At 45.9% G+C, this 132,137-nt stretch overlaps 2 protein-coding genes across 2 annotated transcripts; one reads left to right on the top strand and one right to left on the bottom strand.

Moving 5' to 3' along the window:
- Positions 1–24,885: 24,885 nt before the first annotated feature.
- Positions 24,886–92,166, bottom strand: NCAPD3 (non-SMC condensin II complex subunit D3). The gene is made up of 35 exons (XM_082273420.1): positions 92,012–92,166; positions 90,783–90,937; positions 87,512–87,674; positions 85,992–86,176; positions 84,552–84,716; positions 81,155–81,216; positions 80,196–80,283; positions 77,915–78,048; positions 77,056–77,128; positions 74,734–74,859; positions 72,005–72,251; positions 71,386–71,466; positions 70,107–70,175; positions 69,901–69,984; positions 69,362–69,435; positions 60,687–60,821; positions 57,487–57,707; positions 53,015–53,206; positions 52,812–52,912; positions 49,485–49,600; positions 49,230–49,331; positions 42,198–42,309; positions 41,943–42,122; positions 40,475–40,713; positions 37,246–37,325; positions 36,354–36,491; positions 36,139–36,272; positions 35,729–35,928; positions 30,587–30,697; positions 30,330–30,503; positions 29,530–29,678; positions 29,320–29,453; positions 28,964–29,032; positions 27,272–27,407; positions 24,886–25,068 (listed from the first exon to the last, which is right to left on the bottom strand). The coding sequence occupies exons 1-35, from the start codon at positions 92,076–92,078 to the stop codon at positions 24,972–24,974; spliced, it is 4,593 nt and encodes a 1,530-aa protein (XP_082129546.1). The 5' UTR covers positions 92,079–92,166; the 3' UTR covers positions 24,886–24,971.
- A 233-nt stretch (positions 92,167–92,399) lies between these two features.
- On the top strand, positions 92,400–128,548 carry VPS26B (VPS26 retromer complex component B). Its single transcript, XM_082274265.1, has 6 exons — positions 92,400–92,743; positions 108,660–108,816; positions 113,078–113,242; positions 116,667–116,842; positions 119,622–119,764; positions 127,293–128,548. Exons 1-6 carry the CDS (start codon positions 92,521–92,523, stop codon positions 127,437–127,439), a joined length of 1,011 nt encoding a protein of 336 aa, XP_082130391.1. The 5' UTR covers positions 92,400–92,520; the 3' UTR covers positions 127,440–128,548.
- Positions 128,549–132,137: the final 3,589 nt, after the last annotated feature.

Here is a 132,137-nt window from a genome sequence, read left to right as displayed (position 1 = left end):
AGATGGTCCTGGTTCCGACTTCAAGAATCCGCTGTCTCTGAACAAATCTGATTCGGCTGAGTCGGAGAACGAAAGGGTCCCTGATCTGGTGGCTTTGTGCCTGACGCTTCGGCAGGACAAGTACTTCCTCCCCTTGTATTGGACAGTGGTCACCACGGATGCCAGCCTGTCTGGGTGGGGAGGCGTATTCGGCATAAATCTGCTCAGGGGGTCTGGACACTGGAAGAGTCCAGACTACCGATCAATGTCCTGGAACTGTGAGCGATCTGACTACCACAGATCTCTTCAGGGATGTCCAGTGTGCATTCAATCAGACAATGCCTCAGCCGTGGTGTATGTCAATCACCAGGGGGGCACAGGAAGTGTCCTGGCGGGTCTGGAGGTAGCCGGCATTCTAAAGTGGGCAGAAGTTTTCGTTCCAGCCCTCTCTGCTGTACACATTCCTGGTTGGGAAAACTGGCAGGTAGATTACCTCTGTCGGCAGGCGTTGGACCAAGGGGAGTGATCCCTTCATCCCGAGGTGTTTAATCAGTTGTCTAGTGGGTCATCCCCGAGGGTAGGGTCTGTTGGCGTCTCGGCTCAACAGGAAGGTGCACAGGTTTGTGACACGGTCACGTGCTTCTCTGGCAAACAGACGTGCTGGTGGCCACCTGGGGTCAGTATTGTCTGGTTTACGCCTTCCCTCTCAAGTTTCTGCCAAGACTTCTAGGCAGGATCGAGGCGGAAGAGATTCCAGTCATCAGTGGCCCCGGATTGGCCTCCCTGAGCTTGGTACGTCAATCTGGTGTGGCTGGTCGATTGTTCCTTAGAAGCGTCCTCTCAGATCTGCTATCCCAAAGGCCAATTTTCCATCCTGCTCTAGTCGCTGGCTTTTACAGCTTGGCTGTTGAAAGCCAAATGCTGAAGGATAAAGGTTTGTCTGAGTCGGAGATTCAAACGCTGTTAAAAGTAAGTTCTTCCATCGTATGTGGAAGACTTGCATCGAGTGGTGTGAGTCTCCGTGGCTGGGATCTTGGCCTTTCTTCGAGGGGTTGAGCAGAAACTGGCCTCGAGTACTGTCAAGGGCCAGGTGTCTGCATTGGCGGTCTTCTTGCAACGGCATTTGGCTTCTCCAGTGCGGGCTCCGTTGCCGCCTTGGGATCTTAATTTGATGCTCTCAGCCCTCCAGAAGCCTCCTCTTTGAGAATCTTCGGAAGATTGCCCTACTTACGCTGTCCCAGAAGGTGGCATTTTTGGTGGCTATTACCTCTGCGTGCAAGGTGTCTGAATTTGTGGCGTTATTCTGTCCGCCACCCTACTTGGTGGTTCAGAGAAGGTGGTTCTTCGCCCCTGTCTAATGTGTCTTGGATGTAGTTCAGGCAATTGGGGTATACCTGGCAGCTATGGAGTCTTTTATAGGAAGTCACTCCCTATTTGTGCTCATGGATGGAAAGGAAAGGGTTGTCCGCTTCCTCTGCCACCATTTCCAGATGGATCGGACAGACGGTGATTCAGGCCTATTCCATCAAGAGTCAGGTTCCTCCTTTTCCTATCAAGGGGCTATCAACTCAAGCGATCAGTGCCTCCTGGGCCTTCCGTCATCGGCGTTAGTGACGCAGGTTTGCAAGGCGCCCACCTAGTCGTCGGTGCACGCTTTCACAAGGTTCTATAAAGTGGATCTGTTGGCATCTGCGGATACTTCTTTTGGTTGTACCTGGTAAGGGCTCCTGCCAGGGCCCCTTGTCCTGCCTGGATCTGTCCTTGAGGTCTGGTCTCCTTCCTGGGTCCCTGTAAGCCTTGTGGTGCCGCCAATTTGTTGTAGCCTGTGTTTCTATACACGTTTGTGTAGTCCGGCGGCCATTTTGTTATGATTGGAGCCTTTGGGAGCCCCCTCCTTATCCCCTGGTGCTTACTCCTGGAGGATCGCTTGGTGCCTGGCAACCGGGGAGTGCTGCCAGTGCGGTGGAGGTTGTCCCTTAGCGGTGTTTTACACTTTTTGGTGGGGTCCCCCTGGTGACTCGAGTCTTTTGTAGCATATTTCCCCCACCGGATTCCCTCTGAGGCTGCAGAGCCCTCCAGGTCCCAATCATCCCCCCATCTGTCTCAGATCCTGAAGCTGATTTGGCCGCCGCCGACGTGGGTCACCCTGCTGGGTCTGCAACCATGCGCCTGGAATCCCCTGATGAGGATGATTCCTCTGTCTGTTACCGCGCACAAAAAGGCGCTGGTGGATGCAGGGCGCCCTCAAAATTTGAGCTGCGTGAGTCTAGCGGAAGCTTCCAACTCCCCCTTGGTCCTCTGCCAGACAGGATCCGTGCCATTTGGGGCTGGTCCCCCACAAAAATTTAGGCCGCGGCCTGCTGGGCCATATGGTCAGCTTGCCACCTTCCTTTAACCCAGTGGCACTGTGGGGCGCTTCATTTTTATTGACCGTCTCTCCGCCATTTATTGTGTGAGCAGGGGTACCCTGCGTGTCCCCGTCACAACGGGCGGCCCACCTTTTTAAGGGGAGCAATGTTCTATTATGTCCTCTATGGTGGGCTCTTAAGGCGATGCACTGATGGTATCGGTGCGGGCACCTTTTAAAATGAAAGATGCAGCTGCATCAGAGGCGCCGGTCCCCTTTGGTACCCCCAGCTCCCCCAAAGCAGCAAAGGTGTTCCCTTTTTCTTGCCTATCTTGACTAAATTGTCATGAGTCAGTGATCTAAAACTCAATTTGTCGGTGCGTAAGCATTTTGCTAGACAGTATCCCTTTGAAAAGTCCCTGTTAAAAGTGGACCGTCTCACCTGTGGTGGATCCTCAGGTTCCAGGCTGATTAAAAGCCTCCACCGGATTAGTGAATATTAAGACTCCTTTGACAGGAGAGCCGAGACTTTGGTCCGCCTCGTGTTTACTGTGGCCAGTTCGGTCGTTAGGCTGGTGTTCACCATAGCATTGGTGTCCCAGACTGGAGTGGGCAAAGCTTTTGCGCCAGGATGTGGGGGGGGGTTAACAGCTTGCCCTTGCAGAGCTGGCGGACCAGTTCCAGGGGTTGCAGTTTGTCTGATACCTCTCTGAATGCAACTCCCTTCGTTTCTAGGCTGTCTGTGACAGCAGTGGTCATTCGGCGCATTATATGGATATCATTAGGGTCCTACAGGAGGGAAGAGTACTTCTTTCACAGGCTGCCAGGACCTACTCCAGAGGTTTCAAGAAGACCTGGTCTGCTAAGCCCAGAGTGGGTTCTTCCAGACCTGCAGACAAGCCCTCTTCTGCCTGAAGGGGTACCCTCACCCGTTTCTGAGGTAAGGGGATATCTTCGCTTCTTTCTTGACCCATGGACCCCCCTGATTCAAGATGGGGGTCCACAAGCTTATTCGGTCCAGCTATAAGATTGAGTTTTGATCCTATACTCCAATGAGTTTCTTTCCTTCCAACCTGCGTTTGTCCACAGACCGCCTGCGGGGTCTATTCAGGGCGGTGCCAGACTTTTTTTTTTTTTTTTTAAGCTATATCGGTGATTGTCCCGTTTTCAAAATCTGAATGTTTTCAAGGTTTCTGGTCAAACCTGTTTACAGTTCCCAGAAAGGAAGACAAGGTATGTCCAATCCTGGACCTGAAGTACTTTGAGAACCACTTTGTGCGGGTACCGAAGTTCCGAATGTAGTCCATTCGTGTGGTAGTGGCATCCCCGCATCAAAGGATGCTTACCTTCATATTTCAATATATGTCGGTCATCAGCCTTTCCTCCGCTTTGCCGTTGGCGAGGAGCATTATCAATTCATGGCACTACCCTTTTGATCTTGCCTCAGCTCCTCTGGTATTCACAAATGTGTTGGCATTGTAGCGGCAGCAAGGGATTGTGGTACTGGGTAGCTGGACGCTCTTCTGCGAGCAGAGTCTCCAACTGCTCTAAAGGACATCCTGGAAATTACTGTACGGACTCTGCAGGAGTACCATTGGAAATTGAACTTCCAAAAATCTGCTCTGGTTCCATCCACCAAGTTGGAACTATATGGGTCTGACTCTGGACTCTGCTTCAGCCAGGGTGTTTCTTCCAGGGGAAAAAAAACTCCAAGCTGCAGGATGCGATTTGGCTCCTGTTGTCCGGCAGTCGGTCATTTTTCAGGACTTGCATGCGGGTGCTGTGCCTGATGGAGTCTACACTGCTCAAAAAAATTAAAGCAATACTTTTTAATCGGCATATAGAATCAAGTCAATTCAACTCCTGGGATATTGAAATAAGTAGCAGAGGGGGTTGTTCAGTTTCAGCTGCTTTGGTGCTAATGAAATTAACAGGTGTACTAGATGGGGAAACAATGCGGCAACCATGTGTGCTTCTTTTTACTAGCAGGGAGAAAAAAACAACCATATCTCTGCTCCATGTACTGAGCCCTGTGTTAGTGTATCACACTACAGAGCCCTGTGTTTACTAAAAGTGCTTTTCCACTACATGGTACCGCTCGGTTTGGTGCTTTTCCACTGCATGGTACGTGTTGGAACAGCGGCTCTTTTCCACAACATGGTACGGCTCGCTTAAACAGTACCACCTCGGTTGGGGTTCTAAGCGGGCCGTACCTATACCATATCCCACAATCCTTTGCATGCAGCCTTGATTGTTTGTCACTATTAGCCACTGATTGGTCAGAGAATCGTTGTAATCCCACCCACTTACTGCTTTAGTTGAAAAGCAAACCGAGCCGAGTAGAGCCTATACAGTGCTGAAATGTGCTGACTCGTACCACGCAGTGGAAAAGTGAGCTGAGCTGGGCCAAGCAGTGCGGAGTGAAGCCGAGCTGGTACTTGCAGTGGAAAAGTGCCATTAGCTGATCAACAGGTCCCGGCCGGGACCTGCTGACTGACTTGTGCTATGCCGAATCACAGAATAGATTAGTCGGTGGGCACACGCGTGCCTAGTCTTGAAATGCCAGATCACGTACCTGATCAGGCAAAGAGTGGCTGCCCCTAGCACAGTATTTTTTGCAATGGCCCAGTCCACGTGGTTTGAATACTGAAACCTTTAGAGAAAATGCCTTTGCCAGTTGTTGGCAAGTGTTCCCAGTCACAGGAAGGATTCCAGATCTGTGAAGAGTGCTTGTTTTCAGTGGATGCCAGCATTGTAGTGGTCAATGGATTTTCTTAGAGCAGCTCCAGTCGTATGACTAAAAAAATGAGTCTGCTACAAAAACTGTAGCTGCTTATTTTTATTACCTACCCCTGGATTCAGCATTGTGCTCATCCAGGGGTGGTGATGGGGACTGCCTTTGGGCGCTGGCATCTCAACTGTGGGCACCTGGCTGTAATAACTGCTTGAAAATTCCCAGTCGGCTGCTCTTTGTGAATGGTCCTGTAGTCTTCCGGGACCTATGATGTGTCCCTGAAGTCTGGGGGAAGGAGAACTTCTGTCAGGTTAATATAGAGTACCAGGTTCCCTAAAGCAACTCTATTTTGGGGTCCAACTAGTCCCTAAAATTACAAAAGAAAAGCAATCTTGCTAAGGAGTAAGGCCCCTTTCACACAGGTGGACCGTTCAGATCTGCCTGTCCGGTTTTTTTTTGGGCAGATCTGAACGGTCCCCCCATGCATCTCTATGGGGGATCAGATGTCAGCGGAGACATGTCCGCTGACATCCGATCCGTCAAATCTGGACGGATGGAAACCCTGCAGGACGAGGTGAGGTCCCTCAGGGACAATGAGTCCTTGTCGCTCAGGACCTGTATACGGTCCCTGGGGTTGATGGTGTCGGCCTTCGAGGCCATACCGTTTGCACAGTTTCACACGAGGTCTCTCCAGGCGGAGATACTGGCCAGATGGGACAGGCTCCCCCAGTCCTTGGACCTGAGGGTGTCTGAGTCGCTAAACCAGAATGGATCTTCTGTGGTGGCTCTGGCCGTAGTGGAGGGGAAATCCTTGGCCGTTGCTGTGGACAGTGATTACCACGGATGTCAGCCTGTCGGGCTGGGGTTGTTTTCTGGGCATCCTGTGTGCCCAGAGCACTTAGTCGGTGGTGGAATCCTCCCTACCGATAAACATCTTGGAATTGCGAGCGATCAGGCTGTGCCTGCTCCATTGGTCGGATCCTCTTCAGGGCCGCCCTGTACAGGTGCAGATAGACAACGCCACTATGGTGGCTTGCATCAATCACCAAGGGGGCACCAGGAGTGCCCGGGCGGCCCAGGAAGTGACCAGTATTCTGTCTTGGCCCGAGACTCGCGTCCCGGCGATTTCGCCAGTTCACATTCTGGGTGTGGAGAACTGGCAGGCTGTTTATCGGAGCCGCCAGACCCTGGACAAGGGGGAATGGTCCCTGTACCCAGAGGTGTTTCAGATGCTGTGTGCGAAATGGGGGGTCCCCGGTTGTGGATCTGTTCGCGTCTCAGCTAAACAACAAGGGGGGAAGGTTCGTGGCAAGAACACGTGAGCCGCTGGCAGAAGCCTCGGATGCGCTGGTGGTGCCTTGGCACCGGTATCGTCTTGATGTATGCCTTTCCCCCGATTCAGTTGTTGTCCAGGTTCCTGCGCAGGTTATGGGTCATACACACTAAGATTTTCTGAAGACTTTTTCCTTTAGGTTTGACCTCATATTACAGGGAGTGCAGAATTATTAGGCAAATGAGTATTTTTGAGGATTAATTTTATTATTGAACAACCATGTTCTCAATGAACCCAAAAAACTCATTAATATCAAAGCTGACTATTTTTGGAAGTAGTTTTTAGTTTGTTTTTAGTTTTAGCTATTTTAGGGGGATATCTGTGTGTGCAGGTGACTATTACTGTGCATAATTATTAGGCAACTTAACAAAAATCAAAGATACAGTATACCCATTTCAATTATTTATTTTTACCAGTGAAACCAATATAACATCTCAACATTCACAAATATACATTTCTGACATTGAAAACAAAACAAAAACAAATCCGTGACCAATATAGCCACCTTTCTTTGCAAGGACACTCATAAGCCTGCCATCCATGGATTCTGTCAGTGTTTTGATCTGTTCACCATCAACATTGCGTGCAGCAGCAACCACAGCCTCTCAGACACTGTTCAGAGAGGTGTACTGTTTTCCCTCCTTGTAAATCTCACATTTGATGATGGACCACAGGTTCTCAATGGGGTTCAGATCGGGTGAACAAGGAGGCCATGTCATTAGCTTCTTTTATACCCTTTCTTGCCAGCCACGCTGTGGAGTACTTGGACGCGTGTGATGCTCCTGCATGAAAATCATGTTTTTCTTGAAGGATGCAGACTTCTTCCTGTACCACTGCTTGAAGAAGGTGTCTTCCAGAAACTGGCAGTAGGACTGGGAGTTGAGCTTGAATCCATCCTCAACCCGAAAAGGCCCCACAAGCTCATCTTTGATACCAGCCCAAACCAGTACTCCACCTCCACCTTGCTGGCGTCTGAGTCGGACTGGAGCCCTCTGCCCTTTACCAATCCAGCCACGGGCCCATCCATCTGGCCCATCAAGACTCACTCTCATTTCATCAGTCCATAAAACCTTTGAAAAATCAGTCTTGAGATATTTCTTGGCCCAGTCTTGACGTTTCAGCTTGTGTGTCTTGTTCAGTGGTGGTCGTCTTTCAGCCTTTCTTACCTTGGCCATGTCTCTGAGTATTGCACACCTTGTGCTTTTGGGCACTCCAGTGATGTTGCAGCTCTGAAATATGGCCAAACTGGTGGCAAGTGGCATCTTGGCAGCTGCACGCTTGACTTTTCTCAGTTCATGGGCTGTTATTTTGCGCCTTGGTTTTTCCACATGCTTCTTGCAACCCTGTTGACTATTTTGAATGAAATGCTTGATTGTTTGATGATCACGCTTCAGAAGCTTTGCAATTTTAAGAGTGCTGCATCCCTCTGCAAGATATCTCACTATTTTTCACTTTTCTGAGCCTGTCAAGTCCTTCTTTTGACCCATTTTGCCCAAGGAAAGGAAGTTGCCTAATAATTATGCACACCTGATATAGGGTGCTGATGTCATTAGACCACACCCCTTCTCATTACAGAGATGCACATCACCTAATATGCTTAATTGATAGTAGGCTTTTGAGCCTATACAGCTTGGAGTAAGACAACATGCATAAAGAGGATGATGTGGTCAAAATACTCATTTGCCTAATAATTCTGCACTCCCTGTATATGGTTTTGGTAAGTCTAAACACTTTCAATTTGTATGCAATCAGGCAGGCCCTTCCACTACATAGAAAAGGTAAATCTGAAGGAAATCTAACCACAAAAGTTGGATAGTGTGTATACAGCTTTAGTCTCTGAACCGAAGTTGGTGATTCTGGTGGCCCCGGACTGGCCACGCCGGTCCTGGTACACGGACATCATTCAACTGGCCGCCGAGCCTCCATGGGGCTACCGTTACGAGACGATCTACTGTCGCAAGGACCGATCTTCCATCCTGCTTTACAGTCGCTGGCTTTAACGGCATGGCTGTTGAAAGCCAGGATCCTGAGAGACGGGGGTCTCTCATCTGAGGTCATTCCTACTTTGCTCAAGGCTAGAAAAGCCTCATCCGGTAAGATCTATTACCGTACTTGGAAGGCTTATTTTGCCTGGTGTGAATCCAGAGGCTTCCCTCCCCTGTGACTTTGTGTCGAGGGTGTTGGCCTTCCTACAAACTGGTGTGGATCAGCGCCTGACGTTGACCACGATTAAGGGCCAGCTGTCTGCGCTGGACATCCTTTTTCAGCGCCCCTTGGCGTCTAACTCTTTGATTCGCACCTTTATTCAAGGTGTGCGTCACTTGGCCCCTCCTCGGAGAGCGCCTCTACCTCCTTGGGACTTGAACTTGGTTCTGTCCGTTTTGCAACGTCCTCCCTTTGAAAACATCAGGGAAATTGCTTTGCCTCTGCTGTCCAAAAAGGTTGCTTTTCTAGTGGCGATCACTTCTGCACGCAGAGTGTCGGAGTTGGTGGCCTTGTCTTGCCGCTCCCCTTACCTGGTGGTTCATAGGGATAAGGTGGTCTTGCGACCCAACCAGTCCTTCCAAAGGTGGTTTCTGATTTTCTCCTTAATGAGGACATTGTTTTGCCTTCGCTTTGTGCGATTCCTAAACCTCTGTGCGATTCCTAAACATCCTATGGAGTTTGCCTTACATTCCTTGGATGTTGTCAGGGCGATCAGGGTTTACCTGTCCACTGAATGCTTTCGGAAGTCGGATTCTCTTTTTGTCCTTTCCTGAGGGACCTCGGAAGGGTTTGGCTGCGTCTGCGGCGACCATTTCAAAATGGATCAGACAGATGATTGTACAGGCCTATTCGATTAAGGAAAGGGTACCACCCTTCCCTGTCAAGGTGCACTCTACCAGAGCGGTGAGTGCGTCTGGGTCTTCCTGCATCAGGCTTCGTGGCCCAGGTGTGCAAGGCTGCGACTTGGTCGTCAGTGCACACCTTTTCAAAATTCTACAAACTTGATGTTCTGGCATTGGCAGATGCCTCCTTTGGCCTGCAAAGTTCTGTGTGCGGCAGTGCCTTAAGGGGACCCTAGTTTTGCAGGTTCCTGGCTGTTGGGGTTAGTTTCCCCCTTGTTTGTTTGCTTTCCTGGGTGGTTGCTCCAGTTGAGCTTTTCTGTTGACCAGAGGATACCTTCGGTTCATGTAAGGTTCCTTTCTCTGACGTGGGTGCTGCGCTGCCTTTGTGACGGTTACGTTTCCCACCCCCCATGTCTACACTGCTTTGGGACATTCCATTGGTGAAGACTGAATGAGTGGGTGGCGACTGTCAGGACTCAGAGAGAGATTTTACAAAAATTCAGTTATCCCCTAAACGTACAGTTTAGGAGATATTTGCTCTTTTGGCAGCTGGTGAAGTCACTGTCACATGCGCTGTGCTGTTGGTTGTGAAGTCATCGCAGCTCGAGCATTCCAGCTGTAGGAGCCTGCGAACCCAGAAGGCAGACTGGGTGAGGATGGAAGCCCTGGCAAGGGTGACAACTCGCCACTGGAGGGCTAGGTTGTAAGGTAGGTCTCCTAATTTTGCTAGTAAGTAATGGATACTTGCACATCCCATTCCCTTGCAGGGGGATATAATTTTTTTCTTCTAAATGCCGCAGTTTTCTACCGCTTTTAAGTGCTAATAAAATGGAAAAGAGAAAATAAAATGTGAGTCCATAAAGTGAAAATACAATAAAGTCCCAAAGCATGCAGTGTGAAAGACGCTTCATTCTGGAAGATGGCATACTCCTTCCTTCAATTAATAACTTAAGTGATCCATCACCAAGTATTCGGTCACATACGCTTACATATACCATCGTAATTTTGAGTAAATGCAAAGTCCCTCACAGGATGGCATAACTATATTCTTGTTTAATCCATCGTTAGTCACCAGTTCTATAGTCACCAGTTCTAAATGGCGGAGGATGAGACTGGGACCAAGCAGTGGAGCTTGGCTATGTTGATGGGGGACCATTGATGGATTAAACAAGGTTATGCCATCCTGTGTGGGACCTTGCATATACCATCGCAATTTTGAATGTTTGGATTCAATGCACTGTCTGGTAAGCACATTTGACAGAAGCACTTATTGTGGATCACTAAGGTGATTGGAGGAAGTATCCTATCTTCCTGGATGGGGCATTCATGCATTGGGACTTTATTGTATTTGAACTTTCATGGACTCTCCATTTTTGTTTTTGCGGTTAATGCTGTGCTTTTTTTATTAAATTTATTTAATATGTCTGAAAAATATATAAATAGATTTAAAAATCACTGAGCTGGAAAAAATCCCCCCCATCCTACAGTAAAGTATGGAGGTGATAATATGCTGTTATGGGGGGGGGGGGGTTCTCTGCAGCAAGGATTGGAGCACTTGTCAGGATAGAAGGAAAATAGATGGGGCAAAATACAATCAAATTCTTGCAGAAAATCTGCTGCCTTCTGCCAGAAAGTTGTAAATGGGAAGAAGGTTTACCTTCCAACATAAAGACCCAAAGCACACGGTGGTTGAAGGAGGAAAAAAGTGAATGTCCTTGTATAGCCTAGTCAGAGCCCAGACTTAAACCCCATTAAAAAAAATCTGTAGAATGAGTTGAAGACTGCAGTCTACAAACGGTCACCATCTTAACTGAACTTGAGCAGTTCTGTAGAGAAGAGTGGGCAAATATTGCAAAGGCTAGATGTACAAAGTTAGTAGCGATATTCCAACAGACTAAAGGCTGTAATTAAAGCAAAAGGTGGTTCAACAAAATAGCCTGGCGGTTTTCCTAGAGCAGAGGTTTAAATCTACCTGGACAGCATGGGGAAAATCAGATGGTCTTCCCCCACTCGCATCACCCCCTCACTGTAGTGTCCTCTGCTGCAACTTGCATTTCGCATCGACACCCCCCCCCCCCCCTTCCCCCCACTTTAGTATCCTCTGCACTCCAGAGCAGATAGCAGGTGGAAGCATAGTACTTAATGGAAGGGTGGGAGCTGCAAGAGGTAACAAGTTGCTAGGATGCTGGGTGGTCCTAGCAACCATCACCTGCTGGTTAACTGAGGGCTCTCTGTCCACTACTGTGCTGCCTCCCTTTCGGCTCTGCAGGGAGGATGAAAGTGGCAGAGGCTGGGGTGGGGGAGACATGGCAAAGCAGGGCAATGTTTGTGATCTTCCCATTGCCTGCCTGCAGTCAACAGCTTGCCAACCCCGGTCCTACAGTGTACAATTACGCTGGAGCATCATTCACTTAAATGACCATGTGCGGGTAAGCCTTTTCTTATCAATTCCTTCAGCGTTTAGCTTACACCATCCAGGTAATTGTAGTGACCTTTTGGGGTGCGAAAGCTGCCTACTAAATTAATGCCACAGTTATGCTGATGTGGTCTCTCCCTGTAGGGCATCTGATTGAGCACAGAAGAGGTCACCTATTTTTAGCTCAGTTTCCCCTCTAGAGTACAGTTCATATAGGCTGAAGGACTGCAAAATAAACCCCTATGGCAAAATGTAAAGAGTGGGTGGCTCTGGTATTCTTTTTTGTAGGACTCTGTAAAAATTCTGAATGCACGATACAAATGCAAAAATGGAACTCCTGGACCAACAGAGGCCCCTATTATTTACTTTATCATTTCAGATACACCGATCAAGAGGCTGGACACTGGGGATATCATTGAACTTGAAAAGCTTTTGCCATCTAGAAATCAGAGGTCATAAGAACAAAGTATTGGAAGTAGAAAACGTTTGCACTTAAGTTTGTACATAAGGATATTAGTTTTGATACAAATGTATTGGTACGAAGAATGATCTATATTTCTGCACCGTCAGCCATGAAGACACTCTGTCCCAAACTAGGAAAAGATGAATCGGGTGTTGCTGGGACAAGAACATTTTTGCTGTGTTTGGCCATTATAATAAGCATAGTTTTTGATGTTTACAGTTTGGTTTACTTTGTGAGTTAATGTTTGTGCACACTTTGTTACTCTGACCTCACTATATATGTGTTTTTTTTTCACCTTTTTTTTGTATTTTTTTTTTTTACAAAACAAACTTTAAAATGCAAGTGTCTAAAAAAAAAATGCAACTGTACATGTGCTTTTTAAAGGAGCACTATATTAAAACACTGTAGAAATCAGCACTATATTAACACTGTAGAAATCACCTATTTGTTTATCAATTGCACTTTATCGTTTTACTGTTTGCACTATTTAAAGAATACAAAATCTGAAATATTCAGATTGACTTATTTCAGCAAAATGTTATGTTTTTTGGGGTGTTAAAGCTTAGAATTTCACAGGTTTCTGAACAAATGTGTTTTTTTGGGTTGGTTTTTTTTTTCCCCCCAAGACACAGACATCTTTTCCATGTTCTGGGAAGGGCTCTACCCCCCAACTACTCGATTAGCGATCCCTTACCACGGTTCTGCACCCTGCATTAGATGGAGGTGTGCTGGTGTCTTGGGCAGTAGTGACCTTGCTTGGGTGTCAATGTTCAGGCCTAGAAGTGGGCATAGACCTGAGGATTGTCTCAAAGTCACATGCTTCTCCATTGGCACAGCTGTGGAGTAGGGAATACTAGTAGTCGTTCTGGTAATTATGACTGAGGTTACCAGGTGCCAAATCTGGTAGATTTGAGTATGAATACTTAAAGTGCTATTAATACTGCATTTTTTTTTTTTTTTTTTAGAATGTACAGTTCATTATTTGCACATTCTCAAATCCTTTTAGTAAATCAGCTTAATTTGCTGATGAGGGGGTAGTCTGAAATATTCCTCTGGCTGGGGTCTAGGCTGTATGTTAAAACCAATGCAGTAAATGTTGTGAAAAGCCTGAATCAAAGTTTGCTTTTATGTAAAGTTTTTTTTTTTTACTTGTGCAGTTTAAGTATTTTAATGATTGTGATAGATGTTGCTTACTAGACCATTGATCAGACCCCTTTCTTTTTGGGTGTAGTTAAGAATTAAATATTGGTTAATGCCGGTTTTATTGTAGCAGTGTAGATTTATTTTTCTTTCTAGCCAGAGTATGTCTGAAAGCCAGCCATTCTTCCATAATTTTGTTTATGGATTTTGCACTGCCTTCTATTATTCAGATGCACCAGTTAGCCAAATCGTTATGACCACCTGCCTAATATTTAGTAGGGTCCATCTTTTTATGCCAAAAAACAGCCCTGACCTAAAGCATGTACTTCACTAGCCCTTTGGGGTGGTAACTAGCAGCATCAGATCCTTTAAGTCCTGTGAGTTTACAAGGTGGGGCCTCGTGGATTGGACTGGTTTCCTTTGTTCATTGACAGATCCAGTACTCCATATTTAGAACCATAAGTTTATATAGCCCCTGCCAGAAGTAGGACATGGGGTAGAAAAAAAATATATATATATAATACTTGGCTATGCCTATGGGCAGTCTCAGCTGGTATACATCTCCTTCTTTGCTATAGGTCTGGGTGTTGTTACCATTAACTGTGTTTAGTGCCATTATGATTTGCCATGTTTATGTAGTCTGGTGTACATTAGGGCTGTGGGCTTCCTCCTTTTAGAAACCCTGATGATGCCATTTGATCAAAAAAGTCCTTCCGATAATAAGCTGCTGATAATCAAATCCATAAATGACTTGCTTGTGCAGAACACTCCATGCTCCCCACTCACTGGACAAATAAAAAGTGGATTGCCTTTCAGCATGAAGGGTCTTGCTTCTCCCAGGGTAGACTCTCTGGTATCCAAATGTATGTAATCAAAATAGTCTGCATAGTGTAAAATTGTTTATTTTAGTAAAAACAAAATAATCCACATAGAGAATAAGCTGCTGCCCATCTCAGTGTGCATTTAACCACTAAACTGGAAATGGTGTGTTCCACTGGCCGGAAGTGATGTATGCTAGATTACTGCTTGAAACATTTTGCCCCCTCCTCATTGGGGGTTGCCACAACAGTGCCCAAGAGATGGGGAGCCTGCGAGTGAACAATCCCATGGAGATACAATGAACTTGGACTGTCCTGAGTTGTGGCATACACCCTGGCTGATAGCACCCTTATCCCAGCTGGGAGGTGATCTGTTTTGGAGTGGTGCCCACCTGGTATTGTGAGTAAATTGTATTTTCTGGGGGTAGATATGGGCCTAGCATGATTTGAACCCTTTGGGGGCTCTCTTGGTTCCCCTGGTGTCTTGGGAGGACTATGCCCAAACCCTCTGTAGGTTCCCCCCAACCTCATCCTACCTTGGGGCATGGAAGTATTGTGGCGCCTTTTTGATGGGGTTGACTGTGAGGACAGTGACCCTCATCAGCCTCTGAATCAGAGGCCAGCTCCCTAAAAGGAGAATGCTGTAGGCTTTTAAAGTTGATTTTGTTGTGAAAATGTTAATATCCATAGTCACCAGGCTTCCTAGTTCAGCTGAAATCAAGGCCAGCAACTGCAATACTGCCTGTCCAGGAATCATATGAAAAGAGTCTGATTTTTCCAGCTTGGGGCACATAAATTGCAAAAGCATGGAGTAATGCTGCTTTAAAAGCGTTGATCACGGTTAATTAGGTTATCACCTCGACACTCTTCCTCCTGAATCCAACCCAGCATGAGGGAAAAGCAGGAAGTTGTCACCTTATAGGGAAGTACTGCTGGTTATAGCACCAGGGCTACAGAAATATGGATGCACATACAAATTAATAGGAAGCTGCAGGGAAATTGGCTGCCCTATACAAGTGTGTGTATATATATATATATATATATATATATAGTGGGGGGGGAGGGAGAGAATACATTACCCACACTTAAGATGGTGGCGCTTACTTAGCATGCGGCTAGGGAGTGACACATGCTGGCTCTATAGCAGTGTTTCTCAACTCCGGTCCTCAAGGTACACTAACAGGCCAGGTTTGCAAGATAACTGAAAAACATCACAGGTGATATCATTTGCTGCTCAGTGATTGCAGTATTCTAGGCTGCATCTCCCCAAGGTAATACTTAAAATCTGGCCTGTTAGTGTGCCCTGAGGACTGGAGTTGAGAAACACTGCTCTATAGAACTAGCAAGCCCATGCGTGCCCCCCCCCCCCCCCCCCCAAACCCAAGTGCCAGAACACTCCAGACACACATTCCCCACAGGGAGAGAGGACAGATAACAAAACCGTGCAGACAAGGGGGATCTCTTAGGAAGCACAAATCCCATTAGGGGAGGGGGGCCCCATTCTCTTCCACACCCCCCCAGGACTGTCTCCAACCCAAAGTGGGGGTACTGCCAGCCAATGGATATGCTGTGACTCCGGCAGTTCCAGGTCAATGCGTCCCAACAAAGTATCTACTGGCTCTTCTTGCCCCTGGATCAGGGGGCACAGTCATGCCTAGGTCAGAACTATAACCTGCTCATGCTTGTAGGCCAGACTGGGGGGATCATAAGGATCTAGATTATCCAGTGCAAAGCCCCAGCCAGCATCGTTGCTTGTAGATCGCCAGGAAAATTCTTCCCTGAACACTAGCTAGCAAGTAAAGAGGATAAAAAAAAAAAAACAGACTACTAGTCCCAGCAGGAAACCTAGGTCCTACTCCCTCCTTCTCTAGGCAGAAACAAACTGGGTGCTGAGTCATGCAGGGAGGGGAGGGGTTTAATATACACACACCACCCCCTCCCCGGGGGGGGGGGGGGGGGGTATATTAAAAATTTTATTTCTCTTACGTCCTCCGACAGTCGCCGCCTCTTCATATTCGTCACATATGGGGTATTAGACTTTGCTCCGAAGGAGTAGCTAGGCAACAGAATATGTTAACAATAAAGCTTTAACATATCCCACCCTCAAGGGGTGGTCCCCTCAGTCAATACCCTCCTACTTCCTGCAACCATATCTCAGTTTTAATGTCTAGCTTGTCAGGAGTGGCTGGCTCTCTCTGTGCTGGGACTTTTTGTCCCAGGCTCTTTCTTCTTTTTGATATTTTGTTTGAGTTTTCTCTCTGCCTTTACTTAGCTGTTATTTTTGTCAGCATTAGTTAGTTCTTCGGAGCTGATCCCCCTGGTCGCAGGTCGTGGGTCAGTGGCTTCCCAGTCTGCCATCGAGCGTTCAGCCAGGTATCGCTCCTGGCACAGTGAACGACCCATCCCTGTTCGGTGCAGGGATGATTGGTGAGGTGGCTACCTCACCGGACGCTGTGCGGTTTCTGAACCGCCATTGTGTGCGTCTTGAATTGCGACTCTCCCTGCCTCATGTGCAGCGGCTTGTTCGCCTGTGCGGGTTCCCCACGCCATGTGAGGTAAGTGTATCTATGTGGGGACCTGTCTGTCTGGGGGGGGTCTCAGTCTGGGACTGTGTAACCTGCCTTTAATCACACTGCTTGTCTCCTTATCTCTCGGCTGCATGCTGTGGGCTGCAAGGGGGGGGGGGGGAGCTGTATGACACTGAGTATGTCAGGCTGGGCAGTGTGAGGAGCTGTGTGCTGTGGGGCATGTTTTTAATGGCATGTTGGGGCATATACAGCGATCGCTGCGGCGATCTAACGTATCCATATAATGGGTTAATATTGTGTGTGATTTTATGCACTGTGGAGCGGCGATTTCGGCGCCAAACGACGCCATTTTACCGGCGCCCGCTCCGGCCGCATGGTTTACATGCACGGCGGCCATTTTCTTGTAGCCTCCATAGGCTTACATAGAGCGCCCTGGCAGCATCACTTCCTCTCTCCTGGAAGCACCGATCGAGGCAGCAGCAGCAGCGGAGTCTCCTCAGGTTTTATCCTTCTATTCCTGTGTTCCATTGCCTGTATTCAGTCTGTATATTCCCTGTGGGGGTCTCATTGTGCCTGAGTGTGGTGCGGTGGGCTGCGCTTGCCGCGCTTGCTGTAAGGGGGCAGTTAACCCTTGGTTGTCTGGCATACAGGGGCAATGGATTCTCAGGAGGGCAAGTTTCCCACAGTATTGGTGGAAAGCCAGGGGACCGCTGTTTCCCCCCCAGGGGGGGATTTAGCCACTATTGTGGCTGGCCTTGCTGCACAGGTGCAAATGCTGGTGGCTGCTCAATCTACTAAACGGCCCAGAGTTGCTCTGTCCTCTGATTCTGAGGGTGAAGGTGATGGGGCTGTTCTGGCGGGGACCTCCCTATCGGGGTCCCGCTCCTCTCTTGATCTAGTGGGGTCTGAGGTAGAGGCTGAAGTTGAGGGGGTTGATAATTCTCCCCCTGGCTCGCCTGAAGAGCTTGCAATCATGGATGAGTTGATTGCTTCCATTAAGCAGACGCTACGTTTGCAGGACGAGGTGTGTCCCCCAGCTGCCTTGGCGGCTTATGGGACGCAGAGAAAACGCAGGACGCCGCAGGTTTTTCCCTGCAATGCTGATTTTCAGCGCGCTGTTAAGGACCAATGGCGCGATTTGCGCAAGCCTTTTGCGGTGCCAAGTAAATTTAAGCTGCGTTATCCTTTCTCGCCTGCCACTGATGAACGGTGGTGTGTGCCTCCGCCGGTGGATCATGCTATTGCGGTTTTGAACAAAGCCACTGCGATCCCTGCAGAGGGATCCCCTGTTTTCCGTGATGCCACGGATAGGAGACTGGAGTCTCTTGCCCGTCATACTTATTCTGTTACGGGTTCTATGCTTAAGGCTCTGTTTGCTTCTCTCATGGCGGCCCAGGCGATCGCAAGTTGGACGCAGATGCTTAGGCGCGTCCTAGTGGCCGATTCGGCCTCGGCGGCGACCCTGGATATGGTGGATCAGATCCACCAGGGTGTCATGTATCTGTGTGATGCGGACCTGGACCTGATTCCGTTGGCCGCGCGTGTGCACAGCGTGGCGGTGTTGTCTCGCCGCCTGGTTTGGTTGAAATGTTGGTCGGTGGACCAATCTTCACGTAAAACCTTAGCCAATCTGCCTTATGATGGGTCTCGCCTTTTTGGGGAGTCCCTGGATGTGTTGATTAAGGGGATTACCGGGGGTAAGAGCACTCTCTTGCCCCATTTCCCCAAGGCTAAGGGGGCTTCTGGGAAGAAGCATGCTCAGTTTCGGCCCCCTCAGGGGTCCTTTCGTGCCTTTCGGCCGCACTACAAGGGCAAACCGTTCAAGGGCCAAGGCTCTCAGAAGAAGCCCTGGTCTGGGAAACAGAAGTCCGGTCAATCCGGACCTGCGGCCCATAACAGTTCGGCCTGAAGGGGCGCCCTCACCCAGTTTTGGGGTGGGGGGACGCTTGCTCGGTTTTCTTCAGCCCTGGTTGGCCCGTGTGAGGGACAGATGGGTTCTGGAAATCGTTCGATCTGGTTACAAGATCGAGTTTCTCTCTCGGCCGGAGAGCAGATTTTTTCCCTCAAATCTTCAACTGTCTCCGGAGCGCCTGCGGGATCTGCACCTGGCGGTGCGGGACCTGAGGGCTCAGGGAGTGGTGGTTCCGGTGCCTCATCGGGACAGATTTCGGGGGTTTTATTCCAATCTGTTCACCGTGCCCAGAAAGGAGGGCAAGGTTCGTCCGATTCTGGACTTGAAAGCTCTGAACCGCTCTGTGCGAGTTCGCAAGTTCCGCATGGAATCCCTGCGCTCGGTGGTGGCTGCCCTGGTTCCGGGGGAATTCATGGCCTCCATCGATTTGAAGGATGCGTACCTTCACATCCCCATATTCGAGGGTCATCAGAAGTACCTTCGATTTGCCATTGCGGAGGATCACTACCAGTTTGTGGCGTTGCCCTTTGGGCTCGCCTCGGCTCCGCGGGTCTTCACCAAGGTGCTTGCACCGGTTCTGGCATTATTGAGAGCCCAGGGCATTTCTGTCCTGGGGTATCTGGACGACATTCTGGTTCGGTCTGCGACCAGACAGGGTCTGGAGAAGGACCTGTCTGTCACAATGCAAACTCTGCAGGAGTTCGGTTGGACGATAAATGTTCCAAAGTCGACACTGAGTCCGTCGGTTCGTCTCCCCTATCTGGGAATGATACTGGACTCGGTGCAGGCGAAGGTCTTCCTGCCGGAAGACAAACTCAGGACTCTTCAGGAGGAAGTCAGGTCCCTCAGGGACGTTCCACACTCGTCTCTGCGGACGGGTATGAGATGTCTGGGATTGATGGTCTCGGCCTTCGAGGCGATTCCTTTCGCGCAGTTTCACACGCGGGGTCTCCAAGCGGAGATCCTGTCCAGGTGGGACGGGCGACCTCAATCTCTGGATCTTCAGATCTCGTTGAGTCATCGCACCAGGGAAAACCTTCTGTGGTGGCTCCAGTCCCCGTTGGTGTCCGGGGGCAAGTCTTTTCGTCCGATCTCGTGGACGATCATCACCACGGATGCCAGCCTGTCGGGCTGGGGTGGTGTTCTGGGCGTTCTGTCCGCCCAGGGGACCTGGTCGGAGGGGGAGTCTTCCCTTCCGATCAACATTCTGGAATTGCGTGCGATAAGGCTCTGTCTTCATCGCTGGACGGACCGGCTGCAGGGCTGCCCGGTTCGGGTGCAGACGGACAATGCCACGGCGGTGGCCTACATCAACCACCAAGGGGGCACCAGGAGTGCCCGAGCGGCTCGAGAAGTGGCCGACATTCTGTCTTGGGCCGAGACTCATGTCCCGGCGATAACGGCGGTTCACATTCCGGGAGTGGAGAACTGGCAGGCGGACTATCTGAGTCGCCAGACCCTGGATCAGGGGGAATGGTCTCTCCACCCGGCTGTCTTCCAGATGTTGTGCGCGAAGTGGGGTCTTCCAGATGTGGACCTGTTCGCGTCTCGCCTCAACTACAAGGTGAAGAGGTTCGTAGCAAGGACGCGCGACCCTCGGGCAGACGCGTCGGACGCGTTAGTGGCCCCGTGGCATCAGTACAGGCTGATGTACGCGTTTCCACCGATTCAGTTGCTGTCCAGGTTCCTTCGCAGGTTGCACTCGGAACGCAGCACGGTGATTCTTGTGGCACCGGACTGGCCTCGCCGGTCCTGGTACGCAGACCTCGTGAATCTGGCGGTCGACGCTCCTTGGCGTCTGCCTCTTCGAGACGATCTACTGTCTCAAGGACCGATTTACCATCCTGCTTTACAGTCGCTGGCTTTGACGGCCTGGCTGTTGAGACCGAGGTCCTGAAGGAGAAGGGTCTCTCTCCAGAGGTCGTTCATACTTTGATCAACGCGAGGAAGTCTTCCTCGGGGAAGGTTTATTACCGTACTTGGAAGGCCTATTTTGCCTGGTGTGAGTCCAGGGGGTTTTCACCCCGCACGTACTCGGTTTCCCGTGTGCTGTCTTTCCTTCAGACGGGTGTCGATCAGCGTTTGGCGCTGGCTACGATTAAGGGTCAGGTGTCGGCGCTGGCCGTTCTATTTCAACGTCCCGTGGCTTCCAACTCCTTGGTTGGCACTTTTATTCAGGGTGTGCGGCATCTGGTTCCTCCTAGGAGGGATCCTTTGCCCCCTTGGGACTTGAATCTAGTTCTGTCTGTGTTACAACGTGCTCCTTTTGAACAGATCAGGGAGATATCGTTGTCTATGTTGTCCAAAAAGGTCGCCTTTTTGGTGGCGATCACTTCGGCTCGCAGAGTGTCGGAACTGGCGGCTTTGTCCTGCAAGTCTCCGTACCTGGTTGTTCATTTGGATAAGGTGGTCTTGCGACCTAATCCTTCTTTTCTACCGAAACGAGTTTCGGAATTCCATCTTAACGAGGATATTGTTTTGCCTTCGTTGTGCACGAAGCCTAAACATCCAAAGGAGGTGAGATTGCACTCTCTGGATGTTGTTCGGGCGATAAGGGTTTACCTTAAATCGACTGAGTCTTTTCGTAAGACTGACTCCTTGTTTGTTCTTCCAGAGGGTCCTCGGAAGGGCATGGCGGCTTCCGCCTCTACCATTGCCAAATGGATCAGGCAGACCATTGAACAGGCCTATGCCTTGCAGGGGAAGGTTCCCCCTGTGCCTGTGAAGGCGCACTCTACTAGATCACTGAGTACGTCTTGGGCCTGCCGTCATGGGGCTTCTGTAGCCCAGGTGTGTAAGGCGGCGACTTGGTCGACCGTACACACTTTCACAAAATTCTACAAAGTAGATGTTCAGGCATCGGCGGATGCTTCCTTTGGCCGCAAGGTTCTTAGTGCGGCTGTTCCATAGGGTCCCTTATTGGGGACTCCTGGCTGTTGGGATAGCTTTTTTGTATCCCCTGGTTTTTTTGTCTTTTCCTGGGTTGTTGCTCCTGTTGAGCACTTATTTTTGCTGTTGCCCAGCTGGTTTCCTTCCTTTGGTAAGGTTCCTTTCTTTGATGTGGAGACTGCGTTGCCTTTCGGCGCGGATGCGTTTCCCACCCCTCATGTTTGCACTGCTTTGGGACGTCCCCATATGTGACGAATATGAAGAGGCGGCGACTGTCGGAGGACGTAAGAGAAAACGGAATTTTTGTAAAATCTTACCTGTAAAATTCCTTTCTCTGAGTCCTCCGACAGTCGCCGCCCCCGCCCCTCTTTTGGGGTTTGAATGTATACTCTACTGCTATTCCACTAAAACTGAGATATGGTTGCAGGAAGTAGGAGGGTATTGACTGAGGGGACCACCCCTTGAGGGTGGGATATGTTAAAGCTTTATTGTTAACATATTCTGTTGCCTAGCTACTCCTTCGGAGCAAAGTCTAATACCCCATATGTGACGAATATGAAGAGGCGGCGACTGTCGGAGGACTCAGAGAAAGGAATTTTACAGGTAAGATTTTACAAAAATTCCGTTTTTTTATGCCCTGACTACTTCTGATGGGAGGAGTATAAATCCACTCAGCTCATGTAGATCAGTGGTCCTCAACTCCGGTCCTCAGGGCCACTAACAGGCCAGATTTTAGGTATTACCTTGGGGAGATGCAGACTAGAGTACTGCAATCACTGAGCAGCAAATGATATCACCTGGGATGTATTTCAGTTATCTTGCAAACCTGGTCTGTTAGTGGGCCCTGTAGGCCAGGGTTGAGGACCACTGATGTAGATGACTGTCGACAGATGATAGAGAATTCCAGATATATGTATAAATAAAAAACCATATACCATAGGCTGTGAAATCTCCCCCGCAGTACTGACACCCGTGGGACTACAAGTCCCAGCACCACTGCATGAGAAGGCAACAAGCCCTGGACTCACCACCACGCCTCATTCGACAGTAGAGGAGAGAGAGCCGATCCCAGGAAGCGCTCATGCCAACACTAGAGTCCGCCACTGCCTATGAAAAGGAACCTCCATCATAGCCGCCGAGCTCCAGAAACATGGCAACTAAACAGCCGAACATTTCCACTAGAAAATGGCAGCAGGCCCTGGGAGCTGTCCAGGCACCTCAAACAAGCATTCTTCCGTTCACCGTAAAGTGCAGACTGGATGCGGCTGCATGTTTCCCCCACCACCTCAGTACTTCACCCCCGAGGTGACAAAAAAAACCATACACAACAACCACCCACCATCCTGGGGAAAAACCCCTACAAAGCAAACCCGCCAGGGAGGGTAGGAGCCAGGAGACCTATCGCAGTTACCCCAGATTCCTGAGGGAGAGGGGGGCACTACTCACACCTTAGGAGCCAGGTGGCGTTTACTCCGAGCAGATCACCTCCCCATCTCCGCATGCGGGTGCTGCGGCCCAGGGATGTGACTGGCCACAACTAGGTCGTGTGCGTCTTTGCGAGGTGTTCCACACCTGGGCCAGTCACTCCAGTGGAACCCTGTCGCAGCGGAGCTAAGGCCTGCGCTCGCTGGCCAGACTGGGACAACTGTAAGGATCTAGAATATCCAGGTGATAGTAGTTCCCACAGGATTAACCTAATTGTGGAAGACAACAAAAAAGAAAAAATTTTGTTTAAAAAGGAAAAGTGCAAGGACCAGAGATCCCTGCAAGGACCTAGGTCCTTACTCCTGACTAGGCAGAAAAAAAAAAAAAACAGCAATCCGAGAGCAGGAAGTGGAGTATAACACCTGGGAGTGCCCCATAGGCGTAGTTAAGCTTTGTTAAACATTTCCCACCTAGTGTCCTACTCCTGGGAAGAGCAGCATAACCCATCCATCTAATATAGATATGAAGCTGTGTCCATCAATGAACGATAGAGAGATGGGATTTTTGACTTACTGTTAAATCCATTTCTCTGATATTCATTGACAGACACAGCACCCACCCCTCTGTGGAGTTGGCTTTCTTCTGGCACTGCTTGTAACCAAACTGAGTGCCTATAGCTGGGGGCAGGGGGGATTATACCTCCTGGGACTGCCCATAGGCGTAGTTGAGCTTTTTTTTTTCTGTCTAGTGTCCTACTCCTGTAGGGGGCAGCATAACCCAATGGTTAAGAAGCACAGGAGCTGTGTCCTTAACAGCAATGAGTGTACATAAATGCTAATGCATTTCAGCCGTAGCCTTCCTCATAGCGTGCATCTTATACCAATATCCTACTGGTGGGATCTTAAATTAGTAATGTTGATGCAAATGATCTGGTTCCCAGGCAGGCAGCTTCTACACCCCAGAGGATCACCAGTCTCCTTTGCTTTGGTACATAACAAAAATTGAATTTGAAGTGCCACGCCATTGCTAAGGCTAGGTTCACATCTGTGCTGGCAATTACTACTGCAGGAACGCTCCTGTTCCTAAAGCAGCAACCACCTGCACAGAAAAATAAAAAGCTATATGTGGGTGCCATTAATGCTAATGGCGCACACTGGAAATCACTCCCACACTAGAAACTGTACTGCAGTTCCTGTGCCGGCTGCAATTTCTAAATTGCTGCAGGAGGCTCAGCAGCCCTTTCAAATGCATGGGCTGGCGTGCTCACACAGCAGATGTGAGCATAGCCTAATAGAGCTGGATACAAACATATTTATAAAAGTCCAAACGGTAGCAAACATGTTTTGAGGGTTTAAGAGGCATCCCCTTCAAAGGGGGCTTGATTGACAACAAAGATTAAACCGAAAGTGAACTTGACCTACAATGGTATTTTTCCAGTGTAAATTACAAGCACAGGCCTTGGCAGCAGCTTGTTTGGCTGCTGCACCACACCACTTGTTCAATCAACTTTTACTGAAGAGCTGGTCTGAAAACTGTAAACCAAACAGATGCAGGAATTGTGTGGGTGTCTTGAGAGGTGGCAGTTTAAATATAATAGCCTTGTAGGGGGGCTGTTAAGCTTGTTGTACAGTTTTTTTCCCCTGTAAACCCGGCAGGCTGAACATAAAAAAAAAAAAAAAGCAGAGGAGCTTGCTGTACTAACTGCAAAGTTAGTACATCGAACCCCGATCCTCTCTTCTGGGGTCCCTCACCAGTGCTCTGGGCTCCAAGATGTGACCAGTTATTATAGCAAGATCTACTAGAAGGAAAGGTTCAAAATGTCTATAATATTATTTATCCACATATAGAAAGGTGCATGATTTGACATTTCCAACCCTATAACAGACAGTACACATTGGATAACTTAGCGTTTTATTTTGCATCACAGACAGATTACAGAAGGGTGTCGGTACGCATATACAAAGACAAATTGCCAAGCATGGTTAAATCTTACATCTAAGTACAAAAAATGGAGCAGCATTATACAAAAGTTATGTACAGAGATACAATGCTTAAAGCTGAATTCCAGGAATTCAACTTTTAATGCACACATCGCAGACAATTTAAGAATATCATGGCTTCTGTTTAATAAACCATCTTACATCATATATATCTATCTTTTACTTTGATTTGAGTGAGCCCCTTGCAGAAGACCGACTACGATTTTGCCTTCGTTGCACTGGAGACTCTACGTTCCACTGCCTGGGTTGTGGTGCCCTAAAAATAAAAAGAAATCAGACATGTTATGCTACATTTGCTCATTCTGCCCCCCCCCCCATAAATTATAAAGGAGCCCCACTTAATCCCTACCACCAAGAAGACATACTTCAATAGAAATAAAATGAGACAGTGTTGGAATATACGCAACCACCTTTACTTAGCCCGAGCTGTAGAGTACGACGTAATAAAAGAATAAGTTCACTTGGAAAAAAAAATAAATGCACTTTTCTTTTGGAGCCTGGAAAACTTTGCACCAGTGATCAGAAGATTGCTGATGCCACGCAGGTCTCCCGCAGACTGTCATTATGAGCTGTCAGCCCCGTACACAAGGCCTAAAAAAGCAAGGTGTGGAGCGATATCTCCTACTGTGATTTAGCATAGGCCAGAAACAAATAGTGATTCATGTGTTCAAACTACATAACTTGGCAGCGATCGGAATTTTTCAATGAATTGGTTATTTTCCAATTTGTTAAAGCTAAAACAATTGATTCTTATAAAACAATCAAAATGAAGTTAAAAAACGGCTGCTCTAAGCGTCAAAACAAAAAAATGTGTAAATCTCGAGTGCAGCTACGCACTCAACTAAAACCTATACATAAATCATGAATTGAACAATACAAACAAATGTGTTGCACTAACCAAAAAAAAGTGCAAATGCGTAAAGATAGAAATATCAGAATTTCATCAAATACAATAACAATCTAAGTAGTGTTGGAAACTGATGAAACAATAATGTGCAAACAATGCGAAAAAAGTCCAAAGGAAATCCCTTAAACAGAAAAAGTGTTCAGCGCAATAAGTCCATAGGCAAATTCATGTGTCGCCAGATTCCAGTCAACCAGTGTAAGTGAGCCGCACTCTACACCCAGGTGGAGCTACAGTGGTGACATCATGCCTGCTACGGTGTTGATCATGTTTTTCTGAATTAAATGCGATTTTGACCTTGTCTATTGTAAGTAGTTTTAACTTTATTAAATGCTGGATTTACAAACTACTACACTATGAGATCCTCCTTTGCCTTTATTTTATACCGAGTTTGGTATGTGGATAGCCTTGGCCTTCGATGTTTTTCACCTGAGCCCTGGATCAAAACATCCATCCCAGTGAGATATCTCCTTAAATCACAGCCAGACCTCCATCACTGAGTCCCTCCCTGCTGGTAAGCAGCTTGTCAGTGGGGGTGTGCACGCGGGTAGTGTGGGTAACTGGAATCTGGTGAGACATGAATTTGCATATGGGCTTTTTGCACTGAGCACTTTGAAGTTGAGGAAACAATAATATGTCTACAATGGACTTTTTTTTTTTTTTGCATTGTTTGTACAAACACTATTTAGCTTGTTATTGTATTTGATGAAATTCTGATATTTTTATCTCTATAATCAAAAGGAATACTTGACTCCTAATTAAAGCAGAACTTCTGTATACAAATTTCCCTGATGCTCCACCCCCATTCCTGTATACAAATTTCCCTGATGCTTCACCCCATTCCTGCATAGTTGAGAATGAGGTGTCCTGCTCCTGCAGCCCCCTGGGTTGTCCCATTCATATATTAAAAGATGCAATAGGAGACCATTCACAGAGCAAGGCTTCTTGAACCAAGACAAGGAAGACCAAGATGGCAGCCCCGGAACATAGGCTGCAACACTTGAAAAGAGGATTGCAGTAGAACTTCACCAGATCTGCTGGGCAGGGGGAATATGTTTTTAAAAAATCCAGCATAAAACGGGAAAGTGAAGCCCATCTTTTTAAAGCAAAATTAGTTGTTTAGAAAAAAAAATAAAAAATTAAATAAGTATACTCACCTAGGTTAATGCAGCATCGATCTGATGCTTCATCTGTCCCATGCCAGCTCTGCACTCAGGACTGAGTGATTGAAGACTGCTGATTGTTCAGCTCTTAGCATTCTGTGAGCTGGGGACTGTCAGTTGCTCTGCTGCCACTGCACTAAATTGAGCGCTAAGCTATAAGGGGAGGCTGGCTTAGGTTCTCAGCAGCTCGCTGAAAGGCTGAGCCAGCTGCAGGTCCAGGCATCTGGTCTGGATCTTTTTAGAGCCTAGACGGGGCTCTGTGATATCAGCTGAAAACGGGTGACAGTAGTGCAGACCTAACTGCACTCCTGTGATCCATAGAAGTATGGCTATACTTCTCCTTTAGGAACCAATTACTGTTTTGTAGCTTACTGAAGAAATAAAACACTTACGGCTTGTCTGGTGACATCATATACAGGATTTCTTTCTCTTGCTCACGAGAAGCATTCATGGAGTTGTTGGAGGACAAGCTTTGGTTTGCACTTATATAACTTACGCCAGCTTCAAATGTGACATTATAAATTGTTCCTGCAACGAAAAAATAAAAATAGGAGAATATGGCCAGGGAAGTGATAGTACATATATAAATCAAGAGCACGTGTAAACAGCTAACCAAAGTAGGGAAAACTGCAGCCATAATCAACGGTCTGCTCTCATTTTTTCATGCTCACACAAACCAAACCTGCATGTCTGGAGTGGGTAAACAGCACCCCATGTATAGAGCAGATCTTGAGAAACAATAGTAACCAGAAGAAAGGAAAAAAAAAATAAATCCTGCGCTATAATCATCTCTCTGGAAACCGCAGTTATGATTGTCACCTGAATTGGGCCAGACTGAGTGGTCTATGGCTGTACTCCAAAAGCTGTATAGACAGGATTTAAATCTGAACATACAGCTGTGGCCAAAAGTTTCAAATATTCATTTTCACACATTCTGCTGCCTCAGTTTTTATGATGGCAATTTGCATATACTCCAGAATGTTATGAAGAGTGATCGATCAGATTAATTGCAAAGTCCATCCATGAAAATGAACTTAATCCCACAAAAAATAAATAAAAAAATGACTGCATTTCAGCCCTGCCACAAAAGGACCAGCTGACATGTCTGATTCTCTTATTAACACAGGGGTTACTGTTGACACGAACAAGGCTGGAAATTGCGCTGTAATGCTGATGGGATACTGGAAGCTTTAAAAAGGAGGGTGGTGCTTAAAAATCATTGTTCTGCCTCGGTTAACCATGATTAAATGCAAGGAAACATGGTTTTGCACAGAGCAGCCCCGATCCTTTTCTCAGGTCCCCCTTCCCCTGCCAAGTGCCCTCACAGCAGGAGGCTTGCTATAGGGACACTAGTGCATGCTCACTCCCGAGCTGGATGTTTATCTATTGCCACAGAGTGTGACTCGGTCCCGTGCCCCTCTCTCCAAACTGGCAGTGATCAATAGCTACAGGAGCCAATGGCTCCCACTGCTGCCTATGTCCAATGAGAAGAGAACCACTGCTCTTATGCAGAACACTGGATCGAGATCAGGCTCCGTTAAGTATAATGGGGCATAGAATGTATTAAGGGGTTGTAAAGTCCTTCTGTGTGCAGCAGCCCCCCCCCCCCCCCAATACTTACCTGAGCCCCCTCAATCCAGCAATGTCCACGACTGTCTCAGCCATCCAGGACTCCCCTCCTCATTGGTGAAGACACAGCAGCAGCGCCATTGGCTCCTGCTGCTGTCAGTCAGTTAGCCAATGAGGAGAGAGGGGACAGGGCCAAGTGGCAGCTCCGTGTTTGAAAGGACACACAGAGCTGCCACTTGGCTTGGGTATCCCAATAGCAAGCTGCTTGCTGTGGGGGCCCTCAAGGGGACGGAGGTGCCAGGAGAGCAGAGGAGGATCCAGACTGCTCTGTGCAAAACTAACTGCATAGAGCAGGTAAGTATAACAGGTTTGTTATTTTTATTGAAAAAAAAAAAAAAACACGAGACTTTACAATCAGTTGAAAGGTAAAATAGCCTTTTGCCTATAGAACCACTTTGATAGCAAGAGCCAAACAACGACCTGCTAACTAATCTTGATCTAAACTCAGTACTTACTGTCAGGCGTGCTGATCGCTCTACCTTCCAGGATCCCAGTGGATTGCGGGTCTGAAGTGCGAAAGGAAACTATATAGGGAATAATTTGAAAGTATTATAGAGACAGGACAAAAAAAAGAAAAAAAAAAAATATAACACAACACAGGAAGGTGACTAGCATTGCGATTAGTGTTATCCTATCAAAATAAGCCTTCTAAGACAGCAGAAACTGACAGGATCAGAAAGTATTTAGGACACCTTTATTAAGAGCAAGTTAAAAAGAAATATCCTAAACTTCTAGATTTACTAGGTAAAAAAAGGAAAATATACATCTTGACTATGTTGGATGGCGCACACTTTAATGATCAGGTACATACCCAGCTTACTGTTTGCACTGATTGAGGAAGGTGACGAAGGCTGCGCTCCTATACTCTTGCTCCTTGGCTTTGCACACCCTTCTGCTAGTTTTTTGGCAGAGTTAAGGATAGCCTGAGTGCTCAGAGACATCCGCCTGTGGGATGACATACGTTTTAGCACCAGCTAACCGTGATCAGTCATGACAATTAAAAAGGAACTATCCTCTTTACCTGGGACGGGATATCTGTCCAGCCATAATGGCGATTCGGGGTGTTCCTAAAGGCGTAGTAGGTGAACCTGTACCTTGACCTTCTTGTATGACAGCAAGAGGAGACCGGCGAACTTGTGGTGTTCGCGGAGATCCAGCAGGAGCAGAAATCTAGAAACAAAGCAAAAAAAACTGAGATTTTCAAGAAAAGATTAATAAAAGCACTTAGTAACGATGGTAAAGACAGGTGTTATTTTTTTCTGGCTTTATTTTGGCTAATTTAGTATTTAGCAAGTATCTTCACTGAAACAGGACCAGGTATATTCTCATTTTATATAAAGAGTCTTATCAAAAGAAATCAAAAATTACTGCTGTAAGCATCTTTTTCCAAAATAAAAAAGAAAACGAAAAACAGACCCACACAAAAGGCATCTGCCATTTTGCACCACCAATACGTGTTTTTCACTGATTAAGTAGATACCCCCTTTAGCTGCCTTTTAGAGTTACTGTTTTTTTTTTTATGTACAGCACATGCACCATAAGGAAGAGGGGGTGGCCCCCAAAAATAAGCCTTTTCAGCATGTTTTTGATGTCCTACCAATAGTGCTGTCACCAATTTAGAGAGGAAATGCACATTAAAAACGGTACCTTGAGCGCTTTTACATATACCAAGAGAACATATGCAATGTAAACCTTGTTCTTTGCAATGACTAAATCTTTGCAATTGATATAAAATTTTAACTAGGCACTATTCTTTAAAAATGCCCACCCAGATGTTCCAAGTTGATGTTACCTTTTCAAGAATGCAGTTTGTGTGCTTACCTGTGGGCTGCCAAGGATCATACCATTGGCCACAGAATTGGACAGCTCATTCTCATTCTTCTCCCACTCCAACTGCTCCTCATACCTCTTCATGTCATATTCAATCTCTGCAGCCAGCTGCTTGTCAATGGCAAAGAAATCCTTAATCTCGTCACGGTAGTCTTGCATCATTTCCTGCAAAAGGAACACAAACCGTAGCTATAAATTCTGTACCTCCACACAACCTCCGTCTGTCAGTCTTCTGCCCAGCAACTTACCCGCAGGCAATTCATAAGGTCCCTCACAGCAGGAATGCGCTGCTGTTCCAGAAGCCCCTTCAGAGAAGACATAATGGGGATGATGTTTTCTATAAAGTTCCTCTTCTGAACCTGTGGAAGGCCAAAATTGGAAGGCAATCATTCCAAAGAGTCTCCAAAGGAATGTATGGTATATTTGATTAAGGTAATCAGACGGGTTAGGAGTTAAATGGATAATATAACTGTTTTGTCTGTTTGAGTTCACATCTTTCACAAAATGTTAACTTTCTTTACCGATATAAAATCAGTCTTTTACAAATTTATACTGCATGCACCCAGATTGTAAAGTATGCTCGGCTTTTTAAAAAGTAAAGTACATGAATGCCTGCTACATGTTGGCATCTACACTCCTCTAGCTGGCACAGGACCGCCTGCCAACAACCGGTGTATGATCAGGTCGTCCTGTGCTAGCTAGGGGAGTGTAAATGCCAACATGGCCATTCAGCAGTCTATGTAAACTGATCCCTTCTGCTCTTCAGGACTGATTCAGCACACCACCTGTTGTGCACAGCCAGGAACTATCTGAACCTGCATTGCTACCCACTGGGTAAGAGTGGTAAATATGAAGGACTAGATATTCTTTTTTCAGATTTACACAACTAGGAAAAAAAAAAAAAAAAAAACAACAAAATAGGATTTTTCACTTACCGTAAAATCCCTTTCTCTGATGTTCATTGAAGGACACAGCTCCTGATTCTTAACCATTGGGTTACACTGCCCCCTACACAAGTAGAACACTAGGCAGGAAAAAGCATGTCTACACCTATGGGCAGTCCCAGGGGGTATAGCATACACCCACTCTCAGCTATAGGCACTCTGTTTTGTTACAAGCAAGGTTAGAAGAAAGCCAACTCCATAGAGGGGCGGGTGCTGTGTCCGTCAATGATCATCAGATAAATGGATTTTACAGTAACATTTTCTCTTTCGTTGACGGACACAGCTTCTTCTTCTTTACCATTGGGACGTCCCAAAGCAGTGTTAAACATGAGGGGTGGGAAAACTATCAGAAAAAAATTCCCAAGACTAACTGTAGCCAACCAGGTAACAGAGCTCAACCATAAACTACTGGAGCTCACCTGAAAAACAATACACCCTTAAAGAGGACCAAGTACTCTAAACAGCAGCCAGCAAAACCTTTGCCAAAAGAAACATCTGCAGATGCCAACACAACCACTTTACAAAAAACTTTGTAAAAGTGTGCACCAACGAGCAGGTGGCCACCTTGCCACCCTGCGTTAATGATGCTTAAAAACAGAAAGCTCAGAAGACACTAAGCGCCCTAGTAGAGTGCACCCAAACAGGGAAAGGTGGAACCTGACTCCTGACGCAATAGGCCTGAACCACCCTCTGATCCATCTGGAAATGGTCGCAGAAGAAGGGGACAACCCTTTGCGAGGTCCGTCAATGAGCACAAATAGAGAGTCTGACCTTCTAAAAGACTCTGTAGCTGCCAGGAACACTCTAATTGCCCAGACAACATCAAGACACGCAAGGCAATTTCCTTGAGGTGTTTAGACCTGGGATACAGGAAAGGTAACACAATGTCTTCAAATGACAGTCAGAGACCACCATAGGAAGGAATGACGGACAGAGGCAAAGCACCACCTTATACTTGTGAATCACCATAAGGTGAACAGGATAACGCTGTCAGTTCGGACGCCTTGCATGCAGAGGCGATAGCCACCAAAGGCGGCCACCTTCTGGGGCAGCATAAGCAGGAAACCTCCTGAATATTTTCAAAGAGAAGCTTCAGTAGAGCTGAAAGCACCACATTAAGGTGTACGTTTAGTAACCGATGGTAATTCTTGCATTATCACCGTTCTCCTAACACCACCAATTTTTACACCGGCTGTGAGGCTGTTTAGTAAACCGTGCTGTGTTGACTCCAGCTCGGTGATAAGTGGTGTTAGCCATCAGTGTGTTAGCACCGTGTTAGAGAGTGGGGAAGGTTTAACTAGCTGCACAGCAGACATCCTGTGTGTGAAAACCTATGATCCACAGTAAAAGAACATTGAATGTTTCTCAGAGCTGTTGAAAAATAAACACATGTAAAAGCACATACACACCCTGACTAATATTCTAAAATATACATTTACATATATTATTTTTTTAAAACTACTATTCCTCTAACATCCTCCACCCTAAAGGATCATAAGTTAATCCTTAGAACTGAGTTATGGGGTTAAAATATAGCCAATAAAAAATAAAAAAAAAAAAACACATTTAAAACCTATTACACACTTTTATTAAAATAAAGTTTTTTTTTTTTTTTTAATATTACCCTGCCATCCCTCCCACCTTAGCTAACTGCATTAATTTCCAGACATTTCTTTGTCTCTTTTTAGGGCTGGTTCACACGATGCCACACATAAATCGCACAGAAATATACTGTTCATTCCTATGCGATTAAGACTGCATGCAAAATGTACTCTATTTGCGATTTGCAGTGGGTGTCATTAGAAAGTTAATGACCCCTCAAACGCAGGTTGCAAACGCATTGCATTTTCCCACACCTGCCTGCACTGGACTGCATGGTACAAAAGATCTGATTACAGTGTGGTTTAAAAAGTAGTGAATGCACTACTTTTGGTGCAGCATGGTGTAATTTTAGCCCATTCAAAACAAATTGGCTGAAATGGCACTGCATAGAGCCACATGTAAATTGCACAGGAATGCACAGCTCATTTCTGTGCGATGCATGTGTAGGCATGTAGGCCCTGAATGGGCTAAAATCGCACTAGGCTGCACCAAAAGTAGTGCATGCACTTTTTAAACCGCACTGTAACCAGATCGCATGGTACAAAAGTATTATGCGATCCAGTGCAGGCAAACGCACTACATTTCCAACCTGCATTTGGGGTGTCATTACCTTTCTATTGACACCCACTGCAGATCACAAATGGAATGCATTTTGCATGCCTTCTGATCGCACAGGAACTCACAGTGCATTTCTGTGAGATTCATGTGCTGGCGTGGTGTGAATCGGCCCTTAAAAGTACATATCAATCCTACGTGTCAGCTGCCAAGCATCAGACATGCTAAGGCATACATTAATATATATATATATATATATATATATATATATATATATATATATATATATATATATATATATATATATATATATATATATATATATATATATATATATATATATATATATATATCTTTTTTTTTTTTTTTTTTTTCAACCACCAAGTTAAACAAAAAAATTACTTGATTCACACATTCAATTTGTGAGGACGGGGGAATCATTTCCACTGAGCTATTGTGTTCTGACCACAGGGATACTTCCCCTCTGTCTGAATACTGATCAGTACTGCAGGCTATAGCTGGCAGCACAAATTGATTGAGGAAAACCCCCACAGGCTGGTTGTATAGAAGTCCATCTACAACTTAACTTCTGTACAACCAGCCTGCCCATACATTGATGGAATTTCAGTTGGTCCGTGCTGAACCAGCCAAATTTCCGTCCATGTATGACTGGCTTAAGATAGTGGTCTCATGCAGTAAGAAATATGCACCTCTCTGTCATTGAGGTCTAACTCCTCTCCTTTCTCAGCATAGATGTCCACTCTGCTCTGCCATTATATATGCATGATATGTGAATGCTGCAGACACAGGGTTCTAGATGAATACGTACCCTGCAGTCTACAATAGTGTTGTCCTGAAGCACTTACTGACCACAATGAGAAGTAAAATTTCTCTTCTACACTGAAAAAAAGGCCTCAACACCTGGTCTGACTAGGTGTTAAATTCAGGAGATTTAACACCAAGTTTACACTGGTTTTAAGACTTCTGAACTAACACGGGTTACTAAACAGGTACATTCCTATACTAACACTGTAGTTATCACAGAGACAACACCATAAGGTGAAGAGACGTGATATTTGGTTCCTACTTTGGTTAACACGGTTTACTAAACACGTCTTAGGAAATTATCACCTTGATTCTCTGTGATAAAGCCTAACACCACCTAACACCCATTTAACACCGGTTACTAAACGTACACCTAAGATTCCAGGGCAGCAACGGAGCCCGCACTGAAGGAACCAAATGTCGGACACCCTGGAGAAAAAGGTAAGCCCCAGGGAGTGTGTGGCCAAAGGTCATTGGAAAAAAGACACCCATACCCGATACCTGGCCCTTGATGGTACTCTAGGCCAATTTCTGTTTAAACCCCCGTTGAAAGAATGTTAAGATCTGATCCGAGAGAGCGAGGATGAACCCCAAGAGACTCACACCACGCAATATACGTCTTCTACATACTATGGTAGATCTTCTGAGAGGCAGATTTCCTAGCTTTCAACAGCATAGGAATCACTGATTCAAACCTCCATCCTTCAGCACCTGGATACTCCCTCAACACTGTACAGCAGGAATGGAGCATGCACGTGTGACATTTCACTCAGCGGATGAAGTCAGCACTCATCCCACAGCGTTAACCGCTTCTGCAGCAAAAACAATAAATAGCACCCAGTAACCTATGCATAATTAGGTAGCTCCTGAAGCTTGGTCCAACTGGCCCACTCAGTCTTCAGACACAGGACAAGCGCTGAGGCATTGCCAGCAGCTCTAGACCTGGAAAGTGGGCTGCAGCTAACTTCTACAAGAACAGAGTATGTAAAACGAAAGCATTAAAAAAAAAGTTAATCTTGCAGAGCTGGGGGAAAAATAAATACCAGTTTCCCTCATCCATGCAAGCGAGGTGAATGGAGGATTCTTCTCCCCTGCCCGGACATTGTTTTCTGATAGTGGGACCCAGCGCTGTCAGAATAAACTGATCAGCAGCTGCTGATTGGCAAAAGTTTTCCAACTTGCTCAGTGGACAGAAGTTGATCTAACAACAAAACTTGTCAAACAGGGACAAATCACACACTGATTGAAATTTAGCCAATCCCTCCTAAACTGGACAAATTTAGATTCACCTAAGACACCAGCAATTTAACACATTAAGATTTCCTGTATCCTTTAAGTGGATGAAAAACATTTCTGAAAAAAATAAAATAAACTTCCTTTTAAAGAAAAATACCCCTAAACTCCATTTGTATTGGCTACATATCCATCCCTTAATAACTGCATTTGTTTTGTAACAAACATTACCTGTGAGATTAGCTTTTTCTGTGCGACCTGCATCACAGCATTAGCCATGGCCATCTCGTCGTCATCTCCGCCAACATCTTCTCCAGGTTTGGACCGCATCGCTGACAACTTTATCTCCTTGCAGCTCATGATCTCAAAGAGGTCTGCCAGTAAATCGTTCGCTTCCATGTCAATCGGTAAAACGCTGTCTACAAAACAAGCTACAAAAACAAAAAAATTTGACACCTAGGATAGTAGATGCCAAGTTCAGATTTGCCATTGCTCAACACACCAAGACATGACAATTTCCAATCTTGCTATAAGCCCCATTTATAGCAGAGAACAGGTGGTCATAAAGTCGATTTATGTGTAGGGCCCTCGGTTTGACTGCTAGATAGTACAGCTTATCCAGTTCTGGTCTAGAGACTTACCCAAAACATTCTGGCTGATCTTGGTCGTCAGGCTAAATCTTTGTTCATCAGTAAAGTGCTCAAGCAAAAACTTGTAGATCTTCATCCTTTTCTCTTTGTTCTCATTTCCCTTGAGCGAAAAGAGTTTCCGTTCCCTGCGACAACACAACAGGATTTAGAAGAACTAGGAGAGAAAGTGAGACATTTTGGGGAATGCAGAGACAAGGTTCACTCACCTCTCTGTCTGTGAAAACTTGTTGTACTTCTCGTGTTTTTCATAACAATTAAAATGGAAAATGCACTCAATGAAATGCTGTGAGAACATGACAGGATTTCTCTTCAGCAGAAGATGGACCAGACAGAATTCACCAAATCTGCATTGATAGGATAACTGGAGTAAGGTTCAAAGAAATGAAAACCGCACGACAATCTTTGCGAGGTGAGAATACATCCTTACATCTGAGACCCCGTTCACACTGGGGCGACCTGTCAGGCAACCTGGTCACCTGACAGGTTGCCGTAGGTCGTCTGCCATAGAGAAGCTGTGGACCCGGCGACACAAGTCGCTCCGACTTAGAAAAAGGGTCCGGAGCTTCTTTGGGGCGACCTGCATTGACTTCAATGTTATGAAGTCCGTGCCGGCCGCTCCGAGGTCGCGGTGCGAGCTGTGCACCGCGACCTGTGAGGTCGCCCCGTCAAGTAGCGTCGCCACAGTGTGAACGGGGTCTTAGACACCAAGCTAAAACGTTTTAAAAGTCTTTATAAATAAAGTTTTCTGCTTTGTTTCTATCCTCCCAAGGGTGATGCAACTGTGGTCCGCCATGTCTCCCAAAGGCCATTCAGAGAAAGAAAGGCAACTGTACCAATAATTAAACCTAAACCCTAGTCACGGCTATAAATTAAGGTGAAAAAAAAAAAAAAAAAAAAACAGCCCTCGCACAATACTCCTCACTTACTAAATCACATTTCATGTGTTTTGCTGCTTTGCTATGGCCACTGAACCCTAACCCAAAAAACTTACCAGTATTTCTTCCTCCTTACATGACGGTGTTTGACCAGCACACCAGTTTCGTATGCTGATTCAGTTGAGCATCAATTTACAAAAACCTTTAATGCACAGAAACTTACTTGGCAATATCTGGATCTGGATCCACCAACACACTGATAAAACGGAAGAAAAGGGAACCCTTCCACTTTATAAACTCTTCCTGTTGATTTTAAGAGATTGACAAGCTTAGAGAAAAAAAAAAAAAGGTGAAGCATTCAACATTTTAACAGTTATATTAGATGTCTGTTTAATATTATAATTAAATAAATGATCTTACTTTAAAAAAAAAAAAAAAACTTTTACAATTTTGCAGAAGGACAGAGACAAAGATGTTCAGATAAAAGGTGGAGGCTCTAGGCCTCAACCCAACCTTTTCTTAGTGTAGCACAAGGAAGGCCTCTAAGCCAGTTAGAGGCGACAGCTCAAAAATTCACCTTGCAGAAGTGATAATTACAAGAAAGGCCATCTTGCGAGTAAGTAGATAAGGGAGTATCCCCCCCCAGTAGATTCAAAGAGTTGTGTATGAAGAACCAATATAACCAGGTTGACACCCCGCAGTGATACTGGGGAATGCAAAAAGAGAACAGCATATGCGACACCCTAAATAAAAGGTCCTCCTTAGAGAGTGAGGGGGGAAGCAGTCTCTGACCAAGAACATCCAAATTCAAAAGTAGACCCTGGATGGTACTCATGGCTAGGCAGGCATTCATCCAGTCCAAATTGGAAGCAGGCAGGATTTGTCTATTGAAGAAGAACATTCTGGGATGGAATATCTTCACCTCGCACTATGAGAAATTTACATTCTGGATGCAATGGTAGACCTTGCGAGAAGCATAGGATAACTGAAAACAAGTAGGCCTCAATCTTCATGACCAAGGCTTCAACAGCCAGGCCATTAAGTCAGCCACTGTACGCAGGGTGACAAACTGGTTCTTGTGTTTGAACATCCTAAAGGATCTGTGGACAGTCTGCCAGGGGTCTGATAAGGTCCAAGTAACAAGTTTGCCTGGGGCAGTGCATTGCTTTATATGGAACCAGGATGCCATATAAATCCTGTGTAGCAGATGAGGAAAGGTATAGATTAGGCTGAACAGATCCCATAGAATCACCATGGCATCCACTGTGAATACTAGAACAAACCTGGACCTTTAAGACAAACTTGGGCAGCTTGGGTTGTATCTGGAAACCAGGAGGTCTGCAACCAGAGCCCAGAACCAACGACTGAGGTCTTGAAACCACCTGGGGAACAGAGCATACACAAGTTCAGACGTTGTCAACTGAGAAATTCAACCTGTCAATCTTCCATGCTGAAACGTAATTTCCACTCAAACCTAAATTCCTTCAACTTCTTAGAGCTATGCGACTTCTGGTTCCTTCTTGATAGTTTAGCACAGCTTGCATTGTCTGACTGAGCTCAGATCAGATGACCATGAAGTTGCAAAGTCCAGCATTAAAAGAACGCCTGAATCTGCTTTAAGTTCCAGGATGTTGATCAGGAGCCAAGTTTCCCCTTGCAATCAAGTCCCTGGCAGGGAGGGGGTAACCAAGACTCCTGCAGAGTTTAACAAGCTGGCATCTGTCGTGAGAACCTTTCATGGCTAAGAGAGGAAAGATTTTCCTGATTCCAGGGCTGAATTCAGACATCAGAAGAATGCAAAGATCTAGAGAATGAGTCTACGCCATTCAGACAAAATGTTGAGCTACAATGGTGTGGAATGGGGTTGTACAAATGGGACTGCCTAGAAGGAGGCTACCCTCAAGTTTAGGACACTCATGCAAAAAGCGAGGGTAGGATGGCTCCTGGACTGTAGCATCCCAACACGAAGAGCAGGTAGTTTTATCTCCCGGGAGGAAAAAGCCCTATGCAGGGCAGTGTCCAAGAGAAGGCCCAGATACTTGAAGCGATGGGTCGATTCCAGTGCCAATTTCTGGAAGTTCAGGATCCAGCAAAATCCTTTAATGTACCCCATTATGGAAATACCCCAAGAGAGATGGAGAGCCAGACACAAGGGGGCAACACCTTGGGTATTACCCAAGGTTTCATGGACAGTCCAAAAGGAAAGACTGGACTAACTGGTTGTATGGTGAGCTCACAGTAAAGTGCAGAAAGTATAGATGCGCTAGAAAGTTGGGACATGTAGGAAGCATCGTTAAAGGTCCACAGAGGTCACAAAGTCTCTTGGATTGAAGAAAGCAATGACTGACCTTGCACGTTCCATGTTGAATTTTTTTTACCTGAGGAAAGTATAGAGAACCATTTGGACCAGGATGGATTGAATGCCTCCTTTGGCCTTGGAACCAGTGAAAAGGTTTGAGTAAGCAAATTTAAATCTATCCACTACCAGAACCATGGCTATGACCCCCTGACAGAGGAGCTGAGTCAATTCAGCAGAGGCTATTTGTTGTGGGGAAGATAGAAAATGAAACAACAAAACGAAACACCAAAACACCATCAAGTCCTGGTACAGAAAGTGATAGAAAACCTAGCTAGTAGCCCCTGGACAGCAGGAGTTTTGAATAGTCCTAGGACCCTTTGCTCAAAGATCAACAACTTCCCCAAAACTAAAAAGTGGGAGAACTAGTGAGCAGGCTTGAAGGATTTGAAGATCCAAGATGTGGTGTAAACAGAGTCCTAGGTTTGGACTGAGACTAGCGGGTCCAGGGGGAAGGATAGAAACATTTCCTAAATTCCAAAGAAGAGGACTTCCCAGAGTGATACCTAGTCTTCTCTACTGGGGAAAAGGGTGCACTCACCCCTAGTGATATCCTTAAGAAATGTAGAACGAGATGCATTGAAGAGGCTGTCCCTGTCAAAAGGCAACAGTTCTTGGACTGCGGTCTCACGGCAACAGTTCTTGCACTGCGGTCTCACGGCAACAGTTCTTGCACTGCGGTCTCACGGCAACAGTTCTTGCACTGCGGTCTCACGGCAACAGTTCTTGCACTGCGGTCTCACGGCAACAGTTCTTGCACTGCGGTCTCACGGCAACAGTTCTTGCACTGCGGTCTCACAACACTGAAGCCAGAGGGTGCTCTGCACATGGACTAAAAAAGGAGACTCATGCTGGATAATAGGCAAAAAAATGATGAAGCCCATCTATGCAGTATGGCAGGGCCACAGGCAAAAACTCCAGGTGTTGGGAGGACTCTATGGTCCATTAGGATAAATCCAGGATCCAGTATTAGACATATCCTTGGATCGGACATCTAAGATCTGGTAGATGGCCATGGTCGCAAAGGTGGGTTGCAGAACAGCTAAGGAGAAGACGACCTTAGATAGGTTATACTCTAACCCGCAGGATTACTCACCTGCAGTAGGTTGGTAAGCATGATGAGGGTTTGCTTCCGAATGAATGGATCTCGGTCTCGAAGACAGACAGACACATTAGGGATGTATCTGTCCACCATGGTGGTGTATCGGACACACAGGTCACATATCACGATAATGACATTGTTACGGATGGCCACGTCATTGCTGACCTCCAGTTCTCGGGCGAGAGCCGGGATACATTTCTTAGCCAGGTCCTCATGTTGGAGACAAAGCTTACCTGGAAGAAAGTTCATCTGAAGTTAAAACACAAAAGGGATCAAACACAGCAATGGCAACACCATTGTTAAAAAAAAAAAAAAATAACCCATGAATACCCAATATGTATGCTATCCAGTGGTCTCAAGAACCAGTAAAATCATGCCTCTTTATAGCATATTTCATGGGGCATCAACTAAGCTGGTAAGAGACAATTACGGAACAGGAGCTATTTGGCGAGGTCAGCACACCCACAGACAGTAGGACCCTACCAATCAGGCAAAAAACGACCAGCTCAAAAAAGTCTTCTCATATCTATGGGCAACTGAACAGTACAACTGCCTGAAGATTGAATATTAATAATGAAGGTAATGTGATACTGACTATGAAGTCAGACTCCTATAAAAAGGGGCATTCATCTCAGAAAAGTTGTAAAGAGACCTATTTTTGTATATAAAAACCTATAAAAGGAATTTCTCCTCGAGGAGTGGGATTTTAAAAATGGCAATTATACAGTCACATATATACATATGTATAACAAATAAATTTTAATCTTATTAATTCACAAGAGTAAAAAGGTTTAAAACCAAAAAAAAAAAATGAGACGGCGTACATATTCAAATGCATCACCAGTGACGACACCTCATAGGTATTTGCAATATTGTTTTAGAAGTAGCGTTCCCCTATTATTGCTGAATATATTCCAAGGTAACTGTATACACAGAGTTCCCCTTTAACCACTTGAGCTCCAGAAGGTTTTACCCACTCCATGACCTGGCCATTTTTTGCTATTTAGCACTGCACTACTTTAACTGGTAATTGCGCATCATGCAACACTGTACCCAAACTAAATATATAATTTTTTTTTTCACACAAATAGAGCTTTATTTTGTGGTATTTAATAACCACTTTTATTTTTTTTTTAATATAATAATAATAGCAACTAACAGCTTTACAGGGATAAGAAACCGAGATCGTTCCCTGTGTTGATTGTCAGCACAGAGCTCTGGGCTGTGATTGAACACACCCATACACACCCAATCAGCAGGTCACAGTATAGAGCTCTGGGCTGTGATTGAACACACCCAATCAGCAGGTCACGGAACAGAACTCTGGGCTGTGATTGGACACCCCAATCAGCAGGTCACAGCACAGATCGCCTGTTTGCAGTACATTGTGGGTGAGAGATCCGCAAGTAGTTAAAACATCCTATAGAAAACTTAAAAAAGGAGTAAATGGCTTGTCTCTTACCAAGAGTGATGAAAGCATGAGCACGGACCAGTGGTGGCATTCTGGAGCCTCTGAACTGGGAGAGAGGTTGTGAGGATGGCTGGGACTGAGACTGAGTCTGGGACTGAGACTGAGTCTGCGACTGTGGCAGAGACTGGCCCTGCGACTGAGGGACATCTTCGTTCTCCGAGCTGACAGAACCTAAATAAAAGTGCAAAAGTTTTCAGAATAATAAAGCCATACCTTTTGAGGTCAGCATAATCCAATAAATCTTACCCTGCTTTTCTGGCATGGAAGCCAGTATGGACTGAACCAGCAGCAAGACCCGTTTCTCCACGCGGGCCGGACACATCTGGGCAGCATCTCCCAGGGTGAAGAGATATCGGACCTGGGCAGGGAAAGAAAGGTTATGAACCAGACAAATATGGGTTAACGTTTCACAAAAAACCTGTCAAACCAAGGCAATTCATATTGATGAACGAACATCTGCAAACCAGGGCTTACCTTCAGTGAAAACCCACATAACAAAACTATCTTTAGATCCAAAGTTTGGGGCAGCTGAAAATTACATGTAAACTTTCCATTTAAATGTCAAGCTTGAATTTACCATCTCCCCCTTAAGCTGGCCATACACTAGCCGAAAGATTGTTAAAAAACCTGTCATTTGGTCCGATCGTTCGTTTTTCTTCCAGTTAATGGGCACAAATAGAAAATCGTTTTTAACTTTTCAGAGCCGAAAAATAGAAGGAACAGTTTTGAAAATTTGCCAACCGAACGATAAATTGAAAGGTTAATGTGTTTCTCGGCCGACCTGTTTGCACTCGGCATATGTGACAAACTGAACGAAAAACGAATTCACGTCCATTGAACGATTTATCGTTCGAAATTCGGTCATTACACGATGGCACGATTGTCTGCTTTCACGCCCGATTTTTCGTTTTTTGAAAATGAGTTCGCCCGATATTTCAGCCAGTGTATGGCCAGCTTTATTTGTCAAACATTGACAAACAACATTCTGACTGGTTGGCTATCACATGTAACTACTTTCCTACTGGGCAATTTCACCCCCTTCCTGCCCAGGCCATTTTTCAGCTTTCAATCGCATTTTGATTGGCAATTTAGCTGTCATGCAACACTACCCAAATTAAATTTTTTCTAATTGTTTTGAGATAGAGCTTTCTTTTGGTGGTATTTAATCACTGCTGGGTTTTTATTTTTTGCTAAACAAATGAAAAAAAAAAAAAAAGACCAAAAATCTTAAAAAAAAAAAAAAAAATAAAAAAAACAAATATTTTCATTGTTTCAGTTATAAAATTTTGCAAACAAGTAATTTTTCTTCTTCACTGATGAGGCTGCATTCATGGGCACTGATGGAGGCAGCACTAATGGGCACTGATCAGCAGCACTGTTGAGGCTGCACTGAAAATCAGTGCCCCGATTATCAGTGTAAGTCGATAACTGACTATCCTGTGACAGGGGACAGCCAGTTATTGACTTTACTTTCCTCACACAGTGATAGTTTTTTTTAATGTAATGAGCTGTGATTGGACACCGCTGATCACATGGTAAAGGGCCTCTGATTGGCCCTTTACCTTGATCGGTGATCAGCGATCACAGAGCACGCTCTAAGGGCATGCAGGGGGGCAGGGGTCTGGGAAGACGCCCTCCCAGAAATGGATGACCGCACTGTAGCCATAGTGCGTTCGACAAGTGGTTAAAGGACCAGTAGGAGAGAGACACCCTTTTGCACTACATACATTACTAACCCTATCCCTTGGTCCAGCAGACCCCAGCATTATTCTCTTCTGTCCAAATCTCGAGACTGTGCAGTCCCTCAGCATCATTACAGATAATGCAAGGCTATTAACCCTGCACTGACCATGGAGAAGGCAGGATGTGACAGTGGTTGAGAATGCTTTAGAGTTGGGGCAATGATGGACTGGCCGCACAAATTAAAAAAGCTTGCTGGAGTCAGAATTAAGGTTAAAGTGGATCTAAAGCCTTAAGGTTTATTTTTTTAACCTTAATGCATTTTATGCATTAAAGTTATGTCTTTTTTTTTTTTTTTAGTTAAAAATAACAAACATGTTATACAGTGGATATGATAAGTCTACACACCCCTGTTAACCACTTGCCGACCGCCGCACGACTATCTACAGCGGCGGTCAGCCCCTCACAGGCAAAGTGACGTAGGTCTACGTCACTAGCTTGTGAGGGTCTAGGGAGCGAGCGCGCGCCGCCGGAGGCGCGCTCCCGCTCCCGAGTGGTCACGGACCCCCCCGCGCGTGTGACCGGCGGACCCGATGTCCGCCGGCCACTCTGCGATCGGCGGGGGAGAGGGAGAAAGTCAGGCAGCTTGTGTAAACAAGCTGCCTGTCATTCTCCTCGCTGTATGAGAGCTGATCATATGGATCTACTATGTAGATCCGTTGATCACTCTGCATACAGCTGAAGCCACAGCCAATCACAGTTAGAATCACGCCCCTAGGGACACACACAGCCCCTCCCTCACAAATAAAGTTAACCCCTTCACTACCAGTAATTTTGCAGTAACAGTGCATATGTATAGCACTGATTACTGTAGAAATGTCACTGGTAACCCCAAAAGTGTAAAAAATGTCAGTCAAGGGTCCGATCTGTCCGCCGCAATGTCGCAGTACCGCAAAAAAAAAAAAAAAAAAAAAAAAAAAAAAAAAAAATCGCAAAAATGACAAAAATCTTTCCCTTAGTTAGTAAACGCGATAACTTTTGCGCAAACCAATCAAAATACGCTTTTTGCGATTTTTTTTACCAAACATAGGTAGCATAAAACAAATTGGCCGAAAATTTTAAAAAATTTTGATTTTTACATTTTTTTTGGGGGGAATTTCATATATAAAAAAAGGGAAAAATATTGCTATTTTTGCAAAATTTACGCTCTTTTTTTGTTTATAGCGCGTGATCAAAAAAAAAAAAAAATCGCACAGGTGATCAAATACCGCCAAAAGAAAGCTCTGTTTGTGGGAAAAAAAGGACGCCAAATTCGTTTAGGTACAGCGTCGCACGACCGCGCAATTGTCCGTTAAAGTCACGCAGTGCCGAATCGCAAAATACCCCCTGGTCGTTTAGCAGCCAAATCCTCCGGGGCTTAAATGGTTAAAATGTCAGGTTTCTGGGATTTAAAAAAAAATAAAAAAAAGACAAATAATTTCAGAACTTATTCCACCTTTAATGGGACCTGTAAACTGTACAACTCAATTGAACAACAAACTGAAATCTTTTAGGTGGAGGGAAGTAAAAATTAAAAGAATATGGTTGCATAAGTGTGCACACCCTTAAACTAATACTTTGAGTGCTGTAATAAAATCAAAAGGTGCTTCAACAGTCCTTTTGGGTATGAGTCTACCAGCATGGCACATCTCGACTCCAAATCTGTCAGATTGCGAGGGCATCTCCTGTGCACAGCCCTCTTCAGATCACCCCACAGATTTTCAATTGGATTCACGTCTGGGCCGTTCCAAAACGTTAATTATCTTCTGGTGAAGCCATGCTTTTGTTGATTTGGATGTATCCTTTGGGTTATGCTGAAAGATGAAGTTCCTCCTCATTTTCAGCTTTCTAGCAGAAGCCTGAAGGTTTTGTGCCAATAGTGATTGGTATTTGGAACTGCTCATAATTCCCTCCACCTTGACTAAGTCCCCTGTTCCAGCTGAAGAAAAACAGCCCCAAAGCATGATGCTTCCACCACCATGCTTCACAGTGGGTATGCTGTTTTTCATCAAACATATCTTTTGGAATTATGGCTAAAAAGTTCAACCTTGGTTTCAGCAGACCATAACACATTTTCTCACATGCTTTTGGGAGACTTCAGATTTGTTTTTGCAAAATTTAGCCAGGCTTGGATGTTTTTCTTGGTAAGAAAAGGCTTCCATCTTGCCACTCCACCCCATAGCCCAGACATATGAAGAATACGGGGGATTGTTGTCACATGTACCACACAGCCAGTACTTGCCCGATATTCCTGAAGCTCCTTTAATATTGTTGTAGGCCTCTTAGCAGCCTCTCTGATTAGTTTTCCTCTCCTCATCTATTTTGGAGGGACGGCCAGTTATTGGTAATGTCCCTGTTGTGCTAAATTTTCTCCACTTGATGACGACTGTCCTCACTGTGTTCCATGGTATATCTGATGCCTTGGAAATTCTTTTGTACCCTTCTCCTGACTGATACCTTCTAACAATGAGATCTCTCTGATGCTTTGGAAGCTCTCTGCGGACCATGGCTTTTTCTGTAGACTATGAAAATGTCAGGAAAGACCTACTAGAACAGCTGAACTTTATTTGGGGTTAATCAGAGGCACTTTAAAATGGTGGCAGGTGTGTACTGACTCCTATTTACCATGAGTTTTAATGTGATTACTTAATTCCGAACACAGCTACATCCCCAGTTATAGAAGGGCGTGAACTCAAAAGGTGCTTCAGCAAAAGTATTCATTTAAGGGTGTGCACACTTATGTAACCACAATATTTTTCTTTTCTCCTTCCCCCTCCCCCTAAAAGATTTCAGTTTGTTTTTCAATTGAGTTGCAGTTTTTATAGGTCACATTAAAGATGGAAAACGTTCTGAAATTATTTATCTTTGTCTCATTTGTTTAAATCACAGACATCTGACATTTTAACAGGGGTGTGTAGACTTTTTATATCCACTGTACTTACCTGCCCTGTGCAGTGGTTTTGCACAGAGCAGCCCAGATCCTCCTTGGTACTCCTGACCCCTCCTTGTATCGAATGCCCCCACACCAAACAGCTTGCTATGGGGGCACCCGAGCCGAACCACAGTTCTGTGTGTGTCCATTTAGACACAGAGCTGCGGCCCGGACCGCCCCCTTTCTCTCCTCATTAGCTGACTGACTTTGACTGATAGCAGCAGGAGCCAAAAGGGGCTGCGCTGCTGTCTCAGCCAATGAAGATGGGAGTTCCGGACAGCCGAGACACTCCTGCAACATCACTGGATCCTGCACACAGGCGGATATTTATCTTAATGCATAGAATGCATAAGGATAAAAAAACCTTCTGTCTTTACAACCACCTTAAGGTAAAAACCTTGTGTGTCAGAGAATCCCCACTTTATACTTGCCTGAACCCATTAACCCAATAATAATAATATTAATAAAAAAAAAAAAAACACAACACAGTCCCTTACAGTCACTAAGTATTACACCTTACCCATGCATCCCCTAGACCAGGGATTTGCAAACTGTGGCCCTCCAGATGTTGACCTACAAGTCCCATGAAGCATAGCAAGACTGACAACCACAAACATGACACCCAGAGGTATGATGGGACTTGTAGTTTTTGCCAGCCGGAGAGCCACAGTTTCCCTATCCCTGCCCTAAACTAAAGAAGCATTTAACCCTTACAGTGCAAGGAGCCCTGCTGCAAGAGTAGATCGTTTAACTCTCAAAGTTCAGCTTGTAACCTAATGTGCAAAGAACATCATCGTCCATAAATCTGCAGCACAACAAGCTGAACAAAAATACCTAGTAGAGGTTGGGGGTAGAAAAACATCTCTGCTATAAAATTATATTTAAATCAGAACTCTATAGGCAATTTTTTCTCCCCCCTGTGCAGTAGGGCTGTGCCCACAATGCACATTTAGTTCTTGGGAAGAGGACAGCGTAGATACACTTACCTGACCCACCAATCCTTCCCACACAGGACCGGTCCGGCTCCTCTGCGTTCCACCTATCTTGGAAAGAGACTGTTCATGACGCCAGCACACTCAGAGCATGCATCTTTGAGAGAACAGTCCACCGCTGAACCGTGGGGGAGCGCGGTTTTCCTGAGGAAGGGGCGGATCAGGTGCGTATGAACCTTTGCTCACCCCTAGAAATCAAAATGAGCAGGTGACCCATGCAGTACGGGCACAGCCCGACTACTTGGGGGGGGGGGGGGGGGATTTGCCCGGGCTTGGGCTTTAAAAAGCCTGACTGTTTTCCTAAAGTGGAACCTCAAGGTCTCAACCTTGGTTTTTTTTTTTTTTTTTTTTTTTTTTTTTACAAACCTTCTAGTGCAGTTCATGCAGTGTTTTCTGCAGCTAGCCCATCTCTCCCATGTAAGGAGTAAGTATCTCCAATGGTTAAGAGAGGTTGGATTTAGCCTTCATTTTATGGATAGTGTAGGACCCACTGACAATTGGGTACTTTGACGCAGTGTTAATTTTGGCAGCAAATTTCAATTTAGTTTTAGTCTTAGGACTAAAATGGCATTTTAGTTTTAGTCCTATTTTAGTCTTCTGCAAGTGTTTTAGTTTAAGTCGTATTTAGTCGACTAAAACTCCAGTATATTTTAGTCGACTAAAACGCCCTACATTTTAGTCGACTAAAACTCATTTTAGTCATCTATAACCAAATGGGTGTAGTTCAATTGTAATTTGTAATGCATTATTTAAGCATTTCTCTACAATTTCCAAACTCATTATATACTACTGCTGGTCCTGGAGTGAAAAATCTAATATGTTATTATTTATGCTTTGAGCATGCTCCAGTGTTAATTTTTGGCAGCAAATTTCGATTTAGTTTTAGTTATAGTCTTTTGACTAAAATGCCATTTTAGTTTTAGTCGTATTTTAGTCTTAAGACTAAAATGCCATTTTAGTTTTAGTCGTATTTTAGTTATCTGAATTGTGTTAGTCGACGAAAACGTTTTAGTCGGTTTTAGTCGACGAAATTAACACTGCTTTGACGTAGTGGTGGGCTTGAGCATGATATGGCCATATGGTGGGACTAAATCCCCATTTTTACTCATTTTGATAAGGTCTCGATTGCCTTGTTATATTTGATAGTACTTTCTTTTGCATGTGTGCGCTATACTCTGTAGTTATATATGTGTATTGTTTTTTATAGCAGCACCAGCTTTAGAAATGCATGTTCATGGTGTGCCCCCCAACCCTTTGTGCGTATGAACCTTTGCTCACCCCTAGAAATCAAAATGAGCAGGTGACCCATGCAGTGCGGGCACAGCCCTACTACTTGGGGGGGGGGGGGGGGGAATTTGCCCGGACTTGGGCTTTAAAAAGTCTGACTGTTTTCCTAAAGTGGAACTTCATGGTCTTAACATTGATTTTTACAAACCTTATGCTGCTAGCATTAGTAAATAGATAGGAAAGTATTTCATTATTTTTACATTTCTTCAGCGACTTCCTGGAGTCTTCGGGAGGGGTTTTCTTACATAAGCACACCCTCTTGCCTGCATGCCTAACATGCTTTGAACATTACTTTTTGTTTGTGGTGCTCAGATGCAGTGTAGTTCTACCTTAGGAGTTCATGCTCACCATTAACTCATAATCAAACTGCTGGGCATCCGACATCACGATAGAGGAGATGTGTTTTTCACAAACTGAAACCAGATCACCAAACACTTCGTTGAGCATCTCCTACAATATCCGTGTCAAATTTCAGAGAGAAAAAAAAAAAAAAAATCAACACAAAAATAGAATGGTCCAAAATTGTAAGACAAATAAGATTGCAGGCAAGCTACAGGAGACAGACAGATGTTCACCACCTTCCAAAAATGAGAAATCCGTTACCTGGGCAGATTCAAGAGAATCAAACTGTGCATAGCAGAGCTTCTGCAAGGACTCAATTGCTGGACTGATTATCTCTGGTGGTGTTTTAAATTCCTTCAACCAGGACTTAACATGATCTGAAAAACAAAACTAGCGAGTATAACATACTGCTACAGACAATTCAGCTTTTCCCGTATATGCAGCAGCTCATCGCTGTTGAGGAACCAACTCCTTACCATAATACCTTGCAAACCTGAGAAATCAAAGCAGCAAATGTAGGATAATTGCCTACTCTTGACTGTGCAATACCGGGCACTTTTACCCCCTTCCTGCCCATGCCAATTTTCAGCTTTCAGCGCTGTCGTTCTTCAAATGACATTGCGTGGTCATGCACAACACAGTAAACAAGCAAAACCATTTTTTTGAGAGAGATGGAGATTTCTTTTGGCGGTATTTAATCACCACAGTTTATTTTTTGGCTAAACAAACTTTAAAAGACTGAAATTTTTTCAAATGGGTAATTGTTCTGTTTCACGGATGTGCTCTGGTGAGGAAGCGCTGATGTGGAAGCACTAATATGCAGCGATGACAGGCATTACTGGTGGGGCTGCACTGACAAACAGTGCAATGATCAGTGCAGACGTTCCCACTGAGGAATGCCGCTTTATCTGTTCTCTTCTCCTCACACACTGACAGCGTGAATAGAGGAAAGTTGATAACCGGGATTTCCATTTACACTGTGATCAGCTGTGACTGATCATTCGTGAGCCTTGCTTGCACAAGTGGGTGGGGTATGCAGGGCCAGATTAACGTAGGGGCTATTGGAGCTGCAGCTCCAGGCCCCTACCTTTATATAGGCCCCGGGTTGGCCATATTCACTGTTACCGCTCTTCTGTCACTTGTAAACACGGAAGTCTGGCTTCTATGCTCGCTTCCCCAGGCAGCTCCCTTAGAATCTCCCCACACAGCACGAAGGCCGGACAAGGAGGGACAGTTGCCGATGCATGGATGTGTTTATGGGCTTCAGAGACAGCATCCCATGTTGAATTAGGCATGCATGGCTGCACCCTTCCTTCTCTGGGTGCATGCCAAGGCACGGCCCTTAAGGCCCTTCAAAATCCTCAGCACCAAGCCCATGATGCTCTTAATCCGGCCCTGGGGGTATGACACCTGAATCTTTGGAGCTAGATATCTTCTCACTGGGATTCACATATATAAAAGGGTCTATCCGTCATCTATAATACTGGGACTGCTTTGATATTTCTTGCAATTGGGTGCGAGACTGAGATTAGTGTGGTTTAAACCCCTAATGTGGTTTCTGGTACATTTCAATTTTGAATTATGATCTGCACTTCCGCATGCTAGCATCTTTTGCATATTGATAAATATTGCACATTTTTGGATTTTGCATCAGATTGGTTCATGCATTTAACATATATTGCACATATTTTTGCATACTTTTAATTGGGTCGTTATATTTAGGGCAATGGTTATAAGAATTGTCAATCTGCAAGAAATTATATTTTAGAGGATTTATTTATATGTTTACTTTTGTAGATTTGCACATTTGTTTTTCCACACTTCCAGAGTGATTTTTTTGGATTGTCAGTCTATATAAATATTAGTGAGAGAATAATCTATTCATTTTTTTATAGTGCTGCACATTAGAAATGTTTCAGTTGTGCTGCAGTGCTCATGTGCTAAAAGGGAGTGTACCAATAGGAGAAGAGAGCAGAGTGATTAAAAAAAAAGGGGAGGAGCTAAACAAGTGTGTGTCAACTCGGTCCTCAGGGCACACTAACAGGCCAGATTTTAAGTAAGGGGGGGGGGGGGGGGGGGGGAGACAAGACATGTAAGTGAGTTGAGAAAATCAGGCCTCTGCGGCAAGGCTGAGTAAGTCTCAGGACTGGATTAGAGAAATATAAAAAGCTTTAACAGGTTAACAGCTCCCTTATATAGGTTTATTATGTAGCCGTTTGCCTGGAGTTAAGCTTTAAAGCATGGGTGTCCAACCTTTTGGCTTCTCTGGGCCACATTGAGTGTAGAGAAATTTTCTTGGGCTGCATATAAAATATATACTACAGTTAGGGTATATAAGTAATAAAACGCCACCGCGCCCTTCCCGCATGCCCATCCAATGCAGCTTCACCAGCGCGTGCCCAGCCAATGCAGCCTGATCAGTGCCCATCCAATGCAGCCTCACAAGTGCATGCCCATCCAATGCAGCCTCACCAGTGCGTGCCCATCCAATGCAGCCTCACCAGTGCGTGCCCATCCAATGCAGCCTCACCAGTGCGTGCCCATCCAATGCAGCCTCACCAGTGCGTGCCCATCCAATGCAGCCTCACCAGTGCGTGCCCATCCAATGCAGTCTGCAATGAAGAGAGGAGAGCCGCTGGATTACACAGAGCAGGGATCTCCCGCTTACCCGGTGACCGCTATCATACGAAGTCCTGCCTCCTGGACCGGCTCCTATGATAGACATCACCAATGTGCTGTCTACCTTTGACAGAGGCTCCGAGGCAGCCTCTGCCTACAGTTAGTTGGAAGCCACTGTGGCCGTGCCCCCCGACTCGACTTCCTTCCTCCCCAGCAAAAAAAAAAAATAGTCAGGGGGCAGTGGGCCGCATTGCCTGTGGTTCTGGGCCGCATGCGGCCCTTGGGCCGCAGGTTGGACATGCCTGCTTTAAAGTCTTAATAAACCCAGGAGCCTGCATTCACTATATCCGGTCTCCTACAATACACAGAACATGGGAATGCAATTATTTTAGTAACTATAAACTGCTAAATACCTTTTCTCATCAGCAGTATATAGCAGTTAAGTGACTTCTATCAGTGTGTGCTTAAAGCTTTTAGGAGTTTTCATTTTACTCTGACAGTCCTATGAGACTGCAGGACCCTTGAGCCTCTGTCTGGACAGTGCAGATTGGCCCTGTGCAGATCACATGCATCCCCTCCCCCCCCCCCAAGACAAAAAAAAAAAAAAAAAAACAACCTATAGTAATACGCACCAAACTGAGCCTGTGCAGAGTGCCCCCAATGCTCTGTTCTATCAGGAGATAGACTGGAGACAATGGAAGAAGGGGAGGATCAAAAAACCTTTTTACACAATGCGCAGGATCAACCCCTTAGGTTCCACAGTGAGTATAACAAGCATGCTTTACTGCATATACAGACTGATTTAACTGTTGTGGGTTTAGTAACACTTTAACTGGGCTGGTAAACTACATGCACCTTGGGTTTCCCACACACATTCCACAGCATAGCTAAGACATCAGAGAACCAAATGACAAGTCACACTGATAGTAATTAAAATTTGCCCCTCTGTCTGGAACACTCATTGCTCACCAATCAGCTGTGTTCTTGTGTCTGCAGGCAGGTGTTTTGCAATGTGACCGATTACACATAGAATATGGGCAGTGGTACTGTTGGAGCCTGCTTCATTCTGCCTAAAAAAAAGAGAAAGCCACAACAACCATTCAGAATCCGGTCTTCAAACAACTCCGCTACAGAACATTTCCACAGAATTAAATGGCAAGCAGACCACTCACTTGCTGATGTCCTCCCAAGTGTTCAGGATCTTCGTATAATCCAACTTTGGGGCAGATATGGCAACTTTAGCAAGCACCATCCAGGCAGAGGCAGCATGCTCTGTATCCGTGTGAGAGATCAAGTTGTTGATTAAAGTGGAAGTAAATTTATCTTGCTTGGCCCATAAGTGAAATGCTTTTGTCAGATAACGACTGTTTAAAAAAAAAAAAAAACCCCACAATTAAAGTTATAGTGCAAAGTGTAAAAGTTTCTAGTAGGAAAACTACTTATATATGTAAATAAAAACTAATAAATAAAATTGAAGTAAAGCCAAAGTCTCTTGTAAAGGAGAACAACAACTACTTGTCACAAAGTCGCTCCAGGCTCTGGAAGGTTCCCGACAATCTCGGGATCCACTCAGATGCCCGATTGGCAGCTTGCTCCCAGGGCTGCTTAGAGCTTGAGCCAGCCATTGAGTGCTGGCAGGGAAGAGCAGAGAGCAGTGACCAATAGTCACTGCACTCTGCTCCGAGTGGATGGAAAATTGAGTGATCAGAGGTCACGTGATCGCTCAGTTCTCTGTCTTAAAGCTCACAAAGGCAGGTGTAGCACAGGACTGATGCTGCAGCAGGCAAGGCAATTATTGATGTCGGTATTTTTCAAGCCCACACTACACATTTAACCCCTTAGCCGTCTGCTCACTCGAGCTCTACTGCGGCAAAGTGGCTGTTGTAGGTCTGACGACATAGACCTACGGTCGGCAGACACTCCCACTTCTCGGCGGCGCGCGCGCGCCGCCAGAGGCTCGCTCCCGCTGTATTCAGTCACAGTGGGAGTCGGGCCAGGGGAGGAGTGGCGGTGATCACCGCTGCTCTTCCCCGATCGTTGGGGAATCGAGTCTGGAGATCCGCCCGCTTGTGTAAACAAAGCGGGCGGATCTCCGAAGTGACAGACCGGGTCAGATTGCAGGGTTCAGCCTAGCTGAACCTGCGATCTGTCCTTGAATCACTCAGTCACCTCCCCCCACACACGTCAGTAAGCACAGGGCATACATTAACCCCTCCCTCTCCAATAAAGTTAACCCCTTCCCTGCCAGTGTAATTTTTACACTAACAGTGTATATTTATAGCACTGATTACTATAGTAATGTCACTGGTAACCCCAAAAGTGTCAAAAATGTCAGTCAAGGGTCCGATCTGTTCGCCGCAATGTCGCAGTCCCTCAAAAAAAAAAAAAACGCAGATCGCCGCCATTACTCGTTAACAAAAATAGAAAAAAAAAAACCACCAAAAAACGACAGAAATCTTTCCCTTAGGTAGTAAGCGCAATAACTTTTACGCAAACCAATCAAAATATGCTTATTGCGATTTTTTTTACCAAAAATATGTAGCAGAAAACAAATTGGCCTAAAATTATGAAAATATTAGATTTTTACAATTTTTTTTTTGGGGGGGAATTTCATATAAAAAAAAATGTGAAAAATATTGTTATTTTTTCAAAATTGTTGCTTTTTTTGTTTAAAGCGCAAAAAGTAAAAAATCGCACAGGTGATAAAATACCACCAAAAGAAAGCTGTTTGTGGGAAAAAAAGGATGTAAATTTCGTTTGGGTACAGCGTCACACGACCGCGCAATTGTCAGTTAAATTCGCACAGTGCCGAATCGCAAAAAGTGGCCTAGACGCAAGACAGAAAAATCCTCCGGTGGTAAAGTGGTTAAGAATATAAATTACTGGCTTCTTAAACTGTGAGGGCAGCTAATAAGCTAAAATATCTGTACTTCTAAAGCAGATGCTCAGAATAATTTGTGGTCTGTGCTCTCCCTGAATTTAAGATCATTGGGAGTTGTCGTCTGACCACCTGCATCATTATGCCTGGAGCATCACAGTAGTGTAGATGTTAACCACTTGCCAAACCAGCCGCAGCAGTTATACGGCAGAAGGTTCCCGTGAATCGCCGTACCTGTACATCTGTTCGTGGGCGTGCTCCTGTGGGCGCACGCCCACTCGCCAACGGGGAAGAAGCAACACAGGACCGCAATTGCCACCGGACACCCACGATCGCTCCCCGTGTAAACACAGCAGACTATTCTCTCTGGTATCAACACAGAGCCCCTGGGTTACTGCTATTCAGGAACACAGGTCTCTGTGTTGATATTACAAGCCCATCCCCCCACAGTTAGAAAGCACCCCCTGGGCTCACACCTAACCCTTTAATCGCCCTTGAGTTAACCCCTTCCCTGCCAGTGTCATTATTACAGTAACAGTGCATATTTTTAGCACTGATTACTGTAGTAATGTCACTGGTCCCCCCAAGAGTGTCAAAAATGTCAGTTAGGGGTCCGATCTGTCTGCCGCATTGTCTTAGTCCCGCTAAAAATTGCTGATCGCCACCATCACTAGCAAAAAAATAAATAAAAATGACAAATCTTTACCCTAGTTTGTAGACGCGATGACTTTTGCGCAAACCAAACCCTTATTGGGATTTTTTTTTTTTACTATAAATATGTAGAATATAAATTGGCCTAAAATGAAAAAAAATTGATTTAATTTTTTTTTATTGGGAATGTTATATAGCAGAAAGCAAAGAATATTTTTTTTTCAGAACTGTCGCTTTTTTTTTTAAATTTTTGTTTATAGCGCAAAAAAAAAAAAAAAAAAAAAAAAAAATCGCAAAGGTGATCAAACACCACCAAAAGAAAGCTCTATTTGTGGGAACAAAAGGATATACATTTTATTTAGACACAGCATCACATTCCTTCACAGTACGACCATGCAATTGTCCGTTAAAGTAACGCAGTGCCGCATCGCAAAATATGGCCTGGTCATTAAGGGGGAAAATCTTCCGGTCCAGAATGGGGTTAAAGCACAGCTGCTGCTGGCTAGGCTGAAATATTTATAGTCAGTGATGGTAATGTGTCACCACTGTGCTTCTCACTGTTTTTGCTGGAGAGAAAGCTGTACCTGAGGACGTGTAGTGCATGGAACTCCCAGTTTCTCATTCATTTGTTCTGTGGATCCGATTTCTGAAGCTCTCCTGCAGTTCCTTAATCATTACTCCACCAGTCAGACATGTAGGTCTGACATGAGCATGCAAAGCCCTGATCGTCTACCAAGATGGTAAACCAACAACATGGGAAAACATCAGCTTTGAGGGATGCTTGCACAGGGCACACAGCTTCCACAGTAAAGAGCTTTTTTTTTTTTTTTTTTTTTTAAACAGGAAAAATTTTGACGGTTGAAAAGCTCAAAAATGTATTAAAGCCAGCCAAACACTGTATAAAATAACCACTTCTGGACCGGAAGATTTTCCCACTTAATGACCAGGCCATATTTTGCAATTCGGCACTATGTTACTTTGACAATTGCGCGGTTGTGCGACACTGTACCCAAATAAAATTTACGTCCTTTTTTTACCACAAATAAATCTTTCTTTTGGTGGCATTTGATCACCTGTGTGATTTTTATTCATTGCGATATAAAAAAAAAAAAAAAAAGCCACAATTCTAAAAAAAAAAAAAACAATATTTTTCACTTTCTGCTATATAACATTCCCCAAAAAAAATTTAAAAATCACTTTTTTTAACATTTTAGGCCAATTTGTTTTCGGCTACATATTTTTGGTAAAAAAAAAAAAAAAAGCAGTAAGCGTATTTTGCTTGGTTTGCGCAAAAGTTATTGCATCTACTAACTACGGGAAAGATTTGTCATTTTTATTGTTTTTATTTTTTACTAGTAATGGGGGCGAGCTGCGATTTTTGGTGGGACTGCGACATTGCGGCGGACAGATCGGACCCCTGCCATTTTTGACACTTTTGGGGGGACCAGTGACATTACTACAGTAACCAGTGCTAAAAATATGCACTGTTATTGTAATAATGACACTGGCACAGCGATTAACACTGTGGGTGATGAATGGTTTAAATGTGAGCCTAGCGGAGTGATTTTAACTGTATGGGGGGGCCGGGCTTATGGATTGACCATAGAGACCTGTGATCCTATATAAAAGGATCACAGGGGCTCCGTGATCATTCCAGAGAGAACGGTCTGCTGTGTCTACAACAGCTGACCGTTCTTCTCTCTCAGCGGGGAGCGATCGCGGGTGTCAGGCGGCAATCGGAGCCGCATGCCCTGTTGCCAAGTGGGGGCGGGAGCGTGCCGGCGCGCACTCACCCTCTAGCTGCCCGCGCACGCCCGACGTAACCCTTCGTCAGTTCGGGCAGGAGAGCCAGCCTGCCGCAGTATATATGCGGTGGGTGGTCCTGAACCGGTTAATACAATTTTCCACTATCAAAGTCACACTGATCTAGCTTTTAAAAAAATAAAATAAAATAAAAAAAAACACACACACAAAAAGGACTGCTGCTATGCGTGTTGCCAACCAATGGGATAGGAGTTCAGAGAGTTCCAGGGATTAGGAAAGGCAGAAGGTTTGCAAGCCAACAGTGTTTATGGCAGGACAGACTGAGGAATTTAGAAATTCCTGTTTCCTCACCCGAGATCCTGGCACTCTGTAGTAAGCAGCTGCAACAGATTCCAGGTGAGTTTCTGTTTCTCGTCACTGTCTTTATAGTGTTTGTAATGGCGAATGTTGTGAAGAATAAGCTGGTCCAAACACTCCAGTGTCTTCTCCTGTACAGAGCTCTCTGTGTCCAGCACCACCGGCACCAATCCCGTTAACCAGGCCTTCTGTATCAGGACATTCGTTGGTTGAGCCTGAAAGGAGACACATAGCAAGAGTCATTTTACATAGCAAGAGTCATTTTACCTGATGCTTTTGGAAAATCTAGAGATTAAAAAATAAAAATAAAAAAGAAGAAGGAAGGAGCAGAGCTACAGAGGTCATAATTAAAAAAGGGACATGATCCCCCCCTCCATGAGGGTCAAGAATGCCTGAGACATCCCTAGGGGGTATGTATGGGGCTTTATGTATTCTTTGGCTGTGGCAATAGCTTCTTTTTGATCGCCAGGGCCAAAGAATACATAATTTTTATCTGTGATCCCAAATTGCATAAATACACAAACTTCAAGAACTCAAAACTAATAAAATGCTATTTGTGTTCTCGCTCCCCATTTACATACATTGCAACTGTAACTAGCAGTACAAACACATTTGACTTTAGGAGTCGGTCAAGACTGAAATCTAGCCAAGCGAGCGTTTTTACAATTTAAATGAGTTGTAAAGTCAAGGTTTTTCACCTTAATTTATTCCTACCTGAACATTCCATCAACTAGCATGAGCCCAAAAGCTCCAGCCGCTGTCTCGGGTCCTCATTGGTAAGATTGATAGCAGCAGGAGCCATTGGCTCCTGCTGCTGTCAATCAAATCCAGGGACACGGAAGCGGGGGGGGGGGGGGGGGGCATGACCGAGTCCCGCTGTCTGCGTCAATGGACGGAGCAGGGGGACTCGTGAGCGCGCACGCACAGGTGTCCCCAATGTAAAGCAGCTCTCCGTGGGGGAACCCAATAGAGGAGCCAGGAGAACTGCTGGGGCACCCCAGAAAAGGAGAATTGGGGCTGCTCTGTGCAAAAACCTTGCACAGAGCAGGTAAGTATAACATGTTTACTATTTTTTTTTTTTTTAAATAAAAACAAAACTTTACAATAGGCGGCACAGTGGTGTAGTGGTTAGCACTTTCACCTAGCAGCAAGACGGTCGCTGGTTCAAATCCCAACCACGACACTACCTGCCTGGAGTTGGCATGTTCTCCCTGTGCCTGCGTGGGTTTCCTCCGGGTACTCTGGTTTCCTCCCACACTCCAAAGACATGCTGGTAGGTTAATTGGATCCTGTACTGTGTATGTATGAATGTGAGTTAGGGACCTTAGATTGTAAGCTCCTTGAGGGCAGGGACTGATGTGAATGTGCAATGTATATGTAAAGCGCTGCGTAAATTGACAGCGCTATATAAGTACCTGAAATAATAAATAAACTATAAACTAGCAAACAACTGCACTTAAAGTGATATTAAATGTGTGTTTTTTCTTTAAAATAACAAATATGTCATACTTACCTGCTCTATGCAATGCTGTTTCACAGAGCAGCCCAGATCCTCTTCTACTCGGGTCCCCCACTGCTGCTCCTAGCTCCTCCCTCTTGACTAGTGCCCCAATAGCAAGCATGTGTTTAAAATTATAAAAGAGCTGCTCACATTCTTTAACGAACTTAGAAGTGACGAAAAGGCAACCAGAGGAGACAACGGGATGTGCATCTGGCAGTGTCAATCAGTGGTGAGATAGGATCTGACAGAAGTTGTCTATGTTATCCACATGTGTAAACGCCTAAATTGTTTTTAAAGAATGTGAGCAGCGCTTTTATAATTTTGGCAGTTTTTGGTTACTATGCCATTGGAGTTTTCCCTTTCATTTTCGCATGACACTTGACCCACTACATTGTATGGAATGAGGACTCGGACATCTACCTTGGAGTTGATTAACTATAGCCATGTGAGTGGAAGGCATTTGTAGCTGGTGTGTTTTCATCCATGGGGAGAGGGAACACGTATTGTACCTGAGGCGGTGTTTAGAAGTGGAAATTTTGAATATGGAGGACTTCACTTACTTGATTTATAGAGCTTTGGCAAAACATCCGCAGGAAGAACAGCACTGGGCGTTTCACATTACATGGACTTTATTTAATATCACAACAGTTCTAATGAATATCATTTTTGTTTTTATCATAGCGCTACCTGCTAAGAGTGATACACTGTTTTTTCTGTGTTTACATTATGGGGTATTGTTTATAGCATTTTGTATAAAATAATTAATTTAATCCATTTTGGACTAAGGCTGCAACATAAAATGTGGAAAAAGTGAAGCGCTGTGAATGGTTTCCAGATGCACTGTATGTTTCCCTGATTATCAGTGTAAATGTGCCCGGTCACAAGATAGCCAGTTATCGGCTTTCCTTTCCTCACATAGTGACAGCGCCGAGAAAAGGAAATGCCTTTAACCAGCATTTGTTTACATAGTATCAGTTGTGATTGGACACAGCTGATTGTATAGTAAAGGACCTTTGTGATTGGCCCTTTATCTCGATCTGTGATCAACTGCATCCGAAGGACACAACGCTCACAGAAAGCGCCCAATCCGCACCCCAAGGGTGTGTGGGTTTCTGGGAGGATGTCAATAGACGCCCTCCCAGAAATGATTGACCGAACTGTAGCCGTCCTATGGCTATAGCGCAGTCAGCAAGTGGTTATATGGAAAGCCACCTTTGTCAGATATCTCCCAAGTGCTATCATGTGACAAGGCTATTCTGAAGAGACTTTCAGCAGTATGTACAACTCACATACTGTAAGTTGCTTGTAAGAGCCTAAATGGGCAAGGTGACCCGGGTCTTTCACCCCCAAACAACTTTATAATAACCTCTTTAGCACCCTCCCTCTGCTGCAGCCTTCAGTAAAATGCCTGTCAGAATCTAAAAGGAAGCAGTTCTATCGCGCCATCCATGCATCATTGCTAGAGCCTAGCGATTGGCCACTAGACCCAAGCAATGCATCATGGGTGGAGGTCACATGCTCCCCAATACTATGAAGCCTCTGGTAATTTTTACCAACTGCAAAAGAAGTGCAGCCTGGGAATCAATGGGGAGACATGATAAATGGGTCAACTGGGCAGCTTTACACAGGCAAGGTCACATTGCCCTGAATGGACAAAGTAGTGGTGTCTCCTTTAAGCAAAATTAGCTGTTACCTGTAGAAGTTCTGTCAGAGAGGTCAGTGCTTGTTTCCGCACAGAAACAGCGGGATCTCTGCACCGGTCCTGCAGCGTAGTGAGCTCCTCAGAACTGCACGGGATCAGATTATATTTCAGTATACTAACCAGGACCTGGAGAGATAAGGAACAGCTTTAATACAACATTGGCCAAGTTGCTTGCAAATCAACTATTCTTAGTAACCTTTGAGTAACGGGGATACAGTAATATGATAAACCTGTCCAAAAACTGATCCACTGTATATTAGATTTAACTTTATGATTCAATGAAAACACTAGGAGACCAGGTATTCAACTTCTAAGTGGACCCATCAATAATCATCACATTAATCAGGAGAGGAAAGACCAGGATTAGAAGATGACTTTTTGAAAAAAAAAAAAAAAAAAAAAAAAAAGTGAAGCCTCAAGCCAATAATAGCGTTTAAAGGGTTAGTTCACCTTTCAGAAAAAAGTGAACCAACATCCTTCCCACCCCTTGGTCCTGACTGCACTTCGCTCCATGGGTGATACAGTTTCCCCATCAATACAACCCAGAGCAGCAGTACTAGGTTTGAAGATCATGCAGATCCTCCTCTTTCCTAGGTATGCCAGGGCAGATTAGAGCAGTTGCCATTAGTCACCGCCGGCACGTGGGTGAAACCATATCACCCACAGAGGTAAGTGCAGCTGGGACTGGGGGTTCAGTGGAGGGTGTAAGGTGTTAGTTCAACTTTTCATTTTTTTTCCTAAAAGGTGAACACTTCAAATCAGGGGTGTCTAAACCTTTCACCTTCCTGTGTCACATGGGAAAAGCGGAATTGTCTTAGACCGCATTTGCTCGGGCACATTTATTGGAATGGGCTGTGGTTTCTGTGTTTCATGCAGTAAAAAGGTTGCACCATTTTTGAACCGCAGGGGACAGAATATCCCATTTTGCTTTTCCACCATGCAATTTTGCCATTTATTCCCACACTTGAAATCGCACTGTGCTTTTTAGATGCGTAGAGGTGCCATTAACCACTTTGATACCGGGCATCTTTACCCCCTTCCTCCCCAGGCCAATTTTCAGCTTTCAGCGTTGTCACAATTTGAATGACAATTACACAGTCATGCAACACTGTACCCAAAAACATTTTTATCAGTTTGTACACACAAATAGATTCCTGGGTTTATTTTTTGCTAAATACATGAAAAAAAAAAATAATTTCTTTGCTAGTTATAACATTTTGCTAATTTATAATCTTGCTTCATTAAAGTCAAAATGTATTGTGCTGCATTTCTGATCTTCATAACCGTTGGGTTACACTGCCCCCTACAGGAGTAAGACACTAGGCAGAAAAAAAGTCTGGCTACACCCATGGGCAGTCTCAGAGGGTAAACTCCCTCTCCCTGCAATAGGCACTCAGTTAAATTACAAGCAGTGTCAGAAGAATTAAAACTCCACAGAGGGGTGGGTGCTGTGTTCGTCAATGATCAGAAAAAAATGGATTTTTGTAAAATCTTACCGTAAAATCCTTTTCTCTTAGCTCATCGACAGACGTAGTCCTCGGTGATACACCACCTTCGGGTTATGTTACCTCCGCAGGAGCAGGACTAGACAGGAAATTAAAAAGCTCTGGCCACACCCTAGGGGCAGTCCCAGAGGGTATATCCTCTCTCTCTCTGCCTCAGCAAATCAGTTATGTGAAAAAGCAGTGCTTAGAGAATTTAACCCAACCCAACTCCAAAACAGAGGGGCGGGGACTACGTCTGTCGATGAGCTAAGAGAAAAGGATTTTACGGTAAGATTTTACAAAAATCCATTTTTCTCTAGCGCTCATCGACAGACGTAGTCCTCGGTGATACACCACCTTCGGGACGTCCCAGAGCAGTATCACAACTGAGGGGTGGGAAAATGGAAATCAAATCCCAATCTAGAAGGCCCAACCGGTGCCAACTAGAAGTTTACAATGCTCATCCTTAATGATGAGACTCAACAAAAAAATTTTCAAAACAGAAAAAAACCCTCGAGGTAGACCACCGGTCTCCTCAAATTGCGGCCTGCAAAACCTTGCGGCCAAATGAGGCATCCGCCGATGCCGTCACATCAATTTTATAGAATTTAGTAAAGGTATGTACCGACGACCAAGTGGCCGCCTTACATACCTGGACCACTGACGCCTGATGGCGAAAGGCCCAGGAAGTACTGAGCGCTCGAGTGGAGTGCGCCCTAACAGGGAACGGAGGACTCTGACCCTTAATAGAATAAGCCTGTACCACCGTTTGTCTAATCCATTTGGCAATGGTCGCGGCAGATGCAGGCAAACCCTTTCTGGGGCCATCCGTGATCACAAAAAGTGAATCCGTCTTACGGAAAGATTCCGTAGCCTTCAGGTATACCCTGATTGCCCGAACCACATCCAAGGAATGCAACGCATGTTCCCGATGATGCTTGGGCTGAGGACACAAGGAAGGTAGTACAATATCTTCATTCAGATGAAAATCTGAAACCACCTTAGGAAGAAAAGATGGCTTAGGATGAAGTACTACCTTATCCCTATGAATCACTAGGTATGGGGACTGGCATGATAATGCAGCCAGTTCTGACACCCTGCGAGCAGAAGTAATAGCCACCAAGAAGACCACCTTCTGGGATAAAGTAAGCAAGGGAATCTCCCTGATGTTTTCAAAGGGAGGTTTCTGTAGAACCGACAAAACCAAATTAAGATCCCAGGGCGGTAAGGGCGCGCGGACTGGAGGAGCCAGGTGCCACACCCCCTGGATGAAATTCCGCACCAAGGATTTGGTAGCTAAAGGTTTCTGAAAGAAGATTGCTAATGCTGAAACTTGACCCTTGATGGTGCTCAAGGCTAGCTTCTGCTCAACCCCTTGTTGCAAAAAGGCCAATATTCGAGACACCGAATAGGTACGTGGAGGAAATCCTAAAGATTCGCACCACGCAATGTAAGTCTTCCATGTGTGATAATAGACTTTGCTGGAAGTCGCTTTCCTTGCTTTAATAAGGGTAGGAATGACTGAAGTAGACAAACCTCTGTCCTTCAGTACTTGGGTCTCAATGGCCAGGCCATTAAAACCAGCGACTGTAAAGCACGAAGGTAAATAGGTCCTTGAGACTACAGACACTCCCTGAGACGAAGTTCCCACGGAACGTCTGCGACTAACATGTCCAAGTCGGCTTGAAGAGGCCAGCCTAGAATTTCTAGGACCACTGGTGCTGATTGGATCTGAACCAGGCGTCCCTAGAGCTATCTGGCCCCGACCATCCGAGAAAGTCTGGTCGTTTTCTGTTCCCACACATTTATCAGATACCTGATAGTTATCAGGAAAGGTGATCTTTTCTGGTTGAACCTCAGGGACCGAAGTCACCCGACTAGAGGCTACTTGGCCTATCTGGTCAATCAGATCCGATTCCTGTGAGGTATCGGGACTAATCTTAGGAAAAGGTAAAGGAAAAGATCTATACAGGGAACGGTAACTACCGCTTCCTGTACTTAAATGTTGGAAGGGAAGAATCGCACCGGTAGTAGTGGTTGATGCTCGATCTAATGTCCTGAATACCGGTGAAAACGTCCCCCCACCCTGAAATCGGGTGGGGGCGCACCTTCAGGCTGTGTACTCCTTTACTTCGGGTTTGGCTGGGTTGGTCCTCTGCTTGTCCGACCAGCCCTTCTTGAACCCTCCTGGAGGAGTCTTGCCTTTCCCGGGAGTACCAGCCGGGCGCCCTTTATGGGCGGTAAAGAAAGGTCCTCGCTTGTTGCGAGGTCCCTTAGCTTTTGTAGCCTGTGGCAAAAAAGTACTCTTGCCCCCGGTGGCATCCTTAATGATTTCATCTAGGTTGGATCCAAATAGACGATTCCCCTGAAAAGGGAGATTGGTCAAAGTCTTTTTGGAACCTAGGTCAGCTGACCAGCATTTTAACCACAGCACACGTCTGAGGATCACTGCTAACTTAGATGCATGCCGTAACAAGGGAGTAGTGTCCAAGGCTGCGTCACAGATAAACCGTAGCCCTTGTATGATCTGTTCTATCAAATCAGATGTCTCCTGGGGAATATCTTTTCCCCTAAGATCTTGGCGTACCATTTTCGCCCATTCCGTAAGTGTCTGGGAAACTAGACCAATAACAATTACTGGTCTAAATGCTGACCCTATCAGAGAAAAGATAGTGCGGGACTCCGCTTCTATCTTTCGATCCACCGGATCCTTAAAGGACGAAGTGTCCTCCACTGGAATAACCGTGGCTTTATTCAGCCTGGAAATAGGCGGATCCTGACTGGTGGTACCGTCCATTTCTTAATGATGGATTCCTCAAACGGATAGCGTCTAGCAATACGCTTGGAAATAGTAAAGGTACGTTTAGAATGCTCCCATTCTCCTTTAATCTGATTACCAAAACATTTAGGTACAGGAAAAGCCTTCGCCGTCTTGATGGGCTTATTAGTACCAAAAGGCCTCTCTGTTTCAGTTGCCTCTGCCGGTAAAGCCTCAAGTTTTAAGGTTTCTTGCACTGCCACAACTAGTGCGTCCACCAATGCTTCTTCCTGAATTATAGCAGGAGAAGAAGCGTCCTCCTCACTGTCTGAGGGGGCTTTACCTGGGATAACAGCCCTGGCAGAGGAACCTGCAACTGCCGTGACCATCTCTGAATCTGAGTCAGAGGTGTCAGATGGTATAGGGGTAGGCGGGGGTCGCTTCCTTGACCCCCGTCCCTGACAGGCCGCCTCCACCCGAGCCACCATAGACTACAAAATTGCTGTAAATGACTCTATACTCTGTGCACCGGCGGGTCCCGAGGCCCCCTCGAGGGAAACAGGTGGGGGAATATGTGTGGCAGGGTCCATAATAACTCCAGTTACTTCCTGGATGATATAATTCAAAAGTAAAGAAAACATTTTTTTTTTTTTTTTTGACCCTCAGCGCCACAAAAAAAACCCTTAGTGTTACCTGCTAGGGATCCCTATCGATCGAGAGAGAGAGAGAGATAGACCCCCAGGCTCACCACTTGATGTTCAGAGTTAAACTGCAACAGCTTACAGCGCTGTCTTAGACAAACAGGAAGTCTTTTGGCTGGCTGCCCAGGAAGAAAGGAGGCGGCTCCGCCCCTCTGCACGCCTTCCGGCGCCTCCCCCAAGCTCCACGAGGTGTAGAATCACCTCAAACATGGCCGCCCCCATGCTGGAGACACGAGGCTACGCCAAAATGGCGGCTCGTGCGATCCAGCAAAAAAAAAAAAAAAAAAATGGCGGCGGCCTGTGCTGACTAGCGGTGTGCTGCAGGCACACAACACTCTCTCTGCATGGGGATATGGCGTGGTTGGCGGTACCGGCCCTGGCGGACCGCATGGCCGTTCGGGAGGCCTGCTAATAGCTGGAGATCTGATTTGGAAGGCAGTCTACATGTCCATGGCTTCTGACTGGTAGGTAGCTTATACTTAACCCATAAGATTCCCAGAATGCCACAGATTACATCTTTAAAACATGTATACAATAGATTGTTAGCTCCCAAACCAAGCCTCCTGGCTTTTTGCACACATAAAATCACACTCAAAGTAGGAGGATTTGTGACATGTTATAGGATAGAAAGAACTCTTTCTTACCATACAGAGAGGGGCCCGCGTTCACCACAAAACCCGTCAGGGAAAAAAGGGGGAACATACTACTCACCATACCGGAACCAGGCGGGCACCAACTCTGAAAGCAAAGAAACAAAAAAGGGCGCACCGACCTAGCGCATTATCCTCAATAGAAGGCTTTATTAAAGTAACATTAAAAAATGGCTACTCACAGACGTAGATAAAATAAATCATATCAAGCTCAATTGCTCAAACGTCCGGGTGTAGTCCATACAATCGTTCATAACTGATGAGTTGACGGCTGACGCGTTTCGAGGCCCAGCCTCTTCCTCAAAGCCACTGTGTCATGGCTTTCTCCTTGGTTTATGTAGTGATGTACTGATCCAGTCCCTACCCCTAAGTGGGAGTGTCTCTTCCCCCGGGGGAGTGGCTAGAGTACTACAGCTCTTCCTCTCATGACCTCACTTATTAGTGGTATATAGTGACATAAATCAATCATGCTGATACAAAACAATGCTAAACATATATGCTAAAAATGTATATGTATACATATAGTTAAAATCATGTGCATGAAAATAGGATTAAAATGTAATATAATAAAAGTAAAAACCCTATACATAAAAAACCATATACATAAAAACTACCATGAGCAGATATCACAGACTGATGGAGTTGCTTGCTGAGTGCATATAGAGACACTGTAGGGGCTCCCTGAACCGACAATGGAGGGCAGCTAATGTGATCACTATTGGTAATATTCCCCATAACTTTCCTTTTTTACCTTTGCTGGTCTGCTGTGGTCTGGGCCATAGTCTCACCCACTCCTCTTCATACAATCCCCAAATTCTTTCATCATACAGGAGAGGGAGGGGGGGCGTGGAGAAGATCTGCACCAAACAGGGGGAGTCAAAACGGGGGTGGGGAGCCGATCGATCATTATACACCGGCTCCCGGCTCCGTAGAATGCTAATAGGGGGAGGACTCATGCGGAATATGGAGCCGATCGGTCATTACATGCCGATCACCGGCTCCGTGGAACGCACGCCGTTACATGGCTTCCGGGTTACCGCGATGCGTTCCAGCTGTCGTCACTTCCGCTAACATCACTTCCGCTGACGTCACTTCCCATGAATGGAGATGCTACGTACAGCGAGGTAGTTCGTCTCCATGGTGACCCTCCCTGGCCCTCCATTGGTCCAACGAGCACCAGCACCGCCCCTACTGCACAGCACCATGTCCTAATAGATTACATATGAACGATTCCAGTAATCCTATATTTTAGCCTCAATTGTAGCACTGTCCCTTATTCTAGGACCTCCACCCTAAATATGGAACCATTTAAAACCACAATACGTCTCTAATGGACTCGAGAGGATTGTATATGGATATATGTATATTTTACTTGCTTCCTCTTACTATTAGTACTATTGTGGTCCTAGTGCATACATGTGGTGGCGCGCATGATACATACGTACAAGGATCCACACCGGCCATGTGATCACATGCCCATATGCACACACACATGCACGCAGCACCACATATGCACAATATGCACATAGGATGGACAGAGCCCTTCTCTACGTTAATCTGAGTCCAAAAACCGTTAATATGAACACGTGTATAAGAATATGCTGCACTATATATCTAGATAAATGCTCAATATGGTCACGATATAAAACCGACAATTAAAATCAATATAAAGAGTAATTGATAGCTGAGGGGAATGTGTAGGTGTACATATATACCTTCCTTTTGAGGGTTGACCCGAGGATTGACTTTTACGTCTCTCCAGGGGAAAAGACCCGTCCTCAAGTCTGGGTGAACCGATATCATCATTCACTGATAGTCACAGGTTCCCGCTAAACCTGCGACTATACGGCTGTTTGGGCACCAACTCCTGACAGTACCCCTCTCCACCGGGGCGGGAGGGCTGTCGACCGATACGGACGCCGTGACTCATGGTCTTTGGCGTTTCAGCGAGACGTTTAACTCGCGGGTTCAGTCCTTTTAATGGGACTTTGTCGCGGCCGACCCAGCGCGGAGCTATGGCCTGCACGCGCTCGTAGGCTGAACTGGGGTGACCACCGGATCTCAACATCCAGCCCGTCGCCCAGTTCAGCTTTCTTGCTTGAAGATCTCACAGGAACACTGGAGAAAAAAAGCGGTCTAAAAATCCTTTTAGAAAAAAATTCTTGCCAGGACCTAAGATCCCAGCAAGGTATCTAGGTCCTTACTCCTAACTAGACAGAAAATAACTGATTTGCTGAGGCAGAGAGAGAGAGGATATACCCTCTGGGACTGCCCCTAGGGTGTGGCCAGAGCTTTTTAATTTCCTGTCTAGTCCTGCTCCTGCGGAGGTAACATAACCCGAAGGTGGTGTATCACCGAGGACTACGTCTGTCGATGAGCGCTAGAGAAATGTATTTTACGTTAAGTCAAAAAACCTATTTTCTCTTTCGTTCATTGACGGGCACAGCTCCATATCTTCATAACTGTTGGGATGTCCCAAACCAATGCTAAACATGAGGGGTGGGAACAGCAAAAAAAATTCCTGCGCATCTGTAAAGAGCGGTGTGTTTTGGTTGCTAGGTAGATCTATATGCATAAAAGGCTTGGCAGCATATAGAAGGCAGGAAGGAGCACAGCCAAAGGGAGGCCCGAGGTGCCATTTGTTGTAACCGCACCGGCAACAGCTAAAGCAGAGGTTCTTCATAGATCCAGGCAAGTAAATGTCACTTGAATGCTCCCCCTCCCAGTATAGCCAGGTTCCATTTACTTGCCTGGCTTTATGTAGAATCTCTGCTTTAGCGGTTGCTGGTGCAGTTACAAAAAAAAAAAAAAAAATAATAAATGGCACCTCCAACCCTTTGGCTGTGCTCATTTCTGCCTTCTCTGTTCTGCTACACCTTCTATGCAAATGGATATACCTGGCATCCCCTGCATCCCTACATACATGCTGGCCGCCGTGGCTTCTCTTCCTGCATTGGGTTCTTCCTGGGCCGCATGCTGAACTCTCATACGGCATGCAGGTTGGACACCCCAGCTTCAAAGATATACATATATCAGCAAAGATGGGGAACGGGGAACAAGGTCTCCAATTCACCTGGAGAGCAGACTTCCTGACATTCGTCTTCTCATCACCAGCTCTTGACCTGAGAGTTGCAAGGGTCTCTCTTGCTGTAAAAAAAAAAGAAAGAAATATTGTAAACCAGAAGCATGTGAACACACAAAGCTGGCCAAACAGGGTCGAAAATTTGGCCAGCTTAGCAGGAACTGCCTAAATTTCGATGTATTGCCATTCGCATACATGAGAATTTGATCAATTGACTTCTCATGAACCGGTTTGGTTAATTTGCATCAATCAGTGCATGAAACCAATCAGCTGCATCGTTTTATTCGGGTTGCTTGGGGTGGAGTCCCACTGTTAGAATACAATGACACAGCAGGGGGAATTTGTGAATTCACCTCAAGTGTGCGAATGGGGGAATCAGTTCAGTTTTGTTTTTTTCCCTTTAGCAAGCTAAAAAGGAAACAACAACCACGTATGGCCAGTTTAAGCCTTCTATATCAAAATACAAATCTATAGCTAATTGTGAACAGACAGAAGCAGTCTATTTTTTTGCAATACATCTAGCAACTTACGATCAACTCCTAGCTGGTCACTAGTCTCGGATACTTCAATGGTTCGCATAACAGCGCATGTTTTACTTCGGGTAGGACTGGAGGCTAGAAAGAATGGATTAGCAAATCAGCATTAAAAAGTTTACCAAATATGTCAAAAACACTGGTTAATTAAAAGACATTACAATTCTTAAAAAAAAAATAAAAAATAAAATAAAATGTCTTACCCTCTGTACCGTTCACAAGACTCTCATGGCTCCAGTGGTCATTGGTTCCAGACATTTGCCGACCACTACCTATAAAAAGAAGGCATGGAAAAGTCTACCTTTAACACTCCACACATCATTGAGAGTCCTATCTATGTCCCTGGATGATCAGTATGGTTGGTACCATGAAAAAATGCCTTTGACCCCAGTCAGGCCATTTCTGTCACTCTCCATATCAATTTGAGACCGGAGAAATATTGACTCCATCCAATGCTTGATTACCACCCCTCACCCCATGTCATCCTTGGATTCAAAAATGAATTCAGCAGTCTGTGTATCCACATGACCGAAAGGACTCCAGCTGTCCATAATTGAGAGAAAAGCCCTGATTGCTTACCAGTTACGATTTAGGACATTATCTTAGTTGACAGGCAGTTCTCTGGCTGATCATTAGACTTCATCACAGATCAGAGAAAACATATTATTGTTAGCCATCAACATATCCTATGTGACGGTTCATGAATTTGATGAATTCTATACTACATTTATTTTGGTACATGATTACTTTGTTTGGATACTCTCTGAATCTCTGGGTTCATGTGGCATGCCGATACACTTTTAGTGGTTATAGCAGTATTACAGGGCTCGAATTGAGCTTAATACTGTAAGCCACTGCATTAGTGTATCTATCAATCCAAGTGGGTGTGTGGCCAGCTATGTGTGTGTTTGTCATTGTATTGTTTTAATGTTGTCACATATTATTCATCGCAATTGATTCCATTTTGTGTACCATTACCCCCCCTATCTCAGGGGTTTTTAATCATGATATGCCTTGTTTTTCAATAAAGTTTTTGATTTTTTGAACATAGCAGTTGTGAGCATCCCTTTATGCAACCACTTTTGGGGAACTGTTCTTTGGCTCCTCACCCTCTTTTCTTTATGCACTAATTTACCAGGTTGCGGTGGCTCCCTGCATCAGCACATGACCAATTGGGAATTCCTTCTTGGTCTCTGGATGGTAGGTGACCATTTGAACATATCAATTGGCCACATTGGTCTCCACACTGGAAAAAGTGGAATGGAAAAGTCTACACCCAACCAGCAGAGGCCGATGAAGGAAGGCAGTCAGTTTGATCAATCATAAGAACAAATGTTCAAAGATAGAATCAATTGCCTTCACGGTTTGATTTAATTCTTATGTTTTTAAACAGCCAAACACCTGTTTTATAAAATACACGCCAATAACTAAATTGTGAAAAGGTATAGGCAGTATATTAGATAAAAACCGCCAATAGCTCACCATCAGTTCCCTGCTGGGCACTGGCTTCGGATAGGTCCGAGGTCCGCATGACACTTCTGGTTTTTCGAGAATGACTAGAGGCTGGAGAGAAAAAAAAAATTAAAATAAAAAAACAATGGTTTGACAAATCACAAAACATTACATATATCTTTCATTTAACACCCTCTGTATCAACCACTAGAATATCTATAGTACAGTTTTCATTGCCCAGAAATGTCGCATCTCGCAGATACAGCTTATCAAACATTTCCCTATTCCAAGGGAATACTGTCCCCCCTATTTTCAAGGAGGGACATACCAAACCATGTAATCCCGCATTTCAACAGAGTTGTCAGCAAAACTCAAAGCCTAACATTTCCCTGGCACAAAATCAGGGATATATATATATCACACACACACATATTTTTATAAATTATATATATATATATAAAAATATATGTGTGTGTATATATATATATATATATATATATATATATATATATATATATATATATATACACACACACACACACACACATACATACACACACACACACACATATACACAATATAAATAAATAATGGATAGGAAGACCTCATACATATACACACACACACACACACACACACACACACTTACAGCCCTGCAGCAGTTCTTGAACCCCTTCGGAAACCGCGTTCTTCTCTAGAAACTGTGCCAGGCAAGAAAGGGCTTTGCTGCGAACAGTAGGGGCCTTGTCCGAACAGCGGCTGAAAATGAGGGCCTGGATCAAGAACTTGTGCTGGAGAAATTTTAGGTCCTCTTGAGGGAAGGAAGAGTCTGGGACCCTCTCTGGCAGCTCCAGCAGAGCGACTGCCGCATCAAGAGCAAACACTCTGTATGAGATCTAAGACGACACAAAAATGGAGACACTGAATTAATATAGTAGTCGACATTATCTTTATTTTTTTCAAACTCTGTTTATTGCAATAAAAAAGTACATGGACAGCATACCAAATAATCAGGGATGTGGGGTATTGTCAAAGAGGAAGACGAGAGACATTAAACCAAATAATGCAGATGAGCTGAAGGCCGCTATTCCAAGCAACCTGGGCTTCCATAACACCAGTAATTCATGCAAGAGAAGCCCCGTTAATTTGTTGTACAAACTTCTTGGAGTATACATCATGAGGAAAGTAATTGCACTATATTTATTTTCAAAAAGAAATAAAAATGATTACTTATAATAAAACGGGGTCTCCTGGAATCATTTGGACATCATAGATATATAGCCCTTGCGAATGTATAACCACTGAGTCACCTTCAAGCCCTCGTGAAAAAGGCTTTGTCTTAATTTCTGGACGTTGTCTTGGTAAGAGTGGAGGAGCAACAAAAAAAAAAAAAAAAAAAAACAACAACAACAACAAAAAGAAAGGGCGCACCGACCTAGTGCATTACCACTAAAAACATTAAAAAGTATATATTATATACTCACAAAACAGGTGTGTATGTACACACACAACATGATATACATATGATCTCCAAGGTAGCCAAGGTACTGCGCGATGCTGGATGGCCAAATGTGGCATTTCAGGGGGTCAGCAGTATTTAAAGCGGAAGTTCCACTTTTGGGCGGAACTCCGCTTTAAGGAACCTAGTTTCACCATAATGAACTACAATCCTGTTTTACACAGTATTGTCAGTATCAGCTCAGCATCTTTAACTAAAGATGGCACAGACTTTTAGGTGTAGTGCTTATCATCAACTTATGTTTTTAGGAATAATTGAAGATGTCCTGAGAAGTCTTAAAGTGGTTCTAAAACCTAAACATATGTTATGTCCATGCATTCTTTGCATGAAAGTAAAAAGTCCTGGTGTCTGTGTGAATGGATGCAGCAGCGGGGCTCGGAACGAGCACACACAAGAGCCCCAATAGGAAGCGGCTTCCCACGGGGGCACTGGACAGAGGTGGGGTCAGCAGTGCTGGTGGGGACCCGAGAAGAGGAGGTTCACGGCCGCTCTGTGCAATTTCATTACACAGAGCAGGTAAGGGTTAAAAAATAAATAAAAAAAAACATCCTTTACAAACACTTTAAAGTAAAAAAAAAGGCCAACTCTTTTTTTCAGGCTTCCACGTCCAACGAAGAGCCTAAACCTATGGAATCCTTCAAGTGAAGTCGGACAAATGGAAAAGAAGTTCATTTATGAAGGAAGAAGACTAAACTCCAGCTATAGAAAGTTATTAGCATTCAGAGAGGTAAAATTAATTCAGGTCCTGTCTCGATAGGTACAAGAGAAGTCAAGCTAAAAATGAATCCCTTATCACATTTAGACAAGAAAAAAAGAATCCAGAGAAAAAAACCTAACATACTTTTTAAAGTAGAACTATGGCCGGCCTTTAAAACAAAATATATGTACTGCAACACAGTGGTTCTAAAAGCAGGTTTTTTTTTTTTACCTTAACAAATTCTATTCATTAGGGTTAAAAAAAAAAAAAACCTTCTGGCCGCAGCTTAACCCCCTTACCCGAGTCCTGTCTCAATCCAGCAATGTGCATGAGAGCAGTGGCTTTCCCAGGTCTCTGTTTTCCCATAGGCTCACACAGCGGCGGGAGCCATTGGCTTCTGCTGCTGTCAATCACAGCTAGGCAGCCAATGAGGAGAGAGCAGGGGTGAGCCACACACTGTCTGAATGGACAATTAGCCTGCTTGAGTGCCCCCATAACGCAAGAGACACGTGGGGGGTGATAGTACCTCCCTCACTCTGAGCTGCAGTGTTCTGGGGGGGGCATGTGTTTTTTTTTTTTACATGACATAGTAACTGCATTTGGGCATTTAGAATGTACTGCAGAAGACTTTAGTTGTACTATAGCCTCGTACACACGTACCGAATGTCAGCCGAACGATCAGCTGTCTTTTGTCCAGTGCTGTCCTGTCGGTTGAAAAGTGCTAAAGACTGCACACGAATTTTGTCGGCCAACAACAGCCGACTGCAAAAGTGATGTCATGTGATGGTTAACTTTCCGTGCGTTTTTTCTTTTCTGAGCATGCCCAGTCTTGCTCATCTGCTGTTTGCCGGCCAAATTCTGTACTGACTGGCGAACAATCGGTCGTTCTGGTGTTGGCCAACAAAAATTTTAATGCCTGCACACCAGATTTTGTTCGGCCGAAAAGTCGCAGTCGGTTGTCGGAAGCATCATACTAACAAGCCGACAATCGGCCGATCGGTCGGTGGCCGAATATTTACGGCCGACAATCGCTACGTGTGTACGGGGCTTATATGTTATTCATTACCTGTGTGCCCCCTTTTCTTCACACAAGTCCCTTGGCTTCCAAATATAGGAAAAGATTAAAATAATTCTGCTACTTAAGAGTATTTTCTTCTGTTACCTTTGAGTTTCTGGAGTATTTATACAGCCAGTCTATAAATGATGCGTATTCTGCGTTGGGAAGTTGATCTTGTAGTTTCACCAGAGTTTGCGCTGCAGACAGGCGATAATCTGACTTATCAGGACACTGTTCAATGCAAGATTAAAACAGAATGATGCATTGATGAGATAGCAAAAAATTTAATTACATTCTGTAATTTACAAAAGGCAGTTTAACCACTTAAAAGGACCACATGTTTACAAGTTAAAATTAATATTTTTTTGCTAGAAAATTACTTAGAAGCCCCAAACATTAGCAATATCTTTTTAGCAAAGACTCTGAAGAAAAAAAATGGTCATTGAAATATTTTTTTATCACGCGGTCTTTCAAACACAATTTAAAAAAAAAAAAAAAAAAACACTTCACTGAATAAAACCACTAAACAGTAAAAAGTTAAGCCCATTATTTTTTTCATTTTGTGAAAGATGATGTCACACCGAGTAAATAGACAACCAACATCTTACGGTTTAAAATTGAGCACAATCGTGGAATGGCGACAAACTATGGTACTTAAAAAATCTCCATAGGTGACGCTTTAAACATTTTTCATTTTTGACAATTGCGGGGATACCTCCCATGTTTGATTTGAATACCCAAACCCCTCCAATGCACTTCAAAGTATTCAAAACACTGAAATAGGCATTTTTGAATACGGTCAGTTTTTTTAAAATCCGTATCGTTAGCATCCGAGTAAACTGAAAGTGACGTCACTTCCGGGTTACTTGATCGGAAACCCGATCAAAGCCGAATCCGGCATTGATCAGGACTCATATCAGCCAGTGGACGTGCAGGCTGGTTGCTCGGGTCTCCCGGGGTGACAGGAGACCTGGGCAGAGATGCGGAAGGCGGTGGGGTGGTTTATAAAGGCCAAGCGGGTGCTGAGCAGCATCGGTTGTCATCACTAGAAAGCTGATGGCCGGCTCCAAAAAATGTTACCGGGGTGCTGCCTGCAGACATCACCCTGGTACAGCCACAAGCCGATGTACAGGTATGTGTCAGTTTGCGGGAAGTGGTAAATATCAACTTTAAAGCCCAATTGAACTTTCATGTTAAATTGGCATCTACATCTCAGGCTCATCAACATAAAAAGATAGCCAAAATCTCACAGTTGATGCTTTTTTATATATATATATATATACACCCCGATGTATCCTGATTAGAAAAGTCTGTTCTGCACTGTACCTTTGCTCTCTGTGTGGAAGCAGTGATCTCTTCTCTGTAGAGGTTGGACCCTCCCTGCTGAGCTCCCCACTGAGGGAGCAATTTCAAAATAATCTATTTGAATCAGAAGGTGGTGTTTAACCAATGTAGAGACCACCGCTTCCATCCTACTCAGGGTCCTGTATAGCATGCTGGCAGGGGACAGGCTTTTCTACTCATGTTGTTGAATATTTATAAGAAAAGTGAACTGTAAGACTTTTTAAACACCTTTTGCCCTGGTTCACACTGTTGCAACTTTTCAAGCAATTTGACCATTCAAAATTGCATGACAAGTCGAACCCCAATGCGAGCAATGGAACCATTCAAATCGCAGCAACTTTGAAAAAGGTTCCTGTGCTACTTTTTTGCAATTGCATAGACTTCGGGGAAATGAAGTCACATTGAAATCAGAGATCCAAATCACACTGATCTGTGGCTTTGAAATTGTGCTGAAGTAGCGCGATTTCAAAGTCACACTGGTGTGAACTTTGGGATAGGCAGAGGAGCCCAGGGATTGAAAGTATAAAAACCAAAATAGGCAAGCTATAAAAAGGATCAAATACGTGCAAAGTGACGGGTTTCTTACACCTCTAACTGACTGACTACTAGTTACCACTTGGCTAACTCTCTTTTCAAATACCATGTTAAGACCGCATTCACACTGAAGCGGCACGACTTCGGGGGCTACCTGTGAAGTCGCGTGCACCGCGACTTGCACGGACTTCATATAATGGAAGTCTATGCAGGTCGCTCCGAGGTCGCCCAGAAGTAGTACAGGAAGCTTTTTCTAAGTCGGAGCGACTTGGGTCACTCCTATTAGAACGGGTCCTGTAGCACTGCATGGACCGCGACTTGTCAGGCTGACAAGTCGCGGTAGTGTGAATGGAGACTTAGAAACATGTTTAGAAAAACACTGGCAAGCTTGTTTGATAAAACAAGTGCACTGTGCAGACTGCAGTAACTTACAGCATTGTTTTCTTATCTACTAAAAATAAAAATTCCATTGCTGTGGGTTACTTGCACTTTACACTTTAACATTGGCCTTTGCACTGCTTAGCTGTAAAAAAAAAAGTCATGAGTTACCTTGGCACAAATGTGTTGTAACAGAATCCGTAGAACCGGAAGAGCCATTTCCTTCAGCTTGTTCACAAGAAAACTGTAAAAGAAAATATATAGCAGAAGAAATAAGAGTTAAAAAAAATAAGTCCACTTTTATTGAGGGGGGAAAAAAAAAAGACAACAATAACATTCCCCCCTGGGTGATCTCTGTACATTGCAGGGATTTTAACAAACTTTGTTGCAGATTCCTACCTTTTGTTATTCTGAAGGAATAGCTGTTTGTCTGTCTGTGTCCATGTGATAAGTTAATCAGGTAAGTGTCAGGATTGATATTCACAAAGTCGGTCTACAGCTGTGCCAGTGTCCTCAGTTCTCCTTCACACCCCCCCCCCCCCTTTAATTACAGTGCCCCTTTACAGGGCAGCCCCCTTTAAGGCTACGTTCACATGTGGGCGTAGCGGTCTTAAAGCGGTTAAAAATACGCTCATTGAGAATTTTTTTGGCCTAAATATATGACAAAAAATGGATATATTGGATATTTTTTAACTGTCAAAGTAGAAAATGTCAATTTTTGTCGCAATCTTTTCGCTCTTTTTTTTTATTAATATCGCAAAAAATGATCAAATACCACCAAAAGAAAGCTCTGTTTGTGGGGGGAAAAAAAGCACGTACATTTCGTTTGGGTACGGCGTTGCATGACCGCGTAATTGTCAGTTAAAGTCGCACAGTGCCAAGTTAAAAAAAAGTGGCCTGGACGTTAAGCAGGAAAATCCTCCGGTCCTAAAGTGGTATCCTTGCAATGTACATTGATCACCCCAATGGTTTTTTATTCTCAGCAAAAGTGGAGTTACTCTTTAAAAGCTTAATCAGCAGTAATCCATACCAGACAAATTGAACAGCATGGTCCCGTGCGCTGGTTACAGGAGCGTTGATTGCGAGTAAGGAAGGGTTTGAACCCGGCCCTCCTTTAACCATCACAATAACACTCAGCAGACGTTGGAAAAGCCGACGAAGGGTCTACAAGTAGGAGAAAAAAAAGATAAGGAATTATGTAGGGAATTGGCATTTACATCAATTACTGATCCAAGTGCCTTGTTACTAACAATGAGAACTAGCTGTTTTAAAGAGAACAATGCTATCAAATATACAATTTTGTAATAACCCAATTTCAGTTTTTTTTGCCTATCAGAGTTAATAGTACCACTGAGTGCCTCTACGTCCAGCATGGCTCTTCCGGGATCCATTTGACGACGGTGGTCTCCAACCATTTGGGAACTATTTTTGCATCATAATAACCAGATACATATACACCTTATGAAGATTGTTCCTTGCTCCTGATCCAGTTGGCGTTTTTGTGCTGCATTGCAGCCAATGTGGAAACATTTATATACGGCTCTGTACACCATTGCATAGTGACTATAGTGAAAGGAGTTCCAGCTGACCTCTGAAGAAGGCCACGCCCGAAACGCGTCAGTTCTTCCCTGGAATTCAGGCACTAACTTGGTCCCTTATGTCACGTAATGTACTATGCTAGCCATACATGTTTGTTTTTAACATGATGTAGTTCGTTTATGGATTCATTGTCTGCATTTTTAGAATGCTTTTTATTATGTTAAATTAATAAACCTATATTTTTTATACATTTGTATCACTTTAGGATGTTTCGTTGCCCATAAAGTCACGCCATTCAAGCAAAATCTTTTTTTTTATCACCTAATCAAGACACCCCAAAAGGGAGAGTTCTGCTCTTTCAGCGCCCCCTCATTCTGCCATATTTGACACTTTTTTTGGGGGGAGGGGGGGGGGCGGGGTATTCAACCTTCTTGGACACGTCACATGTCCCAGAAGGCTGTGGAACTATTCGCAAAGGCCAGCTCACACATGCGTAGTGGGTGCCGGCTGCCCACAGTTACCATGCCAGATCCAGGGAACGAAGGCCAATGAAGAAACCGGCTCAGGCGAGGACGGAGCTGGATCCTTGTACAGGTAAGTGGGTTTAGTAAAATTCAGCAGCTACAGATTTAGTAGCAGAGGACTTTATTTTTAAAGAAATGAGAACCACTTTAACTTTGCAAACCCAAATCCCAAGACAGGACCCTTATCCCCTCCCTTCACCAACAATATTTAACTGGTGCCATATCCTCCCTAATACATAGCCTAACCTCCAAAGTGAGCTCTCAACACTTATCCTCCCCAACATAATATCAAAAGCCTACACTAAAACCCTACTCTGAATATTTGCCTCATCCTACTTCTGTATCCGAAAAAAAAAACCCTCAAAACAGCTAAGGTCTTTACTGAATTTGAAGATACTAGGGAGAGATCAATCACCGCGTGCCAACACTGAGTAGGGAGTCAGCCTATAGATGTGGCTATTGTGTCTATACTGAATCTCTGAGCAGTATCAGCAACGCAGCAAACGATCATTTAACGGCAGAGTATGAGCTGGGGGGCTTGTGTTTTGCCATTCCACTGCCTTGAATGACGAGCACTGTCAGTCGCATTAACACAATCTGCTAGTTATTACTCTGACTGTAAAAGATCTATCATGGCCCCGCCAGCACCGAGTAAAGTCAGCCTATGGATGCTGCCGCTGTCTGCAAACTGAGCCGTATAGTGTCTGCACTACGTGCCTGGTTCTGGGCTCCTCCAGACAGCCAGCAACATCCAGCATGAATAAGAGTAGATTTGGTTAAAAGATCATCAATCTAGACATAGTGGGGGATGGCCTAAAGTGTCGTGCTCTAGCTTTCCCAGTATCACCATTTTTAATGGAACCCTCCAGGGGACCTAGTGCATTGCGTACTTGATCCCATTCTGATCTGTGGCCACATTGTGTATTAAAAGACAGCTTTTTCTGTGTCTCCCCTGGCTGTAGCTCTATCCCAGGCAGAAGCCCAATTTGTGGACCTTCCTCCACAAATTGGGCTTCTGCCTGGGATAGAGCTGCAGCCAGGAAACACACAGAAAAATTTGTCAGTTTAATACACAATGTGGCCACAGATCAGAACGGGATCAAGTACGCCATGCACTAGGTCTCCTGGGAGGATTCCATTAAAAATGGTGGTACTTCTTTCAATCATGTATGCAGAATATAAAAATAGCTCACCTATCCAGATTTACTATTTTAAAAAGGGACTGAAGGAAAAAAGTGTGTAACGCACCTGGTTGCCTTCACCATGGCTGGGTTGACACAGCAACCACAGCCCATGATATGCCAACTCCGGCACATATTTCAAACGGTTGAGACTGCTACAAGGGGAGAAAAAAAAAAAAAAAGAAATCATCAGTGTTATACTCAATATGCAACACAATATGCAAAAACAAAACCAAAGCCTACATCTAAAAACATACGTGATGCCTCTCCAAAAAGTGTATTTAAAAAGAGAACCCATCATGAAAATGGAACTGTATTCGGTCAATTTAAAAAAAAAAAAAAAAAAAAAAAAAAAAACACGGCACGAAAACACAAGCGCAATGTAAGCTTATGTTGATTTTCCAGCCAGACAGAGCTGTGGCTTGGCCTTCCAGCGTAAGGATTACACATACATCCGGCTACTGAACTATATACAACACTATTAAAGCGGAGTTCCACCCCCCCCCCCCCAAAAAAAAAATAAAAAGTCAGCAGCTACACATACTGTAGCAGCTGACTTTTAATATTAGGACACTTACCTGCCCTGGAGTCCAGCGTTGTCAGCACAGCAGCCGATGTTTTCATCGGCTGTCAGGTGCTGCTGCCGCCATTGCCGGTAAGGGAACCCGGCAGTGAAGCCTTGTGGCTTCACGGGCGGTTCCCTACTGCGCATGCGCAAAGAGCACTTCGCATTCGGCTCGATAGCAGGGGGCCAAGCTTCCGAGGTACGGCGCCGCCTACCGGAAGTGGGGAAGGGTACCTGTCAAAAACAAGTCCCCCCTCCAAGGTGCCAAATGTGGCACCGGAGGAGGGAGGAAACAAATGAGCGGAAGTTCCTCTTGGGTGGAACGCTTTAAGATTTGGTTACAATACTGCTTAGCAACTTGGTTAAACTGCATTCCTAGCTACTCATTCATCCAAGCCATGTACCAAAGGAGTCCTAAAAAAAAAAAAAGCAAAAAAAAAAAACAGGGAAGATTAACTCACATGGATTCTGAAAAGGAAAGTTCCTGGGGCACCGTTTCAAAACTAGTCAAGTTTATGAAAATCTGGAGAAAAAGAAACAATAGGTTGATCATTAAACACTGTACCCAAATGAATTTGAAAATAGTGCTTTCTTTTGCTGGTTTTTAAATAACCACTGTTTTTTTTTTTTTTTTTTTTAATATACGTGTTATGTACTGATCACAATGGGAGAATGGAAAAGAATGGGTTAAAGAGGAAGTAAACTGGCTGAAAAGAAAAAAAAAAAAAACCTAAAGACAAAAGGCATAATGAGCTAGTATGCATCGCATACTAGCTCATTATGAAGTACTTACCTAAAAACGAAGCCCCCGCAGCGCCGAAGGGACGGCCGACATGTTCGGCCGTCCTGCTTCCTGGATCGCATCATCCGGCCATCTGATTGGCCAGAGGCACGATTACATCACCGTTCACGGCACTGGGCTCTGAAGGAACGGCACAGGTGTTTAGTGCAGGCAGAAAGGAGGCCATGTCCAGACTTGCATCCTGCAGTCTACCATAATAGTAAAAAAACACTTGACCCATAGGGATTTAGAGAGGTATTGTCCAAAAATGTGTACAGACAAAAGTAAAACAATTTTATCCAATATATATCATATAAAGCTCACACACACACATTATATATAACATAACAGGTATATGTACTACCATACAATGAAGAACATCACGTTAAAGTTGATGTTGAAAATATCAGATGAGCATCAAACGTGTCAAAAATACTTTTCAAGCGTCAAAACATCAGGCATGTGCCCTGTTGGGAGAACTTTTCATCCAAAATATGACTCTCAGTAATTCATGATTGATACATCACATTTTATGTGTAAAGTATGTCACACATATGTGTTTCCCCCCCCCTCTTTTTTTTTTTTTTCACAGTTTAACTCCATTTTATATACAGGAATTTTTTCTGCTCTACAATGTGTTATTGACACGGTTCTCTTACAGATGTTGGTTAGCAGCCAGAAATCCACCTTAGGTCCTGATGAAGTGAACTTTGTTTCATGAGACGGATTGAGAAGCATTTCTGACACATGCCTGATGTTCATTTGACATGTTTGATGCTCATCTGATATTTTCAACATCTTTAATGTGATGTACTGCATTGGATGGTAGTGCATAAACCTTTTATCTGTATGCGTTTTACTTTATATGATATATTAAATAAAATTGATTACTTTTGTCTGTACACATTTTTGGGCAATACCCCTCTAAATCCCTATGGGCCAAGTGTTTTGTTCTACTATTGCATTAGTGAATATAGGAGGGGGTCATGCCCTTATAGCACTCCAGCCTAAATTTTGAAACGTTGTGCTCCTGCAGTCTACCAAAAATCTATGACAACCTGTGGCTGAGCGCTATACTGATTGGTCCCCCACATTGAGGGACTATGCAATCAGGGATGAATGCCCACACCACAGGTCTTCTGCATCATGGACAATCATCACTGAACACATAGGGCCCAAAATCTGGGTACCACTCAGTACAGCTCTTAGCCCTGTCCATAAACTTTGAAGGGCTGCAATTGGCTTAAGCTAGGTGCTGCACTCCCTGCTGGATGCATTGCAGATTCATGGCCCTGTGTGCAAGAGGCCATGAAGGTCACATAGGGGCATGCTGGAGTTTAGACGTGTAGGAGAAAAAGGGGTAGTAAAAAGGGATAAAAAAAAAATATAAAAATATATATATATATATATATATATATATATATATATATATATATATATATATATATATATATAATAATAATAATAATAATAATAATAATAATAATACTGTAAATGCTAAAAAATAATAAATAGAAGAAAAAAAAAAAAAAAAAGATACATACTGCTGCTGCCATGATCTGTGTTTACATCAGAACTAATGAGCAATTCATTCGTTCCGGTTTCTTTCTGTCTTCTGTTGTAACAAGAACGTGTAGATCTGAAATTGCTGTAATTGGTCTTTTCTATAAACTCTTAGATTGTAAGCTCTAACGAGCAGGGCCCTCTGATTCCTACTGTATTAAAGTGTATTGTATTTGTACTGTCTACCCTCAAGCTGTAAAGCGCTGCGTAAACTGTCGGCACTAAATAATAATAATAATAATAATAATAATACAGTAAAACCTTGGTTTACGAGCATAATTTGTTCCGGAAGCATGCTTGTAATCCAAAGCGCTCTTATATCAAAGCGGATTTTCCCATAGGAAATAATGGAAACTCAGATGATTCGTTCCACAAACATTTATTCATTATGGCAATACAAAATACAGTATAAAGTGTACTGTAGAAATAAAACAAATTAAGCTGAACTTCAAAATACAGTACTGTACAGTAAAAATGAAACAAATTAACCTGCACTTTGCCTTTGAAAAGAATTGTTCAGCCATGTGTACTGTATTTTGGTTCCTTTTATAACTCACTTGTGCCTGAGCCTGACTTGTGCCTCTTTAGAATGCAGGTGCTCCATCCGCTCTGCAGAAGTCCGAGACACTTGGCACTCGGCTGATGACGTCACTTCCGGGTGCGGGCGCTGCTCGTATATTAAAGCGGCGCTCGCAAACCAAAGCAAAAAAAATAAAAAAATGTTTGCTCGTCTTTCAAGTTGCTCGTAAACCAAGGTTCCACTGTAATAATAAAACACTATCCGTGATTAGAAGGCGCAGAGCCATTCCGATCGATTCTGCACACTGTGCCTGTGAACTAAGCTGTTCTAGGACAGCTGGGTTCATCTGCATTAGTTGGTGTACTTGCTGCCCCAGGGCCATTTCTACAGTGTTGTTTAAATAACGGTCACTCTAGAAATAGATGTCCATCTCTTTTTTTCACAATACGACGTACGATGGTAGGAAAAATTGTTAAAAAGAAGGACAAATACCACAGCAAATACTACTTTAAGCAGAAGCAGAGCAGGTAACATAACTTTCCTGGTATGAGGACCCATATATCAGACAAATGTTATTTAAAGTGTTTGTAATGGCTCAAGATTTACCACCTTCATGCATTTCAACACCCCCCCCCCTTCTCCCGGAGCCCAATCTTCCTCCAGCAATGTGCATGAAAGCCATGGCTGCCCCTCCCCATTGGACATTCACAGCCAGTGAGCCAATAAGGAAAGAGGGGGTGGGGTGATCCGTGGCTCTGTGCCTGAATGGACACACAGAGCTGGGGCTCGGGAGCCCTCACTGCAAGCTGCTTGCTCTGGGGGCACCTGGCAGAAAGGAGGGGACCTAGATCGTCAGCAAGGGACCTCAGAAGATGATCGTGGCGACTCTATGCAAAACCACTGTACAGAACAGGGAAGTATGACATATCACTTTAGGCAACATTACTTTCTTGTTGTACAATCAAGCCAGGATGAATATGATGTCACTCCTCACCTGCATACAGTTCAGCATGCTCTGCTGCTTGTCCTTCAGGGAGAACTTTGCCAGAAGACGCAAAAAGCTTTTCAAGAGGACGACGATGGCATCTCTGATGTTCATGAGATCTCGGGTGGAAAAATAGACTTCTTCTCCTTCTTCCTCTTCAGATATATCATCCAGCTTATTACACAAAAAAGAATAACGTTTCAGTCGTTCGATGTGGTAGCTGCATTTGTTTTCTTCCCAACCCCCACCTATATTTTTACATGGTGATCCTGCCAGAAACAGCACTTTTTTTACTAGGGCGAGAACATTTGCTAACTGCCTGTATTGCATTTATGGAGTAAAAGCGTTATAACCTTAGGAAAGGAAGGGTCAGGACTACAGAACACCCCAACATTAAAAACAGTGCACGTTTAGAAAAGCACAATGATGTACTTTGCAAAACAACATTGCACTGCTTGCTTTACTGACTCTAAGGCTCCTTTCACACGGCTCCGTTCTGTCGACAGAGTCCATTCTGCTCAGCGGGGGATAGATCCGCTGATCCCCGCTGAGCAGGCGGATGACAGCTCCATCTCCGCTCTGTGTGCGGAGACGGAGCTGTCAGATCCCCGCTGTCCCCTATGGGAGAAATCGGATGAGAACGGATTGCCTATCCATTCTCATCCAATCCGATCCGCCAGACGAATGGAAAATAGGGTTTCCATCCGTCCGGATTTGACAGACCGGATCGGATGGCAGCGGGCGTCAGCGGACTTGCTCCGCTGACATCCGCTGCCCCATAGAGATGCATGGGGCATCCGATCAGTTCCGCCTGAAAAACTAACAGGCGGATCTGATCGGACCGTTTGTGTGAAAGAGGCCTAAAGCAAGTGAACCGCTATTCAAAGAATACAAAAAGATCCAGGAGGAGATCCCAATCATGTGACCAGTCAAAATCAAATGACAGGCCTCTCCCACCAATCACAGAGCTCTTAGGTAAAACTCCACCAGACTACACCTCGGCCTGCCTTTTATGAAATGTATTTAAAATGCAGGCTGAGGCATAGTGGAGTACTATTGCACACGATAAATACACCACTAAGAGTATGGAAACAATTAAGGTTGTCATCCATAAACAGTTAGACCCCATTCACACTTGCAAATAGCACTCTGCGATTAGCTGAGGGAGACCCAGCAGGGATTCCCTGCAATTGGCTCCCATGGCTGATAGCATTCTAAATAGTTTGTGCAGCAATTACCTGCAAATGATCAGCCCTGGTCACAGACTGTCGGGCTTCCCGTCTACAGCAAAAGACAGGGAACCCCTGCATCTAATTTCATATGGCCCCATTTAAAAGTATAAATGGGACCTTACACGCACAAGTACTCTTTTCATGGCTAGAAAAAAAACACCAAATGCCACGGATCTGGGCTAAGCATCATGAAATGATCTCCATTTAGCAGCTTTACCTCTTCCATCTCTCTTCGCACAGGCCTGGGACGTTTTCTGCCTCCACGGTTGTTTTCTTGAGAGCTTTTCACAGTGTCCTTTTTCCTTTTGCGGCTAGAGTCTGGGTCCTGTGGCCAACACTTCTCCAGGGTGTTCACACATTTATCAAACAGGACTGGGTGAAACACCTGATTGGCGACACTCCCTGCCGTATTAAAGGACAAACATTGAAAGGGGGGTAAAAGTTCAGTTTAAAAGCCCCCTCTCTCAACCACATGATGGAGCTCACAAAGGGCTAAGAACTCTCTTCCTGCCCCTGTGACAGCGCTGGGCCAATCATCAAGCAGCAGTGCCACTAGATAATAAAATTTGTCACATGTTCCTCTGCACGTACTAGGGTTTTTTTTTTGTTCACTCCTGGCAACAAAACGGAGTGGCAGAGTGTGGGCTGCTGGGGAGAGTGGCATGGGCACAGCGCAGGTATGCTTTAGGTGTACACACCAAAAGGTGTTCGCAGGGAATGCTACCATACAAAAGATTTTCCATCACACTTACCAGCCAGCCTGCAAAACAACCAAATTGGTCCTGTAAGTGCCGGTTCACACTAATACGACTTGTCAGGTGACTTGGTCAGCCTGGCAAGTCGTGCACCGTCACGGTCATTGAGTAGTACAGGACCGGTTCTAATAGGAGCGACACTAGGGTCTAATAGGAGCGACTTAGAAAAAGGGTCCTACTTTGGGGCGACCTGGAGGCGACTTGCATTGACATTCATTTTATGAAGTCCGTGCAAGTCGCGCTGCATGCGACTTCACCGGTTGCCCCCTAAGTCGGAGCAACCTAGTGTGAACCGGCACTAACAGTTTATGTTAAAAACAGAGGGTTTGGTTTGCACACATTTGCAAATATATGCACAAGCCGCAGTGCCCACACCAAGGGACCTCTGTATATACTGCGGTCCAAACCCTAAAATTGCAGAGGCTTCATAGTAGGAGCTCCTATAAGAATCGATAGATTAAAGCTGAATTCCGCCCCCCCCTCCTTAAAAAATTAAAAGTCAGCAGCTACAAACACAGTAGCTGTTGACTTTTACCATTAGGGCACTTACCTGTCCAGGGATCCAGCAGTGTCAGCTCCTGAATTTGGCTTTCAGGTGCTGGTGCCACCATCTCAGCTAAGGGAAAGTGGCCTTGTGGCTTCACAGCAGTTTTCTTACTGCACACGCGCAAATCACGCTGCGCTCTGTGAACGGCCAGCTGCGAACTGAGTGCAAATATTTGCAAATGTGTGCAAACAAAACCCTGTTTTTAATGTAAACTGTTAGATAGGGCGCGATTGGTTGTTTTCCCGACTGGTCACTTAAGTATGCTGGGAAATCTTTTGTCTGTTTGTGATGTGCATTGGCCTTCAACGTTCACCTTGCTGTTATAGATTGGGGCGGTTGCCACATTTTTCTGTACATTTCTACCATACACCAACTTCCCACAATAGGAGCTGTGTAGCCCCCCCCCAAAAAAAAAAAAAAGCATCAGACACTTACCGGGTATCTCCAGAAGCAGGAAGTACAGGCCAGCTGCATGCAGGCCCAAATACTTTTGCATATACCCTGCTTTCTTATTCTCTCCAACATGGACAAAGTGGTAAAGCACAGCCACCAGGGAGTTACGGCAAATGTCATTCTCTGCAAATATAGCCCAGACACTCTGCAAAACAGACATTTATGTACAATTACTAACAAAAGGAAAGCATATTGCAGCTCTTTATATGTGTAGACTAATGGTTGCGCGCTAGCTTCAAAACACTGGATCACTGACCTGGAACAAAGTATGCAGATAAGAACTTCTGACTTTTCTTCAACTTTACCTGACTGGCATACTGGGCAGTATTTTGGAAATTATTACAGAAGATCTGGGGCAAACCTACAGGCATTCAAATATTTCCATCATTTTATGGATCGCAGGTCTGCTCTCACAACCAGTGAATAAACTTCAATTTCTAACTGTTGGCATGTTAGAATATCTGGAATTACTCCTGCAATTTGTTGGGCAGGCCCTCCTACCAGTGGCAACATCTCATCCCAAGGATGTGGCTGCCAGTTCTTCCACTGTTAGAGACAACAGTAGCGAGAGAAGCATGGTCTGCATGAGCCAGAGACCACCAAGAAGAGCGGACTTGGGGCACTGGCAATCACAATTCTACCGAAAACGTCTTTTCCTGATGCAACACATTGGGCGGAGCCACCTACTGATTTCATCCCGTTCCAGGAAGTGGACTTTCTATGCCGGCTTGGTGATTTTTTTATTTTTTCTTCCATGCGCAGTGTTTTTAAACGCACGCGAGTGTATTTCTTTGTTAAAAAAAAAAAAATCGAATACTTTTATTATACTATACACAGGCCTGTGTTTGTTTTCTTTACATGATTAGAAATTAAAAATTCAGATACAAGCGTTTGATCGGCGGTGTCTCTGGTGGATAGAGAAATCGGTCCAGGAGGAGGCCTTAGGAGAAGGGGTCCATGGGGAGCTGATAAGCGAGCATTCTTACTATCACTCAGTTTGAAGGTGCTTGTTGGTGGCATCAAAAATCTAAAAGGTCTTTCAAGAGGCTTTATTTTACTTGTTCCGCACTTTGGGATGGGACTATTTGTTTACACTTTACTTAAATTTATCATTTATAGTTTATGCCTATTTTCTATATTCAAGCCTATGTTTTAGATGTAAGGTTTTTGTTGTTTGTAATATTTTATGGTTATTATGCATCCAGAATCATTTTAGCGGACTTTAGTCGGCTGAAAACGGGTTACGGGAGTGCAGAATGCACTGCACTTCTGTGGAAATACAGCCAAACAAACTTTGACTGTACTTCTCCTTTAAGTGCAACACATTACACGATGGTGAAAAGGGGTCCTGGGACCCTTAATAATGTGGTATTAAACCAAAAATGTAATATACCTGTACTAGGGCTCGACCGATTATCGGCAAAGCCAATATATCGAGGGCCAATATGCACTTTCCCCGATAAATCGGAATCGGCCCCGGAGGTTACCGATATTGTTGTGACGTCATTGCGTATGTTGCACCACGCGCCTTGGCGCACTGGGACAGCTTCTGCCTTCTTAGGCCGCCTCCCTCAGCCTCGTCTGGAGTTGGGGAGTATCGGGACAGTAAGTGTACAGTGCACACAGTGTGTTTAACATAGCCGCCATACATACACCCACCCACAGCTGCCTGGTGCCAGCCAGCAACCCACACACCCACAGGCCTGTACCAGCCAGCCAGCCACAGGCCCTGTACCAGCCAGCCAGCCTACCACACAGGGTGCCAGCCAGCCTACCACACAGGGTGCCAGCCAGCCACCCACCACAGGGTGCCAGCCAGCCACCCACCACAGGGTGCCAGCCAGCCACCCACCACAGGGTGCCAGCCAGCCACCCACCACAGGGTGCCAGCCAGCCACCCACCACAGGGTGCCAGCCAGCCACCCACCACAGGGTGCCAGCCAGCCACCCACCACAGGGTGCCAGCCAGCCACCAACCACAGGGTGCCAGCCAGCCACCAACCACAGGGTGCCAGCCAGCCACCAACCACAGGGTGCCAGCCAGCCACCAACCCACCACAGGGAGAACATTAACATGTTCAGTAACAGATTTGTGCCAAAAATTGCGCTTATTTTGCAAAACTTTAAATGTTCAAAATATCGGCCCATATCAACTGATACCGACATGCAATGGCCAAAATATTGGTATCGGCAACGAAAAACCGATATTGGTCGATCACTAACCTGTACTGCAGCTTAATCATGGTGGCTGAATTAGTTCCCCCCCCCCTCCTTCTACCCTCTGTTTCACCTGCTGACATGGCCAGTGACACCTCCTGTATTAGAGTGCCCCCACTGTGGATGACGGAGCACAAGAGCGCCAATGAAAGTGGATACCCGTCAAAATCAGGTACCCGCTGCCCCCACCCATTCTTGCTGGTAGTTAGGCACACGTTTCCCCGCACCGCATTCAAAACGCACTGGGGTTGTGATCTGCAGTAATCGGCAATCTTAAAGCGGAGTTCCACCCAAAAGTGGAACTTCCGCTTTAGGTATTCTAGCCCCCTGACATGCCACATTTGGCATGTCATTTTTTTGGGGGGGGGGGGGAACGGGTACCTAGTTTTGACAGGTACCCGCTCCCACTTCCGCTCGGAGCGCCGCGGCACCCTGAAAGGAAGTTCTCCTCTCCCCCTCCCTGCAATCTTCTGGGACATGTCAGAGGTCCCAGAAGATTGCCGGCCAATCAAGACGCGCAGCGCAACTCGCGCATGCGCAGTGGGTACCCAGCTGTGAAGCCGCAAACTGTCACAGCCGGGTGCCCACAGCAGTGATGCCGGCGCCGCCGAGACCAGAGGGAGAGGATCGAGACTTCGGGCGGCCGCATCGCTGGACCGTTGGACAGGTGAGTGAAAAGGCTGGAACTCCGCTTTAAGGTAGTGACGCCCAAAATGCAGGTCACAAATGCAGTGCATTTGTCTGCGCATGGTGCAACAGTAATGTGTGATCTGGTGGAAGTGCGTTTAGAAAAGTAATGCACGTGATGCAGTGCGATTTTAGCCCACTCAAAATTAATGGGCTCATATACCACCGTACCGAATCACATGTGAATCGGGCAGGAATGTGCAGCGCGTTCCCGTGCAATTCATAGTGTGAACCCGGGCTTTTTATTGTTAAGGATTATTTGCTCCAGTCAGTGAGGGCCGATTCTTACAGCTCATTAGGAATATGTAAATATTTCAGTAGCCATAACCTGACTTCACATCCAACTCACCCGTGTGTTCTCCTGATCCGCAGAAGCAAACGGCAGCAGACTGTCATACAGGTTGTTGAACGCCTCCACTCCGGTCTCTAGGATCTCAGCCTCCACCCTTGGATCCAGAGGCTCTGTCTCAGTAAATTCCAACTCCCAGACAGAGTCCACCCATGCTGAAAGTAGAAGATAAAATCAGATTTCACTATAATGGTCATTGTCCCCAGGAGCCCCCCCCCCCACAATGATACAAACCCTCTATCCTATATGGAATTGCTAGCAGAGAAGGACCCCCCCCCCCCATGCTGGGACTGCTAGCAGGGAAGGACCCCCCCCCCCATGCTGGGACTGCTAGCAGGGAAGGACCCCCCCCCCATGCTGGGACTGCTAGCAGGGAAGGACCCCCCCCCCCATGCCAGGACTGCTAGCAGGAAGGACCCCCCCCCATGCCGGGACTGCTAGCAGGGAAGGACCCCCCCCCATGCCGGGACTGCTAGCAGGGAAGGACCCCCCCCCATGCCGGGACTGCTAGCAGGGAAGGACCCCCCCCCCCCATGCCGGGACTGCTAGCAGGGAAGGACCCCCCCCCCCCATGCCGGGACTGCTAGCAGGGAAGGACCCCCCCCCCCCATGCCGGGACTGCTAGCAGGGAAGGACCCCCCCCCCCCATGCCGGGACTGCTAGCAGGGAAGGACCCCCCCCCCCCCCATGCCGGGACTGCTAGCAGGGAAGGACCCCCCCCCCCATGCCGGGACTGCTAGCAGGGAAGGACCCCCCCCCCCATGCCGGGACTGCTAGCAGGGAAGGACCCCCCCAATGCTGGGACTGCTAGCAGAGAGGGACACCCCACAGTGCTGGGACTGCTAGCAGGGAAGGACCCCCCCCAATGCTGGGACTTGCTAGCAGAGAGGGACACCCCACAGTGCTGGGACTGCTAGCAGGGAAGGACCCCCCCCCATGCCGGGACTGCTAGCAGGGAAGGACCCCCCCCCCATGCTGGGACTGCTAGCAGGGAAGGACCCCCCCCCCCCCATGCTGGGACTGCTAGCAGAGAGGAGAACCCCCCAATTCTGGGACTGCTAGCAGAGAGGGACCCCCCCCCCCAATTCTGGGACTGCTAACAGAGAAGGACCCCCCCTCCAATGCTGGGACTGCTAGCAGGAAGGGACCCCCCCAATTCTGGGACTGCTAGCAGAGAGGGACACCCATGCTGGGGGGTGGGGGTAGTGCCAGGCTTGCCCGGTGCTCACCTCTCCTCAGGGTCCGCAGCCCGAAGCGGCCCAGGGCCTCCAATACCGCTGTATCCGTGTCAGCCATCCGCCAGTCTCCGGTGTCTCCTCTCCTTCGTTAGAAGGGCAGCGCCAAAACCAAACACAAACCCACCAACCAGCGCACTCCCTGCAAAGACGTCACCACGGAGCGCCGGTGTCCCGCCCAGAATCCACGGCTGCCATGTTGCGTCCTGGCTGAGTTTCACTTCCAGACACGGCAGCTGCCAGTAAGTAACATGGAAGCACCTTGACGACGTCCTGACGGTGGAGTTCCATTGCTCTGCGCAAGCGCATTCTCTTGTTTCCCCGGCGTCCATGTTTGCTCTGGGCAACCTGCCCTCCTTACGCATGCGCACGATGCGGCCCCGTTAGCCTTTGCAGAGCCCGGCGCATGTGCAGTGTGCGGGGGAGACAGCTACGGAGAGCAGGGGGGGCTCCGGGGGAAATCGGTGCAGAGCTGTCAGTGATCGCCGGGGCCGGACTCCGCCATGAGCTTCTTCGGCTTCGGCCCGTCCGCCGAGTTGGACATCACCCTGAGCGATGCGGAGAGCCGCCGGCGGGTGGAGCACAAGACGGAGGATGGAAAGAAGGAGAAATATTTCCTCTTCTATGATGGAGAGACCGTGTCCGGCCGGGTGACCGTCACCCTGAGGAGCCCTGGCAAGAGGCTGGAGCACCAAGGCCTAAAGATCGAATTCATCGGCCAGATCGGTGAGATGGGGTCTGTGGGCGAGCGCCGTCTGATGACCGATCGTTCTGCGACGAGCCAGCGGCGTAACCGGGAGCGACGAGCTGGCCGAGCGTGCAAGTTTATGTCTAAGAGTAGGAGCCGAGCGTTCGCCTTCTACGCCTAGAAAAATCCATCCCATGTCATCGATTGTGAGACGGGGGAGGGCGATGGTCAGGGTCCCATAGACGTGAGGAAGAGCTGACAATTGATCCGCCCCAACACGTTGCGTCATAGCGCCTGTAAACCTAAATCAGGGGCCCAAAGAGCTAACGATCGTTCTGCACTGAGCTTGTGGCGTCACGGCGCCTGTAGATGTGAATCGGACCGGGACGGAAGAGCTGACAATCAATTTGCGCTTTTGGCGTCATGGTGCCTATAGATTTAAAGTGGGGTGACGAGTTGACGATCGATCTGCTCCAAACTTGTGGCGTTGTCACGCCCACGGTGGTAAATCAGCAACCAGAAGAGCTGACACTCCGTCTTCGTTAGTGACGTCACAGTGCATATAGATATAAGTTGGGGTGGCAGAAGAGCTGACGATTGTTCTGCTATAAACTTGTGATATTGTCACGCCCACGATGGTAAATCGGCAACCAGAAGAGCTGACAATCACTCTTCTCTGAGCATGTGGCGTCACGGTGCCTGTAATTGTAAATTGAATGGGGCAGAAGAGCTGACAATCAATTTGCGCTTGTGGCACCTATAGATTTAAAGTAAGGTGACAGAAGAGCCAACGATCGATCTGCTCTAAACTTGTGACGTCACAGCGCCTATAATTGTAAATTGGATGGGGCAGAAGAGCTCACAATCCATCTTTGTTAGTGGCGTCACAGCACCTGTAGATATAAGTTGGAGTGGGGGGTGGGCAGTTGAGCTGACCTTTGTTGGTGACGTCACAGCGCCTGTAGATATAATTTGGGGTGGCAGAAGAGCTGACGATTGTTCTGCTCTAAATTTGTGATGTTGTCACGCCCACGGTGGTAAATCGGCAACCAGAAGAGCTGACAATCACTCTTCTCTGAGCACGTGGCGTCACGTCACCTGTAATTATAAATTGGATGGGGCGGGGGAGCTGACAACCAATTTGCGCTTGTGGCGTTATGGCGCCTATAGATTTAAAGTAAGGTGACAGAAGAGCCGACGATCGATCTGCTCTAAACTTGTGACATCACAGCGCCTATAATTGTAAATTGGATGGGGTGGAATAGCTCACAATCCATTTTTGTTAGTGGCATCACAGCACCTGTAGATATAAGTTGGGGGGGGGCAGTTGAGCTGATCTTTGTCAGTGGCGTCACTGCGCCTGTAATTGTAAATTGGACTGGGGCGGAAGAGCTGACAATCAATCTTTGTTAGTGACGTCACAGCGCCTGTAGATATGGGGGGGGGGGGGTTGAACTGATCTTTGTTAGTGGCGTCACAGCGCCTGTAGATATAAGTTGGGGTGGTAGAAGAGCTGACGATTTGTTCTGCTCTAAACTTGTGATGTTGTCATGCCCACGGTGGTAAATCGGCAACCAGCAGAGCTGACAATCACTCTTCTCTGAGAACGTGGCGTCGCGTCGCCTGTAATTGTAAATTGAATGGGGCAGAAGAGCTGACAATCAATTTGCGTTTGTGGCATCATGGCACCTATAGATTTAAATTGTGTGACAGAAGAGCTGACGATCGATCTGCTCTAAACTTGTGACATCATAGCGCCTATAATTGTAAATTGGATGGGGCGGAAGAGATAACAATAAATCTTTGTTAGTGACGTTGCAGCGTCTGTAGACGTAAGGCGGGGGGGGTGTAGTTGAGCTGATCGTTGTTAGTGGCGTCACAGCGTCTGTAGATATAAATTGGGGTTACGGAAGAGCTGACGGTCGTTCTGCACTGAGCTTGTGACGTTGCCACACCCACGGTGGTAAATCAGCAACCAGAAGAGCTGACAATCACTCTTCTCTGAGCACGTGTCGTCACGGCGCCTGTAATTGTAAATTGGATGGGGCGGAAGAGCTCATAATCAGTTTGCATTTGTGGCATCATGGCGAATATAGATTTAAAGTAGGATGACAGAAGAGCCGACGATCGATCTGCTCTAAACTTGTGACGTCACAGCGCCTATAATTGTAAAGTGGATGAGGCAGAAGAACTAACAATCCATCTTCCTTAGTGAAGTCACAGCGCATGTAGACGTAAGTTGGGGGGGTGGGCAGTTGAGCTGACCTTTATTGGTGGCGTCACAGCGCCTGTAGATTTAAATTGGGGTGGCAGAAGAGCTGACCATCGTTCTGCACTGAGCTTGTGATGTCGTCATGCCCACGGTGGTAAACCAGCAACCAGAAGAGCTGACAATCGCTCTTCTCTGAGCACGTGAGGTCACAGCGCCTGTGATTGTAAATTGAAGTTGGGCGGAAGAGCTGACAATCAATTTGCACTTGTGGCATCATGGCACCTATAGATTTAAAGTAGGGTGACAGAAGAGCCGACGATCGATCTGCTCTAAACTTGTGACGTCACAGCGCCTGTGGATGTAAGTTCGGGGGGGGGGGTGTGAGCTGGCTATCGATTTGCAGTGAGCTTGTGGTGTCATGGTGCCTGTAGTTGTAAATGGGGGGGGGGGGGGTGTCAATTGTTCCACACTTTGAGTTCATGGCATCATCATGTCCATAGTGATAAATTAGAAACCGGAAGAGCTGATAATCAATCTCTGAACACGTGGCGTCCCCACGCCTATAGATGTATATTGGGGGCCAAAAGAGCTCACGATCGTTATGCACTGACCTTGTGGCGGTGCCTGTAGATTTAAATTGGGGTGACAGCAGAGCTGACGATCGAACTGCTTCAAAAGTGTGATGTCACAGCAACTGTAAATTGGTTTGAAGAGCTGACGATCGTTCTGCACTGAGCTTGTGGTGTCACGGCGCCTGTAAATTTAAATTGGGTTGGCAGAAGAGCTGATGATTGATTTTGCTCTAAACCTGTAGCGTCACAGCGCCTGTAGATGTAAACTGAGGGGGGCAGTTAGGCTGGTGATCTCTAGATTGGGGGGGGGGGGGGAGCCAAGAAACGCTCCACGCTGAGTTTATGGCATCATCATACCCATAGTGGTAATTCGGCGACCGGAAGAGCTGACAATCTATCTGCCCTGAGCTTGTGGCGTCATCAGGCCCATAGTGGTAAATTGGCGATCAGAAGAGCTGACGATCGTTCTGCTTTGAACTTGTGTCATGGTGCTTGTAGGCATAGATCAGGGGCCAAGAGAGCTTTTGTCAGTTCCCTGTTCCTCTGCTTTATCTGTTTCAAGCAGTGATAGGTTTAGATGGATCCGCCACTCCATGGTCCAGCTACTTTGGTTGCTGGGACACAGGCGATTAGCCTGCATAGTGTCTATTGTTGCTAGAATGCCAGCGGCTCTGCCATGCAGTGTCATTGGTTGCTAGGATGCAGACTAAACTGAATAGCATTTGCATCTTTTGTTGCTAGGGCACAGGCAGCGGGGCTACATAGCATCATTGGTTGCTAGGATGCAGACTAAACTGAATAGCATCTAACATCTTCCATTGCTAGGGCACGAGCAGCTGGCTACATGGCATCATTGGTTGCTAGGATGCCGGCGGCTGCGCCATGCATTGTCATTGGTTGCTAGGATGCAGACTAAGCTGAATAGCATTTGCAACTTTCATTGCTAGGGCACTTGCAACTGGGCTACATGGCATCATTGGTTGCAAGGATTCAGACTATGCTGAAAAGCATCTTTCATTGCTAGGGCACTTGCAACTGGGCTACATGGCATCATTGGTTGATCGGATGCCGGTGGCTGTGCCTTTCAGGGTCTTTGGTTGCTAGGATGCAAACTAAGTTAAATAGCTTTTAGCATCTTTCATTGCTAGGACATTTGCAGCTGGGCTACATAGCATCATTGGTTGCTAAGATGCAGACTTAGCTGAATAGCATCTTTCATTGCTAGGACATGGGCAGCTGCGCTACATGGCATCATTGGTTGCTAAGATGCAGACTTAGCTGAATAGCATCTTTCATTGCTAGGGCATGGGAAGCTGCGCTACATGGCATCCTTGGTTGCTAGGATGCCAGCGGCTGCGCCATGCAGTGTCATTGGTTGCTAGGATGCAGACTAGGCTAAATAGCATCTTTCATTGCTAGGACATGGGCAGGTGGGCTACATGGCATCATTGGTTACTAGGATGCTGGTGGCTGCGCCATGCAGTGCCATTGGTTTCTAGGATGCAGACTAAGTTGAATAGCATCTAGCAACTTTCGTTGCTAATACATGGGCAGCTGGGCTATATGACATCCTTGGTTGCTAGGATGCCAGAAGCTGTGCCATTCAGTGTCATTGGTTGCTAGGATGCAGACTGAGCTGAATAGCATCTTTCATTGCTAGGGCACGGGCAGCTGGGCTACATGGCATCATTGGTTGCTAGGATGCAGACTGAGCTGAATAGCATCTTTCATTGCTAGGGCACGGGCAGCTGGGCTACATGGCATCATTGGTTGCTAGGATGCAGGTGGCCAATCCATACTGCATTGTGCATTTCCTTGGTGTCGGCAGCTCGGCCCCCTGACCCATACCAACCAATATGGTTATTTGACCTAGCTACTTGTTCCCTAGCAACTCATTTAGCAGAGCTCAATGTTAATAATGCCCACAAATCAGGCTTCTATCAGGAGAGGAGCACAGAAGCTGGAAAGCATTGGTTGCTGGGATACAGGTGGTCGGATTGCACAGTGTCAATCATTGCTAGGATGCCGGCAGCTGTGCAATGCAGTGTCTTTGGTTGCTAGGATGCTGGCAGTGGCATACTGCAGTGTCCTTGGTTGCTAGGATGCCGGCAGCTGTGCCATGCAGTGTCATTGGCTGCTAGGATGCAGACTGAGCAGAATAGCATCTAGCTTCTTTCATTGCTCGGGCAAGGGCAGCTGGGTCACATGGTGTCATTGGTTGCTAGGGCACAGGCGGCCAGGCCAAACAGCATCATACGTTTCCTTGGTGTGGGCAGCTTGGCCACCTGACCCATAACAACTGAGGTTATGTGACCTGGCTGCTTGTTCCCTAGCAACGAAGTAAGCAGAGCTCAATGTTAGTAATGCCAACAAATTGGGCTTCTATCAGGGGAGGAGCAAAGTAAGGAATAAAGAATGCTTTTTCTTCACATTTCAGAAGAGGTTTATTGGGGAGGCCAATTCAGAGAATTAGAAATGGGCCTGCCTTTAATTTTTTATTGTTTATTATGGGAGATTCTTTTACTTGCATCCCAACGCACATCCACAAGGCTCAGTGGAGAAAAGGCAGTGTGCATGGCAGTGCGCTGCATTGCATTTTGTAATATAGATCAGGATTTGTGCAATGAGGTGCGTTCACAGCTCATTCATAATTCATCAGCCTCTTACCACAATGCACCTTCATGCACAAAATGTAGTCTCATGAATGAGTCCATAGATTGTACAATTAGATTGTAAAAAAGATGAGACTACAGATGAAACGTGATCCCCAGTCCACCAGTGTCAGCCGACACACTGAGCGTTCCTCCCACATTCATCTTTCTAGTATGGGTGGTGCAGAGCAGTGTGCAGGTGCCATTGTCAGGCTGTGCGCCCCTTCACCCCTCTTACTAATCTGATCATCCTCACGTTTCAGATCATAATTGATGTTTCCTCCTCTGCCTTACTAAATGCGGGGATTTATGTTGTTAGTAGTCAGTGGGAAGAATGCTCCTTACATTGGTGGTCAGTGGGAAGAATGTTCCTTACATTGGTGGTCAGTGGGAAGAATGTTCCTTACATTGGTGGTCAATGGGAAGAATGTTCCTTACATTGGTGGTCAGTGGGAAGAATGTTCCTTACATTGGTGGTCAGTGGGAAGAATGTTCCTTACATTGGTGGTCAGTGGGAATAATGTCCCTTACATTGGTGGTCAGTGGGAAGAATGTTCCTTACATTGGTGGTCAGTGGGAATAATGTCCCTTACATTGGTGGTCAGTGGGAAGAATGTTCCTTACATTGGTGGTCAGTGGGAATAATGTCCCTTACATTGGTGGTCAGTGGGAAGAATGCCCTTACATTGGTGATCAATGGGAAGAATGCTCCTTACATTGGTGATCAGTGGGAAGAATGTTCCTTACATTGGTGGTCAGTGGGAAGAATGCTCCTTACATTGGTGATCAGTGGGAAGAATGTTCCTTACATTGGTGATCAATGGGAAGAATGTTCCTTACATTGGTGGTCAGTGGGAAGAATGTTCCTTACATTGGTGGTCAATGGGAAGAATGTTCCTTACATTGGTGGTCAGTGGGAAGAATGCTCCTTACATTGGTGGTCAGTGGGAAGAATGTTCCTTACATTGGTGATCAGTGGGAAGAATGCTCCTTACATTGGTGATCAATGGGAAGAATGCTCCTTACATTGGTGATCAATGGGAAGAATGCTCCTTACATTGGTGATCAGTGGGAAGAATGTCCCTTACATTGGTGGTCAGTGGGAAGAATGCTCCTTACATTGGTGATCAATGGGAAGAATGCTCCTTACATTGGTGATCAATGGGAAGAATGCTCCTTACATTGGTGATCAGTGGGAAGAATGTTCCTTACATTGGTGGTCAGTGGGAAGAATGATCCTTACATTGGTGGTCAGTGGGAAGAATGATCCTTACATTGGTGGTCAGTGGGAAGAATGTTCCTTACATTGGTGGTCAGTGGGAAAAATACTCCTTACATTGGTGATCAGTGGGAAGAACGCTCCTTACATTGGTGGTCGGTGGGAAGAATGTTCCTTACATTGGTGGTCAGTGGGAAGAACGCTCCTTACATTGGTGATCAGTGGGAAGAATGCTCCTTACATTGGTGGTCAGTGGGAAGAACGCTCCTTACATTGGTGATCAGTGGGAAGAATGCTCCTTACATTGATGGTCAATGGGAAGAATGCTCAGGGAACCCCAGGGGTGCACAGAACCCGGAGATAGACTGCTTCAATAGTTTTCCTTTAAATGGTAAAATTAGCACACTGGGGCTTCCAGGTAACTTCTCAATCATGGATGATCGCCATGGTAACCGCATCACCTATTCTTCCCAATGCGTGTGATCGGTACGGGGAGCGTATATACAACGTATGAAATGGGTCACAGAGCTGTCTGCCAAGAAATCAGATTGCAACTTTATTATGTGTCTTAGTCATCAATTTGGGTTTCTTTTGTACTAATTCACCTACGTAATTGTTCTTGTTCAGCGTGGTGCTTGACGTTCTCTCCAAAGCAAATAACCTAAAGTATATGTAAAGCCACACATTCCTCTATGGATTGGGAAAGGGGTTGGAGCCCCTGCTAGACTATCATTAATTCCAAATGTAAAAACACAATAGGAGCACCAGACCATATGGTGGAAGAGTCCACTGTACATTATATTACCAAAAGTATTGGGACGCCTGCCTTTACAGGCACATGAACTTTAATGGCATCCCAGTCTTAGTCCGTAGGGTTCAATATTGAGTTGGCCCACCCTTTGCAGCTATAACAGCTTCAACTCTTCTGGGAAGGCTGTCTACAATGCTTAGGAGTGTGTCTATAGGAATGGGCTGTGACTTGTCATGCGACTGTGTCCAAAGTCGCATGGCAATCTGAATGAAGAAATGTCATCAGCACACCAAGGATTCCTCAGAAGGGTCCAAAGCTTTATTTTCATGGTGACTTGCCTGATGAAGGGGCCCTGCGTAGCTCCGAAACGTTGCCATATGTACAGTGTGACCATGTAAAAAAAGCTTTGGACCCTTCCGAGGAAGCCTTTGTGTGCTGATGACATTTCTCCATTCAGATTGTCTACGGTTTCCAACCGGTGGTCATTACAGCACCCAGCATCATTATAGCCATGTCCATGAATGTGTGTGTGGGGGAATATTGCTTTTGGCAAAGTCGCATGACAAGTCTCACTTGTGGAAACGGAACCTAAGTTGTTATATCAGGATGATGTCTGCAGTTGTCAGCTGGATTCCTTGTATAAGCACTCCTAGCGGCCGATTAGCCACTGGATTGCTTTTACAAGCAGCGGGAGGTTACAACTAGGGATCAACTGATTATCTGCAACACCGATATATCGGGGGCCGATATGCACTTTCCCCAATATATCGGAATCGGCCTTTGGATTTACCGATATTTAGGGAAAGTGCATGTACCGGGGTGATGCCTGCAGCTAGAGGCATCACCCCGGTACCGGCGTCCATAGCCGATGGTCGGCTGTCTTGTAATGACAACTGATGTGGCTGAGAAGCCACTCGGCTGTCATTACAAGGAGCGGGAGGGGATGTCGCCCGCCTCCCGCCGCCTTCCGTGGCTTGCCCGGGTCTCCCGTCTCACCGGGAGACCCAGGCATCATTCTACCTCCACCGCCGCGGCTGCTGAAGAAAAGACCCTGTGTACTGCATCTCCATGTAAAAAACCCGGAAGTGATGTCATGTTATCACTTCCGGGTACTCGGCGCCGAATTAAAAAAACTGACAGCATTCAAAACAGCCAAACTTGGCGTATTGAATACTTTTCAGTGCCGAGGATGGGTTTGGGGTCTTTTAGACCCCCAGATCCCTCCACAAGAGTATTGTCCGAAAATATCGACCGATACCGATATCGGATGACCAAAATATCGGTATCGATATCGGTCGATCACTAGTTACAACTCCCACCACCCACCAGCGCTTTTCCAGGCTCTTCCGTCCCTCCAGGAGACCCGAGTGTTCAGCCGGCACTTCCGCCTGTTTACCACGTGGAGGACCGGAAGGTCCCAGATGATCTCTGTGGTACATAGATGAACGTTTTTCGCCACTTTCAGTTTCCTAGATGTGAAAGGCGCCATTTTTAAATAAAAGTGGTCAGAAAAAATAATAATAAAGAATCAGTGTAAAAAATGTAGCGCTCCTCCCTCCATGCTCGCGCGCTAAGGTGAATGCCCACGTTGGTCCTGCACACATACGTAAATGGCGATCACACCACTCACGTGAGGTATTGCTTTGAATGCCATAGTGACGAGCAATAAATCTAACACCAAACCTCTGTAACGCTAAACTGTAAAAGCTTTTAAAGCATTGGCTATGGCGATCTAGTTTGTCGCTATTCCTGCAATTTTAAAGCGTGATTTGTTGGGTGTCTTTACTCGGTGGAACGTCATCTTTTATATCTTACCAAAAAATTGGGTTATACATTGTGTGCATTAAAATTCATAAAAGTGTATTTTTTTAAAAAAAATATTTGCGTTTGGAAAAACTGCCACGCAAATACCGTGTGACATAAAAAATTGTAAAGCTCGATCGTCTCTGCTCAAAAAAATCTATAAATAAAAATCTATAATGTTCTAAGTTATTATTCTAAGTTAAAAAATTACTGATTTTTACTTGTAAACAAAAAGTGTCAGGAAAAAGGCTTGTTCTCCAAAACGCAGTGCAGTCAAAACACCTTATGCATGTTGAGGAAAGCACATAGGCATTTTCAGGGTTTGACAAAACCCAGGTGCCAGGTCGCAATAGCTACTGGAAATTGCATTCTGGCGCCTAGGCTACACTGCAGCAGTGGTCTGGACTCCTCCAACATGGCGCCACCAACTCAGCGCCCTCCTCTGGTGGGCGATGTTGTGATGAGCACGGCTTGCTGTCACTGCCCGCCCACCCTCGACATCATCTTCCCAGTTTGACAGCTGGGGTTGAAGTTGCAGACTTGATTGGTCTTCCGTTCCTTACTGCTGCTGTTAACAGGGAGTGCGGCCCGTCAGCCCTGCCTCATGGGTGCGGCCCGTCAGCCCTGCCTCATGGGTGCGGCCCGTCAGCCCTGCCTCATGGGTGCGGCCCGTCAGCCCTGCCTCATGGGTGCGCCCCGTCAGCGCCGCCTCATCTGTGCGCCCCGTCAGCGCCGCCTCATCTGTGCGCCCCGTCAGCGCCGCCTCATCTGTGCGGCCCCGTCAGCGCCGCCTCATCTGTGCGGCCCCATCAGCGCCGCCTCATCGGTGCGGCCCATCAGCGCCACCTCATCGGTGCGGCCCCATCAGCGCCGCCTCATCGGTGCGGCCTCATCGGTGTGGGCTGTTGCCAAGTGGTAAAAATCCTGCTTGCTGCATTTTTGGTCAGTTAAAAAAAAAAACGCACATCCCCATTGAAATGCATTGAAAACGCATCAATAACGCACCCGTGTTACGTTTTTTCATGCAGTTTTTGAGTCGCACAACCTATGAAAAACACGCCATACACACAGTAAAGCTGCAGAAAAATTGCGTGCGTTATTGGCACCTTTTTCTTTATCGGCAAAATGCAGAAAACGCCATTTTGGGCGGATCGGTTGCGGTGCATCTCTAATAGGGGGTGAACATTACAGCTCTGTATAGGAGGATACAGGAGTATTCCCCTTTTAGGGGGGCCCCGCTTCACATGCCTGTTTTTGTTAGCTGCGTTACCCCCCACCATCACATTGCGGCCCAGCTGGCTGCGATTTCCTCATTCCTCCTCTTGTTGTTTGATGCATGCTGATATTAGAATGAGGACTTCATCAAATCTCATTCCTCCCCGGAGCCGGGCGGCGGAGATCTCAGCCTCCGGCGAGGAAATCTCAGTAAACAGGCGGCCTGCTGGCGGAAGTCTTCTGTACTTCAAAGGAGGACAGGAAACAGCTGGTGTGCGAGTTCACTGCTGGTATCTAAGCAGAGCAACAGAGTCGCTTAGAGGATCGCAGGCTGGACACAGAATGTGCAGACCACCATCAACTGCAGGCAGTCAGCAGAGAGTGCGGCCCACCATCAACTGCAGGCAGTCAGCAGAGAGTGCGGCCCACCATCAACTGCAGGCAGTCAGCAGAGAGTGCGGACCACCATCAACTGCAGGCAGTCAGCAGAGGGTGCGGCCCACCATCAACTGCAGGCAGCCAGCAGAGAGTGCGGACCACCATCAACTGCAGGCAGTCAGCAGAGAGTGCGGCCCACCATCAACTGCAGGCAGTCAGCAGAGAGTGCGGCCACCATCAGCTGCAGGCAGCCAGCAGAGAGTGCGGACCACCATCAACTGCAGGCAGTCAGCAGAGTGTGCGGCACACCATCAACTGCAGGCAGTCAGCAGAGAGTGCGGCCCACCATCAACTGCAGGCAGCCAGCAGAGAGTGCGGCCACCATCAGCTGCAGGCAGTCAGCAGAGAGTGCGAGCCACCATCAACTGCAGGCAGTCAGCTGAGAGTGCGGCCCACCATCAACTGCAGGCAGTCAGCAGAGTGTGCGAGCCACCATCAACTGCAGGCAGTCAGCAGAGAGTGCGAGCCACCATCAACTGCAGGCAGTCAGCAGAGAGTGCGAGCCACCATCAACTGCAGGCAGTCAGCAGAGAGTGCGAGCCACCATCAACTGCAGGCGGTCAGCAGAGAGTGCGAGCCACCATCAACTGCAGGCAGTCAGCAGAGTGTGCGGGCCACCATCAACTGCAGGCAGTCAGCAGAGTGTGCGGGCCACCATCAACTGCAGGCAGTCAGCAGAGAGTGCGAGCCACCATCAACTGCAGGCAGTCAGCAGAGTGTGCGGGCCACCATCAACTGTCTATTGAGTCTCCCACCCCACCCCCTCTGCACACTGAGAGCTTTCCACAATGTGCATTAAAAGCAGAAGTCAGATGGAACCCGCCCCCTTTCCTGGCTGGAAGGTGCCAAAGTGGCGGCCCTCTAGCTGTTGTGGAACTACAAGTCCCATCATGCCTCAGCCTGTGGGAGTCATGTTTGTAACTGTCAACTTTGCAATGCCTCATGGGACTTGTAGTTCTGCAACAGCTGGAGGGCCGCATGTTGTAGCCCTTCCCTCCGCAGCCTGACTGTCCCCGGCCCGCCTGATTCAGTCTTTGTATTTCAGTTGTTTCAATGCTGGAGGTTCAGCATTACAGGTAGGCAGTATGTAGGGAGGGATGCATGCAGTATAGCCACTCCTCCACACTGACCTCCACCAATCAATTTTGATTTTTGTGTAACTCCTCCCATGACCCTGCTCACTGGGACCCAGGGGGGAGTACTGAGGCCGGGTGCTATGATGTTTTCAGGAAGTTATGTACAGCCCCCTGCTGGCCCCTCCCACTAGCCATGATATGCCTGCATTGCATAGAGAAGCACAGAGACCTAGTGATGACATCATTGGGTCTTAACTAAGATATGTAATGAAATTGGGTTTTATTTGAAAATGTCTTTGGCATTGAAAAGCACAGAGACCCAGTGATCACATCACTGTGTCTAAAATAAGGTTTTGTAATGAAATGTTTTATGTGACGTTTGATGATGGGGGGAGGGAGGGGGAGGGACCTGGAAAGGCAAATATGAAGAGTTTATATTTCATGCACAGCAGTAATTAATTATTCCGTACTGTATACTAGCGCAGGGTCAGTTCACACTGGCTTGTGCTAAAACGTAGGAAAAAATGCATCTACATTTCCATCTATTTTAGTCTATTTCACACTTGTACGACCTGAAAGTGGTGCGACTTGAAGCAATGCCTGTGTAATCTTGGTCTATGGACCTTAAGTCACATCAGAGTGGGACCAAAGTAGTGCCGGTGCAATTTTAAAGTCACTGCAACTTGAAGTCGCACAGATATGAATGGTACTCATTGGAAATCATGGGGTATGACTTGTCATGTGACTTTGCAGCCCCAAGTCACAGGAAAAGTCGCACGAGTGTGAAAGGGGGCCTGTCATGAACCTTGGAATGCGGAGGTGTTCCTCCTTGAAATCTGTTACACAGTGGGGGGTCTTCTGCTCTGTCTTAAGGCTCCAGACGGCTCCATTGTGCTGTGTCTGGCTATTGTGTTCATTGATTGCCCCCTGGGGGTTCTGTCTCATTACACATAACAGTCCTTCTAATCAAGCTATCGGACTAATCCCTGCTGACTCATTTTCAAGTCCTCATTTGCATGGCTAAGGAGGACCTGAAGGAGGACTACATGTACTTTACAATTGACCAATAGTAAAGCGGTTGTTGGGGGCGGGATTTTCCAAATTCTGTATAAAAGTGTGTTTTGTACTTCCAATAAATGTCTTCCTGTTTGAACTTACATACAGCCTGCTTGGTGTTTGTTCTAATGGATTCCGAATGGCACATAGCTGTAGTTTGGATCCCGGAGCCTTGGTTGAGCGAACCATCAGACGTTGCGATCTGCAAGCTGATTCACTAGTAGCAGAGGAGTGTCGGGAGAGCGGAAGCGAGCGAGCAGAGGTCTCGTTACAGGGCCTTACTGTGCGCTCACGTCTATTGACATATACTTCACACGCGCTGACATACATTGTGACGTTCGTTGACATGCATGCTGGGGGTGCATCCATACTGTTTTTTTATCGACGAGTACTGATACCCTCAGTCAAGTATCCACCGATAACGAGTACCGATAAAAAAAAAAAAAAAAAAAAAAATGGCGCAAACTGCACTGCACTGCACCTAATCACATGCGATTTCACCCACTGCTCCTGTGTGTGTAGGGAAATGCGCCACCTAGTGGGCAGTTTAAAAAAAAAGTTAGAACTCAGTACATACAGGTGCATCTCATAAAATTAGAATATCATCAAAAAGTTAATTTATTTCAGTAATTCAATTCAAAAAGTGAAACTCCTATATTTTATATAGATGCGTTACACACAGAGTGATAGATTTCAAGCATTTCTTTGTTTTAATTTTGATGATTATGGCTTACAGCTAGTGACAACCCAAAATTCAGTATCTCAGAAAATTAGAATATTACATAAGACCAATAAAAAAAGTGTTCTGTTTTTTGTTCCTTTCAAACTAAATAAAAATATATTAAACAAAAAAAAAAAAAAAGACCAATAAAAAAAAAAAAAAGATTTTTAATACAGAAATGTTGGCTTAGTGAAAAGTATGTCCATGTACAGTATAGTATGCACTGAATACTTGGTCGGGGCTCCTTTTGTATGAATTCCTGCATCAGTGCGGCGTGGCATGGAGGAGATCAGCCTGTGGCACTGCTGAGGTGTTATGGAAGCCCAGGTTGCTTTGATAGCGGCCTTCAGTTCATCTGCATTGTTGGGTCTGGTGTTATCTCATCCTATTGACAATACCCTACAGATTCTCTATGGGGTTTAGGTCAGGCCAGTTTGCTGGCCAATCAAGCACAGTGATACCATGATCATGTGACCAGGTATTGGTACTTTTGGCAGTGTGGGAAGGTGCCAAGTCCTGCTGGAAAATGAAATCAGCATCTCCATAAAGCTGGTCAGCAGAGGGAAGCATGAAGTGCTCTAGAATTTTCAGGTAGAGGGCTGCGCTGACTTTAGACATGATAAAACACAGTGGACCAACACCAGCAGATTACATGGCTCTCATGCAACTTGGATTCTGTGCCTCTCCACTCCTCCTCCAGACTCTGGGAACCTTGATTTCCAAATAAAATGCAAAATTTTGCACAGTCAGTGACTCGCCTGACCTAAACCCCATAGAGAATCTGTGGGGTTTTGTCAAGAGTAAGATGAGACACCAAACCCAACAATGTAGATGAGCTGAAGGCCGCTATCAAAGTAACCTGGGCTTCCATAACCCCTTTAGCAGTGCCACAGGCTGATCGCCTCCATGCCACGCCGCATTGATGAAGTAATTCATGCAAAAGGAGCCCCGACCAAGTATTGAGTGCATTCTATACTGTACATGGACATACTTTTCACTATGCCAACATTTATGTATTAAAAATCTTATATATATATATATATATATATATATATATATAGAGAGAGAGAGATATAGATATATTTATATATATATATATATATATTGGTCTTATGTAATATTCTAATTTTCTGAGAGACTGAATTTCGGGTGGTCACTAGCTGTAAGCCGTAATCATCAAAAGAAAGAAATGGTTGAAATCTATCACTCTGTGTGTAACACATCTATATAAAATATGAGTTTCATTTTTTTAATTTAATTACTGAAATAAATTAACTTTTTTATGATATTCTAATTTTATGAAATATTTTGTATCTGGCCACATGCAAAATCTACATAGGTGTCCCTGTCCGCCAATGACAGCAAATCAGGGCTGCTGGAGGAGAAGATCCGGGACCTCCCAACTTTTTGAGATGGGAACGAGGGAGAGCTTTTGACAAAAGTATGTAGGCATAGGACACACCCCCTTGCCACGCCCCTTTTTTGACATTTACAAATAAAGCGATTTGGAAATTGGATGATAGGTTTAGCACTGGAAAACACTTTTTGAGAAATAATAAAAGTGCATTTTATATACAACTATATAGATGAGACTAAAATGAGGGAGAAATGAACAAGAAAGAGGGACTTTGTTCTAAATTGGGGACAGTCCCTCAAAATCAGGGACAGTTGGGAGCTATGCGTGGGTATTGGGCGGAAGTGATGTCACCTTGGAGGCGGACCACCTCTACATCTCCTCCAGCCCTGTGAGCACCGCCAGCCGCGGTGATTTGCTATCATCGGCGGACCGGGACACCTATTTAGATTATTTTGCATGTGGCCAGATATGTACTGTGAGTTCTTACATTATGTAAACTGCCCACTAGATGGCGCTTTTCCCTTTCTACACACACACACTGGAACAGTGGGGGAAATTGCATGCGTTTCTTTGCAAAGCGATTTGTGCCGATTCATTTTGTATTGGCGCAAAATATTGGTTATCAGGAGCATTTGGGCAATACCGAATTACTTGGTATCTGATCATCCCTAATGCATGCTCAGCATTATAATGCGAATAGGACACCTTGGAAATGTATTTTTTCAGATGTCCTTGCATTCTATGCGTTTTATAGGTGCGTTAAAACACAGATCAACACCCTGGTGTGAGTTAGCTCTGAATCCTCTATTGAAGAGGAGGTACAGCGCAGTCTCCAGTCTTTACCATCTCTGATGTTAATTGTTTTTTCCATTTACCTCTGCAGAGCTGTACTATGACCGAGGGAACCACCATGAGTTTGTGTCCCTGGTGAAAGACTTGGCTCGACCCGGAGAACTGTCCCAGTCGCAGAGCTTCGACTTTGAATTCACCCATGTGGAGAAACCCTACGAATCGTACACGGGTCAGAACGTGAAACTGAGGTAGGGATCCACAAGTTCATTATCTGATTATAGCAGAGCGCCTGCAGCTTGTTTCCTAACCACTTAAGGCCCAGACCTATTTCTGACACTTGTTGTTAAAGTTAAAATTTGTATTTTTTGCTAGAAATTTACTTAGAACCCTCAAACATTACCTATATTTTTTTTTAGCAGAGACCCTAGAGAATAAAATGGAGATACCGTATATACTCGAGTATAAGCCGAGTTTTTCAGCATGTTTTTTCATGCTGAAAATGCACCCCTCGGCTTATACTCGAGTCACTGACTGGAGTGTCTTTTTAAAAATGGCGCCGCTCGGCGCCGCCGTGTCACTGCGCATGTGCCGCATGCCCGGAAATAGCCGAACGTGTTCGGCTTTTCCCGAGCATCGGTGGCGCATTTGCGGTGACGTATGGCGGCGCCGGGTGGCGCGATTTTTAAATCGAAGACAGCGCTTCACCGACAGGTAAGTGAGATGCCTCCGCAGCCCCTGTATTTCCTCATGCAGTGCTGCGGGCATGGTACAGGACATTCTCCTGTACCATGCCCGCAGCACTGCATCTCCTGTGCCATGCCTGTAATTACTGTGCCATGCCTATACCTACTGTGCCATGCCTATACCTACTGTGCCATGCCTGTACATACTGTGCCATGCCTGTACATACTGTGCCATGCCTGTAATTACTGTGCCATGCCTATACATACTGTGCCATGCCTGTACATACTGTGCCATGCCTGTACTTACTGTGCCATGCCTATACCATCACCTGTACTATGCCTATACCATCACCTGTGCCATGCCTGTACCATGACCTGTGCCATGCCTGTACTGTGACCTGTGCCATGCCTGTACCATGACCTGTAACATGCATGTACCATGACCTGTGCCATGCCTGTACCATCACCTGTGCCCTGACCTGTGCCATGCCCTTACCATAACCTGTGCAATGCCTGTACTATGACCTGCGCCATCTCCTGTACCATGCACGCAGCCCCTGTTTTGTGTCTCGTGGTGGTCCAGTTGGGTCCAGTAGCTGCAGCATTTCCCACCCTAGGCTTATACTCGAGTCAATAAGTTTTCCCACTTTTTTGTGGCAAAAGTAGGGGTCTTGGCTTATATTCGGGTCGGCTTATACTCGAGTATATACGGTAGTTGCAATACTTTGTCACACCGTATTTGCACAGCGGTCTTACAAATGCAATTTTTTTGGAAAAACAAAATACACTTTTTTTAAATTAAAAAATAAGAAAACAGTAAAGTTAGCTCAACTTTTTTTTCATACTGTGAAAGATAATGTTACGCTGAGTAAATAGATACCCAACATGCCATGCTTCAAAATTGCGCACACTCGTGGAATCGTGACAAACAAACTTTGGTACTTAAAAAATCTCCATAGGGGACGCTTTAAAAATTTCTACAGGTTACCAGTTTAGAGTAACAGAGGAGTTCTAGAGTTAAAATTATTGCTCTCGCTCTAACGATCGTGGCGATATCTCACACGTGTGGTTTGAATACAGTTTACATATGTGGGCGTGACTTGCGTATGCGCTCGCTTCTGCACACAAGCTCAGAGGGATGGGGCGCTTTAAATTTATTTTTTCTCCTTTTTATTTTACTTTTCATTTTTACAAAAAAAGTTGTGATCACTTTTATTACTATTTTAAGGAATGTAAACATCCCTTGATACAAATAAGTAAGACAGGTCCTCTTTAATGTGAGATCTGGGGTCCTCAGACCTCCGATCTCACATTTACACTTAAAAGCAATAAAAAAAAAGTTTTTTTTTTTTTTTATTAAAAAAAAAATGTTCCCCTTTAAGTCCATTGGATGTTTGACATCGCTGAGTGGGAGTTGAGTGGGGGCCATCTTGCCCTCGTTGGACTTCCTGCCCATCAGGCAAGCGGATCGGATCGTTTTCCCTGCTACTGACAGCTATGGTAAGCGAGGAAAAAGACCAGAAAGCAGCGGGAGGGGGGTGGGCACCTCTCCCGCCATCCATAAAATTAATCCCGTGGCGAATCCCCAGCTGGGACCGCTTTTATGTTAAAGCCGACCTCCCGCCGTGTAAGAAAATACCGGGGTTTATGGCTAGCTGCTGCCATGACTCCGGTATTTAACATCAAAGTACCGATGTAAATATACGGTGGGCGGTCCGGAAGTGGTTAAAGTGTTCATGTTTACAAAAAAAGTTTAAAGTTACACTAACATGAACACCCTGCCCACCCCCTGTGCCTGCTGTACTTACCTCCTAGGGTTGCTGAGCTGTCAGAACCCCCATAACTGCTCCAGCAGTCCAGGGATCTGAAATCCTCGCTCTTCTCTGTGCAGCACTTCCAGTGTGAGCCTGATCGATTCGGATTAGTCAGTACTGTCAGTGTGATGGGGGGCAGTGGGGAGGGTGTCCGATGTTCACCTCTACATTCTTTCTATAAACGTGAACTAATTATTTAACCACTTCTCACAAACTGATGTATCTGTGCGTCGGCTTGAAGAAGCGGTTATACCGGGGTGATGCCTGCAGCTAGAGGCATCACCCCGGTACTGTATTTTAGAGCCGGTGGTTGGATTTCTGATGCATCTCCCCTGGACCGTACTTAACCACTTGCCGACCGCCGCGAGTAGATATACTGCGGCGGTCAGCCCCTCACAGGCAATGTGACGTAGATAAACGTCACTAGCCTGTGAGGCTCTGGGGAGCGAGTGCGCGCCGCCGGAGGCGTGCTCCCGCGCGGTCACGGACCCCCCCCCCCCCCCCCCCCGCGTGTGACAGGCGGACCCGATGTCCGCTGGTCACTCTGCGATCGTTGGGGGAGAGTGAGAAAGTCAGGCGGCTAGTGTAAACAAGCCGCCTGTCATTCTCCCCTGTGTAGAAACACTGATCATACGGTTCTACCCCCTATTGATCAGTGTTCCTACAGCTCAAGCCACAGCCAATCACAGTTAGAATCACGCCCCTAGGGACACACACAGCCCCTCCCTCTCAAATAAAGCTAAGCCCTTCACTGCCAGTGTAATTTTACAGTAACAGTGCATATTTATAGCACTGATTACTGCAGTAATGTCACTGGTAACCCCAAAAGTGTCAAGGGTCCGATCTGTCTGCCGCAATGTCGCAGTACCGCAAAAAAATCGCAGATCGCCGCCATTACGCGTTAAAAAAAAAAAACAACAAAAATGACAAAAATCAATAATACGCTTTTTGCGATTTTTTTTTTTTTTTTTTTTTTTTTTTTTTTTTTTTTTTTTTTTTTTTTTTTTCACCAAACATAGGTAGCATAAAACAAATTGGCCAAAAATGTTAAAAAAATTAGATTTTTACATTTTTTTGGGGGGGAATTTCATATAAAAAAATGTGAAAAATATTGTTATTTTTGCAAAATTGACGCTCTTTTTTTGTTTATAGCACATGATCAAAAAATCGCACAGGTGATCAAATACCACCAAAAGAAAGCTCTGTTTGTGGGAAAAAAAGGACGTCAAATTCGTTTAGGTACGGCGTCGCACGACCGCGCAATTGTCCGTTAAAGTCACGCAGTGCCGAATCGCAAAATACCCCCTGGTCAGGAAGGGGGTAAAATCTTCCGGGGCTTAAGTGGTTAAGAGCCGGTGGTCGGCTTTCTGATGATAACAACTGATGCATCTTGGCCATTATCCCAGCGAGCAGGAGGGGACGTGTCCCCCCCCCCCCCCCCTCCTGTTCTTGCCACCTTCTGCTGCCCTGCCAGAGTCTCCCGTCCCGCTGGGAAACCCCGAGCAAGTCCGCCAGCTGGTTAGAATCCCAAACAAAGCCGGATTTGGCTTTGATCAGGTCTCCGATCATGTAACCCGGAAGCGACGTCACAGCAGCCCTTCCGAGTTACTCGGCTGCCAACGGCGCCAATTTATAAAAACTGACAGTATTCAAAAATGGCAATTTTGGCGTTTTGAATACCGTATTTATTTATATAAGTCTTTATTTACATATTAGAAGTTTCTTGGCAACTGAATGTTCCTGTAGGTGCCTACTTTTTATTTGTGGTCTCACTTTGCATGGATTTTGTTTTGGCTTAAATATATATATATATTATTTAAGTGGTAAATGGAAGAGAATTTGAACTATTGGAGACCTTGATGATTCCTTTTACAGGCAGGCATAGGAAAGACATGGTATATGCAAATTAAAATGGTATTTCAAATATGCATTTAGCTAACTGGCATGAGTTGTGCATTAATGTGGAATAACGGATTGTATTGGTACATTTCTTCTACATTGCTTCCTTCCAGGTATTTCTTGCGTGCCACGCTTAGCCGCCGCTTGAATGACATCGGGAAGGAAATGGACATTGTGGTCCACACGCTAAGTACCTACCCGGAGCTTAATTCCTCCATCAAGATGGAAGTGGGCATTGAGGATTGTCTGCACATTGAATTTGAGTACAACAAGTCCAAGTATGTGTATTGGTTTGCATATGCTTTTGCAGGGCCTGTCCACCAGAACTGGTGATATTTTTTTTAAATTAGTCTCGGTTCACACTTGTGCGATTGCGAACGGGTGTGATTGCAATGCGAATTTTCAGTGCAAGTTTTCCTTGCGTTTTTCAATATAACCAGCGCGATTGTAATGCGAACTGATTGCGTTGATTATTTTAATTTTAAGCTCAGATGCGATGTAAGGAGGGGTGGAGCTGAGGGGAAAACTCTACATAAAAAAAATAAGAATTCGCACATATCTGAACTGATAATGCGAGTCCAGGCCGATTTACATTGATGTCTATGGAGACTAAATTCGCAACGCAGCGCTGTAAACTCGCACATGACCCTTTTCATCATCGCATTACATTCGCATCTGAATCGCAACGCATAGATGTGAACGACCGTCACAAACTCAATGTATTTTGGGAAGACATGCAAATCTAGACTTTTTGTAACGCATCTCGTTTGCAGTAAACTTGCACAAGTGTGAACCGGCACTTAAAGCGGTGTTCCGGCCTCAAAATTGAAAAAATCTATTTTGGGCCATCCCCTTGCTGAGGGCCACCTGAAAAAGAAATGGATGCTCCCAATTTATTTATTTTTTTTTTTGGTCACTTACCTTGATATTGAAGAAAATATACTCCCCTTCCTTCCATTGCCTCCCTCTGTGACCGCGGCCCGCGCCGTCACTTCCGGTTTGCGATGACTCCTGGGAGCTGAACGTCATCGCTCCCAGGAGTCAATGCGCCTGCACTTCGCTCGTCACTTCTGGTGCAGGCATGTCATTCCCTGCTAAACAGCTTCTGGGCATGCCGCGCCTGCACCGGAAGTGATGAGCAGGGCCGGTGCAGTGCATTGTGGGACTCCGACGTCACCGAAGAGGACGTACTGGCTTCAACTGCCCACACCTGAGATGGCAGCGCTGGAGAAGAACTCTTCAAGGTAAGTATTTCTTTTTACAGGTAAGTGCGACCCGGGACAGTTCAGAGGCTATTCATTGTGGAATGTACTAGCCCTGACTGTCCCGGGGGTATTGTTATCTAAATTTGACCCCTGAGGCCGGAACTCCGCTTTAAAGAGTCAAATTTATTTGTAATGAAAGCATAACAACATGGTACATTTCAAACAATCCAACAGTTACATACAAAAGGTTGATAATCCAGCAACACCATAACCATAGTACTGTTATAGCAACCCTGTGGAATATAGAACATGGGAAATATATTTGTGATCGTAAACCAACTATATTTAAACCCAGCAAGGTATAGTGAGTGGGCATCCATGTATGATGGGAAATCAGCAACTGTATCCCGCGTGCCTCATGTGGCTCCCACCAGATTTTAGTCACTACAGGTGATAGAATGTTCCAACCACCTGTTCCAGACCTTGTCATATTTGGCAGGACAGCCTCTGTGGCAATATATCATCTTTCTGTAAGGGAGAGTGGAATTTACATCCATTATCCATGTCTGTATGGTAGGAGGGCGTACTTGCATCCATGACCTGGCTATACGCTTTCGGGCACTAAAGAGTTTCGTGAAAGAAAAGTGAAAAAGAACTTATCTTTATTGATGTCTGGAAGTAGACCAAGGAGACATGTCCTGGGGTCTAGCTGGAGAGGTGAACCCATATGATCGTGCAGGAATTTTACTATTTGTAGCCAAAAAGTCTGGATTGGGACATGACCATATTATATGCATGAAGGTGCCTGGCTGTACGTTGCATCTGGGGCAGTTCGGGTTATAGTTTGAACAATATTTAGAAACTCCCAATGGGGTTAAATAAGCCCTATGTATAATGTAAAGTTGCGTCAAACGGTCTAAGAGACTTGGTCACATGTGTCAAACACAAGGCCCGGGGGCCAAATCCGGCCCTCCAGGCTATTTCATGTGGCCCTTGCAGCCAGGGCTTTTTTTAAGCCAGAACATAGCGGAACTCTATTCTGCCACCTCTGGCTCTTGTCCTTTGCTCCCTGCTCACCACTATCACTTGTAAACACAGAAGCCTTCTGTGTTTACAAGTATAGCTTTCCTCTTGGTGACTCGCGGCTCTCACATATACGTGCCTGCCCTGCATTCACTCATGGCGAGAACAGATGACGAGCAAGGATCTCCCTGCATATATACACTCCTTAATTCTGCACTCTGTACACAGTAAACTTCTTAACTCTGCACTCTGTACATAACTCACTCCTGAACTCTGCACTCTGTATGTAGCGCACTGCTGAACTCTGCATGTAGCAAACTCCTGAATTCTGCAATGTGTACAGAGGGTACGCCTGAACCCTGCACTCTGTATGTAGCACATACCTGAATTCTGCACTCTGCACGTAGCGCACTCCTGAACTCTGCACTCTGTATGTACCACATACCTGAATTCTGCACTCTGCATGTAGCGCACTGCTGAACTCGGCATGTAGCGCACTCCTGAATTCTGCAATCTGTACAGAGCGTACACCTGAACCCTGCACTCTGTATGTAGCACATACCTGAATTCTGCACGTAGCGCACTCCTGAATTCTGCAATCTGTACAGAGCGTACTCCTGAACCCTGCACTCTGTATGTAGCACATACCTGAATTCTGCACTCTGCACGTAGCTCACTCCTGAACCCTGCACTCTGTATGTAGCACATACCTGAATTCTGCACTCTACACGTAGCGCACTCCTGAACCCTGCACTCTGTATGTAGCACATACCTGAATTCTGCACGTAGCGTACTCCTTAACCCTGCACTCTGTATGTAGCACATACCTGAATTCTGCACTCTGCACGTAGCTCACTCCTGAACCCTGCACTCTGTATGTAGCACATACCTGAATTCTGCACTCTGCACGTAGCTCACTCCTGAACCCTGCACTCTGTATGTAGCACATACCTGAATTCTGCACTCTACACGTAGCGCACTCCTGAACCCTGCACTCTGTATGTAGCACATACCTGAATTCTGCACTCTGCACGTAGCGCACTCCTGAATTCTGCAATCTGTACAGAGCACACTCCTGAACACTGCATACCTAGTCTTACAGATACAACTGGCCCTTTGAGAGCAACCATAATGGCAATACGGCCCTTGATGAAATTGAGTTTAACACCAATGGTCTGGGTGATGAGAATCGGGGGCTTTCAAGAATTGTGTCCCAGTCTGTCTCATCTAGTTGGCCAATGTCCCCCTAGAACTGCTGATATTTTAGTTTACTTTTCTCCCTTAGGGACTCTTGAAAGAACATCTTCCCAACAAGATGATTCAAGATTAGAATAGGGCTTTAATGTGGCCAATATGCCAGTGCTATGTTTACCATTCCAGCCCCACTCCTTGACAGCTTTATGTTTTTTTGCTACAATACAGGTGCTCTTGAGGCTGCTGTATATATGCTCTTTTTTTTCCTCTTTTTCTCTAGATATCACCTCAAAGATGTCATCGTAGGCAAAATCTACTTCCTGCTGGTACGGATCAAGATTAAACACATGGAGATCGATATCATTAAAAGAGAGACGACGGGCACCGGGCCCAATGTTTACCATGAGAACGACACCATCGCCAAGTATGAAATCATGGATGGAGCCCCTGTGAGAGGTCAGGAGCCGGGAACAGTAGGGATTCACAGAAAGTCTTTGACATCATTTGGCAGGAAGAAGCAGCCATGGCTGTCACTAAGGACACCACACAGGCTGCCTAGTCCTTGCAGAGACATTGGTCATGTGCCCTTTGGTAGAACCTTGGTTAGGGTGATAACAAAAAGATGGTTCAGGTAGAGATACTGAGTCACTTGCTTTGCCTGAATAGCCACAGGACATCAGTCTTCTAAGATCCCCTTGCAGAAACGACATGACCCCACTGTCTTGAGTCAAGTGACTGAACCCCGGAGGGATCCTGGTGTCACCATGTTACAGAGGAACTTTGCCCATTATTATTTTTTTATCCACTTAACGACTGCCCTATACCAGATTCACTGCTACAGGGCGGCCATTCTTTGCAGAACTACGTATATATACACGTATATGTATATATACGTGATTCTGCACCTCGGCCTGATTACTCACAGCAGAAGCCAATCAGCGTGTGCCGGACAATGGGTGTCTGCCGGCACCCGCCAATCGTCGGGAAGAGAGGCTGGACGGAGCTCAATGTAAACAATGCAGAGCTCCGTTCTTACAGGGGAGAATTGATAGGCTTTCTTTCCCTGCAAAGCAGGGAATAAAATCCATCACATCCCATGAGTAAAAGCACCTCACATGGCACACACAAACACTGGTTAGGTACACATTTAACCCTTTGATCGCCCTAGATGTTAACCCCTTCCCAGCCAGTGTCATTGGTACAGTGACATATTTCTAGCACTGATCACTGTATTAGTTCCACTGGTTCCCACAAACTCAGTGTCCAATTATCCGCCGCGATATCATAGTCCTGCTATAAGTTGCTGATCGTCGCCATTACTAGTATAAAACAAATAAATGAGAAAATACCAGTATATTTCCCCTAGTTTGTAGACGCTGTAACTTTTGCGCAAACCAAACAATATACACTTATTTATTTACTAAAAATATGTAGCAGAATACATAGTGCCCTAAATTTGTGAAGAAATTTGATTCTTTTAACATTTTTTATTGGGTTTATTTATAGCAGAAAGTAAAAAAAAAAAATATATATATATATATATATATATATATATATATATATAAGGGATAGACCGATTATCGGCAAGGCCGATATGCACTTTCCCCCGATATATCGGTATCGGCCCCGGAACTGGCCGATATTGCCGATATTTTTGTGATGTCATTCTGCCTTCTTAGGCTGTCTCCCTCGCCTTGGACAGCCTCGTCTGGAGTCAGGACTAGTCTCGTGGGAGTGTATCACAGCCATACACCCACCCACATCCACAGGCCCTGTACCAGCCACCCACAGACCCTGTACCAGCCAGCCACCCACAGCCCCTGTGCCAGCCACCCACTCACCCACCACAGGATGCCAGCCAGCCACCCACCACAGGGTGCCAGACAGCCAGCCACCCACAGGACCTGTACCAGCCAGCCACAGGCACTATACCAGCCAGCCACCCACAGCCCCTGTACCAGCCAGCCACCCACAGCCCCTGTGCCAGCCACCTACCACAGGGTGCCAGACAGCCAGCCACCCACAGACAGGGTGCCAGACAACCAGCCACCCACAGGACCTGTACCAGCCAGCCAGCCACAGGCCCTGTACCAGCCAGCCACCCACCCACCACAGGGTGCCAGCCAGCCACCCACCACAATGTGTCAGACAGCCAGCCATCCACCACAGGGTACCAGCTCTCCAGCCATCCACCACAGGGTACCAGCCATCCACCACAGGGTGCTAGCAAGCCAGCCACCCACCCCAGGGAGCCAGCCACCTACCACAGGGTGCCAGCCAGCCAGCCATTAAGCATTAAACAAAAATTAACATGTTCAGTACTAGACTCGTGTAAAAATTGTCTTTATTTTTCAAAACTTTAAGTGTACAAAATATCAGCCCATACTGATCCGTTGTCCCCAAAATATCGGTATCCGGCCTGAAAAAACCATATCAGTCTATCCCTAATATATATATATATGTATGTATGTAATATAATATATATCATTTTTTTTTTTTCATAATTGTCTTTATTTTTGTTTTGTAGCACAAAAAAAAAAAAAAATGCAGGAGGTGATCAAATACCACCAAAAGAAAGCACCATTTCTGGGAAAACAAAATGACATAAGTTGTATTTAGGTACAGTGTTGCATGACCGCACAATTGTCAGTTAAAGTAACGCAGTGCCATATCGCCAAAAATGGCCTGGTCATGAAGGGGGGGTAAACCTTGCTGAGGTCAAGTGGTTAAATAAAAAAAGTCAGCAGCTACAAATACTGTAGCTGCTGTCTTTTAAAAATCACGTGCTTACTGGTCCATGGAGTCCAGCACTGTCAAATGCTTAAGGAGTGGGGGTGGGGAGGAGGAGGATTTTCACTTTTAAGTAAAGGTCCGCTTAAAAGAAAAAATGTTAACTTTCTCTGATGTTCATTGAGGGACACAGCCCCCACCCCTCTGTGCAGTTATAATTCTCCTGACACTGCTTGTAACAAAACTGATTGGCTATAGCAGAGAGAGGGAGTATACCCCTTGGGCCTGCCAATTGGTGTAGCCAGAATTATTTTCTGCTTACTGTCCTACTCCTGTAGGGGGCAGTATAACCCAATGGTCAAGAATGACAAGTGCTGTGTCCTTTAATAACATCAGCGAAATGGATTTTACGGTAAGACAAAAATCCAATTATTCTTTTTGAATGAGTTTTATCTTTGGAGCAAAAACATTAATAATGCTCCAGTATCTTATCTTATCGCTGCAGGGGAATCCATACCCATCCGGCTGTTCCTTGCTGGCTATGAGCTGACGCCAACTATGAGGGATATCAACAAGAAGTTTAGTGTGCGCTATTACCTCAATCTTGTGCTCATAGATGAAGAAGAAAGGCGTTACTTCAAACAGCAGGTAGGTTTGGGGATTGTAGGTTCCTCCTTGCTGGCATTATTGTAATGTAAAGGTGACTTATGACGGGGACTCTACGGTTCGGGTTGTGCTCTATGAGGTTGCAGCGCGTGGGGTTCCGGAGGCCCTAGAGTCACAGCTCTTCTTGAAATCTAACAAACTATTTCCCACCTATAGATTAATGCACAAAATATGGACAAAGGCGAAACAGTTGCAGGGGGCTACTGGCTTTACTGAATATAGTTTACTTTGGGATAACTTGACCTATCCAGAGCTGGCCAAGCTGCCATGTGCGGCGCGTTGGCGGGCGCGGGGAGTTAATCACCTTAAGCAGGTGTTCCTCCGGGGCCGCCTGCTTTACTTTGCCCAGCTTAGTGCAGACTATGACTTGCCTCCGAGCATGCTGTTTTCATATCTACAGCTGCGGCACGCAATCCAAGCTCAGCCCTCCTTGCTGTGCCCGGAACTGTCCCCGATCCAGTTTTTACTATGATGAGGCGCTGCATTACGACTAAAGGGTTTATTTCGGAATGCTATTCTATGTTGCTGACTGACTACTTGGAGAAATTTCCTAGCCCGGCTAAATCTCATTGGGAGGCAGATGTTGGGGATATCAGCGATGATCAGTGGGATGAGGCCTTGGAGTCGGTGCGTACATGCTCCCTTAGCGTTGCGCAACGACTCTCCCAACTTTACATACTCCTTTGGGTGCACTGCACCCCCCTCCGTCTTTATAGGATGGGTCTTAGAACTGACTCCTTGTGCACCAGGTGTAGTAGGGATTGTGGAGACCTCATTCACCTTCTGTGGCATTGCCCCAAGCTCCACAGGTATTGGACAGCGGTGGTCCAGACTGTTAACGCTGCATTTTCATTATCTGTGCCGGGGGATCCGAAGCCGTGCCTCCTTGGCGTGGTGGAGGACTACTTGCCTGACGTCAGCGTACGATTGGCGTTGTCGAGGTCTTTTTTTCAGGCCCGGAAACTTATTTTGCAGCACTGGACGTCTCCGTCCCCTCCCTCGCTGGAGATGTGGGTGAAGGCCGTTGGCACTACTCTACGATATGAACGCCTAATTTATCAGCATAGGGGTGTCCCACTGTGGTATGACAAAATCTGAGCTGGGTGGTTGGCACAACCGGGCCTGGCCCCTGCAGATCTCATCATGGATCGCTTATTGCAATAGTGCCCTATGTGTTTCTATTGTGGATATGGGGTGGGAAATGTATGCTCTGTTGTGTAACCATGCCTGGGTGCATAGCTGTGCTCTGTTTTGATAGGAATGCATTCTTCTGGAGATGTTATGTTTAATATACAGGTCCTTCTCAAAAAATTTGCATATTGTGATAAAGTTCAGTATTTTCTGTAATGTACTGATAAACATTAGACTTTCATATATTTTAGATTCATTACACACAACTGAAGTAGTGCAAGCCTTTTATTGTTTTAATATTGATGATTTTGGCATACAGCTCATGAAAACCCAAAATTCCTATCTCAAAAAATTAGCATATTTCATCCGAAAAAGAAAAGAAAAGTGTTTTTAATACAAAAAAAGTCAACCTTCAAATAATTATGTTCAGTTATGCACTCAATACTTGGTCGGGAATCCTTTTGCAGAAATGACTGCTTCAATGCGGCGTGGCATGGAGGCAATCAGCCTGTGGCACTGCTGAGGTGTTATGGAGGCCCAGGATGCTTCGATAGCGGCCTTGAGCTCATCCAGAGTGTTGGGTCTTGCGTCTCTCAACTTCCTCTTCACAACATCCCACAGATTCTCTATGGGGTTCAGGTCAGGAGAGTTGGCAGGCCAATTGAGCACAGTAATACCATGGTCAGTAAACCATTTACCAGTGGTTTTGGCACTGTGAGCAGGTGCCAGGTCGTGCTGAAAAATGAAATCTTCATCTCCATAAAGCTTTTCAGCAGATGGAAGCATGAAGTGCTCCAAAATCTCCTGATAGCTAGCTGCATTGACCCTGCCCTTGATAAAACACAGTGGACCAACACCAGCAGCTGACATGGCACCCCAGACCATCACTGACTGTGGGTACTTGACACTGGACTTCAGGCATTTTGGCATTTCCCTCTCCCCAGTCTTCCTCCAGACTCTGGCACCTTGATTTCCGAATGACATGCAAAATTTGCTTTCATCTGAAAAAAGTACTTTGGACCACTGAGCAACAGTCCAGTGCTGCTTCTCTGTAGCCCAGGTGAGGCGCTTCTGCCGCTGTTTCTGGTTCAAAAGTTGCTTGACCTGGAGAATGCGGCACCTGTAGCCCATTTCCTGCACACGCCTGTACACGGTGGCTCTAGATGTTTCTACTCCAGACTCAGTCCACTGCTTCCGCAGGTCCCCCAAGGTCTGGAATCGGTCCTTCTCCACAATCTTCCTCAGGGTCCGGTCACCTCTTCTCGTTGTGCAGCGTTTTCTGCCACACTTTTTCCTTCCCACAGACTTCCCACTGAGGTGCCTTGATACAGCACTCTGGGAACAGCCTATTCGTTCAGAAATTTCTTTCTGTGTCTTACCCTCTTGCTTGAGGGTGTCAATGATGGCCTTCTGGACAGCAGTCAGGTCGGCAGTCTTACCCATGATTGCGGTTTTGAGTAATGAACCAGGCTGGGAGTTTTTAAAAGCCTCAGGAATCTTTTGCAGGTGTTTAGAGTTAATTAGTTGATTCAGATGATTAGGTTAATAGCTCGTTTAGAGAACCTTTTCATGATATGCTAATTTTTTGAGATAGGAATTTGGGGTTTTCATGAGCTGTATGCCCAAATCATCAAATATTAAAACAATAAAAGGCTTGCACTACTTCAGTTGTGTGTAATGAATCTAAAATATATGAAAGTCTAATGTTTATCAGTACATTACAGAAAATAATGAACTTATCACAATATGCTAATTTTTTTAGAAGGACCTGTATTTGACTGTTTCTGCTCTTTTTGCAAGAGAGCTTGTTATGTGAAGCCTGTGAATTTTCTGTTTTGTTCAATAAACTTTGTTTCTGATTTAAAAAAAAAAAAAAGGTGACTTATACACTCACTGGCCACTTTATTAGGTACACCTGTTCAATTGTTTGGTAACACAAATTGCTAATCAGCCAATCACATGGCAGCAACCTAATGCATTTAGGCATCTAGATGTGGTGAAGATGACTTGCTGGATTTCAAACCAAGCATCAGAATGTAGAAGAAAGGGGTTCAAAGTGACTTTGAACGTGGCATGGTTGTTGGTGCCAGACAGGCTGGTCTGAGTATTTAAAAAACTGCTGATCTACTGGGATTTTCACACACAATCATCTGTCCGGTTTATAGAGAATGGTGAGAAAATATCCAGTGAGCAGCAGTTGTGTGGAGGAAAAAATATCTTGTTGAGGTTAGAGGAGAATGGGCAGACTGGTTCCAGATGATAGAAAGGCAACAGTAACTCAAATAACCACTTATCACAACCAAGGTATGCAGAATACCATCTCTGAATGCACAACACTTCAAACCTTGAAGAAGATGGGCTACAGCAGAAGAAGACTACACAGGGTGCCACTCCTGTCCGCTAAGAACAGGAATCTGAGGCTACAATTTGCACAGGCTCACCACAATCGGACAATAGAAGATTGGGAAAATGTTGCCTGGTTTGATGAGTCGATTTCAGCTGCGACATTCAGATGGTAGGGTCGGAATTTGCCATAAACAACATGAAAGCATGGATCCATCCTGCCTTGTATCACTGGTTCAAGCTGCTGCTGATGGTGGTGGTGTAATGGTGTGGGGGATATTTTCTTGGCACACTTTTGGCCCCTTAGTACCAATTGAGCATTGTTTAAATGCCACGGCCTACCTGAGTATTGTTGCTGACCATGTCCATCCCTTTATGACTACAGTGTACCCATCTTCTGATGGCTCCTTCCAGCAGGATAAAACACCATGTCACAAAGCTCAAATCATCTCACCCCTGGTTTCTTGAACCTGACAATGAGGTCACTGTACTCCAATGGCCTCCACAGTCACCAGATCTCATCCAATAGAACACCTTTGGGATGTGGTGGAACGGGAGATTCGCATCATGGATGTGCAGCCGACAAATCTGCAGCAACTGCATGATGTTATCATGTCACTATGGAGCAAAACCTTGTTGAATCTAGGCCACAAAGAATGAAGGCAAAAGGGGGGTCCAACCTGGGACCTAGTAAGGTGTACCTAATAAAGTGGCCGGTGACTGTAGATCTACTGCCAGTGGGCAACAAACTCTCCCTTCTTCCTTCCACGGATGCAGATGTCTGACTGGCCAAGCTGTCATGGCACTCCCACACATGCACACGGGAGTCACTGTGTAAGGCGCAGACATCACCGGCGTCTGCTCTATGAAATATATTCATTTTACCTACAGCTAAGTTTTATTATATGCTCACCTGTGGGCAAAATGTCACTCACAAATGTACTACTACTTTAATACACAATTCTCACTCATCCTTTCCTCTCTTTTATCCATCTCTGTGCCTCTCGTTTTTTATCTTATTTCTATCCTCCCCATTTATTCTGCCTGCATCTTTTTGCATCTGCCCGCATATCGCTCTCCCTCGGTGCAGCTCCAGCTTTCTCGCTCTCCCTCGGTGCAGCTCCAGCTTTCTCGCTCTCCCTCGGTGCAGCTCCAGCTTTCTCGCTCTCCCTCGGTGCCGCTCCAGCCTTCTCGCTCTCCCTCGGTGCAGCTCCAGCTTTCTCGCTCTCCCTCGGTGCCGCTCCAGCTTTCTCGCTCTCCCTCGGTGCCGCTCCAGCTTTCTCGCTCTCCCTCGGTGCCGCTCCAGCTTTCTCGCTCTCCCTCGGTGCAGCTCCAGCTTTCTCGCTCTCCCTCGGTGCAGCTCCAGCTTTCTCGCTCTCCCTCGGTGCAGCTCCAGCTTTCTCGCTCTCCCTCGGTGCAGCTCCAGCTTTCTCGCTCTCCCTCGGTGCAGCTCCAGCTTTCTCGCTCTCCCTCGGTGCAGCTCCAGCTTTCTCGCTCTCCCTCGGTGCCGTTCCAGCTTTCTCTCTGTCCAGCTTCAGCTTTCTCACTCTCTCCCTCTGTGTAGCTTTCTCGCTCTCCCACGGTGCAGCTCCAGCTTTCTCGCTCTCCCTCGGTGCCGCTCCAGCTTTCTCGCTTTCCCTCGGTGCCGCTCCAGCTTTCTCTCTCTCCCTCTGTCCAGCTTCAGCTTTCTCTCTCTCTCCCTCTATCCAGCTTTCCCACTCTCTCCCTCGGTGCCGCTCCAGCTTTCTCGCTCTCCCTCGGTGCCGCTCTAGCTTTCTCGCTCTCCCTCGGTGCCGCTCCAGCTTTCTCGCTCTCCCTCGGTGCCGCTCCAGCTTTCTCGCTCTCCCTCGGTGCCGCTCCAGCTTTCTCGCTCTCCCTCGGTGCCGCTCCAGCTTTCTCGCTCTCCCTCGGTGCCGCTCCAGCTTTCTCGCTCTCCCTTGGTGCCGCTCCAGCTTTCTCGCTCTCCCTCGGTGCCGCTCCAGCTTTCTCGCTCTCCCTCTGTGCCGCTCCAGCTTTCTCGCTCTCCCTCTGTGCCGCTCCAGCTTTCTCTGTCCAGCTCCTTCTTTCTATCTCTCTCCCTCTGTCCAGCTCCAGCTTTCTATCTCTCTCCCTCTGTCCAGCTCCTTCTTTCTATCTCTCTCCCTCTGTCCAGCTCCAGCTTTCTATCTCTGTCCAGCTCCAGCTTTCTATCTCTCTCCCTCTGTCCAGCTCCAGCTTTCTATCTCTCCCTCGGTGCAGCTGCAGCTTTCTCACTCTCTCCCTCTGTCCAGCTTCAGCTTTCTCACTCTCCCTCTGTGCAGCTCCAGCTTTCTCTGTCCAGCTCCTTCTTTCTATCTCTCTCCCTCTGTCCAGCTCCAGCTTTCTATCTCTCTCCCTCTGTCCAGCTCCAGCTTTCTATCTCTCTCCCTCGGTGCAGCTGCAGCTTTCTCACTCTCTCCCTCGGTGCAGCTCCAGCTTTCTCACTCTCTCCCTCGGTTCAGCTCCAGCTTTCTCACTCTCTCCCTCGGTGCAGCTCCAGCTTTCTCATTCTCTCCCTCGGTGCAGCTCCAGCTTTCTCACTCTCTCCCTCGGTGCAGCTCCAGCTTTCTCACTCTCTCCCTCGGTGCCGCTCCAGCTTTCTCGCCCTCCCTCTGTGCCGCTCCAGCTTTCTCGCTCTCCCTCTGTGCAGCTCCAGCTTTCTCTGTCCAGCTCCTTCTTTCTATCTCTCTCCCTCTGTCCAGCTCCAGCTTTCTATCTCTCTCCCTCTGTCCAGCTCCAGCTTTCTATCTCTCTCCCTCTGTCCAGCTCCAGCTTTCTATCTCTCTCCCTCTGTCCAGCTTTCTATCTCTCTCCCTCTGTCCAGCTCCAGCTTTCTATCTCTCCCTCGGTGCAGCTGCAGCTTTCTCGCCCTCCCTCTGTGCCGCTCCAGCTTTCTCGCTCTCCCTCGGTGCCGCTCCAGCTTTCTCGCTCTCCCTCGGTGCCGCTCCAGCTTTCTCGCTCTCCCTCGGTGCCGCTCCAGCTTTCTCGCTCTCCCTCGGTGCCGCTCCAGCTTTCTCGCTCTCCCTCGGTGCCGTTCCAGCTTTCTCGCTCTCCCTCGGTGCCGCTCCAGCTTTCTCGCTCTCCCTCGGTGCAGCTCCAGCTTTCTCGCTCTCCCTCTGTGCAGCTCCAGCTTTCTCTGTCCAGCTCCTTCTTTCTATCTCTCTCCCTCTGTCCAGCTCCAGCTTTCTATCTCTCTCCCTCTGTCCAGCTCCAGCTTTCTATCTCTCTCCCTCTGTCCAGCTCCAGCTTTCTATCTCTCTCCCTCGGTGCAGCTGCAGCTTTCTCACTCTCTCCCTCGGTGCAGCTGCAGCTTTCTCACTCTCTCCCTCGGTGCAGCTCCAGCTTTCTCATTCTCTCCCTCGGTGCAGCTCCAGCTTTCTCACTCTCTCCCTCGGTGCAGCTCCAGCTTTCTCACTCTCTCCCTCGGTGCCGCTCCAGCTTTCTCGCCCTCCCTCTGTGCCGCTCCAGCTTTCTCGCTCTCCCTCGGTGCAGCTCCAGCTTTCTCGCTCTCTGGATCTCTCTCTCTCTGCAGCTCCAGCTTTCTCGCTCTTTTTCAACTTCCAGCTCGCTCCCTCTAACTTTCCAGCACTCCCTCCCCCTCTCTCTGCACCTCCAGCTGTCTCTTTCTGTGCAGCTCCAGCTCTTACTCACTCTCTCTCTCTCCCCCTCTCCCCCTCTCTCTCTCTCTCTCTCTGCAATTCCAGCTTTTTTCTCTCTGCAGCTCCAGCTCTCTTTCTCTCCCCCTCTCTCTGCACCTACAGCTCACTCTTTGTCTCTCTCTCTCTGCACCTCCAGTTGTCTCTTTCTGCATATAAAGCTTCTTTATTTACTCTCTCCATCTCTTCACTCACTCACTTTGCTCCCTACCTCTCCCCTTCTCTGATGACCAAATTCTTCATTTTTTTTTCTCTCACCCCCTCAGTCCATTTTTTTTTATGTCTCTCTTTGTCCTGCCCTTCTTCCCCCTCGTTTTCATTTTTGCTCACCCCTAACTTTATTCCTTTGCATCCTCTTCCAGGAGGTGGTGTTATGGCGTAAAGGGGACGTTGTGAGAAAGAGCATGTCTCACCAGGCTGCCATTGCTTCTCAAAGATTCGAGGGAACCCACCCCGACAACCGACCACAACACAGTGGAGCTGCCGTAGGTGATCTGGAGAAAGAGTGACCACTTGCTGGGAGCAGAACAGGTCTCCGCTGACTGAATACTCAGACTGAACCTCTCCGACACTCACCTTTACCAACTGTGCTAATCAGACACTTTGGTGGGTCAGCCTCGCAGATGGGCGTGGCCAGCTTTACTCACCGGACCTGGCCGGCCACTCCTCCAGCTGCTACCTGACGTTCAGTGACATGGGGGGGGGGGGGGGAGGTAAACATGCACGACCAGCCCCTTTTAACCTTTTACGTTGATACTTTTTATGCTCATCGCCTTGTAACAGATACCAACCATCCTGCCATTGATGCCCAGTACATTCTCCGACACCCAGAGGGAAAAACCAAAAGGGATGGCCTTTGATGGAAATATTCTTGTTTATGAACAGTGACCTCCTCACCTTGTGCTTGTATAGTCAGTGCTGACCTCAGTTACCGTTGTTTCGGTGCCAGTTTTGAACCTTTTTCCATTCCGAGCACCTGTCTCCCATGCAATGGGGCCCTGTGGGGACCATTGCTCTGCATGAATTCCCATGATTCCATTATGTTGATACAGATGATGTGACTTTTATACAACAAGAAGGAAAATTGGAACTCTTTAATTTGCTTCTTCAAATCACACGCAACGAACAATGGACGGCATTCATAACCAAACATGTCCAACTCCAAAAAAAACAAAACAAAATGTGTTTCAGAGCTAGCTGCTTGGTTCAATGGTAGTTTTAGAAGAGATTCAGCGGATTCAGTCCTGAGAAGGTTTGTGATTACACATCAACATGTCCCAGGGTCCGTGAGATATGACGGAAGTCCTCCTGGAGATAGTCAAGATTCTTGTTGATGCCAGTTCCTGTTGAACTACTTGCCTTGCCCAGTTTCCAGTGGTCTGGTGGTGCTTTGAACCTTCTGCTTGTAGGTAGCTACTGCCATATTGACCCCTACACATGAGCAATTCTGTAACATGTTTCACCAAGTTACCTTGGCACTTGACCCAAAACCCTTAAGTCCAGCCAGCTGTGCATGCGCATAAAGACAATCCCAACAACCTAAGAGTTGCAGAAACTTATCCTTCGGCACGTCTGAGCTGGATTCAACTTGGTGAACCCAACTTACGCTGTATGTCCTATAGAGCAGGGATTCTCAAACTACGGCCCTGCAGTTGTTCAGAAACTACAATTCCCATCATGCCTAGTCATGTATGTGAATGCCAAGAGTTTTACAATGCCTCATGGTATGTGTAGTTCTGCAACAGCTGCAGGGCCGTAGTTTGGTGATCGCTGCTATAGAGATAATGCTTCCTATAGCTTTGCTTGATTGTGGAGCCTTGGTGTCAGTGCGAACCCTAACAAGATGGATGAACAAATGTTCATTCAAGGCCCGTACACACGTACCGATTGTTGGCCGTAAATATTCGGCCAACGTCCGATCGGCTGATTGTCGGCTTGTTAGTATGATGCTTCCGACAACCGACTGCGACTTTTCGGCCGAACAAAATCTGGTGGGCAGGCTATAAAATTTTTGTAGGCCAACAAAGAACGGCCGATTGTTCCTCAGTCAGTACAGATTTCGGCAGATAAAAAGCAGATGAGCAAGACTGGGTATGCTCAGAGAAGAAAAAACACAGGGAAAGTTAACCATCACATGACATCACTTCTGCAGTCGGCTGTTGTTGGCCGACAAAATTCGTGTGCAGTCTTTAGCACTTTTCAACCTACACGACAGCACCGGACAAAAGACGGCCGATCGTTCGGCCGACAATCGGTGCGTGTGTATGGGGCTTAACATTTGCAGTTAAAGTTCAGTTTTAATTTTTTAAGTCTTTTAATTAGACATATTTCTAAAGTAATTATTATTATGCCTGTTGTGTAATGGGAATCCCATTTGAGAGACTTAAAGTGGTTGTAAAGGCTGAAGGATTTTTACCTTCATGCATTTCAGCATTTGATGAGAGGAGAGGGAAGAACCGTGTTTTCGGCATTTTGCCGATAGAGAAAATGGTGCCGAAAAAGCACGTGATTTTACTGTGCTGATGATGTGTTTTTATAGGTCATGTGACTCAAAAATCGCATCAAAAATGTAACACAGGTGGGCTATTGATGCATTTCAATGGGGAGGTGCATTTTTTTTAACTAACGAAACACGCAGCAAGCTAGATTTTTAACGCCACAATGGAAGCGCAAGGGACCAGTGTGAAGACATACGTAGAATTTAAAGGGATGCATTTTTGTTGCACCAAAGGTGCCGATAATGGCCGACAATAAATTAATATTCATTTAAATTCATGATATTAATTAAAAAGTCGAATTTAATACAATTCTATATAAAAATATATGTATATACCGATTTTAAAAAAAAATAATTTTCGGTTTTGACCAAGTGCATCCTGAATTTTTGGTTTCGGTACGGAAATTTCCATACGGTGCACCTCTCCTATTATAGGTTAGTTACCCATTTTAGTGCAATATAATACAGCCATGTAAATGGGCCTGAAAAGTCCTGACATCAAGACGTCTTCTATTACCTTTGTTACTGAGACACCATTGTTTTGCTTTTTTTTTTTTTTTTAACTTTCTTTGGTTTACACTGACACTAGTGATCTGCAATTACACTGCAACAAAAATATTATACTATCAGATAGCATTGTATTTAGTAATAAAGCACTGGTAAAATACACTGCCCGGCCAAAAAAAAAAAAAGTCGCCACCTGGAATGAACTAAGCAACTAACTAAACTTAGCATGCTGTACCTATCCTATTGGATAGTTACTGCATGTACCCCAAGACTAAAGGTCAGCTGACTACCTGAATAAACTGAATGAGCAGGTTATTCCATCAATGGATTATATTTCTTCCCTGATGGCACGGGCATATGCCAAGATGACAATGCCAGGATTCATCGGGCTCAAATTGTGAAAGAGTGGTTCAGGGAGCATGAGACATCATTTTCACACATGGATTGGCCACCACAGAGTCCAGAACTTAACCCCATTGAGAATCTTTGGGATGTGCTGGAGAAGGCTTTGCGCAGTGGTCCGACTCTCCCATCATCAATACAAGATCTTGGTGAAAAATGAATGCAACACTGGATGGAAATAAATCTTATGACTTTGCAGAAGCCTATCGAAACACTGCCACAGCGAATGCGAGCCGTAATCAAAGCTAATGAAATATTAGAGTGTGTGACTCTTTTTAGTGGCGACTTTTTTTTTTTTTTTTTTTTTGGCCAGGCAGTGTATTATAAGATTAGTTAGGCACGTTGGTTCTTGTTTCACGTGTGGAAATTGTCACATTTTGATTGTTTTGCCAGCAGATACTTAAAACGTTGTAGATCAGAACAGATCTACATTGACCCCTCCGCCCGCCCTGGTTTATTAGACTGACCCTTAGGACATTCTCCGGGAAAGTCTCCCTCGTCCTAACTTCACAGACAATCCTCCATCAGGTTCCATTTCAGCTACAAACAAAACTGGATTTTCTATTTTTCCTTCTGAAAACTTCGGGTAGGACAGGACCAACTTTTGAATCAGCCATAGCTTTTGTAGCAGCATGAAATAGCGGTCCACAGCTTTGTGCTATGTAAACTTTTCTTTGATATACATGAAATCCTCAGATAGCCGTGATCTGTGACTTATACAGGAGTGATCACTCTAACTTTTTATTGTTTACTAGTGCTTTATCCAACAAAACAAGCAAGAGTCTGCTCCATGGAGGAATGTTGTATACAATTTGCATCGGACAGTCATTTTGTAGACGGCTCTATTTATAAGGACCTAAAATTAGCTTTAAAGTGATTATAAAGGCTCAAGGTTCTTTTTACCTTTATGCATTCAGTCTCTGTTCCCTGGGGACTCCCCCCTCCTCATTGGCCATTGGCTCGCACTGCTGTCAATCACAGCTAATGAGAAGAGAAAGAGGGGGTGGGACCAAGCCCTGCTCCGTGTCTGAATGGAGCGAGCCTGCTCAGGTGCCCCTACAGCAAGCTGTTTGCTCTGGGGGTACTTGGGAGAAGGGTGGAGCCAGGAGCACTGGCGGAGGGGACCCGAGAAGAGGAGGATCGGGGCTGCTCTGTGCAAAACCGTCTCTGTTCCCTGGGGACTCTCCCTCCTCATTGGCCATTGGCTTGCACTGCTGTCAATCACAGCTAATGAGAAGAGAAAAGAGGGGGTGGGACCAAGCCGCGGCTCCGTGTCTAAATGGAGCGAGCCTGCTCGGGTACCCCTACAGCAAGCTGTTTGCTATGGGGGCACTTGGGAGAAGGGTGGAGCCAGGAGCACTGGCGGGGGGACCTGAGAAGAGGAGGATCGGGGCTGCTCTGTGCAAAACCGTCTTTTCCCTGGGGACTGTCCCCCCTCATTGGCCATTGGCTTGCACTGCTTTCAATCACAGCTAATGAGAAGAGAAAGAGGGGGTGGGACCAAGCCGCGGCTCCGTGTCTGAATGGAGCGAGCCTTCTCGGGTTCCCCTACAGCAAGCTGTTTGCTATGAGGGCACTTGGGAGAAGGGTGGAGCCAGGAGCGCTGGCGGGGGGACCCAAGAAGAGGATTAGTGCAAAACCACTTGTAACGGAACCGCCGACCCACCCTGTACTTGTGGTCCTCCGTCAGTATACGGCTTCCTTGCAGTCATAAACATATATCCCAGGTTTTCCCAGCCGCCCTCATACAAAGCTAGCCAACGACTTAGCTCGTACAAGTTTTGGAACCTTCTCCTTTATT

Source organism: Pelophylax lessonae (genome assembly GCF_965119305.1).
Source record: "Pelophylax lessonae genome assembly, chromosome: 12".
Taxonomy (NCBI): domain Eukaryota; kingdom Metazoa; phylum Chordata; class Amphibia; order Anura; family Ranidae; genus Pelophylax; species Pelophylax lessonae.
This window is presented reverse-complemented; position numbering and strand designations above follow the sequence as displayed.

Excerpts from the sequence above, each read along its gene's own strand:
- NCAPD3 (XM_082273420.1), bottom strand. The coding sequence starts at position 92,078 with ATGGCTGACACGGATACAGCGGTATTGGAGGCCCTGGGCCGCTTCGGG. Across the intron at positions 80,284-81,154 it reads CTTTCCTTTTCAGAATCCAT|CAGTCTCAACCGTTTGAAAT; the intron begins GTGAGTTAATCT and ends CTCCCCTTGTAG. Across the intron at positions 69,985-70,106 it reads TCTTGTGAACGGTACAGAGG|CCTCCAGTCCTACCCGAAGT; the intron begins GTAAGACATTTT and ends CATTCTTTCTAG.
- VPS26B (XM_082274265.1), top strand. The coding sequence starts at position 92,521 with ATGAGCTTCTTCGGCTTCGGCCCGTCCGCCGAGTTGGACATCACCCTG. Across the intron at positions 113,243-116,666 it reads TTTGAGTACAACAAGTCCAA|ATATCACCTCAAAGATGTCA; the intron begins GTATGTGTATTG and ends CTTTTTCTCTAG. Across the intron at positions 116,843-119,621 it reads GGATGGAGCCCCTGTGAGAG|GGGAATCCATACCCATCCGG; the intron begins GTCAGGAGCCGG and ends TTATCGCTGCAG.